Consider the following 110,308-nt stretch of genomic DNA (forward strand, 5'->3'; position numbering starts at 1 on the left):
CTTAAATTTTCCTTCAAGAGTTGCTGAATATTTTCCTCATATTTACTATTTGTCAGTCACCCTGTCCCTTAGATAATTACAGATCTATATTTTTATACAGAGTAGGGGTTTTACTTATCCTGGTACATTCCTCCACATTATGTAAGAAGCACTGCTCCACCTTATCCTATCACATGCTGTCCCCTCTGTGGGTGTCCACTTGGTACAGGCCGCACTGCCTTAACCCATACTCTCTCCCTCTGTTCCTAAGCTGCAGCTCTGCACCGCTCTGCACTACCCTACCAGATTTGAGAGAGAGAGAGAGAGAGCCGCAAGAAAGAGAGAGAGATAAAGAAAAATATAAAGAGAGATAAAGAGAGAGTGTGATAAAGAGAGAAATATAGAAAGAGATAAAGAGAGAGAGAGAGAGCTGCTGAAAGAAAGAGTAGCAAAAGAGGACAGAGAGAGGGAACTACAAAGCCAAATCAGGTGAGAGAGTAAAAAATACAGGACAGACAAGAGGAGAACAGAAGGAGTGTTTTCCTGTGAGGCCTATCTCAATGTTCTTGTTTTTTAAGCATTCTCAACAGATCTAGAGACTAGATGACCAGGCTTTACACACGGCAGTGTCCTGTCCTGGAACTCTGACTGGAGTGGACACACACACTCATACACGCACTCCCTCTCTCGCACACATACCTGCATACACAGAGGGTAGACATTCTCCATCACTGTCTGCAACCCCCCCTCCCCCTCGATTGGACCATGTCCACATCCTCGTCTGGATCGACCAACCACAACAAGCGTCAGTCATGTGAGTAACTCACTTTATGTTGCCGGTCTCTACCAGCTCTGAAAGCAATTTAAAGTGGTAGTAGTTATACCTAATAGACTGGAGGGAATTCATCACAATGGTGCATTTATATTCAATTATGTAAACACCTGTCTACCACTGTCCTGTAAATTCCCCAAACTTACAGTAAGCATATAATTTCTGGCCAATAAGTTAATAATTATGCTTTAATTGTGATCCTAATCATACTGTAAATCAAATTGATTTTTTTTTTTGCATTTTAGGATATTAGGCTTCAGGAGGACAGTCATATTACACTGTAACGGTCTTTGGATAACTTTCCATGTCTAATTAATTGCTGTCTGTCCATCTTTCTGTACTGTAGATTGGTTTAAACTGATACATACTGTACTAAAGAGATGGATACTGAGATTAGTCCGAAATTAAGATACATATATATTTAGTATTCCACAATAGGTGTGATTGACACCACGGTCAGTGACCGAAAATGTATTTTTGATACAATAACCTGACGCTATTGTCACCGCAGCTTCACCGAATCCAAACCTCACCTACCTGGTTTAAGTTAAAGGAGGTACAATTGATGATGACATTGTCAAAGTGTTTGACCAGTAAGGTCCTCTGTGATTGGAAAAATGACAATAAGCAGGGATGTGGTTTGTGTTTGGTTCATGTTGAACATGTGTGGTCCATCACAGGACCACCATGGTCAGAGTTACAATGAGGTCGCCACATGTGGTCCATCACAGGACCACCATGATCAGAGTGACAATGAGGTCGTCACATGTGGTCCATCACAGGACCACCATGGTCAGAGTTACAATGAGGTTGCCACATGTGGTCCATCACAGGACCACCATGGTCAGAGTTACAATGAGGTCGCCACATGTGGTCCATCACAGGACCACCATGGTCAGAGTTACAATGAGGTCGCCACATGTGGTCCATCACAGGACCACCATGGTCAGAGTTACAATGAGGTCGCCACATGTGGTCCATCACAGGACCACCATGGTCAGAGTTACAATGAGGTCGCCACATGTGGTCCATCACAGGACCACCATGGTCAGAGTTACAATGAGGTCGTCACATGTGGTCCATCACAGGACCACCATGGTCAGAGTTACAATGAGGTCGCCACATGTGGTCCATCACAGGACCACCATGGTCAGAGTTACAATGAGGTCGCCACATGTGGTCCATCACAGGACCACCATGGTCAGAGTTACAATGAGGTCGCCACATGTGGTCCATCACAGGACCACCATGGTCAGAGTTACAATGAGGTCGCCACATGTGGTCCATGACAGGACCACCATGGTCAGAGTTACAATGAGGTCGCCATATGTGGTCCATCACAGGACCACCATGGTCAGAGTTACAATGAGGTCGCCACATGTGGTCCATGACAGGACCACCATGGTCAGAGTTACAATGAGGTCGCCACATGTGGTCCATCACAGGACCACCATGGTCAGAGTTACAATGAGGTCGCCACATGTGGTCCATCACAGGACCACCATGGTCAGAGTTACAATGAGGTCGCCACATGTGGTCCATCACAGGACCACCATGGTCAGAGTTACAATGAGGTCGCCTCATGTGGTCCATCACAGGACCACCATGGTCAGAGTTACAATGAGGTCGCCACATGTGGTCCATCACAGGACCACCATGGTCAGAGTTACAATGAGGTCGCCACATGTGGTCCATGACAGGACCACCATGGTCAGAGTTACAATGAGGTCGCCACATGTGGTCCATGACAGGACCACCATGGTCAGAGTTACAATGAGGTCGCCACATGTGGTCCATGCTGCAGAGAGAGAAAGAGGAGGAAGGAGGGAGAATAGTATTAAAATATACACTACTTGGCTAAAAGTATGTGGACACCGAACATCTCGTAAAAAAATCATGGACATTAATATGGAATTGGTTCCCCCTTTGCTGCTATAACAGCCTCCACTCCTCTGGGAAGGCTTTCCACTAGATGTTGGAACATTCCTGCGGGGACTTGCTTCCATTCAGCCATAACAGCATTAGTGAGATCAAGCACTGATGTTGGGCAATTAAGCCTGTCTTGCAGTCGGCATTCCAATTCATCCCAAAGGTGTTCGATGGGGTTGAAGTCGGGGCTCTGTGCAGGCCAGTCAAGTTCTTCCACACCGATCTCGACAAACCATTTCTGTATGGACCTCGCATTGTGCACGGGGGTATTGTCATGGTGAAACAGGAAAGGGCCTTCCCAAAACTGTTGCCACAATGTTGGAAGCACAGAATCGTCTAGAATGTCATTATATGCTGTAGTGTTAAGATTTATCTTCACTGGAACTAAGGGGCCTAGACCGAACCATGAAAAACAGCCCCAGACCATTAATCCTCCTCCACCAAACTTTACAGTTGGCACTATGCATTGGGGCAGGTAGTGTTCTCCTGGCATCCACCAAACCCAGATTTGTCCGTCCGACTGCCAGATGGAGTCCAATGGCGGCGAGCTTTACACCACTCCAGCCGGCGCTTGGCATTGCGCATGGTGATCTTAGGCTTGTGTGTGACTGCCCAACCATGGAAATCCCTTTCCTAAAGCTCCTGACGAACAGTTATTGTGCTGACATTGCTTCCAGAGGCAGATTGGAACATGTTAATGAGTGTTGCAACCGAGGACAGACGATTTTTATGCTCAATATGCTTCAGCACTCAGCGGTCCCTTTCTGTGAGATTGTGTGGCCTGCCACTTCGCAGCTGAGCCATTGTTGCTCCTAGACGTTTCCACTTCACAATAAGAGCACTTACAGTTGACCAGGGCAGCTCTAGCACGGCAGAAATTTGACGAAGTGACTTGTTGGAAAGGTGGCATCCTATGACGGTGTCACATTGAAAGTCACTGAGCTCTTCAGTACGGGCCATTCTCCTGCCAATGTTTGACTATAGAGATTGCATGGCAATGTGTTCAATTTTATACACCTGTCAGCAATGGGTGTGGCTGAAATAGCTGAATCCACTAATTTGAAGGGGGTGTCCACATACTTTTGCCCATGTAGTTACAACCCTAGTGTAGATGATTGATTATCTACTTGAAGGAGTTGGTGGTCTGACATCAGCAACAGTCAGTTGAATTAATCCTGTGGTAGATTGTAACAGTCTCTGGTTGGCAAGATGTTCTCAGGTCTCTCACAGTATGGTGTATGGTCTAACAGGTGTATGTCTCTCCAAGTCAACACCTTGTCCATACCTCCCTACCTAATATGAGTTGATCTAGCAGGATCTGATAGGTGTGAGAGATTTGTTGAAAACCTATCCATTGTTTTTAGATCTACCAAATGTGGCAATGGGTAGAGGGGCACAAGGTTCATATGGAACCAGACAGTACAGTCTGGGCACCTCACTTTAACCCTTCCACAGCCAGTCCACAGCTGAACTATACATCTTAAGGTACTCAGACATATTGTCAACCAACCAAACAACATGACAAACAAAATAAGAGTCTTCAGTTGGTCTGTTATTGGCTGCCTTACTGTTATCCACAAGGGGTGTGTCTCAGTTTGGATGTATGTACAGTAGGCTACACACCACAGGAGACTGCTGATGGCTCAAAACAATGTCTGGAATGCAGTGAACGGAATAGTATCAAACACATGTGTTTGATACCATTCCATTTATTCCTTTCCAACGATTACTAGGAGCCTGTCTTCCCTAATTAACCAGACACCAGCCGCCTGAGCTACACACATAGTAAGGGGTTAACACTCTAACACCATTATTTCACTAAGCCAGAAAAGGACTGCCTAACAGACTTAGACTAGACACGCTATAACATACCTCCCCCATCTAAGCTATAGGAAGAGGTGTCTGGTTTAGCTAGCGGCTTAGCATGCTAACACTAATCTGTAGAAGGTGTCAAGTGTAGCCAAATTGGGTAAGCAAGCTAAATCCTCGAAAATAATACTGTTTTGATTGTGTCATGAAGACAGTAGATTAAGTGTGAGTGGATAATGGTGTAGTCATTCTGCCAATAGGCCTAAGTGATATAATTTGCAATAAGCTAAATGTTAGCTAACAAAACCTAAGATGTGTTTGAAATGTGTTTGAATGTTGGGCTGGGAATGGGGGTATGTGTGAGGTTATTTGGCACCAGACCGTTTGATCTCTGGAGGTTTAGCATCTCTATTCTAAGTGTCTATGAAGGTTATGGAGACCGAATTAGAGACCTGCTCTGATTGAACTAAATGTGCAGCCTTTGGGAAGGGATGAAGGTCAAACATTTACCCCTCACTGAAGTGCTTTAATGCCTCTGGGAATACAGGCCTACAGGATTAGCCCATGGTCATAGAGTGGACCTCCCTCTTCTGACTAAGGGAGAAGAGAAATGGAAGAATCAGAGAGATGGACAGAGAGATTAGCTAGAAGGAAGATGGATAACCGATCTTATCCAGTACTCTATTACCACTAAGCCTGAATGTATACTGACAGGTCTTCATAGCCCCATGATATATGTGTCTCACATAACGGCTTAGGGCGGGAGGAGGGTGTATTTGAAGTGCCCTAATGGTGATGGTGGTTGGGGGAAGGACAAAAGTTGACCATTATCGCTCTACTCTACTGTATGAGTGTTGTGCTAATGATACGACTGTGTGAAGGAATAGTTAACAGGCTATTGTGGTGCTGCAGTGAGCAATCATGTATCCCTATTCAGACTGATGAGGGGAGAGGGAGAGAGCGAGAGAGGGATTAGGTCTGTAAATAATGGCAGTAATAATGAGAGATAGGTCATCTAGAAACTGTAAAGAGGTGGGGAAGACTATCACTGCACCCCCGAGGGGAGAGGATTGGGTGTGAGCCAGAGAATCTCTACTCTCTCTCTCTCAAACACGCACACACACACACAGTTTGCTACTGCTTGGCCCTCGCAAGATATGGTCAGGGAGACAAGCCCAGACCTGGGCACGGGAAGCCTACAGAGAGGAAGAGAAAGAGAAAGAGAAAGAGAAAGAGAAAGAGAAAGAGAAAGAGAAAGAGAAAGAGAAGAGAAGAGAAGAGAAGAGGAGAGGAGAAGAGAAGAGAAGAGAAAGGTCAGATCACGGATGGGTAACCATGGGGATGAGGGATAATCATGTGGTCCAGCTCCCCCAGTCAGTCTCCACACTCCCCCGGCCCCTTTAACCACTACCTCCCCCCTCATCCCCTTCTCTTCTCTCTCTGCCTCTTCGCCCTCTCCTCTACATGCTGGGGAGAAATTCTTGGAGGGATTAATCTGCTACACAGGAAAATGGAGAGGAAAATGGATGCATCTCTAAAGGAAACCTATTAGCTTTTTGACCCGCAGAGTTCGTGCAGCAAATCAAAGTCTTTCATTGTGTAGCTCGCCTCAGGGTTTTTGGTTGTATCTTATTCAGTTCTACTTGGTCCTATTCTGTTCTACTTGGTCCTATTCAGGTCTACTTGGTCCTATTCAGTTCTACTTGGTCCTATTCAGTTCTACTTGGTCCTATTCAGGTCTACTTGGCCTATTCAGTTCTACTTGGTCCTATTCAGGTCTACTTGGTCCTATTCAGTTCTACTTGGTCCTATTCAGTTTCACTTGGTCCTATTCAGTTCTACTTGGTCCTATTCAGTTCTACTTGGTCCTATTCAGTTCTACTTGGTCCTATTCAGTTCTACTAGTTCCTATTCAGTTTCACTTGGTTCTTTATGTTAGATAGATTATCTTCTGTAATGAAATAACGATAAATACACTCAGTGTACAAAACATTGCGGATACCTGCTCTTTCCATGACATAAACTGACCAGGTGAATTCAGATGAAAGCTGTGATTCCTTATTGATGTCACCTTTTAAATCCACTTCAGTCAGTATAGATGAAGGGGAGGAGAGAATTGAGACATGGATTGTGTATTTTTTTCCATTTAGAGGGTGAATGAGCAAGATAAAATATTTAAGTGCCTTTGAACAGGATTTGGTAGTAGGTGCCAGGAGCACCTGTTTGTGTGAAAAACTGCAACGCTGCTAGGTTTTTCATGCTCAACAGTTTCCAGTGTGTATTAAGAATGGTCCACCACCCAAAGGACAGCCAGCCAACTTGACTTATCTGTGGGAAGCATTGGAGTAAACATGGGCCAGCGTCCCTGTGGAAAGCTTTTGATACCGGTTTTGTACACTCAGTGTATATAACATTGTAAAACTGTAAATATAAAGAATTACTGACTTTCTAGCCTTCTTTCGGTTGACCTCGATATACACAATGGCATTAAAATACATGAAATTATGTGTTTGCCTGAGTGCTATTGGGGTAAACACTCAAACACAGCTCACAGCTGAAAGCCTTTACAATGAAGGACAAAAACATCAGACATAAAGTACACTAAGGCACAGACACTTGGGTTGCGTAACATCACTGTCACTTTTATTTTACTGACATGCACGCGCGCACACACACACACACACATGCACGCGCGCACACACACACACACACCCACACACATGCACACACACACACACACACACACACACACACACACACACACACACACACAAACACACAGCATGTGTATGGGTCCACCACCCAAAGGACATCCAATCAACTTGACTTAACTGTGGGAAGCATTGGAGTCAGCATGGGCCAGCATCCCTGTGGAAGGCTTTCGATACCTTGTATCCATCCTTGAGTCCATGCCCCTACTCAATATTAGGAATCTGTTCTTAATATTTTGTACACTCAGTGAATATAACATTGAATAAGAATTTGTTCTTAACTGACTTGCCTAATTAAATAAAGGTAAAACAAAAAAAATGGGTCTAAAAAATGGATCACTGTAAAACGTAGAGGGCTTGTCTATGCATTATGTCAGTGACGGAGGGCTTGTCTGTGCATTATGTCAGTGACGGAGGGCTTGTCTATGCATTATTTCAGTGACGGAGGGCTTGTCTATGCATTATGTCAGTGACGGAGGGCTTGTCTATGCATTATGTCAGTGACGGAGGGATTGTCTATGCATTATGTCAGTGACGGAGGGCTTGTCTGTGCATTATGTCAGTGACGGAGGGCTTGTCTGTGCATTATGTCAGTGACGGAGGGCTTGTCTATGCATTATGTCAGTGACGGAGGGCTTGTCTGTGCATTATGTCAGTGACGGAGGGCTTGTCTATGCATTATGTCAGTGACGGAGGGCTTGTCTATGCATTATGTCAGTGACGGAGGGCTTGTCTATGCATTATGTCAGTGACAGAGGGCTTGTCTATGCATTATGTCAGTGACGGAGGGCTTGTCTATGCATTATGTCAGTGACGGAGGGCTTGTCTGTGCATTATGTCAGTGACGGAGGGCTTGTCTATGCATTATGTCAGTGACGGAGGGCTTGTCTATGCATTATGTCAGTGACGGAGGGCTTGTCTATGCATTATGTCAGTGGCGGAGGGCTTGTCTATGCATTATGTCAGTGACGGAGGGCTTGTCTGTGCATTATGTCAGTGACGGAGGGCTTGTCTATGCATTATGTCAGTGACGGAGGGCTTGTCTATGCATTATGTCAGTAACGGAGGGCTTTAAGGTAATTATGGACCAGTATAGGGTGAGACAGAAGGAAGAGGACTGGAGGTGGCAGAGGGCTTGTCTATGCATTATGTCAGTGACGGAGGGCTTGTCTATGCATTATGTCAGTGACGGAGGGCTTGTCTGTGCATTATGTCAGTGACGGAGGGCTTGTCTATGCATTATGTCAGTGACGGAGGGCTTGTCTATGCATTATGTCAGTGACGGAGGGCTTGTCTATGCATTATGTCAGTGACGGAGGGCTTGTCTATGCATTATGTCAGTGACGGAGGGCTTGTCTGTGCATTATGTCAGTGACGGAGGGCTTGTCTATGCATTATGTCAGTGACGGAGGGCTTGTCTGTGCATTATGTCAGTGACGGAGGGCTTGTCTATGCATTATGTCAGTGACGGAGGGCTTGTCTATGCATTATGTCAGTGACGGAGGGCTTGTCTATGCATTATGTCAGTGACGGAGGGCTTGTCTATGCATTATGTCAGTGACAGAGGGCTTGTCTATGCATTATGTCAGTGACGGAGGGCTTGTCTATGCATTATGTCAGTGACGGAGGGCTTGTCTGTGCATTATGTCAGTGACGGAGGGCTTGTCTATGCATTATGTCAGTGACGGAGGGCTTGTCTATGCATTATGTCAGTGACGGAGGGCTTGTCTATGCATTATGTCAGTGGCGGAGGGCTTGTCTATGCATTATGTCAGTGACGGAGGGCTTGTCTGTGCATTATGTCAGTGACGGAGGGCTTGTCTATGCATTATGTCAGTGACGGAGGGCTTGTCTATGCATTATGTCAGTAACGGAGGGCTTTAAGGTAATTATGGACCAGTATAGGGTGAGACAGAAGGAAGAGGACTGGAGGTGGCAGAGGGCTTGTCTATGCATTATGTCAATGACGGAGGGCTTGTCTATGCATTATGTCAGTGACGGAGGGCTTGTCTATGCATTATGTCAGTGACGGAGGGCTTGTCTATGCATTATGTCAGTGACGGAGGGCTTGTCTGTGCATTATGTCAGTGACGGAGGGCTTGTCTGTGCATTATGTCAGTGACGGAGGGCTTGTCTATGCATTATGTCAGTGACGGAGGGCTTGTCTATGCATTATGTCAGTGACGGAGGGCTTGTCTATGCATTATGTCAGTGACGGAGGGCTTGTCTATGCATTATGTCAGTGACGGAGGGCTTGTCTATGCATTATGTCAGTGACGGAGGGCTTGTCTATGCATTATGTCAGTGACGGAGGGCTTGTCTGTGCGTTATGTCAGTGACGGAGGGCTTGTCTGTGCATTATGTCAGTGACGGAGGGCTTGTCTATGCATTATGTCAGTGACGGAGGGCTTGTCTATGCATTATGTCAGTGACGGAGGGCTTGTCTATGCATTATGTCAGTGGCGGAGGGCTTGTCTGTGCATTATGTCAGTGACGGAGGGCTTGTCTGTGCATTATGTCAGTGACGGAGGGCTTGTCTATGCATTATGTCAGTGACGGAGGGCTTGTCTATGCATTATGTCAGTGACGGAGGGCTTGTCTATGCATTATGTCAGTGACGGAGGGCTTGTCTATGCATTATGTCAGTGACGGAGGGTTTGTCTATGCATTATGTCAGTGACGGAGGGCTTGTCTATGCATTATGTCAGTGACGGAGGGCTTGTCTATGCATTATGTCAGTGACGGAGGGCTTTAAGGTAATTATGGACCAGTATGGGGTGAGACAGAAGGAAGAGGACTGGAGGTGGCAGAGGTCTTGCTATGGATCAGAAGTATTGTGGAATGGCGGAGAGTAACTCATTGGATCAAATCAATGCCAGCTCTGCGGATGGCTTAAGTTGGGGTAATGGCCTACTACTCTGGCCTGTACAAGCAGTTGAGGCGTTCTGTGATGTTATGTCTCCAAAGTCGTATCATAGGATGATGAGAGCTTGAAACTGAGTCACAATAGCTTGTCTGGAGAGGAGGCTAACACAGAAAAGTGTCTTTGACATGCTCTAGTCACTGAACAGGTCCTTGTCTGGAGAGGAGGCTAACACAGAAAAGTGTCTTTGACATGCTCTAGTCACTGAACAGGTCCTTGTCTGGAGAGGAGGCTAACACAGAAAAGTGTCTTTGACATGCTCTTGTCACTGAACAGGTCCTTGTCTGGAGAGGAGGCTAACACAGAAAAGTGTCTTTGACATGCTCTAGTCACTGAACAGGTCCTTGCCAGTATGTGTTGGTCATACATTGGTCTGTGGAAAGAGATAGAGCAGGAGGGGGGGGGGGGAAGAGGGGGAAGACAGAGAGAGGGAGAGAGATAGAGGGAGAGAAATAGAGAGGGGGAAGAGAGAGAGGGAGAGAGACGGGGAAGACAGAGAGAGGGAGAGAAAGAGAGAGAGAGCTCTGCTATCAGACTGCTGATCTGCTGCTGGCTATTGTTTTGCCATCAGAGCCAGAACTACGTTAATTTAAGACTGCTGATCTGCTGCTGGCTATTGTTTTGCCATCAGAGCCAGAACTACGTTAATTTAAGACTGCTGATCTGCTGCTGGCTATTGTTTTGCCATCAGAGCCAGAACTACGTTAATTTAAGACTGCTGATCTGCTGCTGGCTATTGTTTTGCCATCAGAGCCAGAACTACGTTAATTTAAGACTGCTGATCTGATGCTGGCTATTGTTTTAGCATCAGAGCCAGAACTACGTTAAGACTGCTGGCCTTGCTGCTAGTGACATTATTCTATGTTGCTGTGGTCTTAGACTTTACTATTTTATGACCAGTAATGTCATACAAAATCTAATCACATCAAATTGTATTGGTCACATACACATGGTTAGCAGGTATTAATGTGAGTGTAGTGAAATGCTTGTGCTTCTAGTTCCGACAATGCAGTAATATCGAACAAGTAATTTACAAATTCACAACGACTACCTTATGAGGGAAAATAATCCAGAAAATCACATTGTAGGATTTTTTATGAATTTATTTGCAAATTATGGTGGAAAATAAGTATTTTGTCAATAACAAAAGTTTATCTCAATACTTTGTTATATACCATTTGTTGGCAATGACAGAGGTCAAACGTTTTCTGTAAGTCTTCACAAGGTTTTCACACACTGTTGCTGGTATTTTGGCCCATTCCTCCATTCAGATCTCCTCTAGAGCAGTGATGTTTTGGGGCTGTTGCTGGGCAACACGGACTTTCAACTACCTCCAAAGATTTTCTATGGGGTTGAGATCTGGAGACTGGCTAGGCCACTCCAGGACCTTGAAATGCTTCTTACGAAGCCACTCCTTTGTTGCCCGGGCGGTGTGTTTGGGATCATTGTCATGCTGAAAGACCCAGCCACGTTTCATCTTCAATGCCCTTGCTGATGGAAGGAGGTTTTCACAAAAAATCACACGATACATGGCCCCATTCATTCTTTCCTTTACACGGATCAGTGGTCCTGGTCCCTTTGCAGAAAAACAGCCCCAAAGCATGATGTTTCCACCCCCATGCTTCACAGTAGGTATGGTGTTCTTTGGATGCAACTCAGCATTCTTAGTCCTCCAAACACGACGAGTTGAGTTTTTACCAAAAAGTTATATTTTGGTTTCATCTGACCATATGACATTCTCTAGCCTAGTGGTTAGAGCGTTGGACTAGTAACCGCAAGGTTGCAAGTTCGAATCCCCGAGCTGACAAGGTACAAATCTGTCGTTCTGCCCCTGAACAGGCAGTTAAACCCACTGTTCCTAGGCCGTCATTGAAAATAAGAATTTGTTCTTAACTGACTTGCCTAGTAAAATAAAGGTAAAATTAAAAATTAAATTCTCCCAATCTTCTTCTGGATCATCCAAATGCTCTCTAGCAAACTTCAGACGGGCCTGGACATGTACTGGCATAACACAGTGTTCAAGGAGGGGCCAGAAGTATACAGAATGGTGTCGTTTGCGTAGAGGTGGATCAGAGAATCACCAGCAGCAAGAGCAACATCATCGATGTATACAGAAAAGAGAGTCGGCCCGAGAATTGAACCCTGTGGCACACCCATAGAGACTGTCAGAGGTCCGGATAACAGGCCCTCCGATTTGACACACTGAACTCAACCAGGCGAGGCAATCATTTGAGAAACCAAGGCTGTCGAGTCTGCCAATAAGAATGTTGTGATTGACAGAGTCGGAAGCTTTGGCCAGGTCGATGAATACGGCTGCACAGTCTCTTATCGATGGCGGTTATGATGTCGTTAGAACCTTGAGCGTGGCTGAGGTGCACCCATGACCAGCTCTGAAACCAGATTGCATAGCGGAGAAGGTATGGTGGGGTTCAAAATGGTCAGTAATCTGTTTGTTAACTTGGCTTTCGAAGACCTTAGAAAGACAGGGTAGGATAAATATAGGTCTGTAGCAGTTTGGGTCAAGAGTGTCCCCCCCTTTGAAGAGGGGGATGACCGCAGCTGCTTTCCAATCTTTGGGAATCTCAGACGACACGAAAGAGAGGTTGAACAGGCTAGGAATAGGGGTGGCAACAATTTCGGCAGATAATTTTTAGAAAGAAAGGGTCCAGATTGTCTAGCCCGGCTGATTTGTAGGGGTCCAGCTTTTGCAGCTCTTTCAGAACATCAGCTGACTGGATTTGGGAGAAGGATAAATGAGGAAGGCTAGGGCGAGTTGCAGGGGGGTGCAGTGCTGTTGACCGGGGTAGGGGTAGCCAGGTGGAAAGCATGAAAAATGCTTATTGAAATTCTCAATTATAGTGGATTTATCAGTGGTGACAGTGTTTCCTATCTTCAGTGCAGTGGGCAGCTGGGAGGAGATGTTCTTATTCTCCATGGACTTTACAGTGTCCCAGAACTTTTTTGAGTTAGTGTTGCAGGAAGCAAATTTCTGCTTGAAAAAGCTAGCCTTGGCTTTTCTAACTGCCTGTGTATATTGGTTTCTAGCTTCCCTGAAAAGCTGCATATCACGGGGGCTGTTCGATGCTAATGCAGAACACCATAGGATGTTTTTGTCTTGGTTAAGGGCAGTCAGGTCTGGAGAGAACCAAGAGCTATATCTGTTCCTGGTTCTAAATTTCTTGAATGGGGCATGCTTATTTAAGATGGTTAGGCTGATTTGTAGGGGTCCAGATTTTGCAGCTCTTTCAGAACATCAGCTATCTGAATTTGGGTAAAGGAGAAATGGTGGGGGCTTTGGTGGGTTGCTGTGGAGAGTGCCGGGCAGTTGACCGGGGTAGGGGTAGCCATGTGGAAAGCATGGCCAGCCGTAGAGAAATGCTTATTGAAATTCTCAATTATAGTGGATTTATCTGTGGTGACAGTGTTTCCTAGCCTCAGAGCAGTGGGCAGCTGGGAGGAGGTGCTCTTATTCTCCATGGATTTAACAGTGTCCCAGAACTTTTTTGAGTTAGTGCAAATTTCTGTTTGAAAAAGCTTGCCTTAGCTTTTCTAACTGCCTGTGTATATTTGTTCCTAACTTCCCTGAAAAGTTGCATATCACGGGGGCTATTCGATGCTAATGCAGAACGCCACAAGATGTTTTTGTGCTGGTCAAGGGCAGACAGGTCTGGAGTAAACCAAGGACTATATCTATTCCTAGTTCTACATGTTTTGAGAGGGGCATGCTTATTTAAGATGGTGAGGAAGGCACTTTTAAAGAAGGCATCATCTACTGACTGGATGAGGTCAATGTCATTCCAGGATACCCCGGTGTTTCAGGGAGCGTTTGACAGTGATGAGGGGTGGTCGTTTGGTTGCAGACCCATTACGGATGCAGGCAATGAGTGAGTGATCGCTGAGATCTTGATTGAAAACAGCAGAGGTGTATTTGGAGGGTGAGTTAGTTAGGATGACATCTATGAGGGTGCCCGTGTTTACTGATTTGGGGTTGTACCTGGTAGGTTCATTGATAATTTGTGTGAGATTGAGGGCATCAAGCTTAGATTGTAGGATGGCCGGGGTGTTAAGCATGTCCCAGTTTAGGTCACCTAGTAGCACGAGCTCAGAAGAAAGATGGGGGGCAATCAATTCACATATGGTATCGAGGGCACAGCTGGGGGCAGAGGGTGGTCTATAGCAAGCGGTAACAGTGAGAGACTTGTTTCTGGAAAGGTGAATTTTTAGAAGTAGAAGCTCAAATTGTTTGGGTACAGACTTGGATAGTAATACAAAACTCAGCAGGCTATCTTTGCAGTAGATTGCAACACCACCCACTTTGTCAGTTCTATCTTGGCGGACAACGTTATAGTTAGCGATGGAGATAGCCTACAGAGTTCTGTCCTACTATCCAGGTCTGTCCCCAACCTATTTGAACTTCTACTTTTAAAAATCCACCTCTCTAAAAACAAGTTTCTCACCGTTGCCGGTGAGGTATATCTCTCTGGTCACTCTCTCTATCTCTCAAACCAATTCTTCCTTTGGCCTCCTCTCCTTCCAGTTCTCTGCTGCCATGACTGGAACGAACTACAAAAATCTCTGGAACTGGAAACACTTATCTCCCTCACTTGCTTTAAGCACCAGCTGTCAGAGCAGCTCACAGATTACTGCACCTGTACATAGCCCATCTATAATTTAGCCCAAACAACTACCTCTCCACCTACTGTATTTATTTATTTGGCTCCCTTGGCTGCCTGTTGAACACATCCTCAGCATTTGCCACCTTCTATAGGAATTTAACGACTGCATAGGGCTATGTTTTGGATGACTGGCTGCGAATGTTTATTGAATTGTTTTATTTCTGCCTTTTCTATTCCAGACATTCTGAAATTCACTAAAGCATCCAATGTATGTAACTTTAGTCTTTCACTTTTCAATGATTTTGCACAGACTTTGCACATTCTTCCACTGCAAATCTACCATTCAAGTGTTTTACTTACTATATTGTATTTACTTCGCCACCGTGGCCTTTTTTTGCCTTTACCTCCCTTATCTCACCTCATTTGCTCACATTGTATATAGACTTGTTTTTTTTTACTGTATTATTGACTGTATGTTTGTTTTACTCCATGTGTAACTCTGTGTTGTTGTATGTGTTGCACTGCTTTGCTTTATCTTGGCCAGGTCGCAGTTGTAAATTATAACTTGTTCTCAACTTGCCTACCTGGTTAAATAAAGATGAAAAAAAATATATATATAAAAAAATGCTGAGCTGTAGTTAATGAACAGCATTCTTACATAGATATTCCTCTTGTCCAGATGGGACAGGGCAGTGTGCAGTGTGATGGCGATTGCATCGCCAGTGGACCTATTGGGGCGGTAAGCAAATTGGAGTGGGTCTAGGGTGTCAGGTAGGGTGGAGGTGATATGACCCTTACTAGTCTCTCAAAGCACTTCATGATGACAGAAGTGACTGCAACGGGGTGATAGTCATTTAGTTCAGCTACTTTAGCTTTCTTGGGAACAGGAACAATGGTGGCCATCTTGACGCATGTGGGGACAGCAGACTGGGATAGGGATTGAATATGTCCAGAAATACACTTATAGATACTGTGTGACGGGTACAGACTATATGGATTTACATGTATCATGTCTATGCAACAGCTACTGTAACTGAGTGTTTAATTTTGTGTTAGTCACAGAACACCCACTGACAGAACTCTGGCCTGGCTGCAGTATTCTGACCTCACCATCTGGTCTCTGCAGATTAAGAAAAACATGTAACCATGAAAATGCATTCATTTAATAAGTAGAGTTTGTGGGATAAAAGTAATAACACAATCACCAAAAGAGAATGGGAACCTCCATTAAATGCATATTTGGTTTATGTGACCCAAACTCAACAGTCAACAGAAGCACTTACCCAGTGGAAATGTTGAGTGCTCTGAAGAAAAGCCACTGGGACTTATGTGTTCTTTTGTTGCATTATTGTATAACCATGCATTGGCTTATTATTTTGGATCGTTGGATAAGACAGTGTGTCAGAGGTGCATGGCATATATCAGGACACAGATGCAGCAGGGGTCTCACAGTCACATTCAAGCCCAATTGATGGGAATATTACTCACGGTTGTCCCCATTGGCCGGTTTTGAAGGCATTTCCCGACGTCCTCAGGACATGGAAAGACGTACAATTTCAACGTCAAAATACACTTTATGACACTGTCATGTAGCATTATGACCGTCATGTGTCACTTTACTTAGACTAAGATAAAACCCCTTTATGACATTGTCAAGAAGCATTATGGCCATCATAATCATATAAGCCAGATAGGCCTATCACGTACATGCCATTATGTCAGTCATCTGTCAAAAAGAGGGTGTCTTCTCCTGTTCCTGAAATCTGCTCCGGCATTTATCCCAGTCATCAGCAACAGAGCATTGGGGTAGGTGCATGTCTGACATCAATGTGTGAGCAATAACAATGATAATTAACAAAATGTTATACAACATAAACAAACTGTTGACAAGTAGGCTATGGTGTAATGGAATGTTTTGCCTTGTGTGATAGGTTTTGTGGGTTTTTACACTATAGTGTTGTTGTCACCACCAGCCATAAACTAACGCAATATATGTCACAACAGGTTTAAACATATGTGTCATGACAGTGTTATGATCATATTATAACAGGTTATGACCGTGTCATAACGTGTTATGATGCTGGATGTTAACTAAAGTGTTACCAAACTTACATACTTTACACCAGTTTCCCAAATACTTCTACATGGCTGATGAGTCTTGACATATACATAATCACTAATGGCAAGTTGAACAATGAACTCCCATACTCAGTGTCTGACTCAGTCTCATTGCCCTTGACTGAACTGGCCCTGAACGTCAAGCCCAGTCTTTGAAGTTGCCCACTTAGAGATGAATGGAGAATGCATCATTATTATACCACGCTCATTATACAATGATCACTCATTACATTAGATTCAGATGCCTCTGATTAGTGAGTATCTATCTGTGGAACCTTGTCTGAGCCAGCCTACTTACAGAAATGATGAGGGTACGTTTAGATGATATTCCAGTTAATTTAATATTTCTACATGTTGAAACATCATTAGTGGACTAAGACAGATGCAGGGAGTGGGAGAACAAAGTTTCTCTGTGTGTGTGTGTGTGTGTGCAGCGTGCATGTGCACACCCGTGTGTGTTTCTGCTTGCCTATATGTGTGGGACCTCTTTGACAGATCCGTGGGTTCGGTGGCTAAGGGCGCTGTAGTTTACATAAGCTGTACAGTCAAGTCATCATCAACCGTCTCTTAGCTCTTAGTTTCCGTGGTATTCCTGTGTGACTCTCTTATTAGAGCGACCCCCCACCCCCTTCGGTTTGTGGGTGTCTCCAACCCCGTGCCCTTCTGCATAGGGCACAATCCAGGCTGCATGGCACGAGACACACATAACTCTCAGCCTGCCTCCTAAAGCAGACAGACCTCACAGAAATGGTTAAATACAGCAAACATTCTCAACCTCTTTTTTTATTAAATATACAGGCTGAATGCATCTTTTCTCCATGGTAATATCCCCTATATCAACAGATGGTCTAACAAACTGGAGTCAGAAAAGGTCTCTGCCTCCAACAAATGAGCGAATTACAGGCTTCTAGAAGGAATGAGTGACAACTTACTAACTTCAGTATCAGGAGTGTTGATTGATGACACTTGTGATTGACAGCGTGAAAACAGACCATATAAGAACTCTGAAGAAGGATGGTCACTCAGATGGCAGAAGTTAGTGTTTAAATGTTTAGCTGAATCCACAGCCAAGTCCAATGTCAGGTCATTTGCATGCACACACACATGCAGTCATGCACACACACACAGTCACACACACAAGATCACACACATGCACACGCAGTCACACACACACACACAAACACACAAGCAGTCATGCACACACACACACACACAAGGTCACACACACACGCAGTCACACACACAGGGGGTGACATGAGTCACAGTGTCAGCTCATTAAGCCCAGTGGGAGTGTGACTGGAGTGTGCTGAGGAGGACATAACACAGTTATACAACCTCAGCTGGTTAGCCCAGGACAAGACAGGACTGACTGGAGGTGTGCCTGGGGACATGTGTCCTCCCTTTATTCTGGGAATAGACTGCAAATTGTTACCCACATTTTGGATTTCAGAATGGCTCCAGTGAAATGGCATAAATTACATTCGCGAAAGAAATGCATAAATCTAATCAAAGTTTATTTGTCATGCGCACCAAATACAACAGGTGTAGACCTTACAGTGAAATGCTTACTTACAGGCTCTAACCATTAGTGCGAAAAAAGGTGTGTGTGTGTGTGTGTAGGTAAGTAAAGAAATAAAACAACAGTAAAAAGACATTTGAAAATAGGAGTAACAAGGCTATATACAGACACCGTTTAGTCAGGCTTATTGAGGTAGTATGTACGTGAACGTATAGTTAAAGTGACTATGCATATAAGATAAAGAGAGAGTAGCAGCAGCGTAAAAGAGGGGTTGGGGGGGGCACACAATGCAAATAGTCCGGGTAACCATTTGGTTACCTGTTCATGAGTCTTATGGCTTGGGGGTAAAAACTGTTGAGAAGCCTTTTTGTCCTAGACTTGGCACTCCGGTACCGCTTGCCATGCGGTAGTAGAGACAACAGTCTATGACTGTGGTGGCTGGGGTCTTTGACAATTTTTAGGGCCGTCCTCTGGCACCGCCTGGTGTAGAGGTCCTGGATGGCAGGCAGAGGTCTCTGACCTCCTTCCTATAGGCTGTCTCGTCGTTGTCGGTGATCAGGCCTACCACTGTTGTGTCGTCTGCAAACTTAATAATGGTGTTGGAGTCGTGCCTGGCCATGCAGTCGTGGGTGAACAGGGAGTACAGGAGGGGACTGAGCACGCACCCCTGGGGAGCTTCAGTGTTGAGGATCAGCGTGGCAGATGTGTTGCTACCTACCTTCACCACCTGGGGGCGTTCTTGGGCACAGAGACTATGGTGGACTGCTTGAAACATGTTGGTATTGACACACTCTGACCATTATTTGAGGTGTTTGTTTCGTCAGGGTGTGATATGAGTGGGCATTCTATGTTGCATGTCTAGTTAGTCTGTTTCTATGCGTTTTGGCCTGATATGGTTCTCAATCAGTGGCAGGTGTTTGTCGTTGTCTCTGATTGGGAACCATATTTAGGTAGCCTGTTCTGTATTGTGGCTCGTGGGTTATTGTCTATGTGTAGTTGCCTGTGTCTGCACTTGTTGTCATAGCGTCACGTTCGTTTTGTTGTTTTTGTTTAAGAGTTCTTCGTGTTTTTTCGTCATTCAATAAAATAATGGATTCACACCACACTGCGCTTTGGTCTACTCCATTCAACGAACATGACAGGTATTACAGACTCAATCAGGGACACGTTGAAAATGTCAGTGAAGACACCAGCCAGTTGGCCAGCACATGCCCGGAGCACACGTCCTGGTAATCCGTCTGGCCCCACAGCCTTGAGTATGTTGACCTGTTTAAAGGTTTTACTCACGTCGGCTACGGAGAGCGTGATCACACAGTCGTCCGGAACAGCTGATGCTCTCATGCATGCCTCAGTGTTGCTTGCCTCGAAGCGAGCATAGAAGTGAGTTAGCTCGTCTGGTAGGCTTGTGTCCCTTTGTAGTCTGTAATAGTTTGCAAGCCCTGCCACATCCGACGAGCGTCGGAGCCGGTGTAGTATGATTCAATCATAGCCCTGTATTGACGCTTTGCCTTTTTGATGGTTAGTCGCAGAGCATAGCAGGATTTCTTGTAAGCTTCCGGGTTAAAGTCCCCCACCTTGTAAGCGGCAGCTCTACCCTTTAGCTCAGTGCGAATGTTGCCTGTAATCCATGGCTTCTGGTTGGGGTATGTGCGTACAGTCACTGTGGGGACGACGTCCTCAATGCACTTATTGATAAAGCCAGTGACTGATGTGGTGTATTTCTCAATATCATCGGAAGAATCCGGGAACATGTTCCAGTCTGTGATAGCACATGTTTTATTACATGTTCAAAGAAATGCATTGTTATTGGTCTCCTCATCCTGAGTATACCCCACATGTTTTAAATGGATTTTCTCAAACTTATATCTATGCAATCCAATACATTCAGGTAGTCCCAAGCTGAAAATATTGATGTTTTACCGCCCTCTGTTGGCCTGACAATGTAAACGTCAACCTATACAACACATACCTGTTGAGGATTTTGATTGACATTTGGGTTGTATGTGTTATGTTTTGATTGCTAGTGGAGACAGACAACTCTCAGATTGTGTTGGACAATGACTCAGCCCAGCATCTGAAGCTGAGGGAGAGACAGCGCTTCTTTGAGGAGGTATATCAGCACGATATGGACATCCTCCTGTCCTCGGCTCACCTGCACATTGACAGCAGGAAACGTGAGAGATGCTCAATACGCACACCTACACACACACCCCACATACAGTCTTGTACAGCTAACCTTGTGGGGACACACAATTCAAACCCATTCAAAATCCTATTTTCCATAACACCTAACCCTAACCCAAAAACCTAACCTTAACCATAAACCTAACCCTAGCTCCTAACCTTAACCATAAAACTAACCCTAGTTCCTAACCCTAATTATAACCTTAACCCTAAACCCCTTAGAATTAGCATTTGACCTTGTGAGGACCAACAAAATGTCCCATTTTGTCAAATGTTGGTTATTTTACTATTCTGGTGGGGACTTCTGGTCCCCACAAGAATAGTTAAACACGTACACAAAGGATAAGCCTCTATTATGTAATCTATGGACTTATTAGAACGCACATTACAGTCCAAATAAACAGCACATCATTGATTTAATGATAAGTAGTAAATATACAGCCAGTATCTGAGTGTGATGTGTTGTCCATACAGCTCCCATGGGCAGTATCTCCTCTATGGAGGTGAACGTGGACATGCTGGAGCAGATGGACCTCATGGACATCTCTGACCAGGAAGCTCTGGATGTGTTCCTCAACTCTGGGGCCAACAACAGCCCACTGGCCTCCCCTTTACCAGGTAATTATGCCACCTTCCTAGCCCCATAAATAACATACCTACCAGGTGTGCTTTTAGGGGAGGGGACCCATAATAATTGGTCACTTCGTTTCTTAAAATAAGGTTTAAATGTGGAGAGATTTTCTTTCTAGAGTGGAATGTACAATTAGCCATTCTAGAGTGGAAATCAGGTCATTATAAAAAAGGAACAAAAGCAGTAGTGACTTTATACTTAGAATTTGAGGAGGATCGAGGACATTTTTGGGGGAAAAAATACCATATTTTTCATCAAGCTGTTAGTAATTTCCCTGCGCTCACTATAACATTGCAGCACCAATGTGCATTGTTTACGTCTGGCATCAGCAAGCCCTAAGTTACGCCATAGTCGAGAGCTAGCTAGTAGCTAGCTAACAAGCTCATATATGCACAATAGCAGCACAATTAAAAACACAGTCTTACCCTTTTGAAATGAATAACTCCATTGTGAAACATGCTAGCTATAGTATGCTTAGCTAACTTGAAAATGTCTATGTATTCTTCTCTGAATTAAAAATCTCTCTCCCTATATTGATCTTCTGAATCAAGCATGTGGGCTACAGCATGTGAGATTATTCAATTATTTGATTGGATGGGAAAGAAAAAAGTACTTGCTACTGCAAGAGATCTGATTGGTTACCTGTTCATTCTCCCTGGGGTTGAACTGGGGTCAATGGAGCTGGAGGACAAACTTTGCCCTCCTCCCGTATATGAGGTGCTGTTGAGACTACCTTGCAAAACCTTTTTTTTTGTGACATGCATTTACATTTAAGTCACTTAGTAGAAGTTATTTTACAGAGCGACTTACAGTGTAAGGGTTTTCCTCCTCTTCGTCTGAAGAGGAGGTGTAGCAAGGATCGGACCAAGATGCGGCGTGGTAAGTGTCCATGGTTGTTTATTTAAAAACATGAACTGAACACTCAATGAATACAAAACAATAAACGTGAACAAAACCGAAACAGTACCGTGTGGCGAACAAACACAGACACGGAAACAATCACCCACAAATACACAGTGAAACCCAGGCTACCTAAGTATGATTCTCAATCAGAGACAACTAATGACACCTGCCTCTGATTGAGAACCATACTAGGCCGAAACATAGAAATTCCCAAAACCTAGAAAAACAAACATAGACAACCCACTCAACTCACGCCCTGACCATACTAAATAAATACAAAACAAAGGAAATTAAGGTCAGAACGTGACATACAGTTAGACGTTTTAAGATATTTAGTATATCAAAAAAGTATACATGTTTTCATTTTTCATGCTTCTTTTAAAAATGGTTTTAAAAAATGCATATAGAGGAGGATGGTCACACACTTCCAACAATGACCAGTCTCTTCTGAACTAGAATGTAGAACTGTTCTGTACTTGAGTGCAAAGGCCTATCAGTTCCAGTGGTGGTTACAGTGGTGGTTCTAGTTGTTCTAGTGGTGGCTCTAGTGGTTCCAGTGGTGGTTCTAGAGGTGAATCTAGTGGTTCTGGTGGTTCTAGTGGTTCTAGCGGTAGTTCTAGTGGTGGTTCTAGTGTTTCTAGTGGTAGTTCTAGTGGTTCTAGTGGTGGTTCTAGTGGTGGTTCTCATGGTTCCAGTGCAGATTCTAGTGGTTGTTATAGTGGTTCTAGTGATGATTCTAGTGGTAGTTCTAGTGGTGGTTCTAGTGGTGGTTCTAGTAGTTCTAGTGGTAGTTCTGGTGGTTCTAGTGGTAGTTCTAGTGGTTCTAGTCTTGGTACTAGTGGTGGTTCTAGTAGTTCTGGTGATGGTTCTAGTGGTTGTTCTAGTGGTTGTTCTAGTGGTTCTAGTGGTAGTTATAGTAGTTATAGTGGTGATTCTAGTGGTTCTAGTGTTGGTTCTAGTGATAGTTCTAGTGGTTCTAGTGGTAGTTCTGGTGGTTCTAGTGATTGTTCTGGTGGTGGTTGTAGTGGTGGTTCTAGTGCTTCCAGTGGTGGTTCTAGTTGTTGTAGTGGTGGTTCTAGTGGTGGCTCTATTGGGGGTTTTAGTGGTGGTCTAGTGGTTCTGGATGGAACCTTATTATCTCTCTGGTTTTCCTGCTCCTGTCATTGTGACCCTACAGGTTTATCAACTCATCCCTGTCCTCTTACAAAACTCTGCTGCTCTACCCTCACACACAGAGACTTCACAATCTGATTGGTGCAGTATCACATTTAAGATGTGAAACTAAAGATAGAAGTATGACACAAGAGATTGAACCTGCTTTTGTATTATGTGTGTGTGAAATGTCTGCATCACCCAGAAAAGGTTGTTGTGTTTCTCTTTCATGCAAACTCACATATGGAAAATAGGGATTCTGTTTTCAGAAGCAGTTTTATTTACCCTGGCATCAGATCACTGTGGTGAGAGAGAGGGATCAGGGGTATCGAGAGACTCTCAGGGAGGAAATCGGTGCAAACCTTTTGGTTTGTTTTATATATATATATCAATAACTCAGTATGAATGGAACAGTTTTATTTGTTAGACACCATTGACATACTGAAGACAAAGACCTCATTATTTCTCTATTATAGCCAATATTACTGTCATTAACTGGTTTACCCATCACACCCAATAGAAACTCATTACAAACAGTTGAGGAATGTTCACTTGAAAGCATGTGGTTTGCCCCACCTATCATCAAGGGATATATGGTCACACTTGATTTGCTCTACAAATGGTCATACTGTCTGTTGATAAGTAACTGTTGATAAGCAACTGACGATCTGTTGATAAGCAGCTGCTTGCTAAGGTTACCGTTAGGTTGAGGTTTAGATTAAGTGCTAGGGTAAAGGTTAAGGTTAGAGTTAAGGCTAGGGCTAGGGTTAGTAGATAGTGTGGTTAACCGTGGGTGTTGGGTTGAGCGTGCAGAGATTGACACATTTAAGCGAGGTTTTAGTCAGCAAAAACAACTTTACTAGGACAGAAAATAAACATAACAAAGAAAATGACTTTGGTTTGGCGCGGTCCTTCTCCTCTACTTTTGCCTGGTGTCGTCTCTCCCCCTTCTCCCTCGCGGTGTGCCACAGTCCTCCTTTTATTTGGCCTCCACTCCTGGTTGGCACTTTCCCCTAATTACCTCCACTTGGAGCTGTCCGTGTCGGGGTGCCCAGCTGCCGTATTCCCAGGAGAAGGAGCCAACGTCGCCTCACGTACCTCCCCTCTATTACCATTCCCCGGGGTAGACCTGCTGGGATACCACAATAGTTATTTGAAATGTTACTGATAGTTTGTAGAACATCTACAGATGGACTATCCAAATAAAGTGTTCATTTTTCTGTTATTGCATTTGATTTAATAATAGAGATGGTATCAACAGAACATAAAACTTCCATCTCAAATGTTACTGAGAAAATGGTGAGGTACTGTGAAAGGATGGTAACTGTAAGTGGCATTTCAAATTATCCCAACAAAGACTGTCTGGATTGATACAAATTCCTTTCAGTGGTAATTACAGTCTTTTCATATCATTTCTATGCCTTGAATCTCAGTGTCATGATGTTTGTTCCTTTTCCTATTATTTTCTACTCATGTCTTCTGTCTGGCCCACACCAGAGGTAGACGATGAAGAGGAAGATGAGGAAGACGAGAGTAAAGAAGTTGTCTACAGGGAGCGTGTGCCAACTTGCGACATTCGCCGGGGGTCAAAATCTCGCATGTCATCCACCTCTTCCGGTTCCAGTGACACCAGCGGGGGCGGGACCGACAACCATGTGGTCCAATCAGATGATGAGGAGGTGCACGCAGACACCCTGTTGCTGACCTCCGTGCCTCGAACAAAAGATGAAGAGGCAGAGGAAGAAGATGGAGAAGTGAGGCCTGTCCGCTCCGTTGTCATAGAGACACAAGCCACTTGCTGTTCTGACTGTTGTCAATGACAACAATGAGATGGTAAACAGACTAACTCGGAGATCCATACATATACAGTACCATCACTTCCTCTTTACATGTTACTGACGCCCCTGGAATTCCTTGTGGGAAACCCCTAGCATGGACAACCCTTGTTATTCTTTGGTGTGTTGTTATGGGTCAACCCACTGGGCACAGACACCATTTAAACGTCAAATGTTTATTTACATTTGGTTGAAATGTCAACTAATGTGAATTCAGCATGAAATAAACAAAAAATGTCACCATGTCATGTGATTTAGGTTAAAAGTTGGGTGAAAGAAAGACTAAATTCCCTTACGTTGAAGACTTTTTGCAAATCAAATCAGTTTTCCACATTTGATTCATTGTCATCAGATTGCAATTTTTGGGTTGAAATTATGTGGAAACAACATTGACGCAACCAGTTTTTGCCCAGTGGGAATTGATTCTCTGCGTAACTATGAAACTACTTATTGATGACTCCTCATTGTTTCTACTTAGTACTATTATAAGGAACATTCAGTTCTCACTGTTTTTTCTTCTGTTGCTTCAGAGCACTATACGTGTATTGTGTTCAACCATTATCAAGGTGCCAATATTGTGTTCTCCATATTTATCATACACAGAATATCATTGTTTGAGGGAGGAATGTCCAGATAGATGTCTGTCTCACATAAGAACCTGTGAACAACTACTTTAGTGAGAATAAATTCTAGATCCAATCCTATCCATTCATTAATGCTGCTATATAAACACTGAATTCTAACATGACTCTTTGCTGCATGATTTGGAACAGTTAGTAAGGGAAGTCTCAAGCGGTTTGGTTTCATTTGTTCTCAGTCAAGGTATTTACCTCCCTTTATGTGACCGTTGACAGAGGATCCAACATGTAGTAACATAACACAGTCACACACACACACACACACACACACACACACACACACACACACACACACACACACACACACACACACACACACACACACACACACACACACACACACACACACTAGTCTACATTAGCATACTGGATTCTCTTCTTTGGTTTCTGCTATTGCTATTCCCTCCAGCTCAGGACACCTTGACCACGGCCATTTCAAATCATTAAGTCAGTTATCTACAGTAGCTACATACATTTTTTTACTTATAAGTTAATGACATGTACCCATTGATTCTTGAAGAACTTATACATGCCTCATGAGCTTAGCTCAACTGTCGTACCCCATCAGAGCCCAAAATGTAAGCTTGTTTACTTTGTGAACAAAGTAAACGTAAACAATTTCTCCAGACCCATACCTCAGCTTGCCCCTTTAAGAGGGTCAGAAAGATTTAAGAGTGGTATTTAGAAGTACAATCATCCCTGTGTGGCATTCCCCTATGTCAGAATGAGTTAAGGCAATGTCTCACCAGAACAACACCTTGGTATTGGTAAAGGCCTTGGTCTCATTCAGACAATACCAGCCAGTTACAGGAAATTCACGACACTAGCTACTAGACTAGGGAGGCGTAACCATACCCAGACTTTTGTTTCTGCTTGGTTGGAGCAAAATCCTGCACCCACACCTGCCATCACAAGGTAAGATTTCCCACAGTTTTAATTTAGTACATACTGATGTTTTAACTGTAAAAGAAAAGTAGAGAGCAGGAGTGAGCCACACAGTCCCCAGCCTCATGTTGTCTGGTTATACTCATCTCATCTGAGTACCATGAAATCGTTGGCTGGCCCTCGCTTCATACTCGTCGCCAAACCCACTGGCTCCATGTCATCTACAATACCTTGCTAGGTAAAGTCCCCCCTTATCTCAGCTCGCTGGTCACCATAGCATCTCCCACCTGTAGCACGCGCTCCAGCAGGTATATCTCTCTAGTCACCCCCAAAACCAATTCTTTCTTTGGCCGCCTCTCCTTCCAGTTCTCTGCTGCCAATGACTGGAACGAACTACAAAAATCTCTGAAACTGGAAACACTTATCTCCCTCACTAGCTTTAAGCACCAGCTGTCAGAGCAGCTCACAGATTACTGCACCTGTACATAGCCCACCTATAATTTAGCCCAAACAACTACCTCTTTCCCCACTGTATTTTATTTATTTATTTATTTTGCTCCTTTGCACCCCATTATTTTTATTTCTACTTTGCACATTCTTCCATTGCAAAACTACCATTCCAGTGTTTTACTTGCTATATTGTATTTACTTTGCCACCATGGCCTTTTTTGCCTTTACCTCCCTTCTCTCCTCATTTGCTCACATTGTATATAGACTTGTTTATACTGTATTATTGACTGTATGTTTGTTTTACTCCATGTGTAACTCTGTGTCGTTGTATGTGTCGAACTGCTTTGCTTTATCTTGGCCAGGTCGCAATTGTAAATGAGAACTTGTTCTCAACTTGCCTACCTGGTTAAATAAAGGTGGAAAAAAAATGCATGCCACATTGTAAATGCACTGTATGTTCTGATCATCTGCTATGAGGTGTATCATTTCCAGTTTTTTTCCTGGCACTTCAGATAAAATTGTATGCCTATCTATGCATGAAGCAAGTCTTGTGAGGACAAACAGGGCGTCTTTCCTCCCTGTAGCCTCCTATTGAGCTGAATGTTGAGGGTTGGATATGTAGACACTGTAGAAACTTGGCACACAAAGTGGTTTATGCCAGTTTTTCGGGTGTTAGAGTATATCAACAAGCTGGAATGGTTTGTGTATGTGGGTGGGTGTGTGCCTGGGTGTGTGTGCATGTGTTCATTGCAAAAGAACAGTAGAGAGCAGCCTCATGTTGTCTGGTTGTACTCCTCATCGGAGTACCATGAATGTGACTGTGTTTGTGAGTGTACATGTGCTTTCTGGTTTTATAATGGTCCTTTTTTTGACAGTGGAAAACATAGTTATGTGTATAATTTCCCTCTCTCTATGAGCTCCCAATCAAGGTAAAGAATAAAATGAATACAATTGCCAAACAAATACAATATATTTTCTTTTTTTTAGAGTGCCATACATGTTGGTGTGTGTGTTCAAGCTCTCTACTAGAAAAAAAGTTGTGGGTCTCCTTCTGACACTGTGCTGTTAGCATATAATAACAATTTGAGACTTGAATTCTTCTATATACCTCTATGTTAATTTGTGATCACAAATCCTTTTAATGACCTCCACGTCACAGTCTGGGAATCACATAAAAGAAAAACAGAGCCAAGATGAGGACCAACCAGTTTTCAGTCTGCTTTCCAACCTCAGGAGTCTCTTCCTGGAGTTGAGGTTGGGTTAGTCACAGGCAAGTTGTTTTAAGTCCGGGGGCGCTAGTGGCAAGTCTGGAGCTGAAGATGAGAACAGGATTGAAACTGAAGGTTGTTCCAGTTACTTTTATATTGAGAAATTATAGAGAAATCATAGGGTTTAGATAGCGTGACATCTGGGTGTGAATCTCGGGTAATTTAGAAGGGAGGAGTTTGTTGTTAAGTACCTCAAGAAATGACTCTTTGCCTCATTGACTACAAAGTATACTTGATACGTAGCATTTGGATTAACCCAGTAATTCCCACACTATCAAGACACTAAGAAGAAGAACAGGTTTACCCAGTCCCTATACTGTTCACAGTAGGCCTGCATAAAAACAAAAATATACCATTGAAGTCAAATCCATACCTTTTCACTTCTGGACATAACCTCAGCTAAAACATCTCTAGCCTACACTCTAGCCAACAACTCTAGCCAACATCCCCAGGACACAAAGCATATCATTGTTTTACGTACTGTACAGAAAATACCCGTCGGCACATAACTCTATTCTGATACTTATAAAAAGCCATAAAAAGCCATGCAAATTAAGAAATAGTAAAGGTTGGGGAGTGAGGCGAAGGATCGGTTAGATTACTGTAGAATTATGTTTACTGTGTGCACTGTAAAAAAACTATTCTGATGAAACCTGGGCACTATTCAACTTGGTCACACTTTATTTGGAAAGTCTGGATCTTCCATCTTTAGATGCACTACAGATAGTATGACAATCTGTTGATAAGCAGCTGCTTGCTAAAGTTATGGTTAGAGTTAGGTTTAGTATAAGGGTTAGAGTAAGGGTTAAGGCTAGGGTTAGGTTTAAGGTTAGGAATAAGGGTTAAGGTTAGGGTTAGAGCTAGGGTTAGGATTAGCAGATAGTTAGTTGAAATGTTACTGATAGTCTGTCGATGACATACAGATGGACTATCCAAGTAAAGTGTTACCTTCAACTTTATTGGATGCTCTGTACAGTTTTCATACGCTTGCATTTTGTCTGTAAATTGATCTGAAACTAAGTTCAGGTCATTTAGTCAAGTTTATAATAGTTGTTAGATGTCATTGCCAGTCACATAGACCTCCAAATGCTCAGTGTTTGGTATTTAACCCATACATTTAAGCCCTGTCAAATTATTTTTGACCTTACTGCTATTAGCCCAAACAAATACACTCACTACATGGAACAACACATAGTCCCCCCAAAATCTAAATGAAGTTTGTTCTGAAGTGTCTATCCTATATGTGAGAGATATCAGAACACTTTTTTAAATCTTTTTTTTTACATGTATTTAACCTCTTTTGTTCCCCACTAAACAGAAGACATATACCTGTATACTGTACTTCCATAAATATTTTCAACTGGCACCAGAGGGGGCCTTCAGACGAGTTTTGAGGCCTGTGGGCATCCTAGAGCAAAACAACTGCCATTTAAATTTGCACAAAGGGTTGTTATTAGTGTGATATTATTGTGTAGGCCAAACCATTCGGACACTACAGACGATTTTGTGAGAAGACAGAATTTCTGGACGTCTCAGATATCTCTATCTTAAACTGAAAGATTTTTATGTGGATTTGTGTATGATGCCAAATTTGACATCGACCTTATGTGTTTCGAAATACTTTCACCTAGTGCTATATATCAGAGTGGCACTGACAAGATAATGTTGTGGTTGGCATGCAAGACAATGGCACAGTTTACCCTACAGTTCTAGACAGAATAGAGTAATGTTCTAAATCATGACCTGTAAATGGAATCTGGACTGGTCCCAGCTCTCAGAGTGCTGTCATTTCTTACAGGGCCCAGGGGTCAATGGATGACGGTAAGACATCACATTTCACAACTGGTTTAATGAGTCTCCTAGAGTGTTTTTTCTGCACCCATACAGAGGTTTCCATGCTCCATCACAGACCCACAGGCCCTGTCAAGAAACAACCCTTCATATGAAATGGCTGCATTGATATATTTGGTATTTGGTATTTTATTAGGATCCCCATTAACTGTTGCAAAAGCAGCAGCTACTCTTCCTGGGGTCCACACAAAATATGAAACATGACATAATACAGAACATTAATAAACAAGAACAGCTCAAGGACAGAACTACATACATTTAAAAATGCTAAAATGCTATCTAGGTCAAATAGGGGAGAGGTGTTATGCCGTGAGGTGTTGCTTTATCTGTTTTTGAAACGAGGTTTGCTATTTATTTGAGCAATATAAGATGAAACGGAGTTCCATGCAATAATGGCTCTATGTAAGACTGTACGCCTTCTTGATTTGATCATTCGGGGACTGTGAAAAGACCCCTGGTAGCATGTCTGGTGGGGTAAGTGTGTGTGTCAGAGCTGTGTGCAAGTTTTCCATGCAAACAATTTGGGATTTTCAACACAATGTTTCTTATAAAAATAAGAAGTGATACAGTCAGTGTTAAGGGAATTTTTATCAATGATGACTAATTATGTATACATTTCAATCAGGACTGACTAGTCCAAATGCTATTATGTACTGTACATGTATGAATTTTCTCTCTTGCTCCCATTCCCAATTGTATAGAATATAGTCAGGAGTTTAGAACAATGCCTTGGTACAAATGAATGAACTATCTCCAGATGGCAGGGACGGACTATCTCCAGACTGTCTAGAATGCTTATCTACACTGACTGACCTTGGCTCTAGGCGAGGAGGGAAGGCTCGAGAACTATAGGGCCTCTCTACCAGTGTCAAGAAGAGATAGAACATTTAGAAAACGCTGACGTCATTTTCAGTTTATAACCTGTGGTAAAATGTGTATGAAGGCAGTACTCTCTTGAATTAAACGCTGTTACCTGACTTTTAAGACCGGGGCTCTGTCCATTCTTATAAAATATAGGGTCTTACAAACCCTTCGAATGCATTGACAGAGTGTTTAATTTTGATTGGGAAATAAAACAGAGGAATTTAGAATTCCTTCAATAGTCAGTCTCTCCTCAACTCTTAGCCAAGAGAGACTGGCATGCATAGTATTTATATCAGCCCTCTGATTACAATGAAGAGAAAGAAGTGCCGCTCTGTTCTGGGCCAGCTGCAGCTTAACTAGGTCTTTTTGCAGCACTGGATCACACGACTGGACAATAATCAAGATAAGATAAAACTAGCCTGCAGATCTTGCTTTGTGGAGTATGGTGTCAAAAAAGCAGAGCATCTCTTTATAAAGGACAGACCTCTCCCCATCTTTACAACCATTGAATTCATATGTTTTGACCATGACAGTTTACAATCTAAGCTAACGCTAAGTAATTTAATCCCCTCAACTTGTTCAACAGCTACACGATTATCAAATTTGCAGTACTTTTCTTTCATTATTAGTGTTTTTATGCAGGAGTACGATGGCTCACTGTTCGTTGTTGGCATTTTCTGCCTAAGTTTGTCCACTTTGCCAATGAAGTAATCATTAAAATAATTGGCAACATCAAACGGTTTTGTGATGAATAAGCCATCTGATTCAATGAAAGATGGCGTTGATCTTTGATCGCCGGCTTTGGTCTTTGTCATGGTAGCTAGCAACGTAGGTTACGCTGTTACCACAATGGCTAACCGCTTCATGGTCTGCGTTCAAGCCCTCAAGAAAATCCTGCTATCTTGATATGCAGCTAGCTAGCAGCTAGGCTTGCTGCAACCCCAAATAGCTCCTCAGACCCGTCCTTGGTCGGCAGGATCACTGGCAACTGATGCCAACTGCCTCGCAAGATCCAAACTAAAATGTTAGCTAGCTACTATGACATTTCCAATACACTTTCAAAACAACAAACAACTTGCCTTCTGATTGGAATGTTCACCATATTTTCTGTACTATAAAATCATTTCTGAGATCTGGGTAGTGTCTAGCAGTGTAGAGTTCGAGACCACCTAAAGCAAGACTGATTCAAGACGAATCGTGTCAAAGTCAAGACCAAGACCAGAGAGGAGAGGGGGGGAGACCAAGTTAATTAATACCAAAACCAGAAAAATGTGAGTCTAATTCAAGACAATAATTATAATTTTGTCAAATTGCCACCATAAGAGTTCAAAATGTCCAGTACTTCTGGGTTCATATTTCAGGAGAACATCTTGCTTCTTTAGACATTCAGAATGGTGAAAACATGCATACTGCAGCCAAATAGAGCCAATATACAAATTATTGCTAACCCAAGCACAGATGGGAACAATGAGGGATTTATAAAATAACACATTTAATATATATATATATATATATATATATATATATATACTACCATTCAAAAGTTTGGGGTCACTTAGAAATGTCCTCATTTTTGAAAGAAAATCCATTTTTTGTCCATCAAAATAACATCAAATTGATCGGAAATACAGTGTAGACATTGTTAATGTTGTAAATGACTATTTTAGCTGGAAACTGCAGTTTTTTTAAATGGAATATCTACATCTGATAACAGAGGCCCATTATCAGCAACTATCACTCCTGTGTTCCAATGGCACACTGTGTTAGCTAATCCAAGTTTATAATTTAAAAGGATAATTGATCATTAGGAAACCCATTTGCAATTATGTTAGCACAGCTAAAAACTGTTGTCTTGATTAAAGAAGCAATAAAACTGGCCTTCTTTAGACTAGTTGAGTATCTGGAGCATCAATGGTGGGTTCAATTACAGGCTCAAAATGGCCAAAAACAAAGACCTTTGTTTCTGTCCATTCACTTAATTCTGAGTGAATGAACTTTCCAAGAATTTCTCCCACTCTTCCCTACCAGCAAATCAAGGAAATTCTGACAAAGTTTGAGGATATTTTTCAATTAAAGTAAAGTACAGTTATGTTAGGACAAAAGTCAACATCTCAGTTTAATAGGCAATAAGATATTAATGTTTCAATAAAGGAGTGTATATATTTGGCCTGGCGAAGTGGTTTAATGCGCTGACTGAATGGAAATGGATAATTATCAGTTTTTTTACTCAGCTGGTCTCAGACCGAGTACAAATGTATCGGACACCAAGACAAGACCGAGACACTCAATATGTAGTCTTGAGACCGAGACGGACCTTGAGTACTACAACACTTGTGTCTAGGATGAGTTCTCTCTTGTTATGCAATGGGTGGGTCAAATCCTGAATGCTGATTGGTAAAAAAAAAATGCATTCCAGCCAGTGTCTGTTCCACAAGTTACCACCGGATAAATCTATGCCCTTAAAATTTACTCTGCGGCATCTGACTACAGTCCACTGTCTCAGACCAGCCAGGTAATTCATAAACTTGATCTCTGTCACGGTCGTTGGAATGAATGGACCAAGGCGCAGCGTACTTAGAATTCCACGTGTTTAATAAATATGCAACTCACCAAAAACAATATAGAAGAAAACTTAACGTGACAATCTGGGCTGCTCACAGGCACCTACAGAAAAACAAGATCCCACATAAAAAAGGGTGGAAAAGGCTGCATAAATATGATCCCCAATCAGAGACAACGATAGACAGCTGCCTCTGTATGGAAACCATACCAGGCCAACATAGAAATGCAAAAACTAGAGTACAAACCCTAGTCACACCCTGACCTAACCAAAATAGAGAATAAAAAGGATCTCTAGGGTCAGGGTGTGACAATCTCCACCTCAGATTTGTATAAACCTTACTGTTTGTTTCTCCGACATTTGCAACATTGTTTCAATTTTCAACTTCGATCTCCAGCTGTCCCATAGTTATGAAGGTGTCGGGAATCGAGATGAGAGAAAATCATGAATCAGCGGTCATCATTTTTATGGATATACAGTTGAAGTCGGAAGATTACATACACCTTAGCCGAATACATTTAAACTCAGTTTTTCACAGTTCCTGACATTTAATCCAAGTAAACATTCCCTGTGTTAGGTCAGTTAGGATCAAAACTTTATTTTAAGAATGTGAAATGTCAGAATAATAGTAGAGAAAATTATTTATTTTAGCTTTTATTTATTTCATCACATTCCCAGTGGGTCAGAAGTTTACATACACTCAATTAGTATGTGGTAGCATGGCCTTTAAATTGTTTAACTTGGGTCAAACGTTTCATGTAGCCTTCCACAAGCTTCCCACAATAAGTTGGGGGAATTTTGGCCATTTCTCCTTACTGAGCTGGTGTAACTGAGCCTCCTTGCTCACACACACTTTCAGTTCTGGCCATAAATTGTCCATGGGATTGAGATCAGGGCTTTGTGATGGCCCCTCCAATATATTGACTTTGTTGTCCTTAAGCCATTTTGCCACAACGTTGGAAGTATGCTTGGGGCCATTGTCCATTTGGAGGATCCATTTGCGACCAAACTTTAACTTCCTGACTGATGTCTTGGGATGTTGCTTCAATATAGCTACATAATTGTCTTCCTGATGATGCCATCTATTTTGTGAAGTGTACCAGTCCCTCCTGCAGCAAAGCACCCCCACAACATGATGCTGCCACCCCCGTACTTCACGATTGGGATGGTGTTCTTCGGCTTGCAAGCATCCTCCTTTTTCCTCCAAACATAACGATGGTCATTATGGCCAAACATTTCTATTTTTGTTTCATCAGACCAGAGGACATTTCTCCAAAAAGTAAGATCTTTGTCCCCATGTGCAGTTGCAAACCGTAGTCTGGCTTTTTTTATGGCGTTTTGGAGCAGTGGCTTCTTCCTTGCTGAGTGGCCTTTCAGGTTATGTCGATATAGGACTCATTTTACTGTGAACGTGGTACCTTCAGCCTTTTTTTAAATGCTCCCAAGGATAAACAAGACTTGTGAAAGTCTACAAATCTCTTTCTGAGGTCTTGGCTGATTTCTTTTGATTTCCCTATGATGTCAAGCAAAGCGGCACTGAGTTTGAAGGTAGGACTTGAAATACATGCACAAGTACACCTCTAATTGACTAAAATTATGTAAATTAGCCTATCAGAAGCTTCTAAAGCCATGACATAATTTTCTGAAATGTTCCAAGCTGTTTAAAGGCACAGTCAACTTAGTGTGTGCAAACTTCTGACCCACTGGAATTGTGATAATGAATTATAAATGAAATAATCTGTCTGTAAACATCTGTTGGAAACATTACTTGTCATGCCAAAGTAGATAGTTTGTTAACAAGAAATTTGTGGAGTGGTTGAAAAACAAGTTTTAATGACTCCAACCTAAGTATATGTAAACTTCCGACTTCAACTGTATATACAAAGAAATGTCAATAGAAAAAAGTCCAAACAAAGCGAAGTGCAGCTAGTTTGCAGTCTTTCCAGTTTCAGTTTGAAGTGATATTGTTAGCTGTGTTGTTGGCTATGTCCTCTGAATAACAGTGTCCTGACGAGAGAGCGCATTTTCTATTCCAGGCAAAATCACGCCTTATTACCTCATTGTTATGGATGTGTCCAAATAAATGTCACTAGTAAACAGCTTTAACAAATACAAATACTGTTGTTATTCTGGCTTAATTCTGGCTGTTTGAAGTGACTAAATTAGCTCGCTAGCAAGCAAGGGATAAGGACATTGCCAGCCTGTATTACAATGGAACATTTAGAATGAACGACTGGGTCGTCTCCATACATACAGAACAAAAAGACTGAATGACTGGCAACCGAACCGATAGAACGAATGACCAGCCGGCTTGCGTAGCAACCCTTGATTTGTGTCGGGACTATATCTTGTGGAAGGATGAAATTATATGAATTCATTCATAAATTTAACATTTTAATCAAAATATGTAAATCATTATTTGAATATGTTGTTAAATAATTGTATAAAAGTGGTAAATGCCCTTGAAGCCAGTGTTTGGAGGATATATTGGCAGGGTTTGCCGGCTATCGGGCCTGACAACACCCGTGACAATATATCTTCCAAACACTGGCTTCTCGGGGATTATCAATTAACTGTAGGATGAGCATCAGGATGAGAAGCTAACTGTGTACACCTGAGCCTCACCTGCCACACAATGCACCTTATTAAAGCCCTGGGGACCTGAGGTGACACATCACAGCAACTGGTCATTAATGGCACACACCAACACAATCACACACCCACACATGCACACACTTACATACAGTCCCCGTCAAAAGTTTGGACACACCTACAGTGCACTCATTCAAGGGTTTTAATTTATTTGTACTATTTTATACATTGTAGAGTAATAGAAAATACATCAAAACAATGAAATAACACATATGGAATCATGTAGTGATCAAAAACATGTTAAACAAATCAAAATATATTATATATTTGAGATTCTTCAAAGTAACCACCCTTTGCATTGATGACAGCTTTGCATACTCTTGGCATTCGCTCAACCAGCTTCCAGGACTTCCCACATATGCTGAGCACTTGCTGGCTGCTTTACCTTCACTCTGCGGTCAAACTCATCCCAAGCCATCTCAATTGGGTTGAGGTTGGGTGATTGTGGAGGCCAGGTCATCGGATGCATCACTCCATCACTTGGTGAAATAACCCTTACATTGCCTGGAAGTGTGTTGGGGTCATTGTCCTGTTGAAAAACAAATGATAGTCAGTCCCACTAAGCGCAAACCAGATGGGATGGCTTTCGCTGCAGAATGCTGTGGTTGCTATGCTGGTTAAGTGTGCCTTGAATTCTAAATAAATCACTGAGAGTGTCACCAGCAAAGCACCCCCACACCATTACAACTCCTCCTCCAAGCTTCACGGTGGGAACCACACATGGAGAGATCATCCGTTCACCCACTCTGCGTTTCACAAAGACACAGCGGTTGGAACCAAAAGTCTCAAATTTGGACTCAGACCAAAGGACAGACCAAGGACATCAGACCAGACCACCGGTCTAATGTCCATTGCTCGTGTTTCTTTGCCCAAGCAAGTCTCTTCTTCTTCTTGGTTGTCCTTTAGTAGTGGTTTCTTTGCATCAATTCGACCATGAAGGCCTGATTCACACAGTCTCCTCTGAACAGTTGATGTTGAGATGTGTCTGTTACTTGAACTCTGTGAAGCATTTATTTGGGCTGCAATTTCTGAGGCTGGAAACTCTAATGAACGTATCCTCTGCAGCAGAGGTAACCCTGGGTCTTTCTTTCCTGTGGCGGTTTTCATAAGAGGCAGTTTCATCATAATGCTTGATGGTTTTTGCGACTGCACTTGAAGAAACTTTCAAAGTTCTTGAAATGTTCCATATTGATTTAGGTAAAAACATTAACGTTACATGTCTAAACAAAAGACCAAGTTAAAATTTGCTGTTAGCTAGCTAACGTTAGCGGAGGTTAGATGGCTGGCTTGCTAACGTTACTCTATGGATTGTGATTTTAGTAAAAAAAACATTGCTTGCTAACGTTAACATTACATCTCTAAACAAAAGATCCCAAGTTAAAGCTGGCTGGTTACACCTAAAGCACGAGGACTTGCTGCGAGTGGTGAACTTCATCAACAACTACGCAGAGGATAGTGGAATAGTATTACCAGGACACCACCCAGGACACAAACGTTTTGCTGGAAAGCTGCTGCCATCCCATGTGACAAAAGCAGCAGTGTGGCGTCTCTACAAGGAATCGATGACAACACTTTTTGATTATTATTATTTAATTGACCTCCAACATGATTGGCACTACTTTTATTGACCTCACATTTTTTCTGTATTTTCCAGAGGTACGTGTAGTCGGGCGGTTGTCCTTCAGGAATCTGTGGAGAAAATTGCTGCCCCACATCTCAAGCACGAAGCTGAGGACAGACCTGTGCTGGCAGTGCCAGAGGAACAACTCTCAGGTTTTCAGATCTGCCAATCTGCCAGAAGCTGTTAAGTCAGCCAAGCTGAAGAAGCAAGAGCAGCATCTCCTGCTTGTTCAGAGTGAGCGGTCTGGCTACAAGACGATGGTTGCTGACTGCAAGACCACCTGTCAAGACCTGTAGTTGTCTCTGTGGGGCCCTACTGAACCAGCAAGCAAAGACATCAGGATGCATTATAGCTTTGATTTTGCTTAACAAGTAAACAACACGTCCTCCTTTATACTGATTAAGAACATAGATGGATAGATAAATATACACAAAAAAATATACAAAAATCATTTAAAAAAAATATATATATACACAGTGCCTTGCAAAAGTATTCGGCCCCCTTGAACTTTGCGACCTTTTGCCACATTTCAGGCTTCAAACATAAAGATATAAAACTGTATTTTTTTGTGAAGAATCAACAACAAGTGGGACACAATCATGAAGTGGAACGACATTTATTGGATATTTCAAACTTTTTTAACAAATCAAAAACTGAAAAATTGGGCGTGCAAAATTATTCAGCCCCTTTACTTTCAGTGCAGCAAACTCTCTCCAGAAGTTCAGTGAGGATCTCTGAATGATCCAATGTTGACCTAAATGACTAATGATGATAAATACAATCCACCTGTGTGTAATCAAGTCTCCGTATAAATGCACCTGCACTGTGATAGTCTCAGAGGTCCGTTAAGCGCAGAGAGCATCATGAAGAACAAGGAACACACCAGGCAGGTCCGAGATACTGTTGTGAAGAAGTTTAAATCCGGATTTGGATACAAAAAGATTTCCCAAGCTTTAAACATCCCAAGGAGCACTGTGCAAGCAATAATATTGAAATGGAAGGAGTATCAGACCACTGCAAATCTACCAAGACCTGGCCGTCCCTCTAAACTTTCAGCTCATACAAGGAGAAGACTGATCAGAGATGCAGCCAAGAGGCCCATGATCACTCTGGATGAACTGCAGAGATCTACAGCTGAGGTGGGAGACTCTGTCCATAGGACAACAATCAGTTGTATATTGCACAAATCTGGCCTTTATGGAAGAGTGGCAAGAAGAAAGCCATTTCTTAAAGATATCCATAAAAAGTGTCGTTTAAAGTTTGCCACAAGCCACCTGGGAGACACACCAAACATGTGGAAGAAGGTGCTCTGGTCAGATGAAACCAAAATTGAACTTTTTGGCAACAATGCAAAACGTTATGTTTGGCGTAAAAGCAACACAGCTCATCACCCTGACCACACCATCCCCACTGTCAAAAATGGTGGTGGCAGCATCATGGTTTGGGCCTGCTTTTCTTCAGCAGGGACAGGAAAGATGGTTAAAATTGATGGGAAGATGGATGGAGCCAAATACAGGACCATTCTGGAAGAAAACCTGGAGTCTGCAAAAGACCTGAGACTGGGACGGAGATTTGTCTTCCAACAAGACAATGATCCAAAACATAAAGCAAAATCTACAATGGAATGGTTCAAAAATAAACATATCCATGTGTTAGAATGGCCAAGTCAAAGTCCAGACCTGAATCCAATCGAGAATCTGTGGAAAGAACTGAAAACTGCTGTTCACAAATGCTCTCCATCCAACCTCACTGAGCTCGAGCTGTTTTGCAAGGAGGAATGGGAAAAAAATTCAGTCTCTCGATGTGCAAAACTGATAGAGACATACCCCATGCGACTTACAGCTGTAATCGCAGCAAAAGGTGGTGCTACAAAGTATTAACTTAAGGGGGCTGAATCATTTTGCACGCCCAATTTTTCAGTTTTTGATTTGTTAAAAAAGTTTGAAATATCCAATAAATGTCGTTCCACTTCATGATTGTGTCCCACTTGTTGTTGATTCTTCACAAAAAAAATACAGTTTTATATCTTTATGTTTGAAGCCTGAAATGTGGCAAAAGGTCGCAAAGTTCAAGGGGGCCGAATACTTTCGCAAGGCACTCTATGTACATATTTGAGAGGCAGGCAAATACATTTCACTGAGCGGAGAAAAGACAGATTGACAGGGGTGAGACAATTAATTGTAAATGATCTTAATGTTCTTTTGTTGTTTGCAGCTGCACTACCCTTCTGAACCTATGCAGCCAGGTCCAATCTACAATTTAACGCCTCGCAAGTGTTGGTTGTTTGGTGTCTGCTGTGAAGGAATACCACAACAAGTCAACTACTTGATTGAAGAAGGCAGCAGCGCAGTCATCAACTACATCACCATTTCTTCACCAACTACGGAGTTGGGGAAACACATGTGGACCTGAATTGTGATAACTGCAGTGGCCAAAACAAGAACAAGTTTGTGCTCTGGTATTGTGCCTGGAGGACCATGCACAAGCTCCACCACAGTCTGGATCAGCTCTACCTGCAGTGCCTCTAGTCAAATGACTCTCTCCTACGTTGCGGCTACAATTTTTTAAATTCTGCTGCTCAGCCACTTTACCCCTGATTGTATGTATATAACTACCTCATCTATCACTGATATCGTTATTAATATTGTACATACTGTATATTTTATTTATATTGACACTATCTATTTATGATATTGCTACTATGCAAGTATTTGCAACCATTTACACCTTCTGTAGAGACCATCCACTTAGCAAGACTTGAATATCGTGTGGTCGTAACATGATTTTGTGACATACCAAAACATTATCATGTGGCCGCAACAAGTGTCCACCACAAATATATGGCGCATACATCTGTTTATGTACTATACATGTGCACCTTACGCAGCATTCAACTCAGGTTACATGGCCTTAACTTGTGTTTTTACACCTTTATTTAACCAAGTTCTCATTTGCAACTGCGACCTGGCCAAGATAAAGCAAAGCAGTGTGACACAGACAACAACACAGAGTTACACATGGAGTAAACAATAAACAAGCCAATAACACAATAAACAAGTCAATGACACAGTAGAAAAAAAGAAAGTCTATATACAGTGTGCAAAGGGCATGAGGAGGTAAGGCAATAAATAGGCCATAGGAGCGAATAATTACAATTTAGCAGATTAACACTGGAGTGATAAATGAGCAGATGATGATGTGCAAGTAGAGATACTGGTGTGCAAAAGAGCAGAAAAGTTTTTTTTAAACAGTATGGGGATGAGATAGATTGGGTGGGCTATTTACAGATGGATTATGTACAGCTGCAGCGATCGGTTAGCTGCTCAGATAGTTGATGTTTACAGTTGGTGAGCGAAATAAAAGTCTCCAATTTTTTGCAATTCGTTCCAGTCACTGGCAGCAGAGAACTGGAAGGAAAGGCGGCCAAATGAGGTGTTGGCTTTGGGGATGATCAGTGAGATAAACCTGCTGGAACATGTGCTACGGGTGGCTGTTGTTATCGTGACCAGTGAACTGAGATAAGGCGGAGCTTTACCTAGCATAGACATATAGATGACCAGGAGCCAGTGGGTCTGGCGACGAATATGTAGCGAGGGCCAGCCGACTAGAGCATACAGGTCGCAGTGGTGGGTGGTATAAGGTGATTTGGTAACTAAATGTGAGTCCGTGATAGACTGCATCCAGTTTGCGGAGTAGAGTGTTGGAAGCTATTTTGTGGATGACATGAGGATAGTCAGTTTTACTAGGGTAAGTTTGGCAGCGTACTTACAGTTCCATCTGTTTAATAAATATGCAACTCATCAAAAACAATACAGGAGAAAACGAAATGTAACATTCTGGGTTATTCACAGGCAGCTACACAAAAACAAGATCCCACAAACGACAGGTGTGAAAAGGCTGCCTAAATATGATCCCCAATCAGAGACAACGATAGACAGCTGCTTCTGATTGGAAACCATACCAGGCCAAAAAAGAAATACAAAACATAGATTGCCCACCCTAGTCACACCGTGACCTAACCAAATAGAGAATTAATATGATCTCTAAGGTCAGGGCGTGACACCTCCATTCTCTATTTAAAAGCATAGATGACATGTGCTTTTCCCGCTGCCCCTATTTCGAGACACACATGTTATTTAGTATATGTAAAGACAATATTAATTCAAGAATAGCCTGATGGGTGACAATATTAGCCTATCACTTGTGAATGATATATTATCACTTATGAATGATGCCCAGCATAAGGAAAGAAACAATGCCTTTTCATATTCGCACACCTCATGTAGCCTAGCCAATAGGCCTATATGTTTTGATAAGGTTTGTATCACAACTAAAGTGGACAAATAACTTCTTAAAATGAAGCACATTAATCCGCTTTAAACGGGGTGTAGAATGGCCTCCCGAGTGGCGCAGTGCTAACCTGTGCCACTAGAGATACTGGTTCGAGTCCAGGCTCGGTCGCAGCCGATCGCAACTGGGAGACCCATGGGGCGGCGCACAATTGGCCCAGCGTCGTCCGGGTTAGGGGAGGATAGGGCCAGCAGGAATGTTCTTGTCCCATCGCTCACTAGCGACTCCTGTGGTGGGCCGTGCGCAGTGCACGCTGACACGGTCGCCAGGTGTACGGTGTTTCCTCCGAGACAATGGTGTAGCTGGCTTCCGGGTTAAGCGGGCATTGTGTCAAAAAGCAGTGTTGCTTGGCTTGGTTGTGTTTCTTCGCCTCTCCCGAGTCTGTACGGGAATTACCAGGGATGGGACAAGACTGTAACTATCAATTGGATACCATGAAATGGGGGATAAAAAGAGGTAAAAAAAAATATAACAAAAATGTGAAATGTATAAATTAAATCAAAGGGTGTAGAGCCTAACTGGCATACATAAGCAGCGCATGAGTTTCAAGTTCATAATAAAAGCATTTCATGCATGATCACATTTTCTGTCACTTTTGATAATGGTGTTTTCCCTATAGCCTACTGTCATATGCACATTGGTGAGCTTATAATGTGAAGAAATAGCTGAATAGTTTATCAATATTTTAAGCTAATCATACTGATTTGATGTGTCAGCCACATTGTGAAAAATATTTTTTGATGCCAGTGGTTGGATTAATTTGAGATCTATCGTATCTCCAACTGTGGCAGAATATGTTTGGAATATTAATTTCTCGGACAGAATAGAATAGTACTATGGGGGATAGTAGATGGACATAGGCTTGTGCTTTTGCTGTTTGTTAGGCCTACTCACCTTGTTGGCTGACAAAATTTAATGTGGACAGTTCTTCCAATATATTCAATATGCACCTCGGAATTGGATAAGGACACGTGCAGTTGCGTTCCCGATGTGCCTGTTTTCATTTGTAGCCTGTGAGAAAGACCCGATCAGGTGATGGAGAGCCATGTGAGTGAGATGTGTTTCAGAGCACGCAGCACTCAGGGAGAAGAGCACAACGCAGCAATCCGGGCCAAGTGCACAAATGCCACTGGGTGCAAAAGGCCTGGATTTTTTAGGGTGCATAACGGTCACACAAAGGGGATGCCACCGTGAAATTTGAGGCATTATCAAGTGCTTGTCAAATCGTGAATGTGAGACTGATGAAGTGTGTACAGCCTGCACAGCTCATGACTTTCAAGCAACTTTATTCAAATCATCATTAGTCTCATCATGCAGCCTTACAATGTATTAAAAATCCAAACATATAGAACAAATAAAGTTACATTAATAACTCTAAATTATGCATAAAAATCTATCAAGTTCCTTGGCGTACACATCACTGACAAACTGAAATGGTCCACCCACACAGACAGTGTGGAGAAGAAGTCGCAACAACGCCTCTTCAACCTCATGAGGCTGAAGAAATTTGGCTTGGCACCTAAAACCCTCACAAACTTTACAGATGCACAATTGAGAGCATCCTGTCGGGCTGTATCACCACCTGGTATGGCAACTGCAACGCCCACAACCGCAGTTGTGGGGGTAAACTACCTGCCCTACAGGACACCTACAGCACCCGATGTCACAGAAAGGTCAAAAAGATCATCAAGGACAACAGCCTGTTCACCCCACTATCATCCAGAAGATGAGGTCAGTACAGGTGCATCAAAGCTGGGACCGAGAGACTGAAAAACAGCTTCTATCGCAAGGCCATCAGACTGTTAAATAGCCATCACTAGCACATTACAGGATGCATATATACATTGATTTCAAATCAATGGCCACTTTAATAAATGGAACACTAGTCACTTTAACACTTGAATAATGTTTACATATTTTGCATTACTCATCTCATATGTATATACTGTATTCTATTCTAGTCTACTGTATCTTAGTCTATGCCGCTCTGAGATCGTCACAGAACCCTTGGTACTGTTGCTCATTCCGTGCACCAGTTTCGGAGGTCTACATCACCGGCCTCTAGGCACTGAACTGTGCCATTACGCACACACCTGGTCCCCATTTCCTCACTGATTTATATTTGTATAAATGTGCCTTTGGTTCACCATTGGGCTGTTGATTATTGTTCGCATGTCCGTTGGTCATGTGAGTACATGTGCCTTGTTGTTTAGGCTTTCGTGTCGCTTGTAGTGTGCAGATGATTACGGGTCTCGTCCCGTATTGTATCATTGTACGCTTGTGTTTTCAGGTCTCGTCCCGTGTATTTTTTCAAGGTACTCCTCACTCTTTTGTTTGGGTCTCAACTCTGTGTTTTGTATACGTGTTTGTTTGGTCTTTGTCCCGTGCCTTAACTTTTTGCGTCGAGCAATCCCGTATCCGGGAGCGTAATCATAGCCTCAAGCTCATTAGCATAACGCAACGTTAACTATTCATGAAAATCGCAAATGAAATGAAATAAATATATTGGCTCACAAGCTTAGCCTTTTGTTAACAACACTGTCATCTCAGATTTTCAAAATATGCTTTTCAACCATAGCTACATAAGCATTTGTGTAAGAGTATTGATAGCTAGCATAGCATTAAGCCTAGCATTCAGCAGGCAACATTTTCACAAAAACAAGAAAAGCATTCAAATAAAATCATTTACCTTTGAAGAACTTCAGATGTTTTCAATGAGGAGACTCTCAGTTAGATAGCAAATGTTCAGTGTTTCCAAAAAGATTATTTGTGTAGGAGAAATCACTCCGTTTTGTTCATCACGTTTGGCTAAGAAAAAACCCTGAAAATTCAGTCATTACAACGCCAAACTTTTTTCCAAATTAACTCCAAAATATCGACAGAAACATGGCAAACGTTGTTTAGAATCAATCCTCAAGGTGTTTTTCACATATCTATTCGATGATAAGTCATTCGTGGCAGTTGGGTTTCTCCTCTGAAGCAAATGGAAAAATGCACGCAGCTGGAGATTACGCAATAATTGCAACGGAGGACACAAACATTTACATTTACATTTAAGTCATTTAGTAGACGCTCTTATCCAGAGCGACTTACAAATTGGTGCATTCACCTTATGACATCCAGTGGAACAGTAGTGCATCTAAATCTTTTAAGGGGGTGAGAGGGATTACTTTATCCTATCCTAGGTATTCCTTAAAGAGATGGGGTTTCAGGTGTCTCCGGAAGGTGGTGATTGACTCCGCTGTCCTGGCGTCGTGAGGGAGTTTGTTCCACCATTGGGGGGCCAGAGCAGCGAACAGTTTTGACTGGGCTGAGCGGGAACTGTACTTCCTCAGTGGTAGGGAGGCGAGCAGGCCAGAGGTGGATGAACGCAGTGCCCTTGTTTGGGTGTAGGGCCTGATCAGAGCCTGGAGGTACTGAGGTGCCGTTCCCCTCACAGCTCCGTAGGCAAGCACCATGGTCTTGTAGCGGATGCGAGCTTCAACTGGAAGCCAGTGGAGAGAGCGGAGGAGCGGGGTGACGTGAGAGAACTTGGGAAGGTTGAACACCAGACGGGCTGCGGCGTTCTGGATGAGTTGTAGGGGTTTAATGGCACAGGCAGGAGCCCAGCCAACAGCGAGTTGCAGTAATCCAGACGGGAGATGACAAGTGCCTGGATTAGGACCTGCGCCGCTTCCTGTGTGAGGCAGGGTCGTGCTCTGCGGATGTTGTAGAGCATGAACCTACAGGAACGGGCCACCGCCTTGATGTTAGTTGAGAACGACAGGGTGTTGTCCAGGATCACGCCAAGGTTCTTAGTGCTCTGGGAGGAGGACACAATGGAGTTGTCAACCGTGATGGCGAGATCATGGAACGGGCAGTCCTTCCCCGGGAGGAAGAGCAGCTCCGTCTTGCCGAGGTTCAGCTTGAGGTGGTGATCCGTCATCCACACTGATATGTCTGCCAGACATGCAGAGATGCGATTCGCCACCTGGTCATCAGAAGGGGGAAAGGAGAAGATTAATTGTGTGTCGTCTGCATAGCAATGATAGGAGAGACCATGTGAGGTTATGACAGAGCCAAGTGACTTGGTGTATAGCGAGAATAGGAGAGGGCCTAGAACAGAGCCCTGGGGACACCAGTGGTGAGAGCACGTGGTGTGGAGACGGATTCTCGCCACGCCCCTGGTAGGAGCGACCTGTCAGGTAGGACGCAATCCAAGCGTGGGCCGCGCCGGAGATGCCCAACTCGGAGAGGGTGGAGAGGAGGATCTGATGGTTCACAGTATCGAAGGCAGCCGATAGGTCTAGAAGGATGAGAGCAGAGGAGAGAGAGTTAGCTTTAGCAGTGCGGAGCGCCTCCGTGATACAGAGAAGAGCAGTCTCAGTTGAATGACTAGTCTTGAAACCTGACTGATTTGGATCAAGAAGGTCATTCTGAGAGAGATAGCGGGAGAGCTGGCCAAGGACGGCACGTTCAAGAGTTTTGGAGAGAAAAGAAAGAAGGGATACTGGTCTGTAGTTGTTGACATCGGAGGGATCGAGTGTAGGTTTTTTCAGAAGGGGTGCAACTCTCGCTCTCTTGAAGACGGAAGGGACGTAGCCAGAGGTCAGGGATGAGTTGATGAGCGAGGTGAGGTAAGGGAGAAAGTCTCCGGAAATGGTCTGGAGAAGAGAGGAGGGGATAGGGTCAAGTGGGCAGGTTGTTGGGCGGCCGGCCGTCACAAGACGCGAGATTTCATCTTGAGCGAGAGGGGAGAAAGAGGTCAGAGCACAGGGTAGGGCAGTGTGAGCAGAACCAGCGGTGTCGTTTGACTTAGCAAACGAGGATCGGATGTCGTCGACCTCCTTTTCAAAATGGTTGACGAAGTCATCTGCAGAGAGGGAGGAGGGGGGAGGAGGATTCAGGAGGGAGGAGAAGGTTGCAAAGAGCTTCCTAGGGTTAGAGGCAGATGCTTGGAATTTAGAGTGGTAGAAAGTGGCTTTAGCAGCAGAGAGAGAAGAGGAAAATGTAGAGAGGAGGGAGTGAAAGGATGTCAGGTCCGCAGGGAGGCGAGTTTTCCTCCATTTCCGCTCGGCTGCCCGGAGCCCTGTTCTGTGAGCTCGCAATGAGTCGTCGAGCCACGGAGCGGGAGGGGAGGACCGAGCCGGCCTGGAGGATAGGGGACATAGAGAGTCAAAGGATGCAGAAAGGGAGGAGAGGAGGGTTGAGGAGGCAGAATCAGGAGATAGGTTGGAGAAGGTTTGAGCAGAGGGAAGAGATGATAGGATGGAAGAGGAGAGAGTAGCGGGGAGAGAGAGCGAAGGTTGGGACGGCGCGATACCATCCAGTAGGGGCAGTGTGGGAAGTGTTGGATGAGAGCGAGAGGGAAAAGGATACAAGGTAGTGGTCGGAGACTTGGAGGGGAGTTGCAATGAGGTTAGTGGAAGAACAGCATCTAGTAAAGATGAGGTCGAGCGTATTTCCTGCCTTGTGAGTAGGGGGAAGGTGAGAGGTGAGATCAAAAGAGGAGAGGAGTGGAAAGAAGGAGGCAGAGAGGAATGAGTCAAAGGTAGACGTGGGGAGGTTAAAGTCGCCCAGAACTGTGAGAGGTGAGCCGTCCTCAGGAAAGGAGCTTATCAAGGCATCAAGCTCATTGATGAACTCTCCGAGGGAACCTGGAGGGCGATAAATGATAAGGATGTTAAGCTTGAAAGGGCTGGTAACTGTGACAGCATGGAATTCAAAGGAGGCGATAGACAGATGGGTAAGGGGAGAAAGAGAGAATGACCACTTGGGAGAGATGAGGATCCCGGTGCCACCACCCCGCTGACCAGAAGCTCTCGGGGTGTGCGAGAACACGTGGGCAGACGAAGAGAGAGCAGTAGGAGTAGCAGTGTTGTCTGTGGTGATCCATGTTTCCGTCAGTGCCAAGAAGTCGAGGGACTGGAGGGAGGCATAGGCTGAGATGAACTCTGCCTTGTTGGCCGCAGATCGGCAGTTCCAGAGGCTACCGGAGACCTGGAACTCCACGTGGGTCGTGCGCTGGGACCACCAGATTAGGGTGGCCGCGGCCACGCGGTGTGGAGCGTTTGTATGGTCTGTGCAGAGAGGAGAGAACAGGGATAGACAGACACATAGTTGACAGGCTACACAAGAGGCTACGCTAATGCAAAGGAGATTGGAATGACAAGTGGACTACACGTCTCGAGTGTTCAGAAAGTTAAGCTTACGTAGCAAGAATCTTATTGACTAAAATGATTAAAATGATACAGTACTGCTGAAGTAGGCTAGCTGGCAGAGGCTGCGTTGTTGACTATGTAGGCTAGCTGGCAGTGTCTGCGTTGTTGACACTACACTAATCAAGTCGTTCCGTTGAGTGGAATAGTTTCTACTGTGCTACTGTGCTGCTATTCGGGGCTAGCTGGCTAGCTAGCAGTGTTGATTACGTTACGTTGCGTTAAAAGAACGACAATAGCTGGCTAGCTAACCTAGGAAATCGCTCAAGACTACACAATTATCTTTGATACAAAGACGGCTATGTAGCTAGCTATGTAGCTAGCTACGATCAAACAAATCAAGCCGTTGTACTGTAATGAAATGAAATAAAAAATGTGATACTACCTGTGGAGCGAAGCGAAATGCGACCGGATTGTTGAGTGCGGAAGTTCTGTTCGGTAGACGTTGGCTAGCTGTTGGCTAGCTAGCAGTGTCTCCTACGTTAAGGACGACAAATAGCTGGCTAGCTAACCTCGGTAAATTAAGATAATCACTCTAAAACTACACACTCTAAACTACACAATTATCTTGGATACGAAGACAGCAAAGACAACTATGTAGCTAGCTAACACTACACTAATCAAGTCGTTCAGTTGAGTGTAATAGTTGTGCTGCTAATCGGTAGACGGTGGACTAGCTAACGGTGGACGTTAGCTAGCTGGCTAGCTGCAGGGCAGTGTAGACTGCGTTAGGACGACGAAATACGATAATTACGCAATTATCTATGAAACAAAGACGGCTATGTAGCTAGCTAAGAAGAAATTGCTAAGATTAGACAAATCAAACCGTTGTACTATAATGAAATGTAATGAAATGTAATACTACCTGCGGACCGAGTGCAGATGCGACCGCTCGCTCCAACCCGGAAAGCGAGCACCTGGTAAATGTAGTCTCTTATGGTCAATCTTCCAATGATATGCCTACAAATACGTCACAATGCTGCAGACACCTTGGGGAAACGACAGAAAGTGTAGGCTCATTCCTTGCGCATTCACAGCCATATAAGGAGACATTGGAACACAGCGCCTTCAAAATCTGGGGCATTTCCTGTTTGAAATTTCATCTTGGTTTCGCCTGTAGCATCAGTTCTGTGGCACTCACAGATAATATCTTTGCAGTTTTGGAAACGTCAGAGTGTTTTCTTTCCAAAGCTGTCAATTATATGCATAGTCGAGCATCTTTTCGTGACAAAATATCTTGTTTAAAACGGGAACGTTTTTTTATCCAAAAATTAAAAGAGCGCCCCCTATATCGAAGAAGTTAACAGGGCATGCTGTAATTTGGGTAGTAATAGAACAAACTGTTACACATTCCTGCATGTCTCCCAATCCTTTATATGAACGGGACAGACATTTCTTATCCAACTATTTATATATTCTTAATTCCATTCCTTTACTTTAGATGTGTTGTATTGCTGGGAAATTGTTAGATATTTCTGCACTGTTGGAGCTAAAATCGCAAGCATTTTGCTACACCCACAATAACATCTGGTAAACACGTGCATATGATTTGATTTTGATTTGATATAGGTGTACATATTTCTTTGTTAACCTCTCAACACAGAATAGACACCTGTGCGCACTCCCTAAAATCGTTGAGGGGAATCTGGTTGATCCTGAGAGTGGTTCCTAAGTGCAGATCTGGCCTTGGGAAATCCATAGCAGTTGTACGTGTTTGAAATGTAATTAGCGAATGCTGGAGTTTTCTTTGGGCCATACATAATTCATGTGGTTGTAATTGTTCCAGGATCATCTGTTACAACCCTGACCAAGAAAAAGGTCCACGATCAGCACGTGCGGAGCATGCTCCTTGGGGGAGAAAACAATTCTGGTTAGGGAGATGGCCCAGCACTGTTCCTCTCTGAACAGCTTTGCGTTGGTCCTTAGGACCCAGATTTCAAGTGATGGCAGGTTCCTCTCATACCCACCATTTTTCAGCTAGTTTGATTTCACACAAATCCCGATATTGTTCTGTCAATTCCCACCAAGTTAATGTATTTATTTGATCAATCTTGTGATTTTGTATCTGTATGTTAATAATTTGATGTCTTTCTTTCGTACCTATAGTACAGGACATTCTGCAGAAGGACACACAGGTCTACTGAGACTCGCAGAAATTTGGGGGAGGCTTAAGTTACTCAGGCAAATGTTCAAGACTGCTTTGCAAGACTGCTTTGGGTCTGAACTCCTCTCTTCTTTTAGATGGGGATGAGGAGGAACAGAAGGGATATGACTACATTAGCAGTGGTGATGATGAAGAGGAGGCAGAAGAGGGAGCAACCTAGGTACTACAGTGCCTTTTAATTATACTGATGTTGTTTCGTTGCCTTGAGCTTTTATGAGTTACCATAGTTTTTACATTGTTATTTGTTTTTTGTGCGTAGTTGACATTTCAAATAACTGTCTTTTACATGTACATACATTCATTACAGATGGCTTACTATGGCTTCAATAGATTTTATTAGGCTTTTTGTTTTTTGTTTGTTGTTTTTCTTACTATGTAATAGACAAGTGCAGTTCAGGTTCCCTTCCTGAGAGCAGGAAGAGTTGCTTCAGAAGACAGCTGTCATACCATCTACCTTCACCAAAAGCCCACTCCATGCAGCTGTGAATCTGTCCCCCACAGTACCACCCTTTCATTTAAGGGGGACTCATTTAATTAAATTCTCTGTACCGCTCAGCCCCAGACACTTATTTTTGGCTACAGAGGAAGGATGGTCCTGGGAAAATGTAAGCCCTCTTAAATTCTTAAACAGCACTTTAGATGTAAGGACTGAAAGTCCATGACTTCCACACAATGTTAAACATATGATTGAGCTTTCTTTGGTGTTTATAAACAATGGCGTAATAAAACCTAAGGAGGGAATACGGTGGTCAACAATTGAAGAGTTTATTTCCATCAGAAATATTATGCTTGTGGGTACCTTTATGTGTTTGTAAAATATAACTCATTCCTAGATTTTATACTGGTTAGTTGCAAAACACCTTATATCCATTGTTTAGTTGGAATATGTTTGTGTCCCGTATATTAACATACAAATTCAAATCATCATAAATCTGGCTTCATGCGATAGTGTTTGGTTAGAGTTAGGTCTCATCCCAAATGGCACCCTATTCCCAAGTGCACTACTTTTGACCAGACCCTATATCTCATATTATTGTACTGTCATATTATTCTATTGATAAATGTTTAAATATATTTATTTTTAAATATTCATGTCACAAATATATTATTTGTACAGTTCTTTGTTTGTCACATTTGACTGTGTAAAACCTTGCAGTGCTACTTTTTTCTCTGAGAGTGAGGCAGACATATGTAATTGTACTTACCTCATGACATTTTTCATGTATATTCTTGTAGAGTCATTGTGTACACACTGAGTGTACAAAACATCAAGAACACCTGCTCTTTCCATGACAGACTGACCAGGTTAAAGCTATGATCCCTTATTGATGTCACTTGTTAAAGGGGAGGATTTTTAAGCCTTGAGACATGGATTGTGTATGTGTGCCATTCGGAGGGTGAATGGGCAAGACAAAATATTTAAGTGGACTATATGCCATTACTACCACCATTACTACTGTAGTCGCCACCACTACAGCAAATTGGCCAAACGTCATCCCACTGCAAAGAAAAAAACATAAATTAATCAAATGTATAAGCTGAGATACAATGGGGAAGGTGCATAGATGGCAGAATCCCAAAATGTTATTGTTAACACTATCCACACTGAGTTTTTAAACTACGGCGTGCGATATGGTTCAATATACCAATGAATCAGCACAATATATTATTTCATTTTTTGCCTGTGTCTTGAAGCTAAAATTGGCCTCATGTATACCCTGCTAATGACCATACAAAAAACAGTAACGGAGAGCAATGTACCATATGGAGAACTTGGCAAAACGAGGAATTTGTGGAAAGTGTATGGGGTCCGTCACCTTTATGTACCACTGCTATTGGGAAATCATGGGTACGACCCTGTGTTTTGTGAAATCATGTGAAATGCCTGTACTTGTACCTTTATTTAAACCATCCTCAGGCTATGTGAAATGATTGCACAAAACACAAGGTCCTAATCATGGGATATTGTGATTTTTCTTATAAACAGCCAATGATCTTCAATAATACGTACAGTAGGTTAGACGATCACATTTATTTTCTCTTTCTGTGCCTTGCCTGGCCCAACCTTTCCCCGATCACGGACTTCACTGGCCATACTCCATTGTGCACACTGCAATATCAAAAGCAGAATGACTAAGTTCCCTTTCAACTACAAAAAGACAAGATGACCTTAACTACAAACACCAATCATCTACAGATTTCCTGCTTGGGAATGCAACTGTGAGGCTAGCTGAGGCATTGAATGAGCCACAGAGTTCAAAGAGCCAAGAGAAGGGGAGACAGCTATCAGAGACAGACAAGGGAGGGAAATACTGTTCTTGAGTGCACCTTCACATACTGCCCAACTTATCTTACATCTTCAGAAGTATCACTCTGTTGCAGTTACGGAGCCTTATGTACTCAACTACTTCTGATCTAAAAACGTCATCTTAATATATTTTCACTGTTCCTACACCCACCTCAGGCAGCTACCAAGATTTGTTAGAGCAAGACTTTGTTTCATTTTTAATTTACATATTTTAGTGCCAATAAAGGTACTAAACACAAAGATCAGAATCAGATGTGGATTTGTGAAAATGCTCCAAGGCACTAAACATTCATGTCTTCTTCATCCTTCTTCCTCCCTTTGTCGGGGGGGATAGGGAGTCAACTGAGATTGAGTTCAGGGTGACAGTGTCATCCGGGCTGTCCGGAGTCATGGGGGGGTATCTGAGTGTGATGTTGTCTGGGCTATTGTTCACCTGGGAGACGTTGGCCTGGTTGTCGTTGGCCTGGGACACGTCGGTCTGCCTGTAGTTTGCCTGGGTGACGTTGGCCTGGGACACGTCAGTCTGCCTGTAGTTTGCCTGGGTGACGTCTGCCTGGGTGATGTTGGCCTGGGTGACGTTGGCCTGGGTGACGGAGGCCTGACTGTCATTGGCCTGAGGGATGTTAGCCTGGCTTTTGTTGACCTGGGTGATGTTGTTCGGGGTGCCATCAGGGTTAAAGGGTATCCAACCTGAGAGAGGCACAATCAATTATTTAAAAGATCAGAAAGACCACACATTTTAGGAACTTAATGTACACCTACTCTACACATGTATTCCCCTTGTTGAAGCAAGCATTCCATACATGGGTTTTTAAACTATGTCAAAAGGAAGTGGCAGAACGAAAACTTAAGGTTAGGAATGGGGGTTGATATTGTTTAGGTACAAGGGTTAGGTTAAAGGGAAACTCCACCAAAATAATTTGTATGTTTGTGTATACTGTGTCTAAGACAATTTTCCTAGATTGCACTCACTATATCTTGAGTCATGGGTCACTGGTCTAATGTCACGGGCGTCTCCCTGGAAAGAATAAGTGGACCAAAGCTAAGCGTGATGAGCGTACATTTTCTTTTATTTAGTCAAATGTCGCCAACAAAACAATAAATAACAAAAACGACCGTACCGCTTACAAGGGCAATAGTGCCCCTAACACAGACAACTTCCCTCAATGACAAAAGGAGAAAGCTGCCTAAGTATGATTCCCAATCAGAGACAACGATAGACAGCTGTCCCTGATTGAGAACCATACCCGGCCAAAACATAGAAATACAAAAACATAGAAAACAGAACATAGAATGCCCACCCAAGTCACACCCTGACCAAACCAAAATAGAGACATGAAAAGCCTCTCTAAGGTCAGGGCGTGACATCAAAGTACATGTGTGACCAGGAATTAGATATGCACAGGTATGGAGGGCATACAGCTCTACCACGGTCACCGTGCACACGTTAAGACTATGGAACTATGATATTGCTATGCTTTTCTTAACAATCCCACCTGTGCTAGAGTGGATATCAGGAAGGTCAGCCACAACACTGGTTACTAATTTCATCAACACATGGCATGATTTCAGACATATTTCAACTTTGTAGTTATCAATATCCTTTTCCTCTTCCATCTACAAATCCATTCTTCACAGGGAACTTGAACTGCAAAGGTAACTCCAACTTGTATGCAAGTTTGGTACCAATAACTAAGCCTGTATTAGTGCATTGTTTATGTTTGTTTGAAAGCAATGTACAGCTTTAAATGTGTTTAAAACTATCATCGACTGCCCATCCGTGCATCCACAGCTCTGTCTACATGTCTCCAACCTTATCCCTCAGTTTACCATAAATCAATACTGAAAACTGTGGCTTTAAACATGTGTGCCTCCTCTGGGCTAATCAGATATTTTAATTGGGTATTGCTCTGGTTAAGTCTGCATACTCAATGTACCTCACTTCAATCTACCGAAACCAGAATGTTTCCCCCCCAATTAAGCCAAGTGAAATAAGGTAATCTTACTTTCTACCACAATTTCGAAAATATTGTACAGCGTTATATAGCGTGTGGTGTTAGGTTGTATAGTGTTAGATGTGAATCTGCTCTTAAACATGGCATCATAGGAGTCTACAATGTATCAAGGTAAGGGGTGAACTGCACCAATGTGTCAATCATACAGTGGGGCAAAAAAGTATTTAGTCAGCCACCAATTGTGCAAATTCTCCCACTTAAAAAGATGAGAGAGGCCTGTAATTTTCATCATAGGTACACTTCAACTATGACAGACAAAATTAAAATAAAAAAATCCAGAAAATCACATTGTAGGATTTTTAATGAATTTATTTGCAAATTATGGTGGAAAATAAGTATTTGGTCACCTACAAACAAGCAAGATTTCTGGCTCTCACAGACTTGTTCTGGCTCTCACAGACCTCTTAAACTTCTTCTTTAAGAGGCTCCTCTGTCCTCCACTCGTTACCTGTATTAATGGCACCTGTTTGAACTTGTTATCATTTACATTTAAGTCATTTAGCAGATGCTCTTATCCAGAGCGACTTACAAATTGGTGCGTTCACCTTAAGACATCCAGTGGAACAGCCACTTTACAATAGTGCATCTAAATCTTTTAAGGGGGGGTTATCAGTATAAAAGACACCTGTCCACAACCTCAAACAGTCACACTCCAAACTCCACTATGGCCAAGACCAAAGAGCTGTCAAAGGACACCAGAAACAAAATTATAGACCTGCACCAGGCTGGGAAGACTGAATCTGCAATAGGTAAGCAGCTTGGTTTGAAGAAATCAACTGTGGAAGCAATTATTAGGAAATGGAAGACATACAAGACCACTGATAATCTCCCTCGATCTGGGGCTCCACGCAAGATCTCACCCCTTGGGGTCAAAATGATCACAAGAACGGTGAGCAAAAATCCCAGAACCACACGGGAGACCTAGTGAATGACCTGCAGAGAGCTGGGACCAAAGTAACAAAGCCTACCATCAGCAAGGGCATTGAAGATGAAACGTGGCTAGGTCTTTCAGCATGACAATGATCCCAAACACACCTCCCGGGCAAGGAAATGGAAGACATACAAGACCACTGATACAGCTCACAGGGGGACCGGGAGCTGTTGGCTGTTGTCAAGGCTCTGAAGGCGTGGAGACATTTCTCATCTGGAATGACCACTGCAATCTGGAGTACATCAGGGCGGCGAGGAGACTGAACCCTCGCCAGGCAAGGTGGGCCATGTTCTTTACCCGTTTTGTTTTCACCCTGTCCTAAAAGACCAGGTTCCCAGAATGCTAAGGCAGATGCACTGTGCCGGATGCATGACACAGAGGAGCGGTCCATGGATCACACTCCCATACTTCCGGCCTCTTGCCTGGTGGCATCGGTGGTGTGGGAGCTGGACGCGGACATCGAGCGGGCATTACGCACAGAGCCCACTCCCCCCCCAGTGTTCAGCTGGGCGCCTGTACGTTCCGTCTGCTGTCCGCGACCATGTGATCTATTGGGCCCACACGTCACCCCCCTCTGGTCACCCTGGCATCGGTCGGACAGTGCGTTGCCTTAGTGGGTACTGGTGGTCCACCTTGGCCAAGGACGAGAGGGTTTATGTTTCCTCCTGCTCTGTGTGCACCCAGTGCAAGGCTCCCAGGCACCTGCCCAGAGGGAGGTTACATGGTTGCACCTGTCGGTGGACTTCCTGACGGATCTTCCTCCCTCACAGGGCAACACCACCATCCTGGTCGTTTTGGATTGTTTTTCTAAGTCCTGCAGTCTCATCCCTTTGCCCGGTCTCCCTACAGCCCTACAGACTGCGGAGGCCCTGTTCACTCACGTCTTCCGGCACTACGGGTTACCTGAGGACATAGTCTTTGATCGGGGTCCCCAGTTCATGTACAGGGTCTGGAGAGGGTTCCTGGAACGTCTGGGGGTTCTCGGTCAGCCTTACCTCAGGTTTTCACCCCGAGAGTAATGGGCAGGTGGAGAGAGTAAACCAGGATGTGGGTAGGTTTCTGCGGTCATATTGCCAGGACCGGCTGTGGGAGTGGGCGGCGTTCATCACCTGGGCAGAGATGGCCCAAAACTCACTTCGCCACTCCTCCACTAACCTCTCTCCCTTCCAGTGCATACTGGCGTATCAGCCGGTTCTGGCACCTTGGCATCAGAGCCAGATCGAAGCTCCTGCGGTGGACGAATGGTTTAAGCGCTCGGAGGAGACCTGGGACCCCGCCCATGTGCACCCTGATTATAATGGATTTTGTTTTATTCTCATCAATCTACAAACAATACCCCATAACGACTAAGCAACATTTTCAACATTTTTCAAAATGTATAAAAATAGACTGAAATTTTACAGTATTCAGACTCTGCACTCAGTACTTTGTTGAAGCACCTTTGGCAGCAATTACAGCCTCGAGTATTATTGGGTATGACACTATAAGTTTGGCACACCTGTATTTGGGGAGTTTCTCCCATTCTTCTCTGCAGATCCTCTCTAGCTCTGTCAGGTTGGATGGGGCACGTCACTGCACAGCTATTTTCAGGTCTCTCCAGAGATGTTTCGATCGGTTTCAAGACGGGGCTCTGGTTGGGCCACTCAAGGACATTCAGAGACTTGTCGCAAAGCCTCTCCTGCGTTGTCTTGGCTGTGTGGTTAGGGTCGTTGTCCTGTTGTATGGTGAACCTTTGCCCCAGTCTGATGTCCAGAGCTCTCTGGAGCAGGTTTTCATCAAGGGGTCTTTCTGCTCCGTTAATCTTTCCCTTGATCCTGAATAGTCTCCCAGTCCCTGCCGCTAAAAAGCGGTACCGGAGCACCAAGTCTAGGTCCAAAAGGTTTCTTAACAGATATACCCCCAAGCCATCTTGAAGCATGTGGGGACAGCAGACTGGGATAGGGAGAGATTGCCTATGTCCATAAACACACCAGGCAGCTGGTCTGCGCATGCCCTGAGGACGCGGCTAGGGATGCTGTCTGGGCCGGCAGCCTCGCGAGGGTTAATACATTTAAATGTCTTACTCATGTCGGCCACGGAGAAGGAAAGCCCACAGTCCTTGGTAGCGGGCCGCGTCAGTGGCACTTTATTATCCTCAAAGCGGGCAAAGAAAGTGTTTAGTTTGTCTGGAAGCAAGACGTCGGTTTCCGTGACGTGGCTCGTTTTCCTTTTGCAGCCTGTGATAGTCTGTAGACCCTGCCACATACATCTCGTGTCTGAGCCTTTGAATTGCGACTCCACTTTGTCTCTATAATCACATTTTGCTTGTATGATTGCCTTGCGGAGGGAATAACCGCACTGTTTGTATACAGCCATATTCCCAGTCACCTTTCCATGGTTAAATGCAGTGGTTCATGCTTTCAGTTTTGCGCGAATGCCGCCATCTATCCACGGTTCTGGTTAGGGTAGGTTTTAATAGTCACAGTGGGTACAACATCTCCTATACACTTCCTTATAAACACACTCAACGTGTCAGCATATACGTCAATATTATTCTCTGTGGCTACCCGAAACATCCCAGTCCACGTGATCAAAACAATCTTGAAACGTTGATTCTGATTTGTCAGACCAGCGTTGAGTAGCACTTAGCACGGGTACTTCAAGTTTGAGATTCTGCCTATAGGAAGGGAGGAGCAAAATGGAGTCGTGGTCAGATTTGCCGAAAGGAGGGTCAGTGGTCCTGCGTTTTTTCAGCTTGAGTGCTACAGACGATATGCTGATAGAATTGAAATAGCCTTGTTCTTAAATTAGCTTTGTTAAGTCCCCAGCTACAATAAATGCAGCCTCAGGATATATGGTTTCCAGTTTGCATAAAGTCCAGTGAAGTTCCTTGAGGGCCGTCATGGTATCGGCTCGAGGGGGATATACACGGCTGTGACAATAACGGAATAGAATTCTCGTGGGAGATAATATGGTCTGCATTCTAGGTCAGGTGAACTAAATGACTTGAGTTCCTGTATGTTGTTACAATTACACCATGAGTTGTTAATCATTATATAGACAGTTGTGTGCCTTTCCAAATCATGTCCAATCAATTGATTTTACCACAGATGGACTCCAAGTTGTAGAAACATCTCAAGGATGATCAATCAATGGAAACAGGATGCACCTGAGCTCAATTTCAAGTCTCATAGCAAAGTGTCTGAATACTTACAGTATCAGTCAAAAGTTTGGACACACCTACTCATTCAAGGGTTTCTACATTGTAGAATAACAGTGAAGACATCAAAACTATGAAATAACACATATGGAATCATGTAGTAACCAAAAAAGTGTTAAACAAATCTAAATATATTTTATATTTGTAGCCCTTACACAGCCTGAAGGTATGTTGGGTCATTGTCCTGTTCAAAAACAAATGATAGTCCCACTAAGCACAAACCAGATGGGATGGCATATCGCTGCAGAATGCTGTGGTAGACATGCTGGTTAAGTGTGCCTTGAATTCTAAATAAATCACTGACAGTTTCACCAGCAAAGCACCCCCACACCATCACCCCCACACCATCACTCCTCATCCTCAATGCTTCACAGTGGGAACCACACATGCGGAGATCATCTGTCCACCTACTCTGTGTCTCACAAACACACAGCGGTTGGAACCAGTAATCTCAAATTTGGTCTCATCAGACCAAGGATAGATTTCCCCCAGGCTAATATCCATTGCTTATGTTTCTTGGCCCAAGCAAGTCTCTTCTTCTTATTGATATCCTTTAGTCGTGGTTTCTTTGCAGAAATTCGAACATGAAGACCTGATTCACGCAGTCTCCTCTGAACAGTTGATGTGTCTGTTACATGAACTCTGTGAAGCATTTACTTGGGCTGCAATTTCTGTTAAAGGCTGTTAAATCTAATTAACTTAGCAGCAGAGGTAACTCTGGGTCTTCCTTTCTCTGGGTCTTCCTTTCCTGATGGTTTTTGCGACTGCACTTAAAGAAACGTTCAAAGTTCTTGAAATTTTCCGGATTGACTGACCTTCATGATGTCTTAAAGTAATGATGGACTCTCTTTCTCTTTGCTTATTTGAGCTGTTCTTAACATCATATGGACTTGGTATTTTACCAAATATATCTTCTGTATACCACCCCTACCTTGGCACAACTCAACTGGTTGGCTCGAACTAATTAAGAAGGAAAGAAATTCCACAAATAAACTTTTAACAAGGCACACCTGTTAATTGAAATGCATTCCAGGTGACTACCTCATGAAACTGGTTGAGAGAATGCCATGAGTGTGCATTGCTGTCATCAAGGCAAAGGGTGACTAATTTGAAGAATCTCAAATATAAAATATATATTTGATTTGTTTAACATTTCTTTTGTTGCTACATGATTCCATATTTGTTATTTATAGTTTTGATGTCTTCACTATTATTCTACAATGTAAGAAAGAGTAAACATTTGACTGGTACTGTATGGAAATAAGGTTTTTGTTAATAAATTAGCAAAAAAATCAAAAAAATCTGTTTTAATGTTGTCATTGTGGGGTATTGTGTACAGATTGAGGAACACAATTCATTGAATACATTTTAGAATAAGGCTGTAACGTATCAAAATGTGGATAAAGTCAAGAGGTCTGAATATTTTCAGAATGCTCTGTATGATGTGGCTTGCAATGGTACTGATTTCTGTCTGTGTGTGTGTGTGTGTGTGTCCGTGCTTGCATGCATGCGCAAGTTAAACAAAATAATGTTGACTCACCCTACTTGTAGATTAGTTGAATGCCAATGCCATTCTCCTTTCTTTCATGTTTGCAAAATGGTGTATGGTTATGTCATACAGTACTCTTTTAGTTTTAGTTTTCATAGGCTACCTTGCTAAAATGCATGGGCAAAAAGGAATCAGCTAAGTTAGCTAGCTAGTTAAGACTACATATTGAAATTAAATCATCACAGACCAGTGGCACAATATATTAATTCATGGTTAGATCAGAATCACCTTCATAATCATTGGCCTGTACAGAGAATTCAGTCAAAACCCCAAGTCCAAATCCAATCTCCATCCATGGCTTAGGAAAGGGCTGATTTAGCAAGCTAGCTACTGCAGGACATCAACACAAGCAGACCAGAAACAGACACGTTTGACTGACAAACAGGGGGGAACACCCCCCTATCCACATCGATGGAACAGTAGTGGAGAGGGTAGCAAGTTTTAAGTTCCTCGGCATACACATCACAGACAAACTGAATTGGTCCACTCACACTGACAGCGTCGTGAAGAAGGCGCAGCAGCGCCTCTTCAACCTCAGGAGGCTGAAGAAATTTGGCTTGTCACCAAAAGCACTCACAAACTTCTACAGATGCACAATCGAGAGCATCCTGGCAGGCTGTATCACCGCCTGGTACGGCAACTGCTCCGCCCTCAACCGTAAGGCTCTCCAGAGGGTAGTGAGGTCTGCACAACGCATCACCGGGGGCAAACTACCTGCCCTCCAGGACACCTACACCACCCGATGTTACAGGAAGGCCATAAAGATCATCAAGGACATCAACCACCCGAACCACTGCCTGTTCACCCCGCTATCATCCAGAAGGCGAGGTCAGTACAGGTGCATCAAAGCTGGGACCGAGAGACTGAAAAACAGCTTCTATCTCAAGGCCATCAGAATGTTAAACAGCCACCACTAACATTGAGTGGCTGCTGCCAACACACTGTCATTGACACTGACCCAACTCCAGCCACTTTAATAATGGGAATTGATGGGAAATGTTGTAAATATATCACTAGCCACTTTAAACAATGCTACCTTATATAATGTTACTTACCCTACATTATTCATCTCATATGCATACGTATATACTGTACTCTACATCATCGACTGCATCCTTATGTAATACATGTATCACTAGCCACTTTAACTATGCCACTTTGTTTACTTTGTCTACATTCTCATCTCATATGTATATACTGTACTCGATACCATCTACTGTATGCTGCTCTGTACCATCACTCATTCATATATCCTTATGTACATATTCTTTATCCCCTTACACTGTGTATAAGACAGTAGTTTTGGAATTGTTAGTTAGAACACTTGTTGGTTATCACTGCATTGTCGGAACTAGAAGCACAAGCATTTCGCTACACTCGCATTAACATCTGCTAACCATGTGTATGTGACAAATAACATTTGATTTGATTTGATGACGTTTAGCTTAGGATGTGACTTGATTGGTGTAAGGCAAATCCAAACTGACTTCCCTTGGGGGGCATTCTTCTGTGCCAGGACAACCCACAATTGAGCTCAGCTCAACGCTGATTGGCTAATTATTTTATTTTGAAAAATGATCAAGGGAGGCCAAATGCTTGCTAGCATCAATCAATCAAATGCTATGGCGGCAACATGTCATACTCTTTTGTTCCAGATAGCATCAGATACATGGACTACACATACTAAGACAGAGGGGCACTGTTTCCCACACTCGGATGATTTCTCCTGTGAGATTCAGCCACTTGCTAATTGACAGCAAATTATGAAAACACAGAGAGACAAAAGATAAATTATTTTAGAATTTTTATACATTTTATTGGTCAACAATGTCTAGAAATGCACACGTTTTGTGCTCTTGTAGGAGGTAATCACTCCTCCATTGCTGACTACACATTATCTGTAACGGGGCTAATAAATCACTTACAAGCAAAGGATATGAACAAATGTACAAATGTGTTCACGTCCTTACATGTATCTCTCTCTTTGATCTCAAAACATGCTCATCTAATCACAACCGCTGAAGGGCACAGATCCATACAGTATATTGCACTGGTCTATTTGCATATAGGCGTACTGCAGCTCTGACTGGTTATGGCGCACAGGAAGAGTATGGGCCTGTCAATGCAATAGAATCCTACTCTCCACTGCATTCTGCCTACAACAAAAGCATAGTTCGTTTTGTTTCAGTATGTGGCATTGAAAGTGGCTAATATTGCGTTGATTCGATCACAATTCCCACAGTAAAGGGAAACGTTGATAGTGTTAACTAACAGGGAAATCTCTAGTGGAGTGAAGTTCACTCTGGTTCTTCTCTGCCTGGGCAGTCCCGGGGACCACGCAGTCCTGTGCAGCAAACAGCTTAGAGAGAACAGTGGGTAGAACCCTCTGTGGAAAGTGTTTTACATGGAACCAAAAGGGGTTGTTCAAAGGGTTCTCCAAAGGGGACAGCCGAAGAACCCTTTTAGGTTCTAAATAGCACCTTTTTTTTCAGAACATGATAAAAGTTCAGAATTTTCTAAAATCTTCTTGTTTTCCTACCTTGTTAGGACATTCTGGTGATTTGTTAGCACATTAGGGTCCTGATAATGTACACACACGCACACACACGCACACAGGATCAAACACGCCTGTTCTGCCTGGAGGGATAGTGGGCCGTCCCTCACATACTGCCTGTACCAAGTGTCTCAAGCTCCTCTACCACAGGTGAGTTGTTGACACTCACCCAGAGGATATCAAGCGGAACGGTCCAAAATGGGGAAGTTGTCCTTGCTTCAGCTGATAGTGAGTACAAAACCAGCTTCTACCGAATTCATTGTGCTAAAGTAGATTAGCATTGACAAAATAGGCACATTTGTCTAAACCAGGGGTTGGAACTCAAATTATTTTCCAATCGTTTCGTTCTGAACAGAACCCTAATTTTTTGTGTTCAGTTTCACTGTTCCGACCAGCAAAATAAAGTTCTGAAACGTTTCGACCCAAAATAAGTCACGGTTAATATTGTTCCTCTCTGTTCCTTTTTAAATCTCAATTTGAAAACTTTTTTTTTTACATTTAGCTTGACATTAAATCGCTTCACCAATGGATAGAGTAGCTTGCTGTGGAGCGGGCAAGCTATGTACATGCATTGGACATAGAAGTGTAGTGTAGGGTGCGACATGCCACGTCTTTTGAGGATGAAGAGAGCTCTGGACATGAAGCACTGGGCATCTTGTTGCTATGACATGCATTATCTGAATTAGACCCACAGAATTATACCTACGGAGGATCGGCTTCTATGAAGGAACTTTGAATGTCTTTGGGTTAACTAATGTTGGACCAGAGCTAGCTCTTGATCATGAATCTCAGATCCATAACATTACACATAATGTCACCTAGAGTTTCCCAGAGCTAGATCAGAGCTAGCTAACAAGCTAGCTAGCTAACAAGATTGTATGTGTGGAGCAACACCAGAATTAAAATAAAAACACTTCTTACCTTTTTGTAGTTGATAAATACAACTATAATATTGTTAACTGGCATTGAAAAAGTGTATCCATTGTTCTCTAATTAAAATCTCTCCCTAATTTCTGAATCACGCCTGTAACGTCAGTAGCTACAGTACCCTATGCATGCTTCAGAGGGAGGGGCAGGTGGGGTTCACACACACACACACACACACTGGCAAAGATTTTCAGCAGGCAGACACATTTCTGAGTGACAGTGAGGGTTTTGCATAGGCGCTTTGTGTTTTTAGTGGGATTGGAAAAAAATGTATAAAACAACATTATAACCTGTTCCCATGCTTTAAAATAACAGTACGCCACTCTGCAATGCTTTGAGTGTTTTCTCTCTGAATGTTGAAAGGTTTTTAGTATATCTAGCCTACCTCATAAACAATGGCACAAAATACCTACCAGGGGTTTTAACCCTCCAGACAGTCCTGGGCAATTCCAGTCCTCGGGGCTTGATTGGTGTCACACTTTTCTCCATCCCTAGCAAACACACCTGACTTAAACTAATTGCATTTTTAACTGAAGATCATGATTAGTTGATTATTGGAGTCAGGTGTGTTAGCTGGGGCTTTTCATTGTATTTAACGAGGCAAGTCAGTTAAGAACAAATTCTTATTTACAATGACGGCCTAGGAAGAGTAGGTTAACTGCCTTGTTCAGGGGCGGAACAACAGATTTTTCCTTTGTCAGCTCAGGGATTCAATCTAGCAACCTTTTGGTTTCTGGCCCAAAACTAACCACTAGGCTACCTGGTGCCGTTGATGTTCAGTTAGGCTACATATAGGCATATGCCCATTACACTTTGGACAAATGGGAGATTTCATTGCCATCTGATTGACATTGTCTTGAAAACTTCTTTGGGATCGGTGTCCCTTCCACGGGACGGTTGAGCTGACGTAAGTTAATGCGATTAGCATGAGGGTATAAGAAACAAGAACATTTCCCAGGACATAGACATATCTGATATTGGCAGAAAGCTTAAATTATTGTTAATCTAACTGCACTGTCCAATTTACAGTAGTTATTACAGTGAAAGAATGGCATGCTACTGTTTGAGGAGAGTGCACAGTTTTGAACATGAAAAGTTATTAATAAACAAATTAGGCAAATTTGGGCAGTTTTGATACAAAATTTTGAACAGAAATGCAATGGTTCATTGGCTCATTCTGAAACTTTGCACATACACTGCTGCCATCTAGTGGCCAAAATCTAAATTACACCTGGGCTGGAATAATACATTATGGCTATTCTCTTGCGTTTTAAAGATGATGGTACAAAAAAATACATACAAAAATGTTTTTTTCCCTCCTACATTCCTTTCACATTTCCACAAACTTCAAAGTGTTTCCTTTCAAGTGGTACCAAGAATATGCATATCCTTGCTAAAGAGCCTGAGCTACAGGCAGTTAGATTTGGGTCTGTCATTTTTGGCGAAAATTGAAAAAAGGGGCGGATCGTTAAGAGGTTTTAAGTGTGAGTGTGCAAGGATGCCTATTATTTTAGGGCAGTAGACTACAAATCAAAACATCAACAACTGATGGGAAGAGACTATTTTCCCTAGTCTTCGAATCTCTGCTTCTGCCTGTTGGAGCATCAGTCAAGTTCATCCAAGTTTAACAAAGCTGATTATGTCCATATTAGCTGTCTAGCTAGCCAAATCACCTCCGAGAAATTAGCTAGCTGTACTGTAGGCTAGCTGAATCTAGCTTGCAAACTGGTATTATCTGGTGAACTTTTTTCAACTAGACTTTCCGTTGAAAATCATGTCAGGCGTAAGTAATTATGCTATCCAATGCTCTGCACACACTCTACTTAACTGTAAATATACCATCTTCCCTTAAACTTTTACCACCATTATTTTGTGAAGCTTGTCTCCTCTCATCTCTCACCTCATTTACAGTGACATGTCCGTTCACCTAACTTCACAGCATCACTTACTGAAATATGCTAAATAACTTTCTTGGAATGTTAATGCAAAACTACTCTCTACTAAAACGACCTGTCTGAGCATGTAGGGAGTTCACTGAGCTTTGAATCAATAATGACTTTGAAAATCTCCCATGATAATTGGGACATCATTGAATGGGTGTTGATAGCTGAGTATGCAGGGCTTATGGAGGATGAATAAACCTGAAGTCTTTATCAGAGGCCATGGTGGTGAGAATGCAAGTGCCCTCATTTCACGTCATACTTTGTAACAGTCTCCAGAATTTAATCGATCACAGATCTATCGAATTGCGATTTCACTCTGAACTTCTTTACTGGACTGAGCCAAAACTGTCAATGTGTAGCGGACAGCCTTCATTGGGGTGTAGCCCCACATTCTCAAACTACTTATTATGTAATATACATGTCAATTGATTGCAGTAAATATAATCCCAAATCAATTGTTATAAACCTTCACCTTGCCTTCAACCGTAAGAGCTTTGCTTAAATCATCATAATACACACCCCATTGCGTTTTAATGCCTGACCCTGAATAAACATATTATTCAGCTTTTTAATTTGTTAATTTGTGGTGCAACTTTTCAATTTGACCATCCCTTAACCAACTACAAGTGTCCATCTCTTAGTTTTCCTTCTAATTAAATGTACATTTGAGTAATTTAGCAGACAGTCTTATTCAGAGCAATTAGGGATAAGTTCCTTGCTTAAGGACACATCAACAGATCTTTCACTTAGTCAGCTCAGGGATTCAAACACACAACCTTTTGGTTACTAGCACAATGCTATTAACCACTAGGCTACCTCATTGGATGATTCATTAGGTATAATCTGTGTTTTTTATTATGTATATACAAATGTCTATGAACAGTGTTCGAGAGAGAGAGAGAGAGAGAGAGAGAGAGAGAGAGAGAGAGAGAGAGAGATCATGTCTCCCAGAGGTCTGTCACCTACAATGACTCACCTGCAGGCTATTAGATCGAACCCAGGGTGGGAATATGACTGGATGAACCACACCTTGATCTTTATGTATTTTTTAATTTTTACTATGCACACATATATTCTCTCTAATTGCATGTTTGCACTGTTTATGTCAACAGGTCTCAATCATGGTTGCATTAGCACTGGCACACGATGCTGGCAACTATACAATGAACAAGCGGGAAAAGCGGGTATGTCATGGGCATTTCCAGAAAAAAAGAGAGAACAATTTGAAATACATTTTTGAGTTTAAAGAAAGAAGTACAATGGCCCTCATTCCCTTTCCTAAAGGAGCTGCTGGTGCGTTCCAAAAGAAGGTGGGTCCTGTCCACCATTGAGCTAGTGGAGGAGGACCCTGGACCTTTTCCCAAGATAGCCACACAGGTAAAAATATCATACACCACCAAACAAGGTACAAAAGCACTGGGCACATAAATAGTATAATAGTCATTCATCAGAAGAACAGTTGCTTCCAACATAACTCTGTAGTAAGTCATACTGTAAACCCTGGACCCATTTTGGGCTTCTCCTAAACCAGGGATACAGTATTCATAGCACTGCAAACTGCTCATCAACAAGGCTGTCTTTCCAGATGTTCAACGATAGAACACCAATGCTCATAAACAACTACCAGTTCCGTATAAGTGGAACCGGAGTGACCGAGGAACCGATGGGCGTGTTCTCCATCGGCGAAACGGACGGAGTGGTTTCTGTACACAAGCCCATCGACAGGGAGACATACCCCTTCTTTCACGTGAGCATCAACACACACAGACAGAAGGACGGACAGACAGACAGACAGACAGACGGACGAACAGACAGATAAAATATAAAACTACAGATAAACTACAGAACAGACAGATAAAACTATCTTAACCAAAAAGAATATCTAAACATAAATTGACAATCATAATATTATTTCCTACAGATTAATTTTGACATCATGGACAAGGAGACTGGTAATCCCGTGGACAGGACTCTGGGGTTCGACGTGGCGATTAAGGACATCAATGACAATGAGCCTTACTTTGAGAACCTTGTCACGAAAGCCAGTGTGAAAGAAAGTTTACCAGAGGGTCAGTACACAGAAAGGCTGTAAATCATATGCCTGCATATAGGCCTTGCACAAAATATACTTAACTAGACTGTTCGCACAAGAACCAATCAGTCATTGCGTTCGGCTGAGAAATCAAGTGGCAAGTGGGTGCTCTTTTTGAGCAGAGAGAACATGTAAAGGGGAACTCATTTCCCCTTCTCTTCTCTCCACTTCTCTCCTCTTCCCCAATATTTCTCCTCATCCTTCATGATCTTCCCCTCCTGCCCTCGTCTCCCCGTCTTAGGCTATCTGCCAGTGCCTCTGATAGTCAAGGACAGGGATGAGGCGAACACAGAGAACTCCGCCATCAGTTTAAGGGTGTTGTCTCAGGAGCCAGCTGAGCCCCAGATCAACTTGAAGCAGGTGGAGGGCACCAAGATGAGCCAGCTCACCTTCACCGGCTGCTTCGACTACGACGTGAGATTCCACTACAACACACATGCACACACAGACAAGCCATTACATGCACAGACACACACCCACTTGACGCACCCACGCACAAACACATACACAAAACATTATGAACTTGACATGGGGAGTCTGACCAGGGGAATCCAGGTGACAGCTATGATCCCTTATTGATGTCACTTGTTAAATCCACTTCAATCAGTGTAGATGAAGTGGAGGAGACTGGTTAAAGAAGGGTGTTTTAGCCTTGAAACAAATGAGACATGAATTGTGTATGTGCCATTCAGAGAGTGAATGGGCAAGACAACATATTTAAGCACCTTTTTGAATGAGGTAAGGTAGTAGGTGCCAGGTGCACCGGTTTGTGTCAAGAACTGCAATGCTGTTGGGTTTTTCATGCTCAACAGTTTCCTGTGTGTATCAAGAATGGTCCACCACCCAAAGGACATCCAGCCAACTTGACACAACTGTGGGAAGCATTGGAGTCAACGTGGGCCAGCATCCCTGTGGAACACTTTCAACACCTTTTAGAGTCCATGCCCCGAAGAATTGAGGCTGTTCTGAGGGCAAAAAGGGGGTGTAACTCAATATTACAAAGGTGTTCTTAATCTGTATTTTAAAATGGTGGGATCAATATTTAATTTATTTTGTTCTTCATGTAGAAAGTAAAGATGTATAAAGTGACTGTTGAAGCTAAGGATCATGGGAAACCAGCCCTGTCCTCAACTGCAGTGGTCAACCTCCACATAATAGACTCCAACACTCACCAGCCAGTGTTCAAAAACAAGACTGTAAGTTCCAAGTTGGTTGACTGGTTGATTGACTGATTCAATGATTTGTTGGTTGATTGATCAATTGATCAACTGATTGATTGAGTGAACATGTCTTAAGTAATTTGTGAAACACAAATATTTACTTTACCTTCTTTCTGTGCAGTACAATACTCAGGTTATGGAGATGGAGTCCAATAGGGAGATACTCCGAGTGGCTGTGACTGACGCAGACACCCCCAACACTCCCGCATGGCGGGCTGTTTACTCCATTGTGAAGGGGAACGAGGAAGGGAACTATAAGATTGAGACCGACCCCAAGACCAACGAGGGTATACTGACTGTCATCAAGGTGAGTCTGTTTGACCTTATGACCTTATACAAGGTTCTGAGCATCAACGTCACTTACAGATATGCCATTTTAATTTGATCACTCTGTTGTTGCAGATCATTTTCCTGCACAACAGTAAATGCAAACTTCTAGTGTATTCAAAATTTAAAAAGGCTTCAAAAGTTTGTAATTTCCACCTTAAAATGTCAGACTTGATTTGCCCTGATGAAAAATGTATATACCCCTACATAAATGACCATTAATTGTTGCTGCAGGATTACTTTCCTGCTGTGGGAAACTGGTCAAATTAAGATTAGTATTAGTATTAGTTCCAAGTAGTTTTTTCAATTTTTGTTCTGTATTGACTTATTGACTACATTTTCCAGGGGAAGGATTTTGAGAAGACGACGGTGACCAATGTGGAGATCGCCGTGGAGAACGAGGAGCCTCTGTTTGTGTGTGGCTCAGGAGGGCCCAACTCCCCTAAAACCCTGACCGCGCCCCCCCAGAGAGTGAACGTGGCGGTGAAGGTGATTGACGTGAACGACCCCCCGGAGTTTGACAAAAAGGTGGTAGACGTGTACGTGAAGGAGGAGGAGGTGACAGGGAAGGTGCTGTACACGCCCAAGGTCACTGACGTTGACTCAGATGTGGGACAAATCAGGTAGGTGGCAACATGTGATGACTCAGATTCACCTGGGTTGTGAAATTGATTACCACAACTTATTTTGTACGTACAGTATGCATTCAAAGTAAGCATCCATCTGTCCCATCCATGTCCTGACCAGGTATGAGTTAGTTAAGGACCCAGCAGGCTGGGTCACCATAGATAACAAGACAGGAGCGGTTACCACAGTGAAGAAGATGGACCGGGAGTCACCTCACGTCAACAAAGACAACATATACACTATCCTAATCCATGCCATAGATGACGGTTAGTGCGTGAGGTGTGCGTTTGTCTGTGTCTGTGTGTGAGTGTTTGTGTGTGTGCCTGCGTGTGCTTCTGTGTGCGTGTGAACATGCATGTAGCTGTGTGTGTACGTACAGTATATGCTATTGAGCATAATAAAGTATTTAAAGAATATCTTCCTCTCTCAGGCAAACCTCCTGCCACAGCTACAGGCACCATTCTGGTTCACCTGGGGGATATCAATGATAACATACCCTCTTTGGTGGAGAAGGAGCTGGTCATGTGTGGTAATAAAGTGATTGTGCCAGTAGAAGACAAGGACAAACCTCCCTTTGGATGCCCATGTTCCTTCTCCCTGGGAGTGGACAATGGAGACAAAACACTGAAGAGCCACTGGAAACTGGACCCTGCCAATGGTCAGCAGAATCACACACACCCATAAACACACGCACGCACGCGCACACACACGCGCACACGCACACACACACGCACACGCACACGCACGCACATACATACATACATACATACATACATACATACATACATACATACATATACGCACGCACGCACGCACGCACGCACGCACGCACGCACGCACGCACGCACGCACGCACGCACGCACGGACACACCCACACCCACACACCAAAGCACTGCTTTTATCCATCTACTATCTCCATACAACCTGCTAACCTAGAAAATACCACTACTCAGACGCCAGGTCCTTACGGCCAATATATCACAGGTAAGGGCTGTATCCAGGCACTCTGGGTTGAGTCATGCGTAAGAACAGCCCTTAGCCGTGGTATTTTGGCCATGTACCACACCCCCTCAGGACTTATTGCTTAATTAACCTCCTACCTTCTTTTCCTCTCCGTTCACCACTCTCCCTCGCCCCCCGGTGGTCAGGTATGGAGGCGGGTCTGGTCAGTCTGAAGACCCTGCCGTACGGTAACTACACGGTGCCTCTGGTGATCCTCGACCAGCAAAGCCAGGAGGCACATGACATTGTCCAGGTGATAGTGTGTGACTGTGGGAAAGGAGACAAGTGTAGAGCCTCTCTCCCCCGGAGCTCTAGCCTGGGCCCTGCCGCTATAGGACTGCTGCTGGCTGGACTGCTGCTCCTCTTACGTGAGTTAGAAGGGAATAGGAATGGAGTACTGTATATAGGGATAAGGAATAGTTATAGAGTAGGAGGATAATCAGTAAGTCAGTTACTCAGACACTCGTAGAACTTAGTGCTTGTGGCCTGAAATTCAGAGTGGAAAAAATAGAGACACCAATTCAGTCTAAACTAAATCACATCTATCAAATTGAGAACAAACTTTTGATGCATTATTGTAATTAAAACATAGATAGCAGTGATACAGCATGCTATGAAAAGTTATAAAAACATGACTCAACATCCATTCATTTTTGTATGGTAAAATGCTATGAGATATGACTGTTAGTGGTGACTGTGGTTGTATGTCCCTCTCCCAGTGCTACTGCTTTTCCTCCTGCTGTGTCAGTGTGGCGGTAAGACGTTCACACACCTCCCCCTCAACCTGCAAGAAGAGGGCAACCAGACTCTCATCAAATACAACGAGGAGGCAGGGGGCAGTGCATGCAAGGTGTGTGTGGATATGTTCACGTGCATGCGTGCATGTATATCTACAGTATTTGTGCCGAATGTATACATTAAGTTATGTGTCTGGGTGTTCAGCACAAAGACAGGAGTGTACAATACAATCACTTACTGAGCTGTCATGTGTAGGGTTGCAAAGGGAGGGGATATTAATGGAAACTTTCTAAGTTCACCAGTAAACTACCAGAATTTGTGTGTCTTTCACAGATGTTATGTTATCTATCACAAGACATCTCGCGGCCTTCTTGGGTACTTCAGAATATCACAGGTGTCTGTAACTATCTCTGGCACTCTGTGTGGCCTTATCACATGTAAAATATGTAATAATTAAACAAGATTATTTTAAAATTAAAAATAGAATGACAAAGCTGTAAAACATCATCCTAAATATAAACCATCAACTTAGTGAATACCATTGGTGAATTCCAGTGAATACCATTGGTGTTTAATATGAGGGTTTCAGCATGAAATAACCTTTATATATATTTTACACACTTGTAGTTATTTTACTATGTCAGTATGTAGTTATTTTACTACGTCAGTATGTAGTTACTTTACTATGTCAGTATGTAGTTACTTTACCATGTCAGTATGTAGTTATTTTACTATGTCAGTATGTAGTTATTTTACCATGTCAGTATGTAGTTATTTTATTATGCCAGTATGTAGTTATTTTACTATGCCAGTATGTAGTTACTTTACTATGTCAGTATGTAGTTACTTTACTATGTCAGTATGTAGTTACTTTACTATGTCAGTATGTAGTTATTTTACTATGTCAGTATGTAGTTATTTTACTATGTCAGTATGTAGTTACTTTACTATGTCAGTATGTAGTTATTTTACTATGTCAGTATGTAGTTACTTTACTATGTCAGTATGTAGTTACTTTACTATGTCAGTATGTAGTTATTTTACTATGTCAGTATGTAGTTATTTTACTATGTCAGTATGTAGTTATTTTATTATGCCAGTATGTAGTTACTTTATTATGTCAGTATGTAGTTATTTTATTATGTCAGTATGTAGTTATTTTACTATGTCAGTATGTAGTTATTTTATTATGTCAATATGTATTTGTTGTCAATGTTTTGGCGTCAAACTGGTGGCAGTTGTGAAAAAGTCAATAGTTGAAGAGTTTCAGAGGTAATTGAAAATAATGCCATGTTAGTTAGATGCTTTATTCATGAATTGGGCTATTTTCTTTTGAACCATATGGTCTATCTACTAGATACTCATGGATGATATTGACACAGATATATAAAATATATATACATTTTAGTTATTCAAGTATATTTGACCAAAGTTACAATAGGTTGCCATAGATGTTCTGTAAATAATCAAAATTACTGAAGATTCCGGTAACTTTGGGAAATCACCAGTAGCTTTGAAACCCTAGTCATGTTATTGTTGTCATTGAGTCTGGGTTAGACATGTTTTTACTGTTGGCAAGACAGGTATTCTTCCTCTGGTATGTGAACAGTTTGTAGTCTGACATGATGTTTCATCTTGTAATAACTTTCAATGTTCATTTTCTCTACTCATCTATTTTCTTCTTCCTTTCCTCTTCTCGTCTCTTTCCTCTCCTCATCTCTTACTCTTACTCTTTCCTCTCCTCATCTCTTTGCTCTTTCCTCTCCTCATCTCTTTCCTCTTTCCTCTCCTCATCTCTTTCCTCTCCTGATCTATTTTCTCTCCTCATCTCTTTCCTCTCATCTCTTTTCTCTTTCCTCTTTCCGCTCCTCATCTATTTTCTCTCCTCATCTCTTTTCTCTTTCCTCTTCTCATCTCTTTTCTCTCCTCATCTCTTTCCTCTCCTCATCTCTTTCCTCTCCTCACTTCTTTCCTCTTCCCTCCTTCCTCTCCTCATCTCTTTCCTCTTCTCTCCTCATCTCTTCTCTTTCCTCACCTCTTTTCTCTCCTCATCTCTTTCCTCTTTCCTCTCTTTTCTATCCGCATCTATTTCCTCTTTTCTCTCATCTCTATCCTATCCTCATCTCTTTCTCTTTCCTCTCCTCATATCTTTCCTCATCTCTTTCCTCTTCTCGTCTCTTTCCTCTCCTCATCTCTTTTCTCTTTCCTCTCCTCTGCAATCATAAACTCTTGTTCTTTTCTTATCCTCTCTACTTACCTGTCCTGTCTCCTCTCTTCCGCTCTTATACCCATATCCTCCTTTTTTTTCTTCTCTCCCTCTCCTCCTGTGCCTACCTTTTAGGGTGAGCCCATGTTGATCCTGACCCCTACCACTCCTAACAGGGAGGTGATAGATGGAATGAAGCAGGCCACCCCAGGCATACCGGTAAACTGGCCACTATTCTTACTTTCTTCTTGTCTTCTTTTTCATTCTTTCTGTAACTCATATTTTTCCGTGTCACAACCCTTATTTAAAAAGACAAAAAACAGTCTATGGTCAACACAGGGTCTGAGATTTTTCAAAGTTGTATCTGTGGGTGTATTCTGCACGGTTAGGTGGAGTTGTGTGAGAGTCTGTGAGGTGTCATATGATGGAGGGGAAAGGAATTCATATCACGACAGTTACAGGTAATTAGTGGTTTCTGTGTAGGGTGTGTGCTTCCCTCTAAAACATACTGTATGTATGGTAATCACTGAATGAAGCAGGTTCGGTCACTATTAGCATCATTTAGTTTCTGTAGTACCAATGAGAGAGTTAAAGAGATCACATCCATGATTTTGGTGTGACTCATGAGAACATGTGCCACATGCAGAGTGAGTAAGCCTACAACACTGACCACATTCTCCAAACCACATTTACTGTATATGGTAAGGCTGACTGTGCAGGGAAGATGACTCATCTGCTCAAAGAATGTGTTAGAGCGCCCAGAACAGGTGGCAGTTCCACTTTAAAATGTGCTTTTAGAAACCTAAACATTTGCTTACAAGTCTTGGAGGAGACTTGCATTTTGTAAAGGGTGAATATTAATTATAGAATACAGTACAGATGTGACTACTAAAGAGCTAAGTATAGGCCACATCTAAGTAGTGTGTACCAGAGATGTATAGAGTGTACGGATATTATGGAGCGAATTAGTATGCACTAAGACATTGAGTGTATTGGATTGTGTAGGACACAGCGTGCATGGTGAAGTAGACCCGGTGGACCACATCAGTGAGAGTCAGCGCCCTTCTAAATCTTCTGAATAACATACACTACATGTCCAAAGTACGTGGACACCTACTCGTTGAACATCTCATTCCAAAATCATGGGCATTAATATGGATTTGGTCCCGCCATTGCTGCTATAACGGCCTTCACTCTTCTGGGAATGCTTTCCACTAGATGTTGGAACATTGCTGCGGGGACTTGCTTTCATTCAGCCACAAGAGCATTTGTGCGGTCGAGCACTGATGTTGTCCGACTAAGCCTGGCTCACAGTCGGTGTTCCAATTCATCCCAAAAGTGCTCAATGGAGTTGAGGTTAGGGCTCTGTGCAGGCCAGTCAAGTTCTTCCATACCGATCTTGACAAATCATTTCAGTATGGACCTCACTTTGTGCACGGGGGAATTGTCATGTTGAAACAGGAAATGGCCTTCACCAAACTGTTGCCACAAAGTTGGAAGCACAGAATCATCTAGAATGTAATTGTATGCTGTAGCGTTAAGATTTCCCTTCACTGGAACTAAGGGGCCTAGCCCGAACCATCAAAAACAGCCCCAGACCATTATTCCTCCTCCACCAAACTTTACAGTTGGCACTATGCATGGGCAGGTAGCGTTCTCCTGATATCCGCCAAACCCAAATTCATCCACCGGACTGCCAGAAAGTGAAACGTGATTCATCACTCCAGAGAACACATTTCCACTGCGACAGACTCCAATGGCAGCAAGCTTTACACCACTTCAGCCGACGCTTGGCATTGCGCATGGTGATCTTAGGCTTGTGTGGGCGGCTGCTCGGCCATGGACACCTATTTCATGAAGCTCCCGATGAACAGTTATTGAGCTGACGTTGCTTCCAGAGGCAGATTGGAACTCGGTAGTGAGTGTTGCAACCAAGGACAGACATCTTTTACGTGCTACGCTCTTCAGCACTCGGCAGTCCCGTTCTGTGAGCTTGTGTGGTCTATCACTTCGCGGCTGAGCCGTTGTTGCTCCTACACTTCAGAATAACAGCACTTACATTTGACCGGGGGCAGCTCTAACAGGGCAGAAATTTGACACACCGACTTGTTGGAAAGGTGGCATCCTATGACGGTGCCATGTTGAAGGTCACTGAGCTCTTCAGTAAGGCCATTCTACTGCCAATGTTTATTTGTGGAGATTGCATGGCTGTGTGCTCGATTTTGTACACCTGTCAGCAACAGGTGTGACTGAAATATCTGAATCCACTAATTTGAAGTGGTGTCCACATATCTTTTGTATATATAATGTAACATTAAAATATAGTTTCCTAAAATTGAGGGATTTACTAGCAATATGTATCATATGCTTGCCCATGGAGAATGAGTTGGAGCCAAGTCTCCTATCTGTAAGATAGTGCTACTGTTTGAACAGAACTACCTATTATATACCTGTCCCTACCTTTCTATCTGCTACAGAAGTAGGATTCTAATTTGAGCCAGTTTGCTACAGCAGGAAAATAATTTTGCAGCAACAGGAAATGTGATTTATTATGTGGATTATAATTAATGGACAGTTTTGTAGGGGTTGATAGATTTTCGTAAGGGAAAATCTAGTCTGAAATTTCAAAGTGGAAATTACAAACTTCCGAAGCCTTTTAAAACCTCAAATAAACTATAAGTGAAAAGTTCTCCTGCAACAGGGGGATCAAATGAAGATCCTACATCTGTACTACACCACTTAATTTGCCACCATTAGAGAAATTCTACTCCACATACCTGTATATCATATTATGTGGCTCAGTTGGTACAGTAGAGCATGGCGCTTGCAATGCCAGGGTTGTGGGTTTGATTCCCACGGGGGACCAGCAATGGAGAAAAAAAATAATGAAATGTATGAACTCATTAACTGTAAATCGCTCTGGATAAGAGTGTCTGCTAAGTGACTAAAATGTAAATATTATTATATTCTTAATTCTGTCAACAGCAACAACAAGACTAGTTACTATATCTTCTACCATCTTACTACAACACTTTGATCACAGTCTGAATAACTGTTGTTTATGCTGTGTTTAATTCTTGCTCTATGATTTGACAGTTTACTCAGAAGACTAATGAGATGACCCAAGAGACCAATGAGATGTACAGAACCCCAGGGAGGACCATTGTGAGTGACATCCTTACTGACAATGACAAGTTTCAAGCATTGAAGTTCCAGCCTTAGGTCCACACAATGCAAACATTAATGCATTGTTTAAAAAGTTTTTTTTAAAGTATATGTTTTTAAATACCTTGAAATACTTTTCCCTTTTGGATGCATCTCATCTCTAGTCGATGGAAGTCTCACATCACATCAAACCACTTGGGCAGTGTGAAATACTTGCAGTTCATGCCTGCCCATGTTCACTGGCTACAGCTCAATCTAAACTGTGGGAAACATTGTTTCAGGGAGGATATTAGCCTGTTTTATTTAGCTTGACCCTGTTGGTCAGTAGCACTGATACGCATTGCATTTGACCTCTGTCAACTATTTGTGAGAGACATTTCAAAGAGTGAAGATCTTAAATGCCCTTCCTACCTGTCTCAGTGGTATACTTTTCGTAGTTCTACACTGAGTGGTACTACATCACAGTGTACATAACAGAATTGAACTCTTCATAATCCTCAGTTATGCTTTCATTTTGCACTTTGTGCATTTTCCCTTTTACTATGTCATTATCTAACATGCTCATACCATGTTAGATACTTAACGCAACAAAATAGTGGTGACAACAGTGGTACACAATTCAGTCAGCTGATAGAGTAGGGCATCAGTCTACATTAAAATGTATATAACCTTTCAAGTTTTGATGTCACATGCCTTTCTTGCGAACTATAAACAATGCAGTAATCAATATCGATGTAATACTAAAAAAAAAGAAAAAGTAGAACAAAAACACACAAGAAATAAAAATAAGAAGAACATGAGAAAGTAAGTAAGCATACGAGATACAGGGTCAGCTCCAGTACCATATTTACAATGTGCAGGGATACTGGATCACTAGAAGTAGATATGTACTGTATAGGGGTAAGGTGACTAGGTATCAGGATATATGATAAACAGAGTAGCAGCAGAGTAAATTATGATTGGATATGAGTGGGTGAGTGTAGCGTCAGTATAAATGTATGTGTGTGTGAGCAAACTATGGAGTGAGTGTTTACGTGTGTTGGAGTGTCAGTGTGTGTGACAAGGGTTAACTCAGATAGTGCGTGTAGCCATTTAGTTAGCTACTTTGTTAGCTATTTAGCAGTCTTATGGCTTGGGAATAGAAGATGTTCAGGAGCCTGTTGGTGTCAGACTTGATGCACCGGTACCACTTGCTGTGCGAAAGTAGAGAGAAAAGTCTATGGCTTGGGTGGCTTGAGTCTTCAACGATTATCCAGGCCTTCCTTTCACACCGCCTAATAGAGGTTCTGGATGGCGGGGAGCTCGGCCCCAATGACCTACTGGGCTGTTCATGCCACCCTCTATAGCGCCATGTGATCGAGGGCGGTGTTATTGCCATACCAGGCAGTCATGCAGCCAGTCAAGGTGTTCTCAATGGTACAGCTGTAGAACTTTTTGAGGATTTGAGGGCCCTTGCCAAACCTTATCAACCTCCTGAGGTGGAAGAGGAACTGTCAACATTTTAAGTCCTGAGTGATTTAGACACCCGCTCTACTGCAGCCCTGTTGAAGTGGATGGGGGTGTGCCCCCCGTTTCCTGTTGTCCACGATCAACTCCTTGGTCTTACTGACGCTGAGGGATAGACTGTTGTGCCAGGTCACTGACCTCTTCCCTGTAGGCTGTCTCATCAATGCCGAAGATCAGGCCTACCTACATCGTGTCGTCAGCAAACTTGATGATGGTGTTGGAATCATGCATAGCCACCAGTCGTTGATGAACAGGGAGTTAGGTAATTAACTGCTGATCTGATGTTCAAATGTTCTTGTCGGTTGTAAGAAATGATAGAGGATACATTTAATGAAAATAAAGTAAAAATGAATGACAAGAGAATCACAAAATAGTGAAGTTGGGTCAGAGCTTGCCAAACAGCGGCCATCCAGTACAGTCCCAGCAGCAGCGTCTGTGTCTCAGAACTCAACCTCCATCTCTCCCCAGGTCACCCAGGTGTCCTCGTCAGGAGAGGGAGGGTTCTCAGGAGGGGGAACATTCCAGAGAATGGGCGAGGCCAACGGAACTCTGAGAAGCCAGGTTGGGCGGGGCATGGTGAGTGACATCTCCAGGCAGCCACTAGAGGGAAACATAACCCTCCTTTTATGAATTCTTTACCATAGTGCTGTATGATTTGACAGGTGTATAGATACAGGTTATTACAGATTAACTACAGGTTATCAAGGTTTTATACAGTGAAGTGTGTGCATTAATGCAGTTGATCCTTATAATATGAATGTGTATTTTCTAATTGCAGTACCAGACTACAAGCAGGAACAATACCATGAGGGTAAGTGTTGCCGTGCACTATCAGGATGTGGTCGACTTGACACCACACCATTGACACATACATACACACGACATACACTGTTGTTCCTCCATCAATCATCCATGTTTGTTTTTTTGTGTTTTCTCCACTCTCTCCTCAGAGTAACTCTTCGAGGTATTCCCGGTCCTTCGGCTTGCTGTCAAACCAGCACATTTCAGAGCACATAGACCGGGTAAGAGACCAAAAAAGTGTTAAACAAATTAAAAATGTATTTAATATTTGAAATTTTTAAAAGTAGCCAACCTTTGTCTTTATGACAGCTTTGCACACTCTTGGCATTCTCTCAACCAGCTTCATGAGGTAGTCAGTCTTGAAGAAATTCCCACATATGCTGAGCACTTGTTGGCTGCTTTTCCTTCACTCTGCGGTCCAACTCATCCTAAACCATCTCAATTGGGTTGAGATCGGGTGATTGTGGAGGCCAGGTCATCTGATGCAGCACTCCGTCACTCTCCTTTTTGGTCAAATAGCCCTTACACAGCCTGGAGGTGTGTTTTGGGCCATTGTCCTGTTGAAAACAAATTATAGTCCCACTAAGTGCAAACCAGATGGGATTGTGCATTGCTGCATAATGCTGTTGCGGTCATGCTGGTTAAATGTGCCTTGAATTCTTAATAAATCACAGACAGTGTCACCAGCAAAGCACCACCACAACATCACACCTCCTCCTCCATGCTTCACGGTGGGAACCACACATGCGGACATCCTCCGTTCACCTACTCCGCGTCTCACAAAGACACGGCGGTTGGAACCAAAAATCTCAAATTTGGACTCATCAGACCAAAGGACAGATTTCCACCAGTCTAATGTCCATTTCTCGTGTTTCTTGGCCTAAGCATGTCTCTTCTTCTTATTGGTGTCCTTTAGTAGTGGTTTCTTTGCAGCAATTCAACCATGAAGGCCTGATTCACGCAGTCTCCTCCGAACAGTTGATGTTGAGATGTGTCTGTTACTTGAACTCCGTGAAGCATTTATTTGGGCTTAAATCTGAGTTGCAGTTAATTGCCGATTTCTGAGGCTGGTAACTTATCCTATGCAGCAGAGGCAACTCTAGGTCTGCCTTTCCTGAGGTGGTCCTCATGAGAGCCAGTTTCATAGGGCTTGATGGTTTTTGGAACTGCATTTGATGAAACTTTCCTGACCTTCATGTCTTAAAGTAATGATGGACTGTTGTTTATCTTTGCTTATTTGAGCTGTTCTTGCCATAATATGGACTTGGTATTTTAACAAATAGGGTGATCTTCAGTTTTTATTTATTTATTTAATTAGGCAAGTCAGTTAAGAACACGTTTTTATTTACAGTGATGGCCCACCCCGGCCAAACCCTAACGTTGGGTCAATTGTGCTCTGCCCTATGGGCCTCCCAATCACAGCTGGTTGTGATACAGCCTGGAATCGAACCAGAGGTCTAAGGCACTGAGATGCAGTGCCTTAGACCGTTGCGCTACACTGGAGCCCACTGTATACCACCCCTACCTTGTCACAACACAACTGATTGGCTCAGATGCATTACGAAGGAAAGAAATTCCCCAAATGAACTTTTAACAAGGCACACCTCTTAATTGAAATGCATTCCAGGTGACTACCTCATGAAACTGGTTGAGAGAATTCCAAGAGTTTGCAAAGCTGTCATCAAGGCAAAGGGTGGCTTCTTTGAAGAATCTCAAATATAAAATATATTTTGCCTTGGTTAACACCTTTTTGGTTACTACATGATTCCATATGTGTTATGTCATGGTTTTGATGTCTTCACTATTATTCTACAATGTAGAAAATAGTAAAAATAAAGAAAAACCCTTGAATGAGTAGGTGTGTCCAAACGTTTGACTGGTACTGTATGTGACATGCAGAAAATGTCATGGTGACATGTGGAAAAGGTTACATAGAGAACAGAGAGAGACATGTAGGTAAAGATGTGTGTGATGCACCATGTGGTCGTGAAAACAAGAACAAATGGTGGTAATATTTGTCTTATCATTAAAACAAATTCTGTAATGTAAGAAGTATCTCTCTATTGGATCTATTACATATAAATAGCCTACTTGTTTAGTTACTAGTATTGAGAGTTTTATAAGATTTTGAGGAATCTAATTCAAATATGATTTAACTTTTTTCTAACATTGACACATTGGATCTCCAGAAGCTGCATATTATTGGAGACGAGGTGGACTACCAACCCTATGGGTATGGCTACGAGGGGACAGGCAGCAAGTGCCAGTCACTGGACGAGCTCTCGCTAAACAATCTAGATGACAACCTGGAGTTCCTGGGGGACCTGGGGTCAAAGTTCAACACCTTGGGGGGCATCTGTCGGCAGGACATGCAGGAGAGGAACATCAGGCTGTAGACACGCACACACATGAACACAAACACAAACACACACAACTGGCTGGACTGGGACTGGGACTGGGACTGGAGATGGTTCTAATGTAACTGCTCTACGACACTGATAGGGTGAGAGCCATCAGCTGGAGAAGAGGACACAGTTACACCAAACATCATCCATTGAGATTCTGGATCATGCTTTGCGTCATATACGACAGAGGGGAAAGAAAATACCGACCAAAACCAAGCTGGATTCGCTTTTACCCACACAAGGAGGGACTGAGAGACTGAAGACACAATGAATCACTGCACTGAATAAACCACATCATGCTCGGATGGATTTATCAATTTATGTTTTGACAGGGCCGGGGTGTGTTTGTATGGTGATTGTTTTGCAGTGGTGTAAAGTAAGTACTTGAGCATAAATACTTTATAGTACTTTACTATTTATATTTTTGACAACTTTTATTTTTACTCCAATACATTACTAAAGAAAATAACTCATTACATTTTGTACTTATTACATTTTGAATGCTTGGCAGGACAGGAACATTTTCCAATTCACACAATTGTCAAGAGAACATCCCTGTTCATCGATAGGGCCTTTAATCTGGCAACCTCACTAAACACAAATGCTTTGTTTGTAAATAATGTCTGAGTGTTGGAGTGTCCCCCTGGCTATCCGTACATTTTACTGGGTGACTTTCACCTTTACTTGAGTACTTTTTTATTAAGGTATCTTTACTTTTGCTCAAGTATTACAATTGGGTACTTTTCCACCACTGTTGTTTTGTTGTTTAATGTGTTTTTTTATCATCACGCTTCACAGTACTTTTCAGCAGCAGCTTATCATCTCTTGATCTACGAGCTATGCCAGAATGGGATAACTTCGATGCCAACACTTGAATGGAAACGTCATCATCACCTCTGTGGGAGTTTTACTATCGTGCTAATGATAATTCATAACCTCTCTCTGTTTAGGATAATGATTTACACATGTTGCTTTCAACTAATTTCTTGACCTCAATGGAGTAGAATCCAACAAGATATCTGGTAGTATAGAATTGGGACACAACAGATTCAAGAGTACAATTGATAGCTATTTTGGAATCATCACCTATCTGCAGAAAAGTGACCATGCCTAACCATGGCTAATCTGAGAGCCTGGAACCAGTGTGTGCCCTGCCCTCACCAAACCTTTAAGAGCAATCAAAGCTGTGCTGTTGTGTATCCTAAACATAACGTAAAGGTTCACTGTATAATACTAGACTTGGTTTCCTTCACTTTTGCGCACTGGTCTTTTTTTTTCTTTTTGACTTGCTTCTCTTTTACTCCCTGCTAACGTCCACCATGCCACTTTTGTATCAGTAGTCAATATATCAAAATGTTTTTGTTTATATTTCAAATTTGATTAAAGTATGTGCGTCATGGAAATGTGTCTCCGTATCTCTCAGCCATACCTCACAACAAACACGATTATGATCCTAAACGGTTTTCAAGGTTAGTCACACTAAACATAACATCACTTCAATGACATGGATTCCTTGGAACACCCCCTAGTGTTCTCCGTAAAACTGACACACCCACTGTAACAATTCATGTGAATAGGAGAAGGTCATTTTTTGTGTAGTCCTGGCACTAATTTGCCCACTCTTTTGCAGGATATCTTAAAACGTGTAGTGTATTTGAGGTTTAAAAAGGCTTCGGAAGTTCATCATTTCCACGTTGACATTTCAGACTTGATTTTCTCTTATGAAGAATATATCAACCCCTACAAAAAATGGCCATTAATTATAATCCACATAATAATGCAAATTTGCTGTTGCTGCAGGATTATTTTCCTGCTATAGCAAACTGGCTCAAATTAAGATCTAAATTTGTACCCATATCTAACCCATTCTAATGATCCCTCAGCAAATTGAGTTTGAATCATGCTGATAGTACATGCTCTGACCCTCCCTTCTTGTTGATGCTACAGACAAAGTTGTAGAACAGGTTCTGTAATACTACAGAATAGAGGAGTGGAGAGACCTAGAGTGTGTAGAGGTGCGGTACACGACTTGATTCTGTAAAGTTTGTGCCATATAAAAAACAGTATGCACACAACATCAAGCACTAGATAATATTGTCCTCTATGTTGCAGTAGAGCTGCAACTTTATGTAATACATATCCTAAGCAGAGGATCGATAAGGAGCTAACAGTTTGATTTGTTTATTATACATATGCATTTGCTAGAAAACCAATTTCTATTAGTAACATTATTGCAAGTCCTAATATTTTTTTATACAGTATCCACCTTCTAAAGGAAATGACATTGGGGCTGAATTGTCTTCCCGTCACGGATGGACTGGGACAAGAATTCAGCCCTGGCATTTTATCCTATTAGACCGTCCTAGAGACATTAATGACGCTCAGGTGTGTCCAATTTATCAAATCAAATCATACTTTTGTAATGAAACAGCAGGGAGCAGGTCTCGAACCCTTGACCTTCGAGCCCGAGGTCCGGCGCACTATCGACTGTGCCGCAAAAGCATGCTCGAGCGGCAGGGTCGATTTCCGCGCTTATAAACCCAGGGTCGTTACACTTTATTTGCCACATGCACCGAAGACATGAAGTGTAGACTTTACCGTGAAATGATTACTTACAAGCCCTTAACCAACAGTGCAGTTCAAGAAGAAGAAAATATTTACCAAATAGGCTAAAATAAAAAGCAATAATAAAAAGTAACACAGTAAGGATAACAGTGTGGAGGCTCTATACAGGGGGTACCGGTACCGAGTCAGTGTGGAGGCTATATACAGGGGGTACCGGTACAGAGTCAGTGTGGAGGCTATATACAGGGGGTACCGGTACCGAGTCAGTGTGGAGGCTATATACAGGGGGTACCGGTACAGAGTCAGTGTGGAGGCTATATACAGGGGTACCGGTACAGAGTCAGTGTGGAGGCTATATACAGGGGGTACCGGTACCGAGTCAGTGTGGAGGCTATATACAGGGGGTACCGGTACCGAGTCAGTGTGGAGGCTATATACAGGGGGTACCGGTACAGAGTCAGTGTGGAGGCTATATACAGGGGGTACCGGTACCGAGTCAGTGTGGAGGCTATATACAGGGGGTACCGGTACCGAGTCAGTGTGGAGGCTATATACAGGGGGTACCGGTACAGAGTCAGTGTGGAGGCTATATACAGGGGGTACCGGTACCGAGTCAGTGTGGAGGCTATATACAGGGGGCACCGGTACAGAGTCAGTGTGGAGGCTATATACAGGGGGTACCGGTACAGAGTCAGTGTGGAGGCTATATACAGGGGTACCGGTACCGAGTCAGTGTGGAGGCTATATACAGGGGTACCGGTACCGAGTCAGTGTGGAGGCTATATACAGGGGTACCGGTACAGAGTCAGTGTGGAGGCTATATACAGGGGTACCGGTACCGAGTCAGTGTGGAGGCTATATACAGGGGGTACCGGTACAGAGTCAGTGTGGAGGCTATATACAGGGGTACCGGTACAGAGTCAGTGTGGAGGCTATATACAGGGGTACTCTATACAGGTACCGAGTCAGTGTGGAGGCTATATACAGGGGTACCGGTACCGAGTCAGTGTGGAGGCTATATACAGGGGTACCGGTACCGAGTCAGTGTGGAGGCTATATACAGGGGGCACCGGTACCGAGTCAGGGTGGAGGCTATATACAGGGGTACCGGTGCCGAGTCAGTGTGGAGGCTATATACAGGGGTACCGGTACCGAGTCAGTGTGGAGGCTCTATACAGGGGTACCGGTACCGAGTCAGTGTGGAGGCTATATACAGGGGCACCGGTACAGAGTCAGTGTGGAGGCTATATACAGGGGTACCGGTGTGGACTATATACAGGAGGCGGTACCGAGTCAGTGTGGAGGCTATATACAGGGGTACCGGTACAGAGTCAGTGTGGAGGCTATATACAGGGGTACCGGTACCGAGTCAGTGTGGAGGCTATATACAGGGGGTACCGGTACCGAGTCAGTGTGGAGGCTATATACAGGGGTACCGGTACCGAGTCAGTGTGGAGGCTATATACAGGGGGTACCGGTACCGAGTCAGTGTGGAGGCTATATACAGGGGGTAACGGTACCGAGTCAGTGTGGAGGCTATATACAGGGGTACCGGTACCGAGTCAGTGTGGAGGCTATATACAGGGGTACCGGTACAGAGTCAGTGTGGAGGCTATATACAGGGGGTACCGGTACCGAGTCAGTGTGGAGGCTATATACAGGGGTACCGGTACCGAGTCAGTGTGGAGGCTATATACAGGGGTACCGGTACCGAGTCAGTGTGGAGGCTATATACAGGGGGCACGGTACCGAGTCAGTGTGGAGGCTATATACAGGGGGTACCGGTACCGAGTCAGGGTGGAGGCTATATACAGGGGGTACCCGGTGCCGAGTCAGTGTGGAGGCTATATACAGGGGTACCGGTACCGAGTCAGTGTGGAGGCTCTATACAGGGGTACCGGTGCCGAGTCAGTGTGGAGGCTATATACAGGGGGTACCGGTACAGAGTCAGTGTGGAGGCTATATACAGGGGGTACCGGTACCGAGTCAGTGTGGAGGCTATATACAGGGGTACCGGTACAGAGTCAGTGTGGAGGCTATATACAGGGGGTACCGGTGCCGAGTCAGTGTGGAGGCTATATACAGGGGTACCGGTGCCGAGTCAGTGTGGAGGCTATATACAGGGGGTACCGGTACCGAGTCAGTGTGGAGGCTATATACAGGGGGCGGTACCGAGTCAGTGTGGAGGCTATATACAGGGGGTAACGGTACCGAGTCAGTGTGGAGGCTATATACAGGGGGTACCGGTACCGAGTCAGTGTGGAGGCTATATACAGGGGTACCGGTACAGAGTCAGTGTGGAGGCTATATACAGGGGTACCGGTACCGAGTCAGTGTGGAGGCTATATACAGGGGGTACCGGTACCGAGTCAGTGTGGAGGCTATATACAGGGGGTACCGGTACCGAGTCAGTGTGGAGGCTATATACAGGGGGTACCGGTACCGAGTCAGTGTGGAGGCTATATACAGGGGGTACCGGTACCGAGTCAGTGTGGAGGCTATATACAGGGGGTACCGGTACCGAGTCAGTGTGGAGGCTATATACAGGGGTACCGGTACCGAGTCAGTGTGGAGGCTATATACAGGGGGTACCGGTACCGAGTCAGTGTGGAGGCTATATACAGGGGGTACCGGTACCGAGTCAGTGTGGAGGCTCTATACAGGGGGTACCGGCCCGAGTCAGTGTGGAGGCTATATACAGGGGTACCGGTACAGAGTCAGTGTGGAGGCTATATACAGGGGGTACCGGTACCGAGTCAGTGTGGAGGCTATATACAGGGGGTACCGGTACAGAGTCAGTGTGGAGGCTATATACAGGGGTACCGGTACCGAGTCAGTGTGGAGGCTATATACAGGGGTACCGGTACCGAGTCAGTGTGGAGGCTATATACAGGGGGTACCGGTACCGAGTCAGTGTGGAGGCTATATACAGGGGGTACCGGTGCCGAGTCAGTGTGGAGGCTATATACAGGGGTAACGGTACCGAGTCAGTGTGGAGGCTATATACAGGGGTACCGGTACCGAGTCAGTGTGGAGGCTATATACAGGGGTACCGGTACCGAGTCAGTGTGGAGGCTATATACAGGGGGTACCGGTACCGAGTCAGTGTGGAGGCTATATACAGGGGGTACCGGTACCGAGTCAGTGTGGAGGCTATATACAGGGGTACCGGTACCGAGTCAGTGTGGAGGCTATATACAGGGGGTACCGGTACCGAGTCAGTGTGGAGGCTATATACAGGGGGTACCGGTACCGAGTCAGGGTGGAGGCTATATACAGGGGGTACCGGTGCCGAGTCAGTGTGGAGGCTATATAGGGGAACCGGTGCCGAGTCAGTGTGGAGGCTATATACAGGGGGTACCGGTACCGAGTCAGTGTGGAGGCTATATACAGGGGGGTACCGGTACCGAGTCAGTGTGGAGGCTATATACAGGGGTACCGGTACCGAGTCAGTGTGGAGGCTATATACAGGGGTACCGGTGGACCGAGTCAGTGTGGAGGCTATATACAGGGGTACCGGTACCGAGTCAGTGTGGAGGCTATATACAGGGGTACCGGTACCGAGTCAGTGTGGAGGCTATATACAGGGGTACCGGTACCGAGTCAGTGTGGAGGCTATATACAGGGGTACCGGTACCGAGTCAGTGTGGAGGCTATATACAGGGGTACCGTACCGAGTCAGTGTGGAGGCTATATACAGGGGGTACCGGTACCGAGTCAGTGTGGAGGCTATATACAGGGGGTACCGGTACCGAGTCAGTGTGGAGGCTATATACAGGGGGTACCGGTACCGAGTCAGTGTGGAGGCTATATACAGGGGCACCGGTACCGAGTCAGTGTGGAGGCTATATACAGGGGTACCGGTGCCGAGTCAGTGTGGAGGCTATATACAGGGGTACCGGTGCCGAGTCAGTGTGGAGGCTATATACAGGGGGTACCGGTACCGAGTCAGTGTGGAGGCTATATACAGGGGTACCGGTACAGAGTCAGTGTGGAGGCTATATACAGGGGGTACCGGTACAGAGTCAGTGTGGAGGCTATATACAGGGGTACCGGTACCGAGTCAGTGTGGAGGCTATATACAGGGGGTATATACAGCCGGTGCCGAGTCAGTGTGGAGGCTATATACAGGGGGTACCGGTACAGAGTCAGTGTGGAGGCTATATACAGGGGTACCGGTGCCGAGTCAGTGTGGAGGCTATATACAGGGGGTACCGGTACCGAGTCAGTGTGGAGGCTATATACAGGGGGTACCGGTACAGAGTCAGTGTGGAGGCTATATACAGGGGACACCGGTACAGAGTCAGTGTGGAGGCTCTATACAGGGGGTACCGGTACAGAGTCAGTGTGGAGGCTATATACAGGGGACACCGGTACAGAGTCAGTGTGGAGGCTCTATACAGGGGGTACCGGTACAGAGTCAGTGTGGAGGCTATATACAGGGTACACCGGTACCGAGTCAGTGTGGAGGCTCTATACAGGGGACACCGGTACCGAGTCAGGGTGGAGGCTATATACAGGGGGTACCGGTACCGAGTCAGTGTGGAGGCTATATACAGGGGGTACCGGTACCGAGTCAGTGTGGAGGCTATATACAGGGGACACCGGTACCGAGTCAGTGTGGAGGCTCTATACAGGGGACACCGGTACCGAGTCAGGGTGGAGGCTATATACAGGGGGTACCGGTACCGAGTCAGTGTGGAAGCTATATACAGGGGACACCGGTACCGAGTCAGGGTGGAGGCTATATACAGGGGGTACCGGTACCGAGTCAGTGTGGAGGCTATATACAGGGGGTACCGGTACCGAGTCAGTGTGGAGGCTATATACAGGGGACACCGGTACCGAGTCAGTGTGGAGGCTATATACAGGGGACACCGGTACCGAGTCAGTGTGGAGGCTCTATACAGGGGACACCGGTACCGAGTCAGTGTGGAGGCTATAGACAGGGGGTACCGGTACCGAGTCAGTGTGGAGGCTATATACAGGGGGTACCGGTACCGAGTCAGGGTGGAGGCTATATACAGGGGGCACCGGTACCGAGTCAGTGTGGAGGCTATATACAGGGGACACCGGTACCGAGTCAGTGTGGAGGCTCTATACAGGGGACACCGGTACCGAGTCAGTGTGGAGGCTATAGACAGGGGGTACCGGTACCGAGTCAGTGTGGAGGCTATATACAGGGGGTACCGGTACCGAGTCAGGGTGGAGGCTATATACAGGGGGTACCGGTACCGAGTCAGTGTGGAGGCTATATACAGGGGGTACCGGTACCGAGTCAGGGTGGAGGCTATATACAGGGGGTACCGGTACCGAGTCAGTGTGGAGGCTATATACAGGGGACACCGGTACAGAGTCAGTGTGGAGGCTCTATACAGGGGGTACCGGTACAGAGTCAGTGTGGAGGCTATATACAGGGGACACCGGTACAGAGTCAGTGTGGAGGCTCTATACAGGGGGTACCGGTACAGAGTCAGTGTGGAGGCTATATACAGGGTACACCGGTACCGAGTCAGTGTGGAGGCTCTATACAGGGGACACCGGTACCGAGTCAGGGTGGAGGCTATATACAGGGGGTACCGGTACCGAGTCAGTGTGGAGGCTATATACAGGGGTACCGGTGCACCGAGTCAGTGTGGAGGCTATATACAGGGACACCGGTGCCGAGTCAGTGTGGAGGCTCTATACAGGGGACACCGGTACCGAGTCAGGGTGGAGGCTATATACAGGGGGGCCGGTACCGAGTCAGTGTGGAGGCTATATACAGGGGACACCGGTACCGAGTCAGGGTGGAGGCTATATACAGGGGTACCGGTACCGAGTCAGTGTGGAGGCTATATACAGGGGGTACCGGTACCGAGTCAGTGTGGAGGCTATATACAGGGACACCGGGGGTACCGGTAATTTAGTCAGTGTGGAGGCTCTATACAGGGGACACCGGTACCGAGTCAGTGTGGAGGCTATATACAGGGGGCACCGGTACCGAGTCAGTGTGGAGGCTATATACAGGGGACACCGGTACCGAGTCAGTGTGGAGGCTCTATACAGGGGACACCGGTACCGAGTCAGTGTGGAGGCTATAGACAGGGGTACCGGTGCCGAGTCAGTGTGGAGGCTATATACAGGGGGTACCGGTACCGAGTCAGGTGGAGGCTATATACAGGGGGTACCGGTACCGAGTCAGTGTGGAGGCTATATACAGGGGGTACCGGTACCGAGTCAGGGTGGAGGCTATATACAGGGGTACCGGTACCGAGTCAGTGTGGAGGCTATATACAGGGGTACCGGCACCGAGTCAGTGTGGAGGCTATATACAGGGGACACCGGTACCGAGTCAGGGTGGAGGCTATATACAGGGGACACCGGTACCGAGTCAGGGTGGAGGCTATATACAGGGGACACCGGTACCGAGTCAGGGTGGAGGCTATATACAGGGGGTACCGGTACCGAGTCAGTGTGGAGGCTATATACAGGGGGTACCGGTACCGAGTCAGTGTGGAGGCTATATACAGGGGACACCGGTACCGAGTCAGTGTGGAGGCTATATACAGGGGACACCGGTACAGAGTCAGTGTGGAGGCTATATACAGGGGGTACCGGTACCGAGTCAGTGTGGAGGCTATATACAGGGGGTACCGGTGCCGAGTCAGGGTGGAGGCTATATACAGGGGTACCGGTACCGAGTCAGGTGGAGGCTATATACAGGGGGTACCGGTACCGAGTCAGGGTGGAGGCTATATACAGGGGACACCGGTGCCGAGTCAGGGTGGAGGCTATATACAGGGGTACCGGTACCGAGTCAGTGTGGAGGCTATATACAGGGGACACCGGTACCGAGTCAGTGTGGAGGCTATATACAGGGGACACCGGTGCCGAGTCAGTGTGGAGGCTATAGACAGGGGGTACCGGTACCGAGTCAGTGTGGAGGCTATATACAGGGGACACCGGTACCGAGTCAGGGTGGAGGCTATATACAGGGGGCACCGGTACCGAGTCAGGGTGGAGGCTATATACAGGGGGTACCGGTACCGAGTCAGTGTGGAGGCTATATACAGGGGACACCGGTACCGAGTCAGTGTGGAGGCTATATACAGGGGACACCGGTACCGAGTCAGTGTGGATGCTATATACAGGGGACACCGGTACCGAGTCAGGGTGGAGGCTATAGACAGGGGGTACCGGTACCGAGTCAGTGTGGAGGCTATATACAGGGGGTACCGGTACCGAGTCAGTGTGGAGGCTATATACAGGGGGTACCGGTACCGAGTCAGTGTGGAGGCTATATACAGGGGGTACCGGTACCGAGTCAGTGTGGAGGCTATATACAGGGGACACCGGTACCGAGTCAGTGTGGAGGCTATATACAGGGGGTACCGGTACCGAGTCAGTGTGGAGGCTATAGACAGGGGACACCGGTACCGAGTCAGTGTGGAGGCTATATACAGGGGGCACCGGTACCGAGTCAGTGTGGAGGCTATATACAGGGGGTACCGGTACCGAGTCAGTGTGGAGGCTATATACAGGGGACACCGGTACCGAGTCAGGGTGGAGGCTATATACAGGGGGCACCGGTACCGAGTCAGTGTGGAGGCTATATACAGGGGGGCACCGGTACCGAGTCAGTGTGGAGGCTATAGACAGGGGTACCGGTACCGAGTCAGTGTGGAGGCTATATACAGGGGACACCGGTACCGAGTCAGTGTGGAGGCTATATACAGGGGACCCCGGTACCGAGTCAGGGTGGAGGCTATATACAGGGGGCACCGGTACCGAGTCAGGGTGGAGGCTATATACAGGGGGTACCGGTACCGAGTCAGTGTGGAGGCTATATACAGGGGACACCGGTACCGAGTCAGTGTGGAGGCTATATACAGGGGACACCGGTACCGAGTCAGTGTGGAGGCTATACACAGGGGACACCGGTACCGAGTCAGTGTGGAGGCTATATACAGGGGACACCGGTACCGAGTCAGGGTGGAGGCTATAGACAGGGGGTACCGGTACCGAGTCAGTGTGGAGGCTATATACAGGGGTACCGGTACCGAGTCAGTGTGGAGGCTATATACAGGGGGTACCGGTACCGAGTCAGTGTGGAGGCTATATACAGGGGGTACCGGTACCGAGTCAGTGTGGAGGCTATATACAGGGGACACCGGTACCGAGTCAGGGTGGAGGCTATATACAGGGGGGACACCGGTACCGAGTCAGTGTGGAGGCTATATACAGGGGGTACCGGTACCGAGTCAGTGTGGAGGCTATATACAGGGGACACCGGTACACGAGTCAGTGTGGAGGCTCTATACAGGGGACACCGGTGCCGAGTCAGGGTGGAGGCTATATACAGGGGTACCGGTACCGAGTCAGTGTGGAGGCTATATACAGGGGGTACCGGTACCGAGTCAGTGTGGAGGCTATATACAGGGGACACCGGTACCGAGTCAGTGTGGAGGCTCTATACAGGGGACACCGGTACCGAGTCAGGGTGGAGGCTATATACAGGGGGTACCGGTACCGAGTCAGTGTGGAGGCTATATACAGGGGACACCGGTACCGAGTCAGGGTGGAGGCTATATACAGGGGGTACCGGTGCCGAGTCAGTGTGGAGGCTATATACAGGGGTACCGGTACCGAGTCAGTGTGGAGGCTATATACAGGGGACACCGGTACCGAGTCAGTGTGGAGGCTATATACAGGGGGTACCGGTACCGAGTCAGGGTGGAGGCTATATACAGGGGGTACCGGTACCGAGTCAGTGTGGAGGCTATATACAGGGGACACCGGTACCGAGTCAGGGTGGAGGCTATATACAGGGGGTACCGGTACCGAGTCAGTGTGGAGGCTATATACAGGGGGTACCGGTACCGAGTCAGTGTGGAGGCTATATACAGGGGACACCGGTACCGAGTCAGTGTGGAGGCTATATACAGGGGGTACCGGTACCGAGTCAGGGTGGAGGCTATATACAGGGGGTACCGGTACCGAGTCAGTGTGGAGGCTATATACAGGGGGTACCGGTACCGAGTCAGTGTGGAGGCTATATACAGGGGACACCGGTACCGAGTCAGTGTGGAGGCTATATACAGGGGGTACCGGTACCGAGTCAGTGTGGAGGCTATATACAGGGGACACCGGTACCGAGTCAGTGTGGAGGCTATATACAGGGGGTACCGGTACCGAGTCAGGGTGGAGGCTATATACAGGGGACACCGGTACCGAGTCAGGGTGGAGGCTATATACAGGGGACACCGGTACCGAGTCAGTGTGGAGGCTATATACAGGGGGTACCGGTACCGAGTCAGTGTGGAGGCTATATACAGGGGACACCGGTACCGAGTCAGTGTGGAGGCTATATACAGGGGACACCGGTACCGAGTCAGTGTGGAGGCTATATACAGGGGGTACCGGTACCGAGTCAGTGTGGAGGCTATATACAGGGGGTACCGGTACCGAGTCAGGGTGGAGGCTATATACAGGGGGTACCGGTACCGAGTCAGTGTGGAGGCTATATACAGGGGGTACCGGTACCGAGTCAGTGTGGAGGCTATATACAGGGGGTACCGGTACCGAGTCAGGGTGGAGGCTATATACAGGGGGTACCGGTACCGAGTCAGGGTGGAGGCTATATACAGGGGGTACCGGTACCGAGTCAGGGTGGAGGCTATATACAGGGGACACCGGTACCGAGTCAGGGTGGAGGCTATATACAGGGAGTACCGGTACCGAGTCAGTGTGGAGGCTATATACAGGGGGTACCGGTACCGAGTCAGTGTGGAGGCTATATACAGGGGACACCGGTACCGAGTCAGTGTGGAGGCTATATACAGGGGGTACCGGTACCGAGTCAGTGTGGAGGCTATAGACAGGGGACACCGGTACCGAGTCAGTGTGGAGGCTATATACAGGGGGCACCGGTACCGAGTCAGTGTGGAGGCTATATACAGGGGGTACCGGTACCGAGTCAGTGTGGAGGCTATATACAGGGGACACCGGTACCGAGTCAGGGTGGAGGCTATATACAGGGGGCACCGGTACCGAGTCAGTGTGGAGGCTATATACAGGGGACACCGGTACCGAGTCAGGGTGGAGGCTATAGACAGGGGGTACCGGTACCGAGTCAGTGTGGAGGCTATATACAGGGGGTACCGGTACCGAGTCAGTGTGGAGGCTATATACAGGGGGTACCGGTACCGAGTCAGTGTGGAGGCTATATACAGGGGGTACCGGTACCGAGTCAGTGTGGAGGCTATATACAGGGGACACCGGTACCGAGTCAGGGTGGAGGCTATATACAGGGGGTACCGGTACCGAGTCAGTGTGGAGGCTATATACAGGGGTACCGGTACCGAGTCAGTGTGGAGGCTATATACAGGGGACACCGGTGCCGAGTCAGTGTGGAGGCTCTATACAGGGGACACCGGTACCGAGTCAGGGTGGAGGCTATATACAGGGGTACCGGTACCGAGTCAGTGTGGAGGCTATATACAGGGGGTACCGGTACCGAGTCAGTGTGGAGGCTATATACAGGGGACACCGGTACCGAGTCAGTGTGGAGGCTCTATACAGGGGACACCGGTACCGAGTCAGGGTGGAGGCTATATACAGGGGGTACCGGTACCGAGTCAGTGTGGAGGCTATATACAGGGGACACCGGTGCCGAGTCAGGGTGGAGGCTATATACAGGGGTACCGGTACCGAGTCAGTGTGGAGGCTATATACAGGGGGTACCGGTACCGAGTCAGTGTGGAGGCTATATACAGGGGACACCGGTACCGAGTCAGTGTGGAGGCTATATACAGGGGTACCGGTGCCGAGTCAGGTGGAGGCTATATACAGGGGTACCGGTACCGAGTCAGTGTGGAGGCTATATACAGGGGGTACCGGTACCGAGTCAGTGTGGAGGCTATATACAGGGGGTACCGGTACCGAGTCAGGGTGGAGGCTATATACAGGGGGTACCGGTACCGAGTCAGTGTGGAGGCTATATACAGGGGGTACCGGTACCGAGTCAGTGTGGAGGCTATATACAGGGGGTACCGGTACCGAGTCAGGGTGGAGGCTATATACAGGGGGTACCGGTACCGAGTCAGGGTGGAGGCTATATACAGGGGTACCGGTGCCGAGTCAGGTGGAGGCTATATACAGGGGACACCGGTACCGAGTCAGGGTGGAGGCTATATACAGGGAGTACCGGTACCGAGTCAGTGTGGAGGCTATATACAGGGGGTACCGGTACCGAGTCAGTGTGGAGGCTATATACAGGGGACACCGGTACCGAGTCAGTGTGGAGGCTATATACAGGGGGTACCGGTACCGAGTCAGTGTGGAGGCTATAGACAGGGGACACCGGTACCGAGTCAGTGTGGAGGCTATATACAGGGGGCACCGGTACCGAGTCAGTGTGGAGGCTATATACAGGGGGTACCGGTACCGAGTCAGTGTGGAGGCTATATACAGGGGACACCGGTACCGAGTCAGGGTGGAGGCTATATACAGGGGCACCGGTACCGAGTCAGTGTGGAGGCTATATACAGGGGTACCGGTACCGAGTCAGTGTGGAGGCTATAGACAGGGGTACCGGTACCGAGTCAGTGTGGAGGCTATATACAGGGGGTACCGGTACCGAGTCAGTGTGGAGGCTATATACAGGGGGTACCGGTACCGAGTCAGTGTGGAGGCTATATACAGGGGACACCGGTACCGAGTCAGGGTGGAGGCTATATACAGGGGGCACCGGTACCGAGTCAGTGTGGAGGCTATATACAGGGGGTACCGGTACCGAGTCAGTGTGGAGGCTATAGACAGGGGGTACCGGTACCGAGTCAGTGTGGAGGCTATATACAGGGGACACCGGTACCGAGTCAGTGTGGAGGCTATATACAGGGGACACCGGTACCGAGTCAGGGTGGAGGCTATATACAGGGGGCACCGGTACCGAGTCAGGGTGGAGGCTATATACAGGGGGTACCGGTACCGAGTCAGTGTGGAGGCTATATACAGGGGACACCGGTACCGAGTCAGTGTGGAGGCTATATACAGGGGACACCGGTACCGAGTCAGTGTGGAGGCTATACACAGGGGACACCGGTACCGAGTCAGTGTGGAGGCTATATACAGGGGACACCGGTACCGAGTCAGGGTGGAGGCTATAGACAGGGGGTACCGGTACCGAGTCAGTGTGGAGGCTATATACAGGGGGTACCGGTACCGAGTCAGTGTGGAGGCTATATACAGGGGGTACCGGTACCGAGTCAGTGTGGAGGCTATATACAGGGGGTACCGGTACCGAGTCAGTGTGGAGGCTATATACAGGGGACACCGGTACCGAGTCAGGGTGGAGGCTATATACAGGGGGTACCGGTACCGAGTCAGTGTGGAGGCTATATACAGGGGGTACCGGTACCGAGTCAGTGTGGAGGCTATATACAGGGGACACCGGTACCGAGTCAGTGTGGAGGCTCTATACAGGGGACACCGGTACCGAGTCAGGGTGGAGGCTATATACAGGGGGTACCGGTACCGAGTCAGTGTGGAGGCTATATACAGGGGGTACCGGTACCGAGTCAGTGTGGAGGCTATATACAGGGGACACCGGTACCGAGTCAGTGTGGAGGCTCTATACAGGGGACACCGGTACCGAGTCAGGGTGGAGGCTATATACAGGGGGTACCGGTACCGAGTCAGTGTGGAGGCTATATACAGGGGACACCGGTACCGAGTCAGGGTGGAGGCTATATACAGGGGGTACCGGTACCGAGTCAGTGTGGAGGCTATATACAGGGGACACGGTGCCGAGTCAGTGTGGAGGCTATATACAGGGGACACCGGTACCGAGTCAGTGTGGAGGCTATATACAGGGGTACCGGTACCGAGTCAGTGTGGAGGCTATATACAGGGGACACCGGTACCGAGTCAGTGTGGAGGCTATATACAGGGGGTACCGGTACCGAGTCAGTGTGGAGGCTATATACAGGGGGTACCGGTACCGAGTCAGTGTGGAGGCTATATACAGGGGACACCGGTACCGAGTCAGTGTGGAGGCTATATACAGGGGGTACCGGTACCGAGTCAGTGTGGAGGCTATATACAGGGGGTACCGGTACCGAGTCAGTGTGGAGGCTATATACAGGGGACACCGGTACCGAGTCAGTGTGGAGGCTATATACAGGGGACACCGGTGCCGAGTCAGTGTGGAGGCTATATACAGGGGGTACACCGGAGAGTCAGTGTGGAGGCTATATACAGGGGTACCGGTACCGAGTCAGTGTGGAGGCTATATACAGGGGGTACCGGTACCGAGTCAGGTGGAGGCTATATACAGGGGGTACCTGTACCGAGTCAGTGTGGAGGCTATATACAGGGGGTACCGGTACCGAGTCAGTGTGGAGGCTATATACAGGGGGTACCGGTGCCGAGTCAGGGTGGAGGCTATATACAGGGGGGCACCGGTACCGAGTCAGGTGGAGGCTATATACAGGGGTACCGGTACCGAGTCAGTGTGGAGGCTATATACAGGGGACACCGGCACCGAGTCAGGTGGAGGCTATATACAGGGGGTACCGGTACAGGCTATATACAGGGGGTACCGGTGCCGAGTCAGTGTGGAGGCTATATACAGGGGACACCGGTACCGAGTCAGTGTGGAGGCTATATACAGGGGACACCGGTACCGAGTCAGTGTGGAGGCTATATACAGGGGACACCGGTACCGAGTCAGTGTGGAGGCTATATACAGGGGGCACCGGTACCGAGTCAGTGTGGAGGCTATATACAGGGGGTACCGGTACCGAGTCAGTGTGGAGGCTATATACAGGGGACACCGGTACCGAGTCAGGGTGGAGGCTATATACAGGGGGCACCGGTACCGAGTCAGTGTGGAGGCTATATACAGGGGGTACCGGTACCGAGTCAGTGTGGAGGCTATAGACAGGGGGTACCGGTACCGAGTCAGTGTGGAGGCTATATACAGGGGACACCGGTACCGAGTCAGTGTGGAGGCTATATACAGGGGACACCGGTACCGAGTCAGGTGGAGGCTATATACAGGGGGCACCGGTACCGAGTCAGTGTGGAGGCTATATACAGGGGGTACCGGTACCGAGTCAGTGTGGAGGCTATATACAGGGGACACCGGTACCGAGTCAGTGTGGAGGCTATATACAGGGACACCGGTGCCGAGTCAGGGTGGAGGCTATATACAGGGGGTACGGTACCGAGTCAGTGTGGAGGCTATATACAGGGGTACCGGTACCGAGTCAGTGTGGAGGCTATATACAGGGGGTACCGGTACCGAGTCAGTGTGGAGGCTATATACAGGGGGTACCGGTACCGAGTCAGTGTGGAGGCTATATACAGGGGACACCGGTACCGAGTCAGTGTGGAGGCTATATACAGGGGACACCGGTACCGAGTCAGTGTGGAGGCTATATACAGGGGTACCGGTACCGAGTCAGTGTGGAGGCTATATACAGGGGACCGGTACCGAGTCAGTGTGGAGGCTCTATACAGGGGGGACACCGGTACCGAGTCAGGGTGGAGGCTATATACAGGGGGCACCGGTACCGAGTCAGTGTGGAGGCTATATACAGGGGGTACCGGTGCCGAGTCAGTGTGGAGGCTATATACAGGGGACACCGGTACCGAGTCAGTGTGGAGGCTATATACAGGGGGTACCGGTACCGAGTCAGGGTGGAGGCTATATACAGGGGGTACCGGTACCGAGTCAGTGTGGAGGCTATATACAGGGGTACCGGTCACCGAGTCAGTGTGGAGGCTATATACAGGGGGTACCGGTACCGAGTCAGTGTGGAGGCTATATACAGGGGGTACCGGTACCGAGTCAGGGTGGAGGCTATATACAGGGGGTACCGGTACCGAGTCAGGGTGGAGGCTATATACAGGGGCCGGCCGAGTCAGGGTGGAGGCTATATACAGGGGACACCGGTACCGAGTCAGGGTGGAGGCTATATACAGGGGGTACCGGTGCCGAGTCAGTGTGGAGGCTATATACAGGGGGTACCGGTGCCGAGTCAGTGTGGAGGCTATATACAGGGGACACCGGTACCGAGTCAGTGTGGAGGCTATATACAGGGGTACCGGTACCGAGTCAGTGTGGAGGCTATAGACAGGGGACACCGGTGCCGAGTCAGTGTGGAGGCTATATACAGGGGACACCGGTACCGAGTCAGTGTGGAGGCTATATACAGGGGTACCGGTACCGAGTCAGTGTGGAGGCTATATACAGGGGTACCGGTGCCCGAGTCAGTGTGGAGGCTATATACAGGGGACACCGGTACCGAGTCAGGGTGGAGGCTATATACAGGGGGTACCGGTACCGAGTCAGTGTGGAGGCTATATACAGGGGGTACCGGTACCGAGTCAGTGTGGAGGCTATATACAGGGGACACCGGTACCGAGTCAGTGTGGAGGCTCTATACAGGGGACACCGGTACCGAGTCAGGTGGAGGCTATATACAGGGGGTACCGGTACCGAGTCAGTGTGGAGGCTATATACAGGGGGTACCGGTACCGAGTCAGTGTGGAGGCTATATACAGGGGACACCGGTACCGAGTCAGTGTGGAGGCTATATACAGGGGGTACCGGTACCGAGTCAGGGTGGAGGCTATATACAGGGGGTACCGGTACCGAGTCAGGGTGGAGGCTATATACAGGGGGTACCTGTACCGAGTCAGTGTGGAGGCTATATACAGGGGTACCGGTGCCGAGTCAGTGTGGAGGCTATATACAGGGGGCACCGGTACCGAGTCAGGGTGGAGGCTATATACAGGGGGTACCGGTACCGAGTCAGGGTGGAGGCTATATACAGGGGGTACCGGTGCCGAGTCAGGTGGAGGCTATATACAGGGGACACCGGTACCGAGTCAGGGTGGAGGCTATATACAGGGGGTACCGGTGCCGAGTCAGTGTGGAGGCTATATACAGGGGGTACCGGTGCCGAGTCAGTGTGGAGGCTATATACAGGGGACACCGGTACCGAGTCAGTGTGGAGGCTATATACAGGGGGTACCGGTACCGAGTCAGTGTGGAGGCTATAGACAGGGGACACCGGTACCGAGTCAGTGTGGAGGCTATATACAGGGGGCACCGGTACCGAGTCAGTGTGGAGGCTATATACAGGGGGTACCGGTACCGAGTCAGTGTGGAGGCTATATACAGGGGACACCGGTACCGAGTCAGGGTGGAGGCTATATACAGGGGGCACCGGTACCGAGTCAGTGTGGAGGCTATATACAGGGGTACCGGTACCGAGTCAGTGTGGAGGCTATAGACAGGGGTACCGGTACCGAGTCAGTGTGGAGGCTATATACAGGGGACACCGGTACCGAGTCAGTGTGGAGGCTATATACAGGGGACACCGGTACCGAGTCAGGTGGAGGCTATATACAGGGGGCACCGGTACCGAGTCAGGTGGAGGCTATATACAGGGGCACCGGTACCGAGTCAGTGTGGAGGCTATATACAGGGGACACCGGTACCGAGTCAGTGTGGAGGCTATATACAGGGGACACCGGTACCGAGTCAGGGTGGAGGCTATAGACAGGGGGTACCGGTACCGAGTCAGTGTGGAGGCTGCCGGAGTCAGTGTGGAGGCTATATACAGGGGACACCGGTGCCGAGTCAGTGTGGAGGCTATATACAGGGGTACCGGTACCGAGTCAGTGGGAGGCTATATACAGGGGGTACCGGTGCGAGTCAGTGTGGAGGCTATATACAGGGGACACCGGTACCGAGTCAGGGTGGAGGCTATATACAGGGGGTACCGGTACCGAGTCAGTGTGGAGGCTATATACAGGGGTACCGGTACCGAGTCAGTGTGGAGGCTATATACAGGGGACACCGGTGCCGAGTCAGTGTGGAGGCTCTATACAGGGGACACCGGTGCCGAGTCAGGTGGAGGCTATATACAGGGGGTACCCCGGTACCGAGTCAGTGTGGAGGCTATATACAGGGGTACCGGTGCCGAGTCAGTGTGGAGGCTATATACAGGGGGTACCGGTACCGAGTCAGTGTGGAGGCTATATACAGGGGACACCGGTACCGAGTCAGGGTGGAGGCTATATACAGGGGGCACCGGTACCGAGTCAGTGTGGAGGCTATATACAGGGGGTACCGGTACCGAGTCAGTGTGGAGGCTATAGACAGGGGGTACCGGTACCGAGTCAGTGTGGAGGCTATATACAGGGGACACCGGTACCGAGTCAGTGTGGAGGCTATATACAGGGGACACCGGTACCGAGTCAGGGTGGAGGCTATATACAGGGGGCACCGGTGCCGAGTCAGGGTGTGGAGGCTATATACAGGGGGTACCGGTGCCGAGTCAGTGTGGAGGCTATATACAGGGGACACCGGTGCCGAGTCAGTGTGGAGGCTATATACAGGGGACACCGGTACCGAGTCAGTGTGGAGGCTCTATACAGGGGACACCGGTACCGAGTCAGGGTGGAGGCTATATACAGGGGTACCGGTACCGAGTCAGTGTGGAGGCTATATACAGGGGGTACCGGTACCGAGTCAGTGTGGAGGCTATATACAGGGGACACCGGTGCGAGTCAGTGTGGAGGCTATATACAGGGGTACCGGTGCCGAGTCAGGGTGGAGGCTATATACAGGGGTACCGGTGCCGAGTCAGTGTGGAGGCTATATACAGGGGTACCGGCACCGAGTCAGTGTGGAGGCTATATACAGGGGACACCGGTGCCGAGTCAGTGTGGAGGCTATATACAGGGGTACCGGTACCGAGTCAGTGTGGAGGCTATATACAGGGGACACCGGTACCGAGTCAGTGTGGAGGCTATATACAGGGGACACCGGTACCGAGTCAGGGTGGAGGCTATATACAGGGGACACCGGTGCCGAGTCAGTGTGGAGGCTATATACAGGGGGTACCGGTGCCGAGTCAGTGTGGAGGCTATATACAGGGGACACCGGTACCGAGTCAGGGTGGAGGCTATATACAGGGGACACCGGTGCCGAGTCAGGGTGGAGGCTATATACAGGGGGACACCGGTGCCGAGTCAGTGTGGAGGCTATATACAGGGGTACCGGTGCCGAGTCAGTGTGGAGGCTATATACAGGGGGTACCGGTGCCGAGTCAGTGTGGAGGCTATATACAGGGGGCACCGGTACCGAGTCAGTGTGGAGGCTATATACAGGGGACACCGGTGCCGAGTCAGTGTGGAGGCTATATACAGGGGACACCGGTGCCGAGTCAGTGTGGAGGCTATATACAGGGGGTACCGGTGCCGAGTCAGTGTGGAGGCTATATACAGGGGGTACCGGTGCCGAGTCAGGGTGGAGGCTATATACAGGGGGTACCGGTGCCGAGTCAGTGTGGAGGCTATATACAGGGGGTACCGGTGCCGAGTCAGTGTGGAGGCTATATACAGGGGTACCGGTACCGAGTCAGTGTGGAGGCTATATACAGGGGTACCGGTGCCGAGTCAGGGTGGAGGCTATATACAGGGGGTACCGGTGCCGAGTCAGGGTGGAGGCTATATACAGGGGACACCGGTGCCGAGTCAGGGTGGAGGCTATATACAGGGGGTACCGGTGCCGAGTCAGTGTGGAGGCTATATACAGGGGGCACCGGTGCCGAGTCAGTGTGGAGGCTATATACAGGGGACACCGGTGCCGAGTCAGGTGGAGGCTATATACAGGGACACCGGTGCCGAGTCAGTGTGGAGGCTATATACAGGGGGTGCCGGTGCCGAGTCAGTGTGGAGGCTATATACAGGGGGTACCGGTACCGAGTCAGTGTGGAGGCTATATACAGGGGACACCGGTGCCGAGTCAGTGTGGAGGCTCTATACAGGGGACACCGGTACCGAGTCAGTGTGGAGGCTATATACAGGGGGCACCGGTACCGAGTCAGTGTGGAGGCTATATACAGGGGACACCGGTACCGAGTCAGTGTGGAGGCTCTATACAGGGGACACCGGTGCCGAGTCAGTGTGGAGGCTATAGACAGGGGTACCGGTGCCGAGTCAGTGTGGAGGCTATATACAGGGGACACCGGTGCGAGTCAGTGTGGAGGCTATATACAGGGGTACCGGTGCCGAGTCAGGGTGGAGGCTATATACAGGGGTACAGGTGCCGAGTCAGTGTGGAGGCTATATACAGGGGTACCGGTACCGAGTCAGTGTGGAGGCTATATACAGGGGACACCGGTACCGAGTCAGTGTGGAGGCTATATACAGGGGGCACCGGTGCCGAGTCAGTGTGGAGGCTATATACAGGGGACACCGGTGCACGAGTCAGTGTGGAGGCTATATACAGGGGGTACCGGTACCGAGTCAGGGTGGAGGCTATATACAGGGTACCGGTGCCGAGTCAGTGTGGAGGCTATATACAGGGGGTACCGGTACCGAGTCAGTGTGGAGGCTATATACAGGGACACCGGTGCCGAGTCAGTGTGGAGGCTATATACAGGGGGTACCGGTGCCGAGTCAGTGTGGAGGCTATATACAGGGGACACCGGTACCGAGTCAGTGTGGAGGCTATATACAGGGGGTACCGGTGCCGAGTCAGGGTGGAGGCTATATACAGGGGACACCGGTGCCGAGTCAGTGTGGAGGCTATATACAGGGGGTACCGGTACCGAGTCAGTGTGGAGGCTATATACAGGGGACACCGGTGCCGAGTCAGGGTGGAGGCTATATACAGGGGACACCGGTGCCGAGTCAGGGTGGAGGCTATATACAGGGGACACCGGTACCGAGTCAGGGTGGAGGCTATATACAGGGGTACCGGTGCCGAGTCAGTGTGGAGGCTATATACAGGGGGTACCGGTGAGTCAGTGTGGAGGCTATATACAGGGGACACGGTCCGAGTCAGTGTGGAGGCTATATACAGGGGACACCGGTACCGAGTCAGTGTGGAGGCTATATACAGGGGACACCGGTGCCGAGTCAGTGTGGAGGCTATATACAGGGGGTACCGGTGAGTCAGTGTGGAGGCTATATACAGGGGTACCGGTACCGAGTCAGGGTGGAGGCTATATACAGGGGTACCGGTACCGAGTCAGTGTGGAGGCTATATACAGGGGGTACCGGTGCCGAGTCAGTGTGGAGGCTATATACAGGGGGCACCGGTACCGAGTCAGGGTGGAGGCTATATACAGGGGGTACCGGTACCGAGTCAGGGTGGAGGCTATATACAGGGGGTACCGGTACCGAGTCAGGGTGGAGGCTATATACAGGGGACACCGGTACCGAGTCAGGGTGGAGGCTATATACAGGGGGTACCGGTACCGAGTCAGTGTGGAGGCTATATACAGGGGGCACCGGTACCGAGTCAGTGTGGAGGCTATATACAGGGGACACCGGTACCGAGTCAGGGTGGAGGCTATATACAGGGGACACCGGTACCGAGTCAGTGTGGAGGCTATATACAGGGGGTGCCGGTACCGAGTCAGTGTGGAGGCTATATACAGGGGGTACCGGTACCGAGTCAGTGTGGAGGCTATATACAGGGGACACCGGTACCGAGTCAGTGTGGAGGCTCTATACAGGGGACACCGGTACCGAGTCAGTGTGGAGGCTATATACAGGGGGCACCGGTACCGAGTCAGTGTGGAGGCTATATACAGGGGGCACCGGTACCGAGTCAGTGTGGAGGCTATATACAGGGGACACCGGTACCGAGTCAGTGTGGAGGCTCTATACAGGGGACACCGGTACCGAGTCAGTGTGGAGGCTATAGACAGGGGGTACCGGTACCGAGTCAGTGTGGAGGCTATATACAGGGGACACCGGTACCGAGTCAGGGTGGAGGCTATAGACAGGGGGTACCGGTACCGAGTCAGTGGGGAGGCTATATACAGGGGGTACCGGTACCGAGTCAGGGTGGAGGCTATATACAGGGGGTACCGGTACCGAGTCAGTGTGGAGGCTATATACAGGGGTACCGGTGCCGAGTCAGTGTGGAGGCTATATACAGGGGACACCGGTGCCGAGTCAGTGTGGAGGCTATATACAGGGGGTACCGGTACCGAGTCAGTGTGGAGGCTATATACAGGGGACACCGGTACCGAGTCAGTGTGGAGGCTATATACAGGGGGTACCGGTACCGAGTCAGGGTGGAGGCTATATACAGGGGGTACCGGTACCGAGTCAGTGTGGAGGCTATATACAGGGGGTACCGGTACCGAGTCAGTGTGGAGGCTATATACAGGGGACACCGGTACCGAGTCAGTGTGGAGGCTATATACAGGGGACACCGGTACCGAGTCAGGGTGGAGGCTATATACAGGGGACACCGGTACCGAGTCAGGGTGGAGGCTATATACAGGGGGTACCGGTACCGAGTCAGTGTGGAGGCTATATACAGGGGACACCGGTACGAGTCAGTGTGGAGGCTATATACAGGGGACACCGGTACCGAGTCAGTGTGGAGGCTATATACAGGGGACACCGGTACCGAGTCAGTGTGGAGGCTATATACAGGGGGTACCGGTACCGAGTCAGTGTGGAGGCTATATACAGGGGGTACCGGTACCGAGTCAGGGTGGAGGCTATATACAGGGGGTACCGGTACCGAGTCAGGGTGGAGGCTATATACAGGGGGTACCGGTACCGAGTCAGGGTGGAGGCTATATACAGGGGACACCGGTACCGAGTCAGGGTGGAGGCTATATACAGGGGGTACCGGTACCGAGTCAGTGTGGAGGCTATATACAGGGGACACCGGTACCGAGTCAGTGTGGAGGCTATATACAGGGGACACCGGTACCGAGTCAGTGTGGAGGCTATAGACAGGGGGTACCGGTACCGAGTCAGTGTGGAGGCTATATACAGGGGACACCGGTACCGAGTCAGGGTGGAGGCTATATACAGGGGACACTGGTACCGAGTCAGTGTGGAGGCTATATACAGGGGACACCGGTACCGAGTCAGTGTGGAGGCTATATACAGGGGGTACCGGTACCGAGTCAGTGTGGAGGCTATAGACAGGGGGCACCGGTACCGAGTCAGTGTGGAGGCTATATACAGGGGGCACCGGTACCGAGTCAGTGTGGAGGCTATATACAGGGGACACCGGTACCGAGTCAGGGTGGAGGCTATATACAGGGGACACCGGTACCGAGTCAGTGTGGAGGCTATATACAGGGGGTGCCGGTACCGAGTCAGGGTGGAGGCTATATACAGGGGGTACCGGTACCGAGTCAGGGTGGAGGCTATATACAGGGGGTACCGGTACCGAGTCAGTGTGGAGGCTATATACAGGGGACACCGGTACCGAGTCAGTGTGGAGGCTATATACAGGGGACACCGGTACCGAGTCAGTGTGGAGGCTATAGACAGGGGGTACCGGTACCGAGTCAGTGTGGAGGCTATATACAGGGGACACCGGTACCGAGTCAGTGTGGAGGCTATATACAGGGGGCACCGGTACCGAGTCAGTGTGGAGGCTATATACAGGGGGCACCGGTACCGAGTCAGTGTGGAGGCTCTATACAGGGGGCACCGGTACCGAGTCAGTGTGGAGGCTATATACAGGGGACACCGGTACCGAGTCAGTGTGGAGGCTATATACAGGGGACACCGGTACCGAGTCAGTGTGGAGGCTATATACAGGGGACACCGGTGCCGAGTCAGTGTGGAGGCTATATACAGGGGCACACCGGTACCGAGTCAGTGTGGAGGCTATATACAGGGGACACCGGTGCCGAGTCAGTGTGGAGGCTATATACAGGGGACACCGGTGCCGAGTCAGTGTGGAGGCTATATACAGGGGGCACCGGTGCCGAGTCAGTGTGGAGGCTATATACAGGGGGCACCGGTGCCGAGTCAGTGTGGAGGCTATATACAGGGGGCACCGGTACCGAGTCAGTGTGGAGGCTATATACAGGGGGCACCGGTACCGAGTCAGTGTGGAGGCTATATACAGGGGACACCGGTACCGAGTCAGTGTGGAGGCTATATACAGGGGGCACCGGTACCGAGTCAGTGTGGAGGCTATATACAGGGGGCACCGGTATCGAGTCAGTGTGGAGGCTATATACAGGGGACACCGGTACCGAGTCAGTGTGGAGGCTATATACAGGGGACACCGGTACCGAGTCAGTGTGGAGGCTATATACAGGGGACACCGGTACCGAGTCAGTGTGGAGGCTATATACAGGGGGCACCGGTACCGAGTCAGTGTGGAGGCTATATACAGGGGGCACCGGTACCGAGTCAGTGTGGAGGCTATATACAGGGGGCACCGGTATCGAGTCAGTGTGGAGGCTATATACAGGGGACACCGGTACCGAGTCAGTGTGGAGGCTATATACAGTGTGCTGTTCTAGCTTGCAAGTGCAGCGTATATCCAGCTACAGTGGGGCAAAAAAGTATTTAGTCAGCCACCAATTGTGCAAGTTCTCCCACTTAAAAAGATGAGAGGCCTGTCATTTTCATCATAGGTACACTTCAACTATGACAGACAAAATGAGAGAAAAAAATCCAGAAAATCACATTGTAGGATTTTGAATGAATTTATTTGCAAATTATGGTGGAAAATAAGTATTTGGTCACCTACAAACAAGCAAGATTTCTGGCTCTCACAGACCTGTAACTTCTTCTTTAAGAGGCTCCTCTATCCTCCACTTGTTACCTGTATTAATGGCACCTGTTTGAACTTGTTATCAGTATAAAAGACACCTGTCCACAACCTCAAACAGTCACACTCCAAAATCCACTATGGCCAAGACCAAAGAGCTGTCAAAGGACACCAGAAATACAATTGTAGACCTGCACCAGGCTGGGAAGACTGAATCTGCAATAGGTAAGCAGCTTGGTTTGAAGAAATCAACGGTGGGATCAATTATTAGGAAATGGAAGACATACAAGACTACTGATTTGATGTCATTTTATCTGTGGCTAATGTCCTTGACCCTTCTTGGATGGGCACTTCTAATGTAACTCTATGGCATCTCCCAAGGGGCTAGAATGTTTGAGGTCTTCCCTTAAGACTTTGCAGTGATGTAGTGTCCCCATGAGTGACAGAATACTGTCACTCATGGGGACACTCCGTATTTTCTGCTGGCTTGCCCCACCACCACAGAAAGCACTGAGCTAGGCTGAAACACCTGCATTTTGTAGCTGCTGTTAGTGTTTACATACTGGATAGGGAATGCAAAACAACGACGCTGGACAGAGTGGAATCAGGTGTAGCAAAAAGGCAGTTTATTGAGTCAAAGATATCTTGTCCTACATCGTGCACGGACCTAAGCAATGTGACTCTGTGAGGAGTCAGAATAATTAGGCTGCTCAGCCAGAGTTACAGCAGAATGTATACACAGAATAATGTAGGTGGAGTCTCGTCGTGTTGGTCTTCTGACTGGTCCTGAAGAGTTGGAGGCGGGCCTTCCCCATTGGTGCACAGCAAAGTCCTTTGCTCTTGGCACCCGACCAGTAGGGGGGGGGTAGAGTGTGAGTGTACAGTGCTTCATGAAATGTATGTGTGTCAAGGAAACGTGGATTTTAGGGACTGGTAATGTCTGCTTTAGGCTCAGGTGTTTCCTGTCTTTGCAGGAGTGCATGCTGGGTTCAATGTCAGTGAGATAGCTTGGCACTTCTAAGCTCGTTAGTGTTGCAGGCTGCTCTTTGTAGTTTACAGGGGAGTAATATTTGCGTGATGGCAGCTGTGTGTCCTTCGGATAATCATGTTATTGCACACAGGCTCTTAACTTGACTGAGGACACTGGGCCCAGAGTTATCTGAGGGCATCCGGTTTAACCAGAGCTTTGGTCTGCTAGTAACGCTTTATATTAGATTATTTATATAACACTGCCTTATTCAAGAAAACAAAAAAGAGACCATGTTTGTACTTGGTTTTATTAACTCAATTATATATATATATATTTTTTTTTACATTGTTTGCAAACTGATATGTGACACGTATTAATACCAAAATAACATGCAAAACAGGCAAGCCCAAAGAATTTTTTTGCAAAAAATGTGGGGGTCCATCACTCTCGTTCTTGGTCAAATAGCCCTTGCACAGCCTGGAGGTGTGTTTTGGGTCATTGTCCTGTTGAAAAACAAATGATAGTCCCACTAAGCACAACCCAAATGGGATGGTGTATTGCTCGTGTTTCTTGGCCAAAGCAAGTCTCTTCTTCACATTGGTGTCCTTTGGTAGTGGTTCCATTGCAGCAATTCAACCATGAAAGTCTGAATCACGCTGTCTCCTCTGAAGAGTTGATGTTGAGATGTGTCTGTTACTTGAACTCTGAAGTATTTATTTGGGCTGCAAATCCTGAGGTGCAGTTAACTATAATGTTAACTAATGTTAACTCTAATGAACGTATCCTCCTCCAGAGGTATCTCTGGGTCTTCCTTTACTGTGGCAGTCCTCATAAGAGCCCGTTTCATCATAACGCTTGATGGTTTTTGTGACTGCACTTGAAGTTCTTGAAAATGTCTGGATTGACTTACCTTCATGTCTTAAAGTAATGATGGACTGTCATTTCTCTTTGCTTATTTGAGCTGTTCTTGCCATAATATGGACTCTGACTTTTAACAAATAGGGTTATCTTCTGTATACCAAACCTACCTTGTCACAACACAACTGATTGTCTCAA

At 45.9% G+C, this 110,308-nt stretch overlaps 2 protein-coding genes and 1 long non-coding RNA gene across 4 annotated transcripts; 2 read left to right on the plus strand and 1 right to left on the minus strand.

Annotated features, from left to right (window-relative positions):
* The first annotated feature begins 261 nt into the window (after positions 1 to 261).
* Positions 262 to 28,109, plus strand: LOC115102109 (dysbindin-like). Its single transcript, XM_029621698.2, has 4 exons — positions 262 to 793; positions 20,461 to 20,610; positions 21,095 to 21,238; positions 24,804 to 28,109. The coding sequence occupies exons 1-4, from the start codon at positions 745 to 747 to the stop codon at positions 25,124 to 25,126; spliced, it is 666 nt and encodes a 221-aa protein (XP_029477558.1). The 5' UTR covers positions 262 to 744; the 3' UTR covers positions 25,127 to 28,109.
* On the minus strand, positions 22,138 to 64,280 carry LOC115102110 (uncharacterized). The gene is made up of 3 exons (XR_003859405.2): positions 64,119 to 64,280; positions 53,383 to 53,639; positions 22,138 to 24,435 (listed from the first exon to the last, which is right to left on the minus strand). It is a non-coding gene; the product is annotated as an uncharacterized LOC115102110 (long non-coding RNA).
* On the plus strand, positions 63,338 to 83,560 carry LOC115102108 (cadherin-like protein 26). 2 transcript variants are annotated; one of them, XM_029621696.2, is made up of 19 exons: positions 63,338 to 63,425; positions 67,180 to 67,251; positions 67,352 to 67,444; positions 67,653 to 67,814; positions 67,989 to 68,136; positions 68,401 to 68,573; positions 69,227 to 69,355; positions 69,501 to 69,686; positions 70,052 to 70,329; positions 70,454 to 70,599; positions 70,764 to 70,991; positions 71,483 to 71,704; positions 72,056 to 72,186; positions 74,416 to 74,499; positions 77,377 to 77,445; positions 79,420 to 79,527; positions 79,730 to 79,762; positions 79,902 to 79,973; positions 81,942 to 83,560. In XM_029621696.2, the coding sequence occupies exons 1-19, from the start codon at positions 63,396 to 63,398 to the stop codon at positions 82,146 to 82,148; spliced, it is 2,571 nt and encodes an 856-aa protein (XP_029477556.1). In that variant the 5' UTR covers positions 63,338 to 63,395; the 3' UTR covers positions 82,149 to 83,560. The 2 variants fall into 2 exon arrangements, with proteins under 2 accessions (XP_029477556.1, XP_029477557.1); XM_029621697.2 differs by lacking the exons at positions 79,420 to 79,527; positions 79,730 to 79,762; positions 79,902 to 79,973; positions 81,942 to 83,560 and adding an exon at positions 74,670 to 74,741 and having other exon boundaries at positions 77,377 to 77,420.
* The last annotated feature ends 26,748 nt before the right edge of the window (positions 83,561 to 110,308 follow it).

This window comes from Oncorhynchus nerka, linkage group LG20 (genome assembly GCF_034236695.1).
Source record: "Oncorhynchus nerka isolate Pitt River linkage group LG20, Oner_Uvic_2.0, whole genome shotgun sequence".
Taxonomy (NCBI): Eukaryota; Metazoa; Chordata; class Actinopteri; order Salmoniformes; family Salmonidae; genus Oncorhynchus; species Oncorhynchus nerka.

Bases quoted from the DNA above. Each gene is read 5' to 3' on its own strand.
- LOC115102109 (XM_029621698.2), top strand. From the start codon at position 745: ATGTCCACATCCTCGTCTGGATCGACCAACCACAACAAGCGTCAGTCA. The intron at 20,611-21,094 runs GTGAGAGATGCT...TTGTCCATACAG, and splicing joins GCACATTGACAGCAGGAAAC to CTCCCATGGGCAGTATCTCC. The intron at 21,239-24,803 runs GTAATTATGCCA...GGCCCACACCAG, and splicing joins ACTGGCCTCCCCTTTACCAG to AGGTAGACGATGAAGAGGAA.
- LOC115102108 (XM_029621696.2), top strand. From the start codon at position 63,396: ATGGGGAAGTTGTCCTTGCTTCAGCTGATA. The intron at 68,137-68,400 runs GTCAGTACACAG...TCCCCGTCTTAG, and splicing joins GAAAGAAAGTTTACCAGAGG to GCTATCTGCCAGTGCCTCTG. The intron at 72,187-74,415 runs GTGTGTGTGGAT...CCTACCTTTTAG, and splicing joins CAGGGGGCAGTGCATGCAAG to GGTGAGCCCATGTTGATCCT.